Here is a 140,785-nt window from a genome sequence, read left to right on the forward strand (position 1 = left end):
CCTCCTCATTAATTAACCCAATTAATTCCTCTCTCATTCTCCCCTCCATTTCTGACCGCTGCATTTCATTGTCTGTCTGTCCCAGCACCTTGGAGTTTCAGCCCTTTGTCACAGATCCCACAGGAATGGGTTGAGCTTCAAGGTCCCTTCCAACCCAGGCCATTCCATGACCCTTTAGGGGAAGGAACAAAGGGATTCAGGATGAAGCAGATGATACATGGAAAGAGGAAGGAGCTGGGAAGGAGAATGTCACAGAGAGAGAACTACAGAGTGGTTCATGAGAAGTGAAAGACCTGGTGGGAAATCAAAGCACAAAATAACCACAACAGACAAGGGCTACCCTGGGAAATACAGGAAAAAACATGGTAAAAATAGGAAAAATACCAGGAGCCATTAATGCGAGGAGGAGTTAGGAGGGCATGGCCCAGCCCCTCTGTGCCTCACTCTGTGTCTGACCACAGCTAATGGCAAAAGCACACTTGGAGCGAGCTCAGAGCCAGGAGCCTCCCCTGACAGGCACGTGGAGGATGCTGCGATGTCCTGCTGGTAAAGCAGCAGCTCCTGAGCCGTGGGAGCCACAGCTGGGGAACATCCTTATCCCATTCTGGCTTCCCCGCAGAGCTATTGACAGGCTGCAGGCACTGGCTGAGCAACTTTGATGTATGTTCAAGAATTAAACAGAATTACTCTCAAGCTGATAGGAAACAAAATGCAGCTCCTTACAAGGCAACCAAGATCTTAAAAGATTTGGGCTTGGGAAGAGCCTCAGACACTGGGCATGTCACTGCCCTTTTGGAGAGAGCAGATTGCAGAGGGAGGAGCAGTATGAAACTATAAAACTCTGCTTTGCATGAGCTGTCTGAGGCACAGCTACGCAGCTGGCATTTCATAGGGAAAGGCAACACAACCCTTACTTTTGGAAGTACTTCTAAGCAGGCTTAAGGGCTTTAAGAGCTGTTATGTGTGGAGTCCATACAGCCTTCATTCCGTAAGTGCAAACTCTGACCTTTCCCCGTGTGACTCCACACCGAGCTGCTTCCTGTGGCCCACGTTCTGCACACTCCCTTCTGTCAGATGTGACAGGATCTGCTTATCTCCAGGTGCCCCCATTGTCCATGCTGACCCCAGGCAGATTTATGTCAGCATCTGGCAGCCATAGGAGTTCCCCTCAGATGTTCTTTCTGACCTTTGGAATGCTCACAAAGCTCAAAGTGGCTCCTGCTTCCATGAATTGCCTGATCTCCTCAATGAGAGTCATAATTATGTTTTAATGATTTAATAATATTCTCCACTTCTATATTTTAAAGTCTATATTTAGTGTTTGTTAAGGTCAAGGCTCATTATCTCTGCAGTATTATTACACTGTGGTGTGGGAATGTGCAGCCATCTATAGATTTTTGAAATCTGTAGTATGGCAATTGGCACCACTCTCCCTGCAGCTCCCCAGAATTCCTGGGGCTCTGGGCTCCCACCAGACCTGCACTTACTTGAAAAAAAAAATTACAAGTTTTCTAAAGCTTAACTTACTGCATGCATTTGTATAAACCAGCAAAGATGAGTTGTATTTAACTCTGACCATCGTCACACAACACGCTGGAAGTTGTTCTGTATTGGATGCAGGTTAACGTGGTAAAACAGCCAGAACACTCAGCTTATCAGCTTTTACATTACATTTATTTTTACAGAGTGGGAGTGTCCTAGGGAGCACTTCTGTCTGAAGGAGAGCGAGGGGAGGTGGTTTGCTGGGTGGTTGAGCCCCAGAGGGCTGTGTGAGAAAGCTTTGTGCAGCTCCGGGGGAGCCTCGGGCACAGAGCATCCCCCGGCCCCTGCCCCGCGGGGCGCTCCCCCGCCCGAGGAGCACCTGCAGAAGGGCGCGTCTGGAACATTCTTTCCCCAGTTTTATAGAGAGAGGCAGAAAACAACTGATATTTTTTATCTGCTCCATTCAATAGAAAACCCTTTAAAGGGAACGGATCTCAGGGACAGAATGCGGTGCGGACCCGGCCGAGCGGAGCGCGGCCGGAGCTGCGGGGACACGCCGGGAGTGTCCCCAGAAGGGCTGGCACTGAGCGCTGCTGCAGCCAGCACCGAGGAGAAGCAGCCCTCGGGAGAGGGGGACGGCTGTGGCCCGGGCAGAGCCCCCTGCACGCTGCCCCTGCCCCATTCCCGCAGCGAGAGCTGCAGCTGGACGTGCCCGCCGCCCCCAGCGCCGCGCTGAGCCCCGGGCTGCATGGGTTCACAGAACCACAGCACGGCTCGGGCTGGAAAGGACCTGAAAGTCACCTCGTTCCACTCCCTGCCACGGCAGGGACACCTTCCACTGGCCCAGGTGCTCCCAGCCCTGTCCAGCCTGGCCTTGGGCACTGCCAGGGATCCAGGGGCAGCCCCAGCTGCTCGGGCACCCTGTGCCAGGGCTTCCCCACCCTTCCAGGGTACAGTAAAATTCTGTAAAATAAATAAAATCGGGTTCTTTTGGATCACAGGTGACATTAAGATAAAGAATTATTCATTAGAGAAGGAGTGTTCTCCCCATTACTGCACAAACCCAGCTGTAATTAAGCATCTGAACGGGTGTTTATAAACAGATGTTCTCATCTAAATGTCTTAGGAATAAACAGCTTTGTTATTCCAGTTTCCCCAGACTACAGAAGGAGCTGCAGCTCTTCTCCAGGCTGATGTTCTCCCACATGTACCCTAATATTTGAGTTCCCCAAACTGCAGGGGTAAGAGGCATCCCAAATGCAGGACAGTTTCTGTAGCAGAACATTCTCGGAGCAATAGTGTAAATTTCCCAGGTGCAGTCCCAGCAGCACTTCAGGATTTCATGCTTAGAGACAGATCATTGCCTTTATTGAGCAGCCAGGACCTCTTCAACAGCCCTGCACTGGTGACAGAGGTTTCACAGTCTCTGTGAACACTCTGACTTCTGCTATTCCAGTTCCCTTGCATGGGAAGCAGCGTTTCCTGAGAGCTGTAAATCCGTTGCATCATTCAAAATGCACCACAAGACAATTTTGAGGGCTGCTTTAAACACATCTTTCAAAAATGGGGAAGAGCTACAATTTTTAGAACCATTTTTCATAACTTGTGGGGTAAAAAATAATGTAACATTGTGTGCATATGTTTTGCATTTTAAAAGTAAAACAACATCTTCCAAAAGTCAATGTGGCCTGAAAAAAACTTATGATTTAAAAAACACGAGGGCATATAATTGTGCTGTAAAATCTCAGTCTTGTCCAAGCCTCTGCCAAGGCAGGGTCACGTGGAGGTGACACAGGAACGTGTCCAGGTGGGTTTGGGATGTCTTTAGAGAGGGAAACTCCAGCCCCTCCCTGAGCAGCTGTTCCAGTGCCTGCCACCCTCCACGGAAGGAAGTTCTTCTTCGTGTTGAGGTGGAACTCGTTGTGTTTGAGTTTACTGCTCCTTGTCCTGTCACTGCCACCACTGAGCAGGGTCTGGCCCATCCTCTGCCAGCCCTTGGAGATGTCTATATGGACTGATGGGATCCCTCCCAGTGCTCTCCAGACCAGCTCAGCCCAGCTCCCACAGTCCCTCCTCCATCAGAAAGATGCTCCAGACCCCTCAACATCTTCGTGGCCTCCTCTGGACCCTCTCCAGTGGCTCTTTTTCTCGCCTGTAGAGCAGAGCCCAGAGCTGGACACGGGCTCCAGCTGTGCCATACCAGGGCCAAGCAGGAGCATCTCCCTCTGCCCTGCCCTGCCCCACTCTGCCCAGCCCTGTGCACTCTGCCCCGCATGCTCTGCCCTGCCCAGCCTTGTCCACTCTGCCATGCCCACTCTGCCCAGCCCCGTCCACTCTACCCAGTCCCGTCCACTCTGCCCACTCTGCCCAACTCTGCCCGTCCTGCCCTGTCCACTGTCATGCTCTGCCCTGTCCACTCTGCCCACTCTGCCCCGCTCTGTCCAGCCCTGCCCACTCTGCCCGCTCTGCCCGTCCTGCCCTGTCCACTGTCATGCTCTGCCCTGCCCACTCTGCCATGCTCTGCCCATCCTGCCCTGTCCACTCTGCCCGCTCTGCCCATCCTGCCCTGTCCACTCTGCCCAGCTCTGTCCACTCTGCCCTGTCCATTGCCATACTCTGCCCTGTCCACTCTGCCCACTCTGCCATGCTCTGCCCATCCTGCCCTGTCCACTCTGCCCGGCTCTGCCGGTCCTGCCCTGTCCACTCTGCCTGCCCTCCTCGCTCTGCCCCGCTCTGCCCGCTCTGCCGTGCCCGCTCGGGGCCGGGCCCGGCTGCACTTTCCCGTCTCGGCCAACAGGTCGCACCGTTCGCCCTCGGCTGGGGCTGCCCCGGAGCCGGGCGGCGGCGGCGGGGCCGGAGCCGGGCTGGGCACGGCGCAGCGGAGCCGAGCCGAGGCGAGCCGGGGCGCGGAGCAGCTCCGGCCGCGGCCGCCCCTCGCCGAGCCGGCTGTCTCCACTCCCTCTCCACGTCGGGGAGGCGGAGGGAGGGAGGGAGAGAGGGAGGGGAAGGGGAGGAGGCGGCCGCCGCCGTCCTCCATTTTGTGGCGGGGGCAGAACCGCCGAGCGCGGCGCTGCCCGGCGGAGGGACGGGGCGGGGAGCGCGGGGGGGGGGGGGGCGAGGTCCGCGGGGGCAATTAGCGCTAATTAACGGAGGGGGCGCCGCGGCGGCGGGTGGGGATCGGTCAGGGTCTGGGGCCCGCGGGAGGAGCAGCGGCAGCGGCCGGAGTAGCAGCAGTCAGCGGCGGCGGGGGAGCGGTGCTGCCGCCGCCGCGGCCCCGAGGGGCGGCTGTTGACCCCCCCAGCCGGCTGCCGCCCCCGCCGCGGGGCGCCATGGCCGTGGGCGGCTGAAGGAGCCCCAGCGCCCTCCCCCGGACGAGGTAAGGGCGGCGGGGGTCCCGCGGGGGCTGCGCTTCCCCCCGGGAACTTGCCGGGGGGGGTTGGGGGGGGTTTGTGTGGCGGTCCCCGCAGGAATGCCCGGGGCGGGGGGAACCGAGCCGAGCCGAGCCGCCCCCGGAGGAGCCCGGGAGCGGCGGCGGGGCCGCCCCGGCGGGGCGCGGGGACCCCCGGGCCGGGCCCCCGGTGTCCGTGTCCCGGGGGAGCGGGGGGCGCGGGCGGGGAGCGCGGCCGAGCCCCGCGCGGGGCCGGTTCTGCTGAAGTGGGTGTGCCAGGAGACGGCTCAACAGGTCCCGACACATTTCTCTGAAAACTGTACTTTGCAAAGGCGATTTTATTGCAATCCGGCGGTTTTAAGTGTTTGCAGCGTTTTCCGCCCTTGGGCAGACTCTCGCAGCTGATTTTTGACACGTTTCCTACGCTGGATGATTCGCTGCCTTGTTTTTTTTTGGGCGTTGGGGGAATTGTCAAATGAAATAACTACCTTTTCCCTCCCCTTCGTGTTGGAAAGGAAGGCAGCGCTGGAGGTACTCTTGTGTTTTCTGTATTTTTTCCGGGCGCTGTCGGGTGTCCCCGTTAAGCCGGGCAGCAGCTGGGGGTGCCCGGCTCCCCGCGGCTCCGCTGCCCCGGGCGGCGCGGACGGGCCCCGGAGCCCCGCTCCGAGAGCTCCCGCCGGGCCGAGCTCGCCCGGGCCACCTTAAGGTTTTACACGTGGGGCCTTTTTGTCGCTCGCAGCCTTAACTTTGCGCTCAGGAGCGGCGGCGGGGCCGGGGCTGCGGGAGCCGCGCTGCCAGCCGGCTCCGGCGGTGTCCCCGTGCCCGCGGGTGGGACAGGCTGGCAGTGCCCCCCGACTGCGGCAGCGCGGGCTGGGCGCTGCCGGGGGAAGGCCGGACACCGTGTCGGAAGTTTGCCGAAGAATTTACAGTGTTTCTCCAAATATTTATGCTCTCCGCTGGGAAAGAAAAAAAAAAAAAAAAGACATGTAGAAAATACAAACATGTGAAACTTACGAGGTTTGTTTTCGGTGTCGGGTGTGTTTGGAGAGTAGCCGTGAACGGGCAGAGTGCTGGAAGCTATTAACAATCCTGCTTTATTTTTGGCTAGATTTTATTTCTAAATTTGGGATTTATTTAAAGAATTATGCGGGGTTTACTGCGAGATGGGTGGGTTGCGTTTTCAGACTGAACCCTGCAAAGGTGGCGAACGCTGTGTTTTGTGGTGGGGAGGTCGAGTCCTGGGGAATGCCAGACCACGGCGGTGCTGCCTCTGGGAGCTCCGGACCTGCTCTGCAAGGAGAGAGCTGACTTGGAAAGGTGGCAAACACTCTTTTTCCCTGCTCAAGGTGTAGTTAAATACCAGGGAAATCTTCCCGGCAGAATTTGTAAACTGGGTCCTTTAACAATTCTTACATTTCCGTAGTGCAGGGATGGGTGACAGAGCTGGAGAGTGCGTGCACTGATGTCACGTGCTGTGGCTTGATTCCGAGCTGTGTGCAGGCAGACTTACCCCTTCATCCAGGTTTAGCAAAGCTTTAAAATACATAGTTCCTCCTCACCAGACAGAAACCAAAACCTAAAACCCCCTGAAAACAAGTGCAGTGTGTGTGAGAGACGTGGCACGTGTCAGCCCAGAGCGTGCTGTGCCGTGCCTTCGCTCTCAGAGCAGCTGAGACAGGTTCTAAATCCAGGCGAAGGATTTAGACTTTTCATTTTAAAGCTGTTATTAACGTGTCCTTGCTGTGCTGACTCTGACTGCTTCTCATCTTTTTATAGTTAATGGTAAAGTAATGGATTCCAAAGAATTGCTTAACCCCTTGGATCAAGACGAAACCAGGAAAAATGCACTCATCAGTACCAAAGGAGGGATCGTGATGGACTTCCATCCACCCTTCAGGGGTGGAGCTACTGCCCAAGCCCCTGTGTCTACATCTCCTCTCCCTGCATCTTCTCAGTCAGATTCCAGTCAGCAACCTGCTTTGGCTGACTTTCCAAAAGGATTAGGAAACAATGTGCCTCAGCCGGACCTTTCCAAGGCAGTGTCGCTCTCGATGGGACTGTACATGGGTGAAACAGACGCAAAAGTGATGGGAAACGACCTTGGATTTTCGCACCAGGGCCAAATCGGCATCTCTTCTGGAGACACGGACTTCAGGCTCCTGGAGGAAAGTATCGCGAGCTTGAACAAGTCCTCGAGCCTGGCCGAGGACGCCAAGGGAACCGCGTCCTCTGAGGTGCCGCTCGAGCCGGATTTCCCAGGCATGGCCGCGCGCAGCGTCCCCGCGGAGTCGGGAGCTGCGGTCCCAGGCCAGGTGGGCTCGAATGGTGGCAACCTGAAGTTGTTCTCTGAAGACCAAAGCACCCTGGATATCCTCCAGGATTTGGAATTGCCGCCGGTGTCGCCGGGCAAGGAGCCCAACGGGAGCCCGTGGCGGCTGGACCCGTTGCTCGATGACGGTGGCTTGCTCTCCCCCATATCCGCGGACGACGCCTTTCTCCTGGAAGGAAGTCTCGGCGAAGACTGCAAGCCTCCTCTTTTATCTGACACTAAACCTAAAATTAATGACCGTGGTGACCTTTTACCCAGTTCCAAAATGCCAATGCCTCAAGTGAAAACAGAAAAGGAAGACTTCATTGAACTGTGTACTCCCGGCATCAAGCAGGAAAACATGGGCCCGCTTTACTGCCAGGCCAACTTCTCCGGGTCGAACCTGCTGGGTACGAAAGTCTCTGCCATCTCCATCCACGGTGTCAGCACCTCTGGGGGACAGATGTACCACTATGATTTAAATACTGCGTCGCTCTCTCAGCAGCAGGATCAGAAACCAATTTTTAATATCATTCCATCTCTTCCTGCCGGGTCAGAAAATTGGAATAGGTGCCAGGGATCGGGGGACGAGGCATTGGCTCCGCTGGGAACGCTCAACCTCTCTGGCAGACCTGCTTTCTCTAATGGCTATTCAAGGTAATTAGTTTGTGTTGCTCTTTATTAAAACGCTGCAAGTGTGTTTAGCACAGCTCCATGCATGCTGGTTTGTTGCTTGGGCTTTTTTTCCTTTTTTTTTTTTCCTTTTCCATTTGGTATGTGTGGCTGATCAGACATCGCTGGGGAGTGTTTATCCCACACTGCAACATCAGCTTTAAGCAACTACTCAATTATTGGTATTAAGGGCAAGAAAACTGGAGGGGAGCTGGCATACTCTGAAAAGTAAATAAATAAAAATAAAGCTTCCAAGATACAGCCTAGAAGGAAAATCAAGTATGTGGTAGCAGGATCCATACTCAGGCAGTATGGAAGGAAGTATTTAAGTGTATACAAAAGCTCCTTCGTTCCCAGGGGTTAGAAGATCAATCACTGTGGGCTTTTTTTCCTTCCTAGCATTACTTAAATGTTATGCACAAAAATAACTTGGTTGCTGGGTAAATTTCTAGAATTACATTAAAGCTGAACTGGAGTTTTCGCTGTGCTCGGTATCACATTTACCTTACATGGACAAGATTCCGAGTGGGAAATACTCAGCAGCTTGTTCAATAACTGCCTTGAAAGAGATAAGAGTATTTGCAGTCAGACTTAAACGTACCTGGAATTTAACTCCAAGTGGAACGGCGGGAGCGAGTGTGGGGAGCTGGGTCCCATCTGTGGCCAGCGCCTTGGTGGTTTTGTTTCCTGAGTAATGCAGAGGTGCAGCTGTTGCAGGGGAGCGCTGCTGGAGGAGCAGCTCTGGGACAGTTTTGGGACAGCTCTGGGGTAGGTGTGCTCGGCTGTGCTACCAGAGCAGTTCTGGTTCCGGGGGAACACCCAGCCGTGTGTGTCCCTGAGCTGCTCTGTGTTCAACAGCTCCTTGCACGAGCAGCGTGTCGCCGCCACAGACGAGGGGGATTTGTGGAGTCTGTTAGAAAATGGCCCTGCAAGTGCCTATACAGAAACCTGGCATTTGTAGGCTTTTAATGAAGGATCTGGTTTAACATTCTGGGTTTTACTGCTCTGCTGACAGTTGGATCCCCGGGGTGTTCCCGCCAATCCCGGGGCTCTCCCTGCGCGATATTTGCTCCATTTTCCCGTGGCTGGAATGAAGTGTGTGAGGATTCCTTCTTTGTTTCAGGAAGACAACTTTTAGCTCGCTTTCATTCTCAGTTTCTTTCACAGATTTTGATTTCTGTTGTAAATGTTTTGTTTTTATTTTCTTTTAAGTGTTTAAAGCAATTTGTAGTGGAAGAGATCCAGAAAAGAAAATCTGTGGCTAGACTCCACCTTGATACGTGAATATTGAGCGTGCCTTACCATTTATTTCGACAGACTAGAGAGGCTTTGTGATAGCCTTTTGCATAATTAGTCCAATTCCGTGTTGTGCTCGGTTTGTTTCGTGGGGTTTTTTTTTGAGTTTATTTCCTCTGTTCTCACTGTATCTTTAATGATAATCATAAACTTTGTGTCAAAGCAAGAAATGTTTCTGCATTGGGGAGGCGGCTTTCAGGGACAGTTTAAAGAAGCAGATTCCCCCGCGGTGGTGGAAATGTCACTCTGGAGGGTAATTCCGAGGAGGTGCTGTGCAGAGCTGTGTGGGCAGAGCCCCACGCGCTCGGGGTGGGGAGCAGGAGGTGTGTGCCCGGCCCTGGGGACCGCAGACCAGACGTGTCCTGTGTGTCATCCTGCAGGGACGGGCAGCTCCTCTGGGCTGTGCCCGTGGCAGAGCTGTCCTGGAGGGAGCAGGGCGAGATGTGTTGGGCTGTCTGGAGCAGTTTGGGGCAGGGCTGGCAGTCCCAGAGCATCCCAGCACCAGCTGCCTCCTCCAGTGCCCGGGGTTATCCACGCTGGGGCTTCAGCGTTGACGTTCTTGCTTCCTGCAAGGTCATCTTACATTTTATTGCTTCCTTTTTGCCGTGAGATAATGCTTTTTTTTTTTTTCTTTAATGGAATGTGTAAAGAATTTCGAGGTGGCTCCTAGTTGAGTTTTGCATAAAAGTGCATTATTCACAAGTTTGTGGAAGCTGTTCTTACTTCCCAGGGATTTTTATGCACTTCAATTACGAAGTCCAGTTCTAAAAACAGCATTGTTTGGGTTTGCTTTATTATTTTTGTTCTATAACGTTCAGACAAGTCCATCTTCCTTTTACAGTGTTTGAGGTATTAATGAGCCCTGGGCTTGAAGCAGGAATTTTTTTTCTTCTTGAACCTTGCCAGAAATATTTGGTCTAAACTGGGTTAGTTTAAGGTGATGTATTGTGGATTTGTTTGTTTTTCTTGCAGAAGACTTAACAAAATTGGCATTTGTTTTAGAAACAAAGGAAGGACTCTCTTGCCAGGTTCCCGTGGTCTGGTTTTTTTTTTTAGGTACTAAATGTGAGAGGTGGAGGCTGGGATTTTGAGAAGCTTCAGTTTGCAGGAGGAGATACTTTTTGGTGTTTGTAGAATTATTTGTCTACTAATAACATATTAGTTGTAGACTGAACATAGGGGAAGAGAAGCTGCAGTTCAGCCCTGGGGTTCAGGTTGTATTTAATCTGCCTGCTTAGTGGCAAACCTGGAATGTCCCTTTCTGTCCACTCAGGCTGGATTGATGTCGTGCCATTTGTGTGTGGTTTTGCTCCTCCAGGTAGCCCAGCATGCTGGCTTTAATGAGACAAGAGATGATCAGGCCCAAGGAAACCAATCAATTGCAGTGAACTGCAGGAGGGATCCGGAGTTAACGAGCAGAACGCAAACTGCAGGAATTTGATTAATGGGAATGAATTGGCAATAATCAATGAGCTGCTGTGGGTGGAAGAGCCAGCTGGGGCTTGTGCTGAGCTGCTGAAGCTCTGAGCTGCAGCTCCTCAGCCTCCAGATCTGAGCAGTGGGAGGCTCCGGCCGGCAGGACGGCTTTGTCTGGCATCGCTCGGGGTCTCCCCTCTGAGCAGTCCGTGAAGAAGGTGGGCAGAATAAAAGCGCGGAAAAAGAAAAGTAGGCTAACAGACATTTTACCTTAGATTGTCCTCGATGGCAGTGAGACAGCAGCTGGAAGAGGAGCTAATCGTGCTGCAGTGCTTCACTGGAGAGCTGGAGGGTTTGCTGGCGTCCCTCTGCCATGGGATGTTGCTGTGATTTATGACACAAACCCAGGGAAAACCGTTCCATTTCAAGGAAATGGTTTTAGCAACACACACTCGTGGGGCTCTTGCATGGTATATACATTAAATCCTTCGCTCAGCTCCTATTGCTCTGACTTCCTGGAGATGTGGCTTGTTGTGGGGGGAGTGAAGGATGCTGAGAACCAGCCCAGCAATGCAGGGTTTGCTCCCACAGCCAGAATTCACAGAAACTGGGCCCCACTGGCAGTGTTACGGCTTCTCTTATTACAGTTGAAATCATTCCTAGTACTTAAGCTTGTGGGGGATAAGGATCATTAAGGAAGTTTAAGAAAGGGCAAGAGCTGAGAGAAGCCATTAAAGAGGAGGAGAGTCTGGAGGGAGGAAAAGCTTCGCTGGTCGGTCCCAGTCCAAAGCCTTGCCTCCAGAAGTTACCCTTCTGCCCTTCTCCCCTTGACTCTTTAACTGGGATTCTTCTCGGGCTCAGGTGCTGTGGGAAGGAAGGGGAAGGAAGGGGTTGTTTGCCAGCAGTGGTAAAGGTCAGTTGTCCGTTTGTCTTGCCGCTTTGTTTCCCTCGGCTGCTGGCCAAGGCCGGTGGCTTGGCAGGGCTGGCTGCAGAGCTCTCAGTGCTGCCTGACTCAGCAGAGTATAATGTATGGGACATCCGCAATCGGGGCTTTTTTAATCATTCTGTTTTGATATAAAACCCAGGCGTGGTGTTTGGAGTGCTCGGGGTTCCAGTAGGCTGTGTTGTGATTTGTCAGCTTAATGTAACACTGTGCTCGGGGCTTTGACTCTGGAAGTACATGGCAAAGCAGCCACTTGTTTTGGCAGAAAGGGGTGAGCGAGGAATGTCCTGCAGAATGTGCTCGAAGGTGCTGTGGAAAGGTAACTAGATAAATGAGAGGTGATGTAAGATGCAATCCGCTTTTCCCAGCTCTGGCTGATGCTTCCATCGAGTTCATAGCCAAGGAAGGCTGCTGCTAGTCCGGTCCAAATGGTTAACTTCTGCAAATTTATTTCTCCTGACAACGATCTCTATTTAAAACTTCATTCTGGCTTATAAAACGAGCTTATTTTTGTTGTCTGTACAATTTAAAAAAAAAATTATCTCCCTGGTTAAACCCCTTGTACTCTCCTGCTGCCAGTGAAGGCAAAGCTGTGGTTGAATGAGTCCTACTCACGAATCTGCCCAGAAATGTGAAATACAGGTATTATCCAACTCCTACGTTGTATATTTACCATGCTAAGGATTACTTTTACAGTGAGAGCAATTTATCTTGGGGGAAGAAAATTTCCCTTCTTCCCTTATTGCTGCTCATTTTGGAAATGAACAAGTGGTGCATATTCTGTGTGTATATGTAACTGCAAGCTGGAATTATTTCTGCACGTAAAAGGTTCCCAAGTCCTCTTGGGACTGGCACTCATTTTTGGGGTGGATGAAGCCAGCCCGAGCTGCTGTCCCACCCCAAGGTGCTGCTGTAGTGCCATGTATGCATTCTGCAGACAGTCCCCATGGCATCAGTCTGGGGAAAGACAACATCCCAATAAAATCCTGTTTTCACCCCGAGTTACGGGCGATGGGAAAAGCTTTGTAGAGCCGTAGTTACAATTACGTTGGGTTTGTGCTGTTAAAATAACTGAGCATCACCTCTGGTGTAGAGAAATGAGCTTGGAAATGCCTTTGTGATCAGCTTGGAGCTCGGGAGCACAGAACAAGTGTGTGTGCAGCACGGCGGTTTCTGGGCAGAGCTCTTGGATGTGCTGAGTGCTGTGCACCAGACCCGGGGAGTTTGGGTTAAGCTCTCTTTGGTTTCCCAGCCTTTGTCTCCCAGAGTCTCAAGTATACACAGATTTTAATCTTATTGACTGAAGAATTAATGTGTGGCACTGTTGCATGTACAGATGATTGTTCTCATCCCAGGGATTTTCCGGCTGATTCACTGCATTCGAGATCCATTGATAACCATTTGTAGCAGCCACTGTGGTGTGGGAGCCACTGATGCCCTTCTGTAACACAGCCTTTGCTTGAGGAGCCCAGGCCCTCGCAGGGCAGGAGTTAATCCCATTCCCAGTGCTGGGTTCTGGAAATACTGGTCAGATGCTGTCAGCGGATGGCCTCGTCCCCCTGGGACAGGAGTGAACCAGTACAGCTGGAATAGATGACACACGCAAAAAAGGAATAATTTCATCTCATTGTCTTGGCTCTGACTCCAGAGCAGCTCTTTTGGGCTATCTGTGGGAAAAAAACAAAACACACAATTGACAGTTTTTTGCCTCTTTGTGAGGGTGTGACCAGTTGTGGCCGTGGCGTGGCTGTCACCTGCAGAGGGATGTCAGCAGCGGGTCACCTGCCCAGAGGGAGCCCCATCCATGGGCTGGAGCACTTGGTGCCACAGACCTGGGGGGCAGCTGGAAGGCTCTGGCCGTGCAGCTCTTGCTGCCCGTGGCCAGGAGAAGCTGCAGGTGTGGGTTGTCCCCATGTGTAACCAGTCCAGCACCCAGGTCCTCACTGGGGTGTGAGTAACTGCGTCCCCAGAACTGCAGGGTTGGGCCGGGAGGACAATTCAGCACAATTACTGTGTCTCTCCTGGGGGTTTTCCTCCTTACCTCACCTTCACTCCAAAGAAGGTGTTGTGCCTGTGCCTCCCACATCCTGGCCTGACTCAGCTCCCACAAACCTCTGCCGTGATGTTTCCTGCTGGGATTCCATCCCTGGATGAGGCAGTGTCTCCCTGTGCTCAAGCCGTGCCTGTATTGCTGGAAATGGAGCTACAACACACCCTGACAAAGGATTTTCCTCCCTCTCCCATGGCCTGGCCCTCTGGCTGTGTCACCTCTGTGTCCCAGAGGTGCCTGGCAGGAGCAGGAGGAGCAGCTGCAGCTCCTGTGGCTCAGGCAGCCCCAAGCCTGGAGCTGGGCTTTGGCATGCAGGGGATGGAGATGAGGTCAGGGTTTCTCCCTGCTCATGAGGCGAGTTTAGACTCCAGGACGTGGTGTTATTTACCCAGGATATCATGTAGAGTTCTGTAATCCTGGTGCCTTAAATCAATAATCACCACGATTGTCTGGATTTCTGGAGGAAATTGAGCTCTTCAGAAGTCATCTTGACATCGTGTGTGGAGAATGTTTCTGTACCAGCCCGCTGCCTTTTCAATCCAGCCAGTGCCAGTGGGTCACCATTAAACCTCCAGGTTCCTGCTCTACCTGTGGAGCTCCCAGTCCATGCTAAATCTTCCTAGAAAATTACAATCCTGATGTGTTTTGGAAATTAATATCCCACAGACTGCTGGTACTTTTGCTGCAGGGATGCAATATCATACACAATTTCCCCTTTTTGATCAAATATCTTGGTATTGTGACGTTGCAAATGCAAAAGTACTGTTGGGGAAGGAATTCTAAAATAATGATCATGTCTTTCTTGAATTCAGTTCACTGCTACTGTAATTTAGTAAAGAAAACGAGTTTCATATTGGATTTTACAGTAATACATTCTTCATACTATTTGTAATATGTTTGTACAGTTACTGTGTGTCAGAAAGCAGCTGGAGATCATCAAATTTCTGCACCACGGTCACACAAGATTTAATATGAAACTTGTGAGCAGCAGGGCGCCATTTACTCTTGTCTTGCTTTATTCAGACACTTCTTATTTCTCATTACTTTTATTTGTGCAGCTGAATTTAAAAGTTAGCAAGTATTGCTCAGGATGGGACTTTTTATAAGGAAATGAGGGCACAAATGAGTAGTTTGCCTCAAAGTAGTACTTGAGAAACTCAGAAATGTGCTGTAGAGTCAAGGAGGAGCAAATCATGAAGTGTCGTTGAAGTCTGTCATCTATTCTAGAAGCAAATAATGGAAGTGATTTCGTAGCTCCCTGGCTTGGTTTTGTTTTTTCCAGGAAACCTGGAAAAGGTCCTGTCATTGTCCTTACCCAGAAGATGCCTTGTGGTGCACTTCTGGGTGCAGCAGGGACTTCAGTCTTTTCCTACTAGAAGCTTTGCAGGCAGGGGTGATCTGGGGGGTTTTGGTGCGTGTTCCTGCCCCCGAACGTTTGAATCCCTGCTCCTGCTGGCAGTTCTCATGGAGAAGAGGGGCTGGAAGGTGGGGGACCTGTTTGCCCAGGAGCGGGCAGCAGCTTGGCTGTGTCTCACCGGTGAGAGGGGTGTGAAAACAGGGTGTCTGGGGTTAGACATTCTGTGGGATTATTACAAAATCAGGTTCTGGTCTGAGAATCCTCCAGGCATTGCACAGCTCCTTTCCAGCCGTGTGAGTTGGTTATGGTGGGGAGGGTTTCCATGGATCTCTTCCTTCCCAGCTGGCATTGGGAAGGACAGGGCTGCTTGTGGCGTGTGTGCTCCTGGCCCTGCTTTGGGCTTCAGCCTGCGTGCTGTCCCCTTGCCTTCCCCTGCCCTCACAGCCTGCTCTGAGGGCACCACTGTGGGGTTTGGGGGTTCTCGGGACTTTCATTGCCGAGCTCCAGCAGGTCCCCTCTGCCCCAGCCAGGACTCTGGAATCTGTGACAGAATCCAGCAGCTGATGTGGTTTATTTTTGCTGTCGGGGGAACCTGCTCCGAGGTGTGGGGGTGCGTAGAGTTATAATGACAGGGTCTGGGGGGCTCGGCGTGGCTGGGGAGCTGTGCCAGGGCCAGGCTGCCGGAGCTGTGCCAGGAGCGCGTCCGACACCGCGGAGCCGCCGGGCTGGGCTGGGGCACGGCCGGGAGAGCGGGGGGCTGGGGGGGCTGGGGTGGGCAGGGGGACCTGGGGAGCCTCTGGGGGGCTGGGCTGGGCTCGGGGGGGCTGGGATGGGCAGGGGGATCTGTTCTGGGTGGGCTCAGGGGGCTGGGCTGGATGGGCAGGGGGATCTGTGCTGGGGGGGCTCGGGGGGCTGGCCTGGGCAGGGGGATCTGTGCTGGGCTGGGGGGCTGGATGGGCTGGGCAGGGGGATCTGTGCTGGGTAGGCTCAGGGGCCTGTGCTAGATGGGCAGGGGGATCTGTGCTGGGTGGGCTCAGGGGGCCTGTGCTGGATGGGCAGGGGGATCTGTGCTGGGTGGGTTGGGGGACTGGATGGGCAGGGGGATCTGGCTGGGCTGGAGGGCTGGATGGGCAGGGGGATCTGTGCTGGGCTGGGGGGCTGTGCTGGGCTGGGCAGGGGGATCTGTGCTGGGGGGGCTCGGGGGGCTGTGCCAAGCTGCTGCTGCTGTGCTGAGCTCCTCACTCGTGCCCACAGCTCGGAGCAGAGCTCAGCTGCAGGCTGGCTGTGCAGGAGGGGCCGTGTTCCGATGGATGCGCTGCCAGGAAGGGGCTGGGGGATCTCCCCCATCACTCAGAAATGAGGGGGGTTGGGAGCACAGCTGTAATGTATTAAACTCGCCATTTTATTTGGGATTTCGGCAGCTTTTCAGTTGGTCAGCTGCTGTAAGTTCAGAATGATGTATTTTAAACCAGCGCTCCTATCCACGGGCATGCTGTCCATTGCTGTGTACCCATATATTTTTTTCTCTTGCTTATTTTTTTCCCTCCCCTAGGAGTTTCTGTTACCTTTCTGAGGCAATAACTTCCTAAAGCCATCAGCAAGGTTTTGAATAAATCCATGCTGAAAACGTGCACGTTCTGCATGCACATGAGTGGATTTGTTGTGCAAGAATGCAGTTCAGGCTTGTTAACTTCAAAAACAAAAACCAAAACTAAATAAAGAAAAGAACTGGCAGACTTGGTAGTTTCATGTGGATTTCAGTTTGCATGTCGATTTCAGTTTCCTACTACCCGGCTGTTGTTTTCTCTCTTGTATTTCTTTTCTGTGGGTTACTTTTGCTGCCAGGGCCTTTGATGGTTTATTTTGCCTGTTGAATTTCTGTTAATCTTGTGTTCTGTATGAATTGCTCCCAGATCAATTGTGCTGTCCCCATATGAGGGTGATGTAGGTATAATCAGACTTTTTTTTACACAGGACTCTGCATCTTGGGTCTCTTCAAACACGGAGAGATTAGAACATAAGCCAATATGAGAAAAAACAGTCGTATCTGAAACCAGACTTTTAAAACAGCTTTATAAATTAGAAATCTGAGACTTCGTATGCAGAATAGTTTTTGGATGCTGAAGATGTATGAAATTTAATTTCACTCCACACCTTAATTTTAGTAAGATAATACATATTTATCAATGTTTATTGAAACAATGGCATACTGGGGGATGTACTGCCTGTTGGTAAGGATTGGCAGTGACCCCAGGGATGGCACTGGAATCACCTTTGGGGTTTCCCAGACCTGGCTTTTATTAAAAAGTCATTTCCAAACAGAATCATTTTGGTTGGAAAAGCCCTCCCAGACCATTGAATCCAAGCTGTGCCCAGTCCCCCCTTGTCACCAGCCCAGAGCACTGAGTGCCACATCCAGGTTGTTCTCTGTACCTTACTGGGATTTCCAGACATGAATTAAAATTAGTTTGTAGGGAATGATCTTACATCTTCGCCTTTTGATTAAAAAATTATGTAATCCCATTTGGGGGAAAAGGAAGGCTTGTAAAGCTTTTGGGGTTATTTGCTTTGACCAAACAATCCTGATAAGCTTCAGGTTTAAAAGAAAAGGAAGGTTAAATGTATGGTGTTGTTGGAAGCAGCACGAAGTGATCCTGACCACAGACAGGCTCTCCCAGCTGGAACAGCGCTGCTGCTTTAATCCATATTGCAGCAAAGCCTTCTGCTCTGACCTACTTTGTCCCAGCCCAGCCCAGGCTTTTGAGAGGTCCCTTGGCCACGCTGACTGTGGGGGCAGTTCCCTGGTGCAGGTCTGAGTCCTGCTCTGGTGTGAGTTCCCTTGGTTTCATTTTCGTGTCGCTGTACCAATTCTGCCCTTCCTGGCCACGTGTTTCTGCTAAGCCCCACACATCTGCCATTTTCTGAGCTGGAAAGGAAGCTTCTCTGACACCTTCTTTTTTAACAAAACCCATCTGACGAGTTCTGTGCTGACTTGGTTTCCGTGGCTGGAGAAGACAAGTCTGTTCTCATGTGGTGCCAGGTGATTTGCAAGTTCTGTGCATGATTTGATAAAAAATCTAGTGAACTGAAACTCCCTCATCCAAAATGTAAGTGTTGTAAGAACCTGAGTGCTTGGAATTCGGTATGATGAGTAGCAGAGCATTCCCTTTTCAGCTCTTACTGAAGGGAGCAGTTAATATTAGGATGCCTGCACGACAACATCCTGAGTCATCGAGATACTTGACAGCTACTTTCCAACCAGAGCAACTGGTTTGACAAATGAGCTTGGACTGATTTTCTCACTTTAGAGATAAATCTTTAAAGACTCTTTTAACACGTTAAAGGTTGGGCCATCTGATATTTCATTAAATAACAATCTGGAGGTTTCTAAGTCCAGTCATTTTGGTGCCTGAGCTCGTTCCGTGTTGCAGATCAAAGCCCGCTGCGTGGCACGGCATAGCAGTGGGGAGGAGGAAGTGACTGGGTTTCTATTCCTGGCTGACCCCAGCCTCGGAACCGAGGAAGAGCTTTAAAGGAAATGCAGCATTCAGCTCTCTGAATCTTTCCAAGTATTCATAAGTGCTACCAGCCCTGGCTTCCTGCATGCAGCGTTTCGAGGCGTGGACATCTTAAAACTGTCCTCATTTCAGAATGAAACAGGGGTAACAAGGGAAGCCCTAAAATTCATGGAAATAGCAACACTTGCCATTGCAGGTTTTATCAAAAGCATCCAGACCATCCCGTTTTTACCTGGCAGCAGCTCTGCCAGCCCAGGCAGGGCGGGTGGGAAGGGATGGCCAGAGCCCAGTGGGGCTGCTGGCACAGGGTCTGGCTCCCAGCGATGCCCTGGGCCGGGGTGGCTTTGCCCAGCAGCCCTGGAGGAGCTGCCAGCCCTCAGAGATGTTGTCTGCAGTGAGGCAGCCCCGTGATGGGGCTCCTGGAGCACCTGAGGCTGCCCTGCACCTCGAGCAGCGTGGGTTGGGAGCCCAGCTCTGGCCCTCGGCCCAGGGGGAGGCTGTAAACCTGTAAGGTCACTGAGCACGCGGAGGCTCTTGCGAAAGAGCTGTCCTTGCTCCTGGAAGGAACGCATCTCCTCATCCAGAGCCCTGGGCTGCTCTGAGGGTGCCAGTGAGCTGGAGATCCAGTCCCCCTGAATCGCCTGGAATTGCTTTTTCTCCTTCCTTTAAGACTTTGACATGATTGCTTGCCAGAGGCCATTTCAAAAGAAAGAAGCAACCCAACAACCCCCCAGGCTGTCGTGGGACTGGAAGAGCAGATCTTTGTGCTCTGGAGAGCTGGGCAGGCTGGGCAGGACTCGGGGTGCCTGCTGAGGCTGAGGAGAGGCTGCTGGGGAGGCAGCGTGCACAGAGGTGGCTCGCTGATCCTGAGCTATCTGGGTGCTGAGTGCCAGGCTGGAAAGCTCTGTGAGCTGCAGCTGGAAACGCCAGGCTGTGAGCCTCGGGAATGTTATCTGTGCATTGCTTGCACAGGATGGAGCTCAGAGCTGGCAGCTGGGACTCGGGAAGGGGTTTGGGTTGGCACTGATCCTCTTGGGACACCCTTAGCTTGGTGTGCAGGTGGGTGAGGGTGTTGGTCACCAGGGGGGATGGAGGAGCAGCTGTGGCTGTGCTCCCATCCCAGCGCTGCCCCTTCCCTACTGCCTGCTCCTCAAGGGGCTCCAGGAGCTCCTGACTGGCTCCCAGAGCACTTCTCTGGCTGGGTTTGGCTCCAGTGCTTAAGAAATGGTCCCCAGGTGCCACCAGATAAGCAGCCAGAATGGAGGGGGGACAGTGGCAAACCCGGGGTGGTTCTGGTGATGTCTTCCTGCACAACACTTCTTCCTTTCCTCGTTTCTGATCCTGGGACATTCACATGTTTGTGTATTCCCCCCAGCCCATGTGTTAAATTCTGTACTTCATTTTGTCTTTAAAATTTCAAATAAATCAAGGTGATTATAGGAAACAGGCTCTGCCAGATGCTGCCTGGGAAAATTCCTAAGGGCTTGAAAGCCATCCTTCACTTCTTCCATGCTGTAGTCATCGTTCCAGAGACATCTAGGAAATTAAAATCTTCTGTTATAAAGATAGGTTACTCTGTCACACATATTACCGTCAGTAGTTTCCCTGGCTGTCCCTGTTGTCCCCACACACTTTGGATTGCTGTACCAGCACTGAGGGATGTTCTTTTCACTCCTGTGCTGCTGCCACGGGTGTGCCACCAAAAGCAGCCATGCTCCAGTTTGGCAAAAATCAATTTTTTCACTAGTTTAACTGCAGGGAGATTGTAGTGAATAGAATGAATATCAATTTAATAGAATTAATACAAATTTGTAACTGAAATGTAAACTTCCGAAGTATTTTCTACAAACACAGCAAGAAAGATCTTTAATTGTTCAAGAAAAACAAGAACGTCTCCATTCTAGCCGTTCCAGTAGTTTATTTTTCTTTCTTTTCTAACTGCCAAGGATAGAGCTCGGTGCTCTCCTCTCTCCAATCATTCTTTCCCAGGGCAGGTGATTGTTTGTTGTTGCTGTGGTAATTCAGACTCCTCTGTGAGGGTGCCTTAGATCCGGGGGGTTTCCAAGGTGAGGAGGGGGCTGCTGGAGGAGCTGCCTCTGGTTTGGCCGTGCTTGGAGCAGCCTGGCTGGGCTCTGCAGGGGCAGGGCTGGGGATGCCGGGGCGCAGATCCCTCTCAGCCTCCCCGTGTGCGCAGTACATTGTGTTTCTGCTGTACATTTCCCAGGGTGACGATGAATCTCACAGTTTTCCCAGAATTGTAGTTTTAGTGAATAAAGCTGTTCTCCATGCCGGCGCGGGGAATGGTGTTGGGAATCCTTTGCGTACTTCTGCCCTGAGGGGGTTTCTAATTCTTTCCAGTAGAAAGTCATCGTGCAGATACTGCAGAGCATTAATTGCTTGGACCTAGCCTCGCACAAGATGTGAAAATTAACAGTAATACAAACAAGCTGGCGATGAGACGCTGCCCTGGGAGACGCTGTGGTAGAACGACAATCACTGGCTTCTCCAGCCTGTGTTTTGAAGACCTTCTTGTGCCCGTGAGTGAGACCAGCCTGGGAGCAGCTAATGGCTCCGTCCTCCATGGCTGCTGCTGTGCTCCAGGGCACGTTGCTTTGCTCTCATGTTGGCAAGCTCAGTCAGGCTTTCAGATCACTTCCAAAGCAGTGTTTTTTGGTTTCAGTCAATCTTTGGGCAGTGGCGTCCTTGCTGTGGGATGCCACAGTTTGTGCACAGAAGTGGAAGAGCAGAGCTGTGTCACTGAACTGGAGCAGTTTCTCAAGGAAGAGTGTTCCACTGTTCTCACTGCCCTGGGCTACCTGAGGCTCCTTCTCACAGCCTGAGCACTTGAATTTCCTTGGACTCTTTGGACCTGTTCCAACCAAACCTGTTGGTTTGTTGCTGTTATTTTCCGTTCACGGACGATCTGCAGAACGTTTTTACTTTCCTCTTTCTGCAGGTGTCTGAGCTGTCACCTGCCTTTATTAATGCCTTTGCAGCATCAGGCTCATCGAGCTGCCGCTGTCTGGGCAGGGCTGTGTCTGTTACCATCCTTCATCTCAGAAAGTGGAGTCAAATATTGGATGATGATTTTGTATCACTCCAGTACTGACACATTCACCTTTATTTTGGATCCCTGTGTTGGTGAAGTCTCTACTTTCTTTTTTATTGTTGCCAGCACAGTGAAGACAGGATCACAGAATGGCTTGGGTTGGAAAGGACCTTAAAGCCCATCCAGTGCCACCCCTGCCATGGCAGAGACACCTTCCACTGTCCCAGGCTGCTCCCAGCCCTGTCCAGCCTTGCCTGGGACACTGCCAGGGGCAGCCACGGCTGCTCTGGGCACCCTGTGCCAGGGCCTCACCCAAAATCCCATCTAACCCTTCCCTCTGTCAGTTTAAAGCCTTTCCCCAGGCCTGTGTAAAAAAGGAAAGTGCCTTTGGTCTCCTTTTAAGTAACCTTTTGCCAGTCCAAATTTCAGTTTTCAGGCCAGCCAGTCTGGATTTTGCAATTGCCTTTGATAAATAAGCAATGTCTGGGTTTGCGTTTGACAGGACAGGCACGTTGGAATTCACTTGGTGAAGCCTTTTGGCCAGTGAAAACTGCTTCTTCACCCTAGTGATGCCTTTTTCTGTTAAATCACCAGCTGTGATTATATCTCTTACCGTATGCAAGTACATTTATTGTTATGAAACTTGTATTTACTTAGATATCTACTTGGGTATCTGCTTAGATTAGAAGGCACATGTAGAAGGTCTGTATTTGATGTTTGATATTTTTAGAGAAGTAGTGTGCTGGTTTTGTCTCGGGGTAGACATGCAAATGTAAGACAAACACTTTGAGTCACAGCTCTGAAGGCTGTTGGTCAGTCGCAGCCTGTGGGACAAGATTAGAGTGTCTGGCTGTGAGAGATGGTCGAGCACCGAGTCCTTTTCTTAACAAACCACGGGTTTTGTAACTGTCCACGTAAAGGCAGGGGAGATCTCAGCCACGATCCCCTGCCAGCTCCTTATCAGCTCCGCTGCAGCCTGTGCTGCTGGAATCTCGGAGCAGGATTAGCTGGGGCTGGCGTGCAGCTGCAGATCCAGCCCAGCAGCACCTGGGCTCAGGCACCTTCTCCCTGTTTGGGATCAGGCAGCTTCTCCCTGTTTGGGATCAGGCAGCTTCTCTCCATTTGGGATCACACACCTCTCCCTGTTTGGGATCAGGCAGCTTCTCCCTGTTTGGGATCACACACCTCTCCCTGTTTGGGATCAGGCAGCTTCTCCCTGTTTGGGATCACACACCTCTCCCTGTTTGGGATCAGGCAGCTTCTCCCTGTTTGGGATCACACACCTCTCCCTGTTTGGGATCAGGCAGCTTCTCCCTGTCAGGGCTCAGACACCTTCTCCCTCTCTGGGCTCAGACACCTCTTTCTGTCAGGGATCAGACACCTCCTCCCTGCTTGGGATCAGAAACCTCTCCCCATTTGGGCTCAGACACCTCTCCCTGTCCCCACACCTGCCTGGAGCCCTTCAGGCTGGCCAGCAGCAGGGCCTGTGTGCTGACCGTGGCTCCTGGCACCTGGGCTGGGGCTGGGCAGTGAGCTGATGCTCAGCCTGCCAGGGTGGGCAGGGTGGGCAGGGTGGCACAGCCCTGCTGTCCATGCAGCTCCTGGGATGGGCAGTGAGCTGTGCTCAGCCTGCCAGGGTGGGCAGGGTGGCACAGCCCTGCTGTCCATGCAGCTCCTGGGATGGGCAGTGAGCTGTGCTCAGCCTGCCAGGGTGGGCAGGGTGGCACAGCCCTGCTGTCCGTGCAGCTCCTGGGCTGGGGCTAGGCAGTGAGCTGTGCTCAGCCTGCCAGGGTGGGTGCTGGTGGCACAGCCCTGCTGTCCATGCAGCTCCTGGGCTGGGCAGTGAGCTGTGCTCAGCCTGCCAGGGTGGGTGCTGGTGGCACAGCCCTGCTGTCCGTGCAGCTCCCAGGCTGCTGCTCAGGGTGGCATTGGCAGCAGGGTGGCATTGGCAGCAGCCGCTCCCGCAGTGCTCGGGGACAGCAAGGGGCTCAGCCCAAAGCTTCGTGCTTTGTATGGCTGCAGGGGAGGAGAAAGTGCTTGGAAAAGCCGCTGCTCCGTGCTCATGAGGGTCAGAGGCACTTGCCAAAGCCATGCCAAGGCTGCAGCTGCCCTGGCACGTGGCTGGTGAGGCTGGGACCTGGCCACCAGGACTGTGACTCCCGAATGACACGGGCAGTGACGGTGCCATGGCAGTGCTCTGTGTACACCGTGGGACTCGGCTTGTGGAATGTTTGCCAGCACCCATCAGCAGGGCTTTTCACTTGAATCACAAGGTTAAGCTTAGTTTTAAATAACTGAGAGCTCTTGGAAGGCAGCAAACATCTGTGTTGTGTGTGTGCTTCAGGTTTGCCTGCGCTCTGTGCTTGTGCTTGCTCGAGGAGCAGGGAATCCTGAGAGCTGGAGTTTTTCATGGGGGGCGTGTACACAGCAGCATTATTTCTCTGTAACAGCATAAATCCTGCTTGTATCTAAATGCTCTTGCTGGTTTGATACATAAGAGTTTTAATTTGACACTGGATTCTTTAATCCCTGTATATATTCAGAAGAGAGTGTAGTCGCCATCAGCACTGAGTATTTTCATCGTTGTCTGCTTTGTTCTTCCTTCCTCTCTGACCAGCAAACTTGGTTCTCGTTTGGATTTGTGGATGCACTCTGGAGTTATCAGTGGTTTGACAACAAGTAAACACGTACTGTACATGGGCTGCTGGCCAGCTGGCCCTGGCAGCCGGCAGCTCGGGACTTGCTTTCAGCCCCAGAAGAATGCCTGTTTGCTTGGTCATTTCCTTTCCTTTCAAATACAAAAAATAAAACTTTTTTTCCTCCAATTAAATTGCTTTCCTGGCCTAAATATCGAAATTAGGGAGAGAGCTCCTCAGATATTGGGGCTCGGGCAGTTTGGGAGGAAACTTTGGAGTTTGCACTGGAGCCCTCGAGAAACAGTCCCTGGGATGGGAAGTGCCCGAGCTTGAAATACATCTCTTTTTTCCCCCTTTCTTTGTGGGGGAGTTCAACACTGAATTTCTCTCCCTGGCTGAGGCCTGCTTTGTCTGTGGCAGCTGTGCTTGCCCCCGGAGAGGTGTTGGGGCACACAGAGGCCTCGAGGGACAGTGCCCTGACCATGGGCTGTGTCCCTGAGGCTGAGATTTTCCTCTGCTTGGAAAATCCCCTTCCACAAGGGTGTTTTCTGCATGTTTTGAACTCCAGGGTGGGGAAGGCAACTCGGAACATGACCTGGAACACCCTGGGACATACCTGGCCACAGTACCCTGGTGTTTTGCACCACTGTGACTAGTTTTCATCCAATACTTGAGTGATCACATTTCTGTCATGTGGAGTTAAAAATGTCTTTGCTGTAAGCTGGAGAATAATTGGACTGAATGCATGCCTGTAATTGATCTTTTTGCTGGTTATTATACTAAAGACCTGCCAGGAAATTTGCTTCCTTTCACGCATCCCTTTCCTTCTCCCCTAAAATGTGCTCAGAAACTCCAAAACAAAATCCCTCTGCTGGGAAAGCCTCAGCACGTGAATCGAGGCTCGTGCTCGTGGCTCCTTCTTTGACCTGAGGAGGATTTTTTCGAGGGCACCAACACAATGTGTGTATTATTCCCTCCAGCTCAGGGGTTCTTCAGCCTGGGATAATGTATGGGCAGGTTTGGAAGGGGCTGCCCAGGGAGGTTTGGAGTTCCCATCCCTGGAGGTGCCCCAGGAAGAGCTGGAGGTGGCACTCGGGGGTTTTGATGGCATCCTTTCAGCAGGGTTACACGTACCAAGGAGTTATTGTTGGATATTGGAGTAAATCTGCTTTTGCAGGGAGCTTCACAGTAATTGTTTCTTCCACAGCACTCTTCCATCATCTCTCTTCTTGGCTCTAGTTCGAGGTGAAAAAGAAATCAGAGGGTGCCTTGGCAATGGGATTGAAACAGCAGCACAGGTGATCTTGGGGTTAATTTACTTATTCCACAGAACCCTTCCCAGCTTAATTTTATCTCTTCCTCTGATCTGCTGTCTCTGTCCCTGTAATGCTGTTTTGCAATAGCAGTTGCATTTCTGGCAGTTCCTGGGCTGGTTTTGCCTCCTTGGGGTGATGGCGCTGCCTCCACACAGCTGCAGCGGCCCCTGCTCGTGGTGCAGTGCTGAGGGGGAGTCTGGCTTGGAGCACAGGGATGTGTCTTCTGAGCTTCTTGAGAGGCTGGAGAAAGTCTAAGGAGAGATCCAGCATTCTCTGTCTTGGGAAATCAAAATAGCAGAGGATTTCAGGAGAGTGAAGGCTGATGATAGGAGCCACCTTGTTTTCCAGCTGCCTCCAATAAATGTCAAGTAAAATGCTTGTTTTACACGCCAAGGGTGTGAGGGAGTTTGCCTTTAAAAAGTGTGTAAAAACTTTCTTTTCATATTGTAATTCAGGACTGAATTTAAAGGGTAGTTTTGAAATCAGTAATACTTAGTGGAAACTGGTTTTGAGTATTTTGAATAGTTTTCTTCATTATTAATTTCCATTTGAGCACTTTGAAGCCTATCAAGTCCATTTCCCGTCTCCATGATCACATTGAGATTACTTGGTGGTTTCTCTGATCTTCTCAAGGCCTTGCTTGCTGTAAATGACAGTCCCTGTGGTGTTTATAAAACTGTTTTTTACTTGGTGGTGTTATTAAAAAATGCCGAGCAGAAAAAGCGAATCTGGGAAGAATGAATTTGGTTATTTCTGACTTTGCAGCACTCTGGGGTGGCTCTCGCTGGGGGAAGGAGGAGGCTGGTTCTGAGCAGGGGAGCAGGAGCCGTGGGTTTGTTCTGAGTCTTGGGAGCACATTCCTGGCTGCAGTAAGGGCTGTGAGGAGTCCTCTGCCAGGCTGCCATGTGCAGTCCCTGCAGGGCTTCAGCCATCTGAACACGGTACATTCCCATAATACACTGAATTTCTGGAAAATGCCTGCCTGTACACGTACATGTGCAGGTGAGCACAGCCACAGGTGCTCCCCTCGGAGCTGGTCCTCAACCTCCTGCGCCCTGGGAGCAGTGGGCTGCTTGTGGAGCTGGGAATTGTCACCTGCTGTTAGTGTTGAGCTGTGCAATTTGGTCCTTGCTTCATCAAAGCCCATAAAATATCTCAAGTTTTTCTTACAAAGCTTAAAAGCAGTACCAGGTCATGGTTTGAGGCTCAGTCTAATAGTGAGATTTAGTTGGTAATTTCCTTTCAAATACAAAAAGTAAAACTTTTTTCCTGTAATTAAATTGCTTTCCCGACCTAAATATTGAAATCAGGGAAAGAGCTCTTCAGATACTGGGGCTTGGGCAATTTGGAAGGAAGCTGCTGAGGTCTTTGAGAAAAGGTTGTGCAGATCACAGAATCCCAGAGTCATTGAGGTGAGAAAAGACCCCCAACACCAGCGAGTCCAGGCTGTGCCCGACCCCCACCTTGTCCCCAGCCCAAAACCCCCAGTGCCACCTCCAGCACCTGGGGCACCTCCAGGGATGCACATCTGGGCAACCCCTTCCAAACCTGCCCATACCCTATCCCAGGCTGAAGAACCCAGGAGCTGGGAGCAATAATGTTTTCCTTTTCTTCGTGCAGCAGCTTAAGCCCATTTTCTCTCCCTGGTTGAAATCAGAAGTGCTGCTTTGTTCTTTAGCTCTTCTGCACATACATTTCTCAGCCCAGGACAGATTTTCTGAGAAAAGACAGATTCCCTTAATTGTCAGCCCTTAAGTGAAGCTGAAGGAGAAGTGCCAGATGCTGCAGGATTTGTGGTGAAAGTTGCAAGAATGATCAGTCCAGGGAAACACTCATCATTGTCTCCTTGGAAAGGCTGACCTGCTTATCTCCAGCTGAGGTGAGGAGCTGCAGCCATCTGCCTGGATCTGGTATTTCCTCAAGGATTGTTGCAGGGGAAAATGGGGCTAACTCGTGACTTTTCCAAGCTTTTTGAAGCACCACAGCTTCCAAAATACTGAGAAGTAGCAGCAGTGATGGGAGGTGGTGGGTCTGCTCTTGTCGTGTCATCATTTACTGTATTTCTCTCGTGTGCTTGCTGGGTTTTTCTTCCAGGACCAGCTGTAGGTTGCACATACAGAACAGGGTAAGAGGAAGATCTGTGTTACAGGTAGGAAAAGCTGGAGATAATGATGGCGTGTTCAGCATCACGAATAAGAAAATACAAAACTTAAAGCATTCCTTCCTGTCACTTTGATGATAATTTATATTCAGGCGTTGGTTAATCTCATGTAAATTCAGACGTGCTGAGGACTCAAATTTAAGAGCATAATTATCCATAGTTCAGTCTTCTCCATGAGGCAGTGGGGAGGAGAAACAGGCTTGGATTGTTCTTGGCTGTTCAGTGTTTCTCTGTACTGCCAGGTATGTGTTCATTATAGCTATACTTCCAAAATTAGTACCTCTTCTGGTTCCTGAAGTGAGATGAAATTAATTTGGGGGAAAAATTTACCCTAGATTTTTTAAAAATATTTTGTTCTTAGGATGTGTTGTAGTTCTTATCTTTTTCATTTTCTGTGGTGGTGGTTTATTTGTTGATAATCTTAATTATACTTTACAGATTGAACATTGAGTCACTGAAATGTTATGACTGTATGCATCCTGCATGATCCAGATGTTGCCTTAACTTTTAACCTGGTTTGTCTCTCAGCCAGATCCTTTATTACCTTGCCACGAGTAGATTGGATAGTGAAAGCTCCCCTAGGCAGGGTGGAAAGGAAAAGCCCCATGTGTGGTGGGATGGCTCCATAAAAACCAGGAGCTCCTGCTCTCCTGGGAATCAGTGGGATGGCTCTATAAAAGCAGAGGGCTCCTACTCTCCTGGGAATCAGTGGGATGGCTCCATAAAAACCAGGAGCTCCTACTCTCCTGGGAATCAGTGGGATGGCTCCATAAAAACCAGGAGCTCCTACTTTCCTGAGGATCAGTGGGATGGCTCCATACACCAAGAGCTCCTTCTCCCCAGGAAGGGCCAGCACAGCAGATCCATCTGACACCCCGCGGGTCCCGCTGGCAGCCCTGCACCTGCAGCCACAAACCTGTGCCAGGTGAATCCCTGTCCAAACCAGGCTTTACCTGCCGGTCCAAGCAGAGCCCTCTCCTCACAAAGAGTTAAGTGTGCAGTCAGAGCTGGGTTTGTTCCTGCTGCAGGCGTGTTTGTCAGCATGACCTTTGTTTAATGTTTCTCAGACAGAACATGCAAGTGACATGGGAGCAGTTAGACGTTGTCGGAGGGATTTTAGCCTGGAAATGCAGCGAGGCTGTGGGCATACATGTATTTATCGCACCTTGGAAATCCTCCTGGGGTAGCTGCACCTTCCGGGGGCTGCTGAGAGCCTGGCTGGGAGCGCTGTGCTGGGGAGCCAGGCTGGCCCCAGCCTCTGCTCTCGGAGCCCTGGCTGTGCTGACGTGTCCGGAGTCTCACGTGCTGCTTTGCCCTGAGCCACTGCTAAAAACAAGGAAAGATTAACCACTTTGGTGTTTCCCAAAGGTGGTTTGTTTCGGGGTTAATTCCTCTGAAACCCCATGAATCTCAGGGAAGCTTTCCAAAGGTAGAGAAGCTGTTTTCCTGAGAGAGCCTCGTGCCAGGGTTGGAGTTGGCTGAGCCATTGGATCGGTGTCTCTCAAAGATGCAGTAGCAGTTGAAGTTACTGCGCTGTATAGCAATACAGAAATGCTTGTTGAAACCAGGATGTTGTGTTTTAGATAAAAGCACCTCCTTGTGCTTTTCATTTGAAAACTTAAGGCTTTGTGAAAGTCAGCATCCCCTGTTATTTGGAGTTAAAAGCTTGTTTGGTGTGTGTGATTGCACCTGAGGGGTCTGCACCCTGGGAGTTTCAATGCTGCTTTGGTTTGTTTTTCTGGTGCTTGCTGCTGGAAAAGCTGATTATAAAGCTGAGGCTGAGGTAAATGAAGTTGTACCCCAGTGAGGTCTTCTCAGGAATGTCTGATTGAAATGGGTCTTTTTTTTCTCCTTTGCTTTATGTTGATATTTTTTAAAGGTGGGATTGTTGGATTGACTGATCATCTGGTGGGTTGAAGGAATTGGCTGATGAATGACTTTCAATTTTTCCTATCCTATCCTGAGTCTAGTCTTTGTCAGATTTTTGTCTCTGGTACGCTCTTTTCAGGTGCCCATAGCTTTGAAACCTTTCCTAGCTGAAGCTCAAAAGCATTTTTTGGTATTTTTATATCGTTTGACTTCATCAATAATATGGGAAACTGATTGCCATACCTGCTCTCTCACCTGCTGTGTAATTATGCTTATGTAAGGATATAAGGACTTAGGGACTAATACACAGTCTTAAAACTGAATTAAGCACCTGTTTTCTTCAGGTGCTGAGTAGAGTGAGCTCACCTCCCAAACGCAGCATGCGGGGAATTCTGCCTTTCCCACATTTCAGAATAAACACCCAGTAATTCTGTGAGGGATGCTGTGGCTCTCTTACTGGAACACTCTTCAGATGACTTCAAAACCTGCTGCAGCTGTGAATGCAATAGATACTCCATTGAGTAAATCTTGGGTAATGACCGTAGTTAAAATGTTTGATCTGAGCTGTTGTGACGTGTTCTAATTCAGGAAAAGAAAAGAGTTTCCCAGCAGGAAAGGGTTTAATACTTTTCAGAAGGAGTGTTGGGATTGCTGCTGTTGCACACCTGCAGTAAGTTCAGCCCCGAGGACGCAGGAGCTGCTCTCGGAGGAGAGGGATGGTGGGGAGGACTCGGGGTCTGTCTGTCTGTCTGTCCCTGTCGTGGTGGCTGTGTGAGAGAGGTAAACAGCCCATTAATGAAGTTTACAGATGGAGTTTAATTGGGAGGGGTTCGCAGTGCTGCTCAGGAAGAGAAAATACACAAAGAGGCAGAGAGGAACAATGTGGCCAGGAAACAGCGCGGGGTTCAGCGAGGAAGGAATAGAGCTTCCTTCAGCTGGCAGGGAGGGGAGAGGACAGAGGAAAGTGGATAGAAAATACCAGAAGCCCTGGAGAGGGAGAGAAGGCAAGAGCTAAATGTTTCATGGGGGGAAAAGAGCGCACCACAAAGGAGCCCAAAGCCCCAAGGTGAGAATTGCCTGCAAAGGCGGGGTGTGGGCAACAGGAGGGATGTGGTGAAACATCTTTATAGTCTTGAGTGTGTGACATGGTTGCCAAGTGGAAATAAAAGCAGGTAATAACCTACTGTGTGTGCATGTTATAGCAGAAATTGTATCTGTAATTGCTTAACAGTGTTGACAAAAGTAATTACAGCACTCTACTGGATAATTCAATAAAGTTGACTTAAAATGCCTTGGAAATTACATACAGTATACACGTCATACAGGTCTGGGGTGCTACTCCTTGCTTGGCCTTCTGAGAGTATTACACAAGTTTCTGTGGCTGATTTCGTGTCAATAAACAAACTTAGGACGTGCTTTTCTTCCTGTTCATCAGGGGAAGAGTGGTTTCGCATTTGTTCTTTGTATCCACTGCGTCAGGGACCAGTTAAAGTGAAGTGAAATTGTCTTCTGAAGGGTGGTAAAAGTGATTGTAGGAGTTTGGGAAATGCTTTTTAAACAGATTCCCTCAATTTTAAGCTCTGTTATGTAGACACACAGAGCTGGATATAAAAGATAAAATGCACCAAGAATTAAATGTGAAAGAGGAAAGAAAAGCTTTTTGTAGGGTCTGGGGGGAGACCTCGGCCTCTCCCTCAGGGCCCTGAGCCGTCACCGTGCTCATCCCTCAGCAACTCTGATTTTCAAGTCACCAGGAACTTTGAATTTGCTCCTTGTCTTTCCTGCAAGAATCCCTGTTCCCTCTGTAAGGTGGTAAAAAAGAATCTCCTCCCTTTGGAGTGGCGTTAGTGCTGGTGACTGCACGGGGAGCACAGTCCACGCGAGCGGGCGCTGCGCCTCGGCCCGGGCCCGCGGCGCTGACGGCAGCTCGCAGCCGTCATCCTTGTGGCCAAGATCTCAAAATCACCGCAAGTATTTTTGTCTTCCAGCAAAGTACCCAGGATATGATGTTTTTATTGGGTTTTGTTTGTTTTTCGTGCTCTTGGAAGCCGTCAGGAGAGCTGATTCCGTCCTGGCGGGTTTGTTGCAGCACAGTCTCCCTTCCCACTGCTCTTCTCAATAAAGCCAGCTCAAACTCCTCCTCAGCTATTTCTTTAGCTGGTGATGGAAACAAGTGGATAAAACAATGAATTTTCCTCTCAGGGGATCAAAACGTACTGGATACATACCTGAAATTAGAGTGGAAACACAGTGAGTTTAGTAAACAGTTTGAAAACAGCAGGAATGAGCCTTCAGTACAAACTCCTGTTGGTAAATGCAGATTATCTGTGTAATGAGTTCATTTCATGTCACATCCATGTGGAAACAAACCGCTACAGTTTATGGGCATGTCTTCTGCCAGACAGAAGGGTGTGTTCTGTGCTGAAACAGTAACTTCTGGGGCTTAGGTGTTTTCATTTTCAGTTCTAGGTTGAGCACTGGCTGAAGCAGATGACCAGTGTGCCCATTGCCCATCCGAAATTTCAGGAATATGCTGCTGTTAAAAATACAGTTCTCATTTGCCAGTTGATTTATTTTGGGGGAGAAAGCTTGCTTTCCTTCCTACAGATATTGGGAATATAACAGACACGTTTTAAACCACTAGGTGGATTTTGATTTTTTTAGTAGTTTCTGCTAAAAGCAAATGTCATTTAAAGAGAGTATTTTTCTTGCTTACATGCTTTGTTTAAACTCTGTTTTGGCTGCTTTCTATTTGGTCCACTGGTGTTTTTTTGAGCTTCTGGACTCCTGTTCAAAGTTTAAAGAACAATAACCAGTCAAATGTAAAATAATGTCAATTGAACCAACCGATGACTCAACAGTCAACCAAGTCATCCTGGCCCTGCACCAAATGGACCGAGGCCAAAACTTAAAGTTGGCACCGGTCCCCATCCCTCTTCTCCATGGATTTGCACTGAAGCAGAGCCCGGAGTGCAACACGCTGGTTAATATTCCATGATGAAGGGCTGCACGTGGGAGTGTGTGCCTCCCGTTGAGAGAGCCCGTGCAGGGCAGCACCTGGAGTCTGCAGGGCTCCCTCCAGAGGGACAGGGAAACGGGGAAATGGGGAAATGGGGTTTGTGCTCCGAGGAATTCAGCAGCCTCGCTTGCTTCAGTGTCACTTCTCCTCTAAACAGAGCTTCCTGGAAGGGCTGGAGAAGGAATGAAGGAAAAAGCATTCCTTCCTGCTTCTCTTGCCCTCTCTTCATCTTTCCCTTCTCCTCTCTTCCTGCTCAGAGTTGAGGTGTTATTTCTGCTCTGTTATTTGTGTTTGAGTTGCATTACTTTTAGTTTCTTTCTCTGTATTTCTCCTGATACTTGTTGTAAAGCAGGAATTAGCTCTGCAGTGCAGCTAAAAGCATGAGCTGGTGAATAAGTCTGTGTGTCCACATTGATACAACTCCAGATCCAGACCACTGGCAGCAGGAGAGTCTTGATTTTATTGTGTTCTTTCAGAATAGAAGAAATGACCTTGCTAATTACAGCTCTAAATTTATTTATGTCTTGGTGGTTATTTGACTGTGGAAGGACTATACTGCAGCTTTGAGGCTTTTAAGCCTGGAGAAGAGAAGGCTCCAAGGGACCTTGAAACCCCTCCCAGTGCCAAAAGTGGCTCCAAGAGAGCTGGAGAGGGACTTTGGGCAAGGAGGAATGGCTTCCCACTGCCAGGGAGCAGGGCTGGATGGGCTATTGAGGGTGGGCAAGCCCTGCACAGGGTGCCCAGAGCAGCTGGGGCTGCCCCTGGATCCTGGGAAGTGTCCGAGGCCAGGCTGGACAGGGCTGGGAGCAGCCTGGGACAGTGGGAGTGTCCCTGCCATGGCAGGAGATCCTGAAGATCCTTTCCAATCCAGACCATTCTGGGATTCTGTGATTCTACTGCAGTTTGCTTTAATCTTTTACTGCCTTTCTTTCTGTATCATTTAATATTTTTCCATGTATGTTGGAATCAGCTTTCCAGATGTCTCTCTCCTTTGCTAGCAGCATCATTTTGGCAGCCTGCACGCCGTCCTGTGATTGACACGAGCACTGGACACGGCTCACGCTGAGGTCATTAATGGAACAAGCCCTGTTTAATATTTTAAGTTCAGTTCCTCTGGTACTACATTAATGTGTGCTGGAATAAGGGGTCAGATCCGATCTATGCTGACTGTGGAGGAAGAGCCAAAATGCTGGGGCTGCTCTGAGCTCATGAATCTCTTGTGATCACCACAGAATGTCTCAGTGCAGTTCTGCTGCTGTCTAATTCCAAGTGCTGGCCCGTGGAACTGGTGTGTTAAAGGGTCAGTGTTAAGACAATACATTTTTGGGCAGTTAGTTTGGCTCCTGGTTAGTTTGCAAGGTTCAGAAAACTAAAAACCTGCTTTCAGGATAGGTAAAGCAGCTCTGAGGCTGCTGAGATCTGAAACAGAACCCCAGAACCCACAGAAGTTTGGAAAGACTTTTAATGTTATCAAGTCCAAGCTGTGCCTGATGCCCACCCTGTCCCCAGCCCAGAGCCCCGAGTGCCACCTCCAGCCCTTCCTGGGACCCTCCAGGGATGGGCACTCCAAACCTCCCTGGGCAGTTCCAGGGCCTGAGCCCCCTTTCCATGGGGAAATTCCTGCTGTGCCCACCCTGAGCCTGCCCTGGCCCAGCCTGAGGCCGCTCCCTCTCCTCCTGTCCCTGTTCCTGGGAGCAGAGCCCAAGCCCCCGGCTGTCCCCTCCTGGCAGGAGCTGTGCAGAGCCACAAGGTCCCTTGTGAGCCTTGTTTTATCCAGGCTGGGACATTTCTTGGGATGCACTGAAAATTCAAAAAAACACCTAATTCTACTCAGACTTTTGCACTCTGTTGTAAAGTGCACTGTTTTGCAGCTGTCCTGGTCCTGGCTCACCTCAGTCTGTGAACTGATCCACAGGCTGTAAATACAGGTAGATCAAATGGCTATTTTGTCATCCAGCAGAGCTTAAACAATTGGTATGGCCCAGGATAATTTGATTCCATATTTTTATGTAAAGTTTGTATCTAAGTGTAGGGATACTGGCTTCTGTCTGGGTCTCCTTTTTTGCTGCCTCTTTATTTAGGGAAGGAAGGGTGAACAGCGAAATTTAAAAAGCAGCACAAGGCTTCGGAAAAGTATGCCTAAATTGATTCATATAGAAATGAATTCTACCCTTGAAGGTAAGACTTTTTGGCTGCTTTACTGGAGCACTGTAATAAATATAAAAGTTTAGAACATATAATTTAATTATCATATTCTGGCCATAAATGCTTTAGGTCTGTAGTACATTTGAAATCCCAAGAGCTCTGGCTGAGGTTGCAGCTGCAACATCAATTACCATTTATCCATTCCAAGAAAGCTTTGCCTGTGCCCTTGAAACCTTTACGTCCTGGAGAGGCTCCAGCGGGAGCGCGGCTGCTCCGCCGGCGCTCCCGGTGATGCCAAGATGGGAGCGGGCGCCATTTCGCAGCGGGGCCAGGGCTGGCCTTGGGGCCGGTGCTTTTGGAACTGCCAGCCCCTGCTCGGAGCTTCCAGAGAGCTCGGAGTGCCCTGGGCAGGGTGCTTCTCGGGGTTTGGGAACGGCCGTGGCACGGGCTCGGAGAGCGCCGGCCGTGGCGAGCCGTGGCTGCCGGAGTGGCTCTGCTCTGCATAGCGTGTTGGCAATCTGCAGATCCCTGCGTTTGCCAGCAGTGTTTGTCTGACCGTACAAACCCACAAATCTTGCAGCCAGCTCTAGTGGTGTGGAGGGATGGTAAAAGGTGTGTCCTGCAGGTGGGGGATGATCCTGGGACTTTGCTGCTGGAGGGATCTCTCACAAATTGGATTTTTCTGTTAGAACCGTGGCAGTCCCCTGGCCACATTTGCTGTGGCAGGGTCTGGAGGAGGGGAGGTTGCTGCCCCTCTGACTGCACACCAGGAGTTGCTCTGCCATGAGTTTCTGTCCCCGGCAGTGAAGGAAATTCGGCCGTGGCCTTCTGGAGTGACACATCCCTCACAGTGTGACACATTCCTCACCGTGTGACACATCCCTCACGGTGCCATTATCTTGGCCGTGTCATAGACATGTTGCACGAAACGAGACCGTTAGTTCAGAATCTGATTTCCTGGCTTATCAGGGTTTTTTTAATACAGTGTTTATCTGGGTGTGCGATAAAGGAAACCGTGTTAATCGTCCTGGTTCTCAGAGCAGCTGGAAACCAGAAATGCTGGGGGCTTTTGTTTGCAGGCTTTGGTTAAACACTCCAGAGTAGATTTTTCATTTGTTATGGCATCATTGAGGACGTGCTTGTCGTCAAGACCAGCGCTCCTACCAAAACCATCCAGGCCTCCATTTTAAACAGAAAATAGGAAAGAGAGCTGAAGAACGGGTGGGTCCGTAAGGAAGTTATGTGGAGGGAGGATTTTGTGGCTTTATGAGCAGTTAGCACCCCAGGACACCTTGGCTTGGGGTCTGTCACCATGGCAGTTTGTGCCTCTGCAGTGGCTCTGTGCCCCCTCTGTGGCACCCAGCCAGCCAGGGCTGGCTCTGTGTCTGCAGAGTTCAGGCAGCCTGGGAGGGAAACCTGGGCTCTTACCAATTTCCAGTCTCTTCAGAATGAAGTGAAAACATTTCAAGAGACAGAAGAAGCCAATGGTTCAGGTTCTCAGCAAAATGCCTTTCTGGAGTTATTTCCAATTGGCAAACACTCTTCTGTTTTAATAGTCATGACAAGTCTAGTGTCAACAGCCTTGGACTGAAATTTCTTCCTGCTTGAACTCAAAACTACTTCCCTGCCTAAGAGGATATAAAAATAATTAATAGTTTCTCTAGTTAATGAAGAAATAAATAAACAATTCAAAAAATGTAATCAGGCAGTGTCCACAGCCTAGTGTTTACATTGTTCTCATTGCTGGAAGATAAGGAGGAGGCCCAGATGGCAATGACATTGAAAATGGTTTCTTTGCTCTTAGTTTGGTGATTCCACTTACACCAACAAGTAACTTGCTTTTAGGAATCTGTTCCCCGTGGTTGGTTCAGTTGAGCTGCAGAGCCAGGATGTGTGATGGGCCACGTTTTGGTGTCCGGGGGTGTCAGGAGTGATCTCCTGTTTGGACAGAACGTGATCCAGGCTGACCATCCCTTTCACGCACTGGTGAAAAGGGGTGCAGGCTGTGGGCTGGAAATGGTCAGGAATTTTGGTTCCTGAAAGAGTTCCCCTTGCCATTGTCTCACTAGAGTTGTTTTTCGTAGGATCAGAGAATCATGCAATGGTTTGGCTTGGGAGGGACCTTGAGGATCATCCTGCCCCACCCCTGCCATGGCAGGGACACCTTCCACTGGCCCAGGCTGCTCCTAGCCCTGTCCAGCCTTGGGCACTGCCAGGGATCCAGGGGCAGCCCCAGCTGCTCTGGGCACCCTGTGCCAGGGCCTGCCCACCCTCACAGGGAGAATCTTCCCAATGTCTAATCTAAACCTTCTCTTGAAAGTTCAGTACTTTTGTGATTTTCATTTAATGATGCAAAGTAACAGAAGGGCAGTGTGTTTTTTAAATTACATGGCAGTGTCAGTAGGTCCAGCACGTGGGGCTGTGCCCGTGCTGTGCCCGTGCTGTGCCATGCTGTGCCATGCTGTGCCCATGCTGTGCCCGTGCTGTGCCATGCTGTGCTGGGGGTTTCTGTTCACAGTAAAGAGAAAAGGAAGAGAGCCCAGGCAGTGCTCTCCTCAGCAGTGCCCCCTGCCCTGGGAGGAGGTTATGTCTGCACAGAGTGAATCCCTCCTCCCCTGCCTCTGCTCCATCTCCATGGCTGGTGGCAGGGCCAGAGCCTGCTGCCCCCTGTCCGTGTGTCTGTGTGTCCCTGTCTGTGTGTCCCTGTCCATGTGCCCCGTCCCTGTCCATGTCTGTGTGTCCCTCTCCATTCTGTCCATGTCCCCCCGTCCATTTGTCCCTGTCCATGTGTCCACATCCATGTATCCTTGTCCATGTCCCCCGTCCATGTGTCCGCGTCCATGTCCCCCGTCCGTGTGTCTGCACCCATGTCTGTGTGTCCCTGTCCGTGTATCCCTATCCATGTCCCCCTGTCCGTGTGTCCCTGTCCATGTGTCCCTGTCCGTGTGTCCCTGTCCATCCTGTCCGTGTGTCCCTGTCCCTGTCCGTGTGTCCCTGTCCATCCTGTCTGTGTGTCCCTGTCCCTGTCCGTGTGTCCCTCTCCATCCTGTCTGTGTGTCCCTGTTTATCCTGTGTGTGTGTCCCTGTTCATCCTGTCCATGTGTCCCTGTCCGTGTGTCCCTGTCCATCCTGTCCATGTGTCCCTGTCCCTGTCCGTGTGTCCCTGTCCGTGTGTCCCTGTCCATCCTGTCCGTGTGTCCCTGTCCATCCTGTCCATGTGTCCCTGTCCGTGTGTCCCTGTCCATCCTGTCTGTGTGTCCCTGTCCATGTGTCCCTGTCCCTGTCCATGTGTCCCTGTCCGTGTGTCCCTGTCCATCCTGTCCGTGTGTCCCTGTCCATGTGTCCCTGTCCCTGTCCGTGTGTCCCTGTCCGTGTGTCCTGCTGTCCAGGCTGTGTGTCCATCCCCGGCAGGACGCGGGGACAGGAGCGCTGCCGGAGCCGTTGCCCCACCCGTGCTGCAGGTGACCCTTGAGCCGGGGCTGAAGTCCTGGTGAATGATTAACCGTGGCATGGCTGTAGCTGAGCAGCCATGATCCTGCACAGCTCCTTCCCGGCTGCAGCTTCCTTCAGCCTTCCCATTCGCCCGCTGCGGTGAAGTTTCCCATGTCACCCCCTTCATGAAGGGTTCCCGTTTTGCCCCCGCATTTCCATTGAGTGGAAATGATAAACACATCCATACAAATAAATAAAATCAGATTGTGTATTAATAATTTCTGAAAAATACATGGGAATGTAGTAAGTTTAGTACCCCATACCAATACTTTGCCTCCCAAAATGAAGTTTATTCAAAGTTTTTACAGATTTGGAACCCTGAAAATTGGGAGATTTTTTCCTCTCTCGTCTATGCTGCTTGATTTTTTCTTTTATCTAGATAAGACTCATGGTTTATTAGGGTTTTGTTGAGAAGCAATTTCTGTAAATACTGAAAGCTATTCCAATATTAAATTATCTCAGAGTGTAATTTCCCTGCCTTACCTCTTCCTTAGGAAGTGGTCATTTGCCTTTTTCTGTGTGTACCTGTATAGGTGAGAGATGTGCATTGAATGCCAGCCTGGTGAGCTGTGGCTCCTGCAGGAGCCCTGCTGCCCTGCAATCCCTCCTGCTGGTGTTCTGCAAGCGGGGCAGCCTGGCAGCTCTCCACACCGTTAGTAAATATTGCCCTTATCTGATACAGCCAGGCTGGGCAGATATGCCTGCAGCCCGGATTAGATTGCTGCCCACTGCTGTATTAATCAATGTAATCATTTATTTTTAGTTTTAGAAGTCATATCATCTGTTTTCTTTCTCATATTACATTTTCTGTGGTGCTGGTACAGAAAATGAGCCCTGTTTAAAAATTAAAGGTGACTGAAAAGTTTCAGTGGAATATGTTTGGCACTGTCATGGTTTCCCTGACAGCTGATGAATGTTTCCTTAAAAATGCTTTTGTCAGAAATTTGAGAGGTATAAAGAGTTTTATTTTTGTATCTAAATTAGCTGTCTTCAAAACTATACATAGAAAGATGTTTCCAGCTTTTTAATCATTTTAATGAAGTTCTCAAGTTATATTATATTATTCCTTATTTAAACTCATAGCTCCTAGCCTGTACTTCAGTGTTTAATCTGAGATATTTAGCCTTAGAAAAGGAGCTGTTGGGCCTAAACTTTTAGAGAAAATAAGGCATCTTACAGTAGCCAGACAGTGACTGCTGCTTGTAGAAGGGGTATTGCTTGGTTTTGAGGTAAGTGTTGGGGTTTTTATTTGGGTTTCTTTGTATATGACATTCTAAAAGTAGAGAAACTAATTTCTTTTTCCAAACGTATCAGTAAGCTGGGGAGAGAAGAAAAAAACTGAAAGCAAGTAATACATGCATCACATGAAAGGAAGCAAAGCTTTGAGGTCAAAATTACTTGTCTGATGATCAGACAGGAAGGCTGTGAGAGAGCAAAGAACCAAGGGCAGCTCTCAAGCCTGAGGCTCTCCTCTGGTCTCTGGGCTCCTTCTGACATCTCCATGGAGCAGCAGACCTGGCCAGAGCCAGCAGAGCAGGAATAGATGTGGATTCTCATCTTCCTCCCCATGAGCTGTCAGCTCCTGCAGCCCCCCAGGCCTGGCCAGAGCCAGCAGAGCAGGAATAGATGTGAATGGATCCTCATCTTCCTCCCCATGAGCTGTCAGCTCCTGGTGCCCTCCAGAGCTGGCCAGAGCCAGCAGAGCAGGAATAGATGTGGATTCTCATCTTCCTCCCCATGAGCTGTCAGCTCCTGCAGCCCCCCAGGCCTGGCCAGAGCCAGCAGAGCAGGAATAGATGTGAATGGATCCTCATCTTCCTCCCCATGAGCTGTCAGCTCCTGGTGCCCTCCAGAGCTGGCCAGAGCCAGCAGAGCAGGAATAGATGTGGATCCTCATCTTCCTCCCCATGAGCTGTCAGCTCCTGGTGCCCCCAGCCACGAGCTGCAGCTGGTTCTCAGTTCTGTGCCCAGAGGGGACAGGGCAGGGCCCCTCCATCCCTCCAGAGCTGTTCCTGGAGGTCTGTGCCCTTGAGGAGGGTAGGCCTGCTGGGCAGAAACGGGGTGAGCCTGTAATGAAAGATGGGTGTTCCTAGGGACATGGCTTGGATTGCATTCTGCCGTGCCTTGTGCAACCAGAGGGGTTTATCAGAGCTCGCTGCTCCTTACAAGAAGAGTAATTAATTGGGAAAGCCAGGAAGGCCGTGCCGTGGCTGGTGAGCAGGGATGCAGTCCATCAGTGAGCACTGCTCCGGCTGACAGACACGTTGTGGGGGCTGGCAGCCTCGTGGCAGAGCCACGGAGGAGACGTGTTGAGCATTCCACAGATGCTTCTGAACGCAGAGGAGCGATGTGACAGATTTGAGTTCTTTTCCAAGTTCTGGAAAGGAGCATTCTTCCCTTTGGGAAAAGAGGGGCCTTCTTCTTCCCTTTTTCCTCAAGTTTGACTCATTCTCCTCCATTGCTGCTGCCAGCCTTTCCTGCTGAGGGCTCTGCACCACCCTGGTTCTTACTCTGCTCTCCTCTTCCCACTGCTCCTGCAGCACGTTGAAGCTGTTGCTGTGTTCCTGTCTGGTGTTTTCTCTTCTGCTCAGCCCTCTCTGCTCTGAGACACAGCTCAGCTTCTCCCCAGCTCAGACACTGGTTTAGGGGGTCTGCACATCCCTTAGGTCTTGGCCTGCCTGTGCTGTCTCATTTTTTCCCCCCTAATGCAAGTAATTTTCACTTCTCTGCCTTCTGGTTCCGTTTTTGTCAAAGTGGGAACTTCATTGACACGTTTGTTGTGGTTTGACTTTGATCCATCTGTGTTTGGGTGGGAGGATCCTGCTCCTTGTCTTTTGATTGCCTCAGTCCCTGTAGGGAAGGACAAACACGATGGCAAAGTCCTTTGGGTCTCTGGATGGGCCCTTTCTCAGGTGCTCTCTGGGGATGGGATGTATGGGCCTGTGCAAAAGCAGAGCTCCCAGCTGTTGGAATGTCTTCATTTGGGATGGAATTTTAAGGTTTGCGTGAGCGTGTTGGAGCTGTGGCTTTTTTTAAATGTGTGACCAAATCTGGTCAGACTTCCTTGAGGAGGGGAAAAGGAATTTTCCATGCAAAAGCCATCCCACATACAAATGCTAAGCCCACATCAGGGAACGTGGATGGTCTGGAGAGTTTCCAAGGCGAGGCACCAAAACCTTAAATAAAAGTGTCATTTTTCTAGCTTCATCTGGAGGGTGGCTGGAACCCTGGTGAACGGGATTTTCTGTGAAAATCAGTTTCAAGTGAAGCAGGCAGTACAGAAAGCATGTCTTAGGCGTTTCAAACTTAGTTGGAAATCACAGAATAGCTGGGGTTGGAAGGGACCTCTGGAGATCATCCAGCCCAGCCTCCTGCCGAGGCAGGGTCACCTGGAGCAGGGGGCACAGGAGCGTGTCCAGGTGGGTTTGGGATGTGTCCAGAGAGGGACAGGGACACTCCGTGACCTCTTGGGCAGCTGTTGCAGTGCCTGCCACCCTCTGGAAGGAAGTTCTTCCTCGTGTGGAGGTGGATGAACTCAACAGCTGGGCCTTTGCAGGGCTGTGGGGCAGTGCCTGGTTGGTCTGTAAGATCAGGGTTGGTCTTTGAGAGTGCCATGCAGCTCTCTTCAGACCAGAGAAGATAAGCCACCGTAGGAGCAGCCCCTGAGCTCTGGCCCAGCACTGCTGGGTCAGCCCTGAGGATTAGGAGCAGCTCCAAGGTGATTAGGATGGATTGTTTGTTGTTCTACGAGGGATTTGGTTTTTTCCTTAACAAACCAATCCTTCATTTGTAGCTGGGCTGGGTGTTTACATCGAGATCCAGAAATGAGGGATATTTCTCACTCTTCTCCTGAGCTGCTGGGGTGAAAGGATCACTTGTTGCTGTGAATATTTGTTGCTATATGGCCCAATTTGCACAGCTTCTTGCATAAGAGTGTCCCAGCGGAGCAGCCGGTGGTGGTGCTGGGAAGGGAGCCCTTGTGCAGACTGCAGGGAATGTGGCAGTAATGGAAACAATATGGAGTAAGAGCGTGTTTAAAGAGTCAATTTTAAAGGCTGGGATAATTGTGCAAGAAACTTGGCTTCAGAAACGTGTAAGGGAAGGAATCTTGATGCAGCCAAATAGGCCGTGAAAAATCCATACAGCTTTTCTGGGCTTGTACAGAAGTCCTTGTTTAACTGTTTCTGCTGCTCTCTGTGTGCAGAGCTGCCCCACCGAGGGTGGGGACAAGCTGCTCCTGGCAGGCGCGAGCCCTGTGCTCGCCTCTACCCCAGTTAAAGGTGTTCTTCTGCTTTGTTTCAGCCCTGGAATGAGGTCAGATGTAAGCTCTTCTCCATCCACAACCTCAGCAACTGCGGGACCACCTCCCAAGCTCTGCCTGGTGTGCTCCGACGAGGCCTCCGGGTGCCACTACGGTGTCCTGACGTGTGGCAGCTGCAAAGTGTTCTTCAAAAGGGCAGTGGAAGGTAGGCCCTGCTTGGATGAGTTAGCTGCTTGTAAATAGCAGCTCCCCACGCACATCATCCATTTTCAAACCCAGCATCCATGGTTTTGCCAGAACCCTACTGAACGCCCCATCCGTTAGATCACTGATCTTGTCGTGGTAAATCACATTGATAATGGTGCATTATCCAAAGCATGGATTCCATTCACATTGATAAAATGCTCCCATTCACTCTGTGTAAAAGAATTTATTGTTGTTTTGGCTTTTGTCTCTTTCATATTCTTTCACTGTTGTTTTTGTTTATTTGTCCCATTTTTGTACGGATATCTGTCTGTGTGCAATAGATTTGTAAAGTTTGTGATTTTTCAATTAATGGTTAGTTGGTTTGTGTAGAAAACTTACATGGAACTTGGTAAATCTGTTGTGTGTGAGGTTATTGTAGTTTTCCTGTAAACAATGTTGCTTGAATTGCATCCATGTCCCTGGGTGTTATTTGCAGGGACACTGGGTACCAGGGACGTGTGTGGGATTGGATCACTGAGATTTCTGTCCAGTTGAGATTAGAGAAAACCATTCTGGAGAACAGAGATGATGGAAAACTAGCGTGAATAAGGGCTGCGTGGTTTTTGGGTGCATCAGTAGCCATTTGTGAGGGACTAGGTTGTACCTCAAGATCTGACTGTGCTTCAGTATCACATGCAGAAAAACTGGAGCACATTCCCAGTGTTTCTGGGAAGATGGTGATTCCTCAGGTCTGAAGAACATCCTTCTTAGTTGTGGCCCTCAGGGTTTCCTGTTTTGTGCCTTCCTCGTGCAGCCCTCTCTGAAGCAGGCTCTCTCTGCTGACATTTGTGCAAGCTGGGGTCACTGGAGGAGGGGGAAGGCTGTTTGACAGAGACAAGCCACCATTCAGTCCTCAGCTGCAGCACTTTCCCCCAGTTCCTGGCTCACCAGGTGCCGTGGGGAGCTCCATGGAAGGGCAGAGCCCCTCGGAGGGATCAGGAAAGTCAGCTTTATGTGGTGGTTTCTGCTGGTCACAAAGGAGCGTTGGCTCTGTGGCAGCTGACAAGCCAAGTATAACAAGGCAGTATGAGCTCAAGTGCAAAGCAAATAATCATCTGTACCTTTGATTAAAACATGGTCACCAGAGATCCCTCAGAAGACAGTTTATAAGGCAGCTGGACAGGTGCCATAGCCATGGGTTTGCCTGTTCTCAAGCTTAAATAAATCACAAAAGTATTGACACAGGAAGGAATCACCCCAGCGATTCCTTTTGGGTTTGACACACCATAATTCAGCTGTCTTGATGTTAAAAATGTGAGCAGGCTTGTGGCAGTCAGTTCCTCGAGGCTCACCTCTGCTTCCATTTCGACTGTGCCACAAATGATCCCACTTCTCGCAGAATCCCAGAACCATTAAGGTTGGAAAAGACCTCCAGGTTCATCAAGTTGAGCCTTTGATCGATCACCACCGTGTCAGCTGGGCCCCAGCACCAAGGACTGAGCACCCTAAGCCCTTCCATGCCATGCCATGGATGTTTGCAGGACTGCTTCCAGGATCCGTTAGTCCTAGTCCTCACTTTAAGGAACAGATAATTTGGTTTTGTCTTTTATAGGCATTTTTCTTATTAGGAACACATGTAAAAAGAATTTGTTTCTGCAATATCCTTTTTATTAGTGGCTGCCAGGCACCTGTTAGTGCTCAGATCAAGCTGACTCTGCACACTCATTATCCGGCCTTTAGCCAAAGCCCTTTTTTCCACCTTTGCCTCCAGGCCTGTGTACTGTGACAGAAATAGTCACAGAAACTGGAAGTGTCAGTGTCTAGGAAGTCAATATAAAGTGCATTTTTTCAGCAGAGAGTAGAACCAGAGAAGAGGAAGGGTGAAGGTGGGACAGCAGCAGGCAGACAGCCTTTCTTCAGGAGCCCAGGCTGGCCAGAGATAGCATTTTCTAGTTCTGGTTTCGAGGTGTTTCAGAGCCCAGAGCCCTCCTGACTGAGTTTCTCCAGCCCCAGCCCTGCTCAGCTCCCAGCCCTTCACCCAGGATGCCAGCCTGGATCCTCCCAGCTCCTCACAGTCACCTCCCTGCAGACTCCCCAGCACCTCTCCCTCCTGCTCTGCTTCTTCGTCAGCAGTTTCCATTCCATCTTCCAAAGTCCTTTGTCTGCAATTCCCAACCTTTTTTAGGCTGCTGTGCTCAAATGGGCACGGAGCTGTTGGTGCCACAGAGCATCAGAGCCCTGGTGCCAGCGGGGCTGGGGCAGCATGGGGATGGGGATGGGATTGGAGATGGGATTGGCCAGCCTCTGAAAAATGCCCCTGTGTGCCCCAGATTCCCCTGGAAACTCCTGCATTGGCTCACTTCTGGTTTTCAGCAGAGAATTTGTGGAGTGTCTGGGTTTGAGCAGCAGAGAGAACTGGAGCACATTCCTTTGGCTGCTGGCAAAGCCCTGGGCAGCAGGAGGACGTGGAGCACCAACTTCCCTTCATTTCCCCCCAGAAATGGTCGTGTGACAAGAGGCTTTGATGTAGCATAATACAAAGCAATAGTGTAGCTCGGTCCTAGAGAAGACAGGAATAGGTGAGCAGTAGATACAAGAAACCAAGCATTTGTGGAGAGGAAGCTCTGTTAGGAATAGAATGGAGCAGCTCAGGAGCATCCTCACCTGAAGTGCCTGTGTTGATGTGTGGAGCTGTGGTCTCGTCAGACAGCGTGGAGGGATGTGGAGCTGTTGTCTCTGCTCCACTGCAGTGCTGGCAAATCAGTTCACGTTCTGTTTGTGTTTCTGTGTGTTAGGATGCTAATGGCAACCAGAGTGGTGAGTGGAGGATCTGTTGTCTGAATTAACTAAACACAAAGCTGGCACAAGGGTCAGGAAGGCTCCTCTTCCCTGAGTGGAAGAGGTGGGGCGGTCATTCAGAAAAACATTCCTTGGAATATCAGCTTGAGACACTTCACAGGAGAAGTTTGGCCAAAGCCATAGGAATGAGCTCTGCATGCCCATAATTTTCACAGCTGACTTGTAAGAAATTCCTTCTCCAAGCTGTTTTCCTGTGAGAAAACTCTTGGACTCTGTTGTTAATAATTCAGTGTTTGTAAAATCTGTTTGTTTCTCACAATATTGTGCTGTCAGTACTTTGCAATACAGAGTAAAAGCCCCGGCTGCAGCTTTCTGCCCTCTGGAAAAACACGCTCCTTGACCCTGTCTGGGAGAAGGATCTATTCCTTGGTAATACCTTTCCCTAAATAAGTTACATTCAGACCTTCATTCACATAACTCATGTAATTAAGAATAAATACTTCTGTTGCCCTGCTCTAAGCAGCTGAGAAATAATTTAGGTACTTCAACTTGTCGTGTTTTCAGGGCCGGTTTTGCTCTGAATCTGTGAATCCATAGAAATGTCAGAGAATTTGGTTTGTCCAGGTCAGGCTGTAAGTTACAGCAAGGTTTCATGACTGTCCAGCTGATGAAGCTGTGTCTGTGCTCTGTAGAAACGTTTACAAGTGTTTTCTCAGAATGTGTTTGTGCACGTTATTTATGCCTCTTGTCAAACTGTTTAGAGAAATGGGAAACCTGCTGTAGAAGGTGGCTTTGGTAAATGCAGGGGGAAATAGTTTTAAAAATAGAAGTTGCCTGGTGTTAACAAATAGAAAGTAATGTTTTTACCTAAATGTGTTGGCTTTGAGATCTAAACATGAGTCAGACGGGCACCGATGTTTTTGCAAGGCACACGGTGCAGCAAGGGGAGGTTTTCCGTGGCCCCTACTGTCCCTGAGGCAGGGCTGAGCGGGTCTGTGCCCTGGGAAGCTGATGTCTGTCTGTCTGTCTTTGTGCCAGGGCAGCACAACTACCTGTGTGCCGGCAGGAACGACTGCATCATCGACAAGATCCGCAGGAAGAACTGCCCCGCCTGCCGCTACCGCAAGTGTCTGCAGGCGGGCATGAACCTGGAAGGTAACCCTGCTGGGGCAGCTGCTGGGGGAGCTGCTGGGGCAGCTGCTGGGGCAACTGATGGGGGAACTGCTGCTGGGGCAGCTGCTGGGGCAACTGATGGGGGCAGCTTCAGTCCGTGCTGCACTCTCTGGGCATTGTAACGAGACCCAGCAGGGCTTGTGCTGAACCTTCTCCTGTCCGTGCTCACATGCTGGCTCTGTGTGCTCAGCACAAGTGAGGCACGCACAAACAGGGCTGGTTCTTCATTCCTCTCAGCACCCACATCTCATGGCTTTTTCATGGGATGTGGGACAGCAGAACTCTTGGAGAACACCTGGAGGGAGGTGTAACACCTGTGGGAGGCTGTGCTGAGTGACCTGACACAGACCATGCAGGACAGGGGTGGAACTGGGGATTACATCTTCCAGCTGAGGAAAATTGAAGTACTTCTGTTCGTGCTGTGAATACTTCTTAAATATCTGACAAAATTTCTCTAGACAATGTTGGTCAAATTTAACATACCACCACATCATTGTTCTCTGCTGAATCCTGAATGACTCCTAAGAATCTGAAGGCCACATTAACCAGAGATTTAGCAGCACTTGTAAAATGGCATAAAACATTTTTATTAGTGTCAGCTTCATTTTATGTTTGCTATTTTTCCCTGAGCAGCAGAGATTAACGCAGCACTTACTAGTGCAGTTATCCTGGTGGCGCGTGTATAATCAAAATTGTCAGATAAAATAAAAATGTCAAAGATGTATTTGTCAGCTCCAAGGATGAACAGAATTTCACTTCAGTCAGAGCTAACATCCTTGGTGAGGTGTAGGTGATAAGTTAAAGAGATCAATGAAGCACAGACTGGTGTCTGTGTTAGCACATCCTTCCCCTTGTGCTCCCAGCCTCCCTCGGGAGGACACAGCACCGCTTCTCCTGGGCTTCTCCTGGGCTTCTCCTGGGCTGGACCTGCCCTTCCAGGCACAGCCCCTCCTCAGGGTGGGTGGGATGCTGCTGCTCCCTTTGCTGAGCTGTTGTCATGAGCTGTGTGCAGGAGGGGAGGCTACAGCCAAAACCTACGAGAGTGGGTTCTGAAATAAATCTCTAAAGGCCGTGGATGGTCAGTGAGCGTCTCCCAGGAGCTGGATTGGGGTTTTGGACCTCATCCTTCAGAGGTTAGAGCAGGACAGGCCTCTTGCCTTCTCCTGGTGTCAGTGGAACAGGTCACTGCCCTGCCAGTGGCTGGGAGCAAGGACACCTAACAGCAGAGCCTAAAGGCAGCTTAAATCATGCCAAACCCCACAGGTCTGGTTTTGAGGTGGAAAAGAATGCCTTTTGGTTAAGGTTGATACCTGTTTTTTTCCTCTTCATAGTTGTTTTCAAAAGACATCTGTGACATTCATGTATTTACCTGTGTGGATAAGTGTTCTCATAGTAAGGACAGCTCTAACAGGTTTGGAGCTCCCGCTGTGAGCTTTTCCCTCCCGCATCACTTTCAGTGGACAGCAGTGCTGCTGCCTGTGCCTCTGGCCCGTGGGACCAGGGGACTGTGGAGAGCTCTGGGCTCTGCAGGGAAGCTCCTCAGGGCTCGTGCAGCCCTGGCCAGGTGGCCCCAGGGCTGGGCAGCCCCTTGTGCAGCACAGGGAGCGCGGGGCGGTGGCGCCGGGCTCGTGTCACTTCTCCACATGCAGGCTGGAGCCCTTCCAGCCTGGTTGGTCTGAGTTCTGGCACAGAGAATCCTAGAGAATAGTGAGGTTTTGGAGGGTGGATTTTGTTATGTAAGTTGTTGGAGAAGGTGGGGAGAGGGAAGATTTTGTGGCTGAGAGGGAAAAGGAATCTAGAAGCTCAGGAGCACAAAATGGAAGAACCCAGAGCAGTGTGAAAGGATGATAAACACCCTGAAAACAAGGATTTTTGGGACAGATCTGAACAGATGGAGAAGTGGTCATGCAGAAAAGCAAACTGGGAGGCAGCATAAAGTGCAGAAGAGACTAAAATCCAGTTTATCTTGTCTGTTTTAGGGTCACAGTTTAGGAATGACTGTTGTTCAAAAGAGAATTAAATTTGCATGTTTTTTAGACAGTAATTTCTTTTTGAAAAGTCCCCATCTGCATCCTCAGCGCACAAACGATGGTTATAGCAAACCAGTGAATGGTCAGAGGAGATCCCAGTGTCCAGCCCATCAGTCCTTGGGCCCCTTGCACTCTCCTGACTTCCTGCTGGACTTTTTCCAGGAGCCTGCCCTGTTCTGGGTTTCTCTCAGTTTCTGGTACCTACAGTGGATTTCACTGTTAGGTATTGGGTAGAAAACAAATTTATTTTTTAAATTAATGAATTCATTCATTCATTCTATTGTGCACTATTTTAATTGACCCATTCTTGTCCTGAGTTAAAAGTGGCTCTTCCTAGTCACTTGATAATTTTCTATTAGCCTTTTTAACCATAAAATCATTAAGGTTGGAAAAGACCTCAGGTCCATCAGTCATCCTTTTGGCCCTGCATATCATCCTTTTCTAGAACTTTCTCTTTTCTATTGCATGTTTTTGGGGGCGTAGAGGACTGGAAAAACATCAAACTATCAAGCTGCAGGTACCAGAGATTTACACAGCACAAAGATGATATTTTGTACTCCAGCCTTTATTTCCTTGAGTTCTCATTTCCGCTCCCACCGTTAATTGGTGTTCCTTGGCACCCTCTCTCTTTGTGATGTGCTGGAAGAAAAGATTTATTGTTAGGTTTTATGCCTGTTAAAAAAACGGTCTCATAATTTTTTTGGCTTTTCATGCTGCATTTTACAGTTAAACTTGGCAATTAATTAGTTTTTACTGCAGCCTTCACTTGGAATTTATTTCAATTTTTTGAGGAATCTTTCGTTTTTTTCCAATTCTTTGCCCTGCTCTGCCTGCAGTGGGCTGGTTCTGGCTGCCAGGTGAGGAGGGCAGTGCCTGGTGGCCGTGGGGGTGGTGGCAGATCCCTCGCCCACCTGGCTCAGGTGCTGGGGCCATCTGCCCCCAGGCAGGGAGGAGGAAGCCTCGGCAGCCTGGTGGATGCCAGACTGCAGGAGGAGGCTGGGGCTTGGGGGGTTTTGTTTGTTTTGAGCAGAAAATCTTGGATGCTTTTCTCTCCATGCTGAGTTTATCTGTGGGAGTTATCTCCTGTAAGGTGCCCTAAGGAGCTGGCTTTAAATCAGTGGTCTTTTTATTATTGAAATTTAATTGCAAAGAAATACATTATCTCAATCTTCTTTTTTTTTGTGAGGTACAACTATATATCTAAGTCAGGACTGGTAACAGCCTCATAAAAATTCTTGCATAATAATTTGTCTTATCAGATCTGTTTATTTTGATTATAATTTTATCAGGCTTTCTGGGCTGGAAATACTCCATCCAGGTGTCTGCAGGAAGCTGAAGGCATGTGCTTCTAAATTTAAGTCAAAGCAGTTCATTTGCTCTTCAGAACACGGATAATGGGGCAAAAAAGGCCAGAATATTGAAAGGATTTTGACGCAGCCATTTCAAAATTGAGACGAGAATAACAAGAAGCTCTTTGCTCCAAGGAAACAACTCTTGCTATTCCCTCATGGCAGGCTTGGCACATGTGGCCAGTCTACAAAACTTTGGGAAAATGCAGTTTGTACAAGGTCTGTGGAGGATTCCTTGTCTTTGGCAGTTGGTTTCCAAAGGCTCTGCAGCAGCCAGAGGGAGGAGCGGGTCCAGGAGGGGGTTCTGTGTGCTGCCGCTGCAGCCTTGGTGCAGTTTGGGTGCTCAGGGATTCTGAGCAGGTCAGGAGGGACTTGGAGTGCACAACCACATTATGTGATCCTTTTATGGGCCACAGATCTATCTGGGAAGTTGCAGAGCAGAAATCAATTAATTAGCTGAGGCACCCAGGGAAGGAGCTGGGCTGGCTTGGTCTCCGTTAGACAGCGAATTCCGTGTGGCCGCCTGCATCCAGGAGAGCCAGAGCCAAGCAGGAGACTCCATTAGGGACAAGATGCTAATAAAATTGTTGCTCCAACTTTTTGTAGTTTACAGTTAACATCTCTGTGTGATGTTTTATTTATTTGGCGAATGAGTTTTATGGTTTAATTACGCAGCAGTGATTTATATGCAAGAGAGCTGGCAAGAGAAAAAGCTCCTCCTGCCCAGCATTTTAGAAAAAAAAAGTTTTCCCTGGCTCAAGAGAGCCAGTAACTTCTTACCCATTAAATATTTTTTTTCCTTTTCTTTTGCCTAGTTTCTGTGTTTGCTATTTAAAGGAACTTTTAACGTGTGCAGTCCTGCAGATATTTCCAGTGGTGGGATTGAGCCTTGTGTTTTAGGGACAGCCTCGTAAGGTACCTGCAGACATTACTGGACATTTGGAAGCACTGGCATGAATGTGCTTTCATTAAAATGTAAGGGATTGTTTTCACTGGGGGTTTGCTTGGAGTGAGTGTGAAATCCCTGACTTTGCAGAGCGACACCGCGCGGGTTTCGCTGCCCCGCTGCCAGCTGCGGGGGGAGGAGAGCAGCGTTTCCTCCGCTGTGTTTATCTCCTCGTGGCCATTTCCAGCCCTCACCTGTGCCTTCCCCACCCTTTGCAGCCCGCAAGACGAAGAAGAAGATCAAGGGGCTGCAGCAGGGCGGCGCGGCGGGCGCGCGCGAGGCTCCGGAGGCGGCCGGCAGCAAGAGCATCGTGCCCGCCTCGCTGCCGCAGCTGACGCCCACCCTGGTGTCCCTGCTCGAGGTCATCGAGCCCGAGGTGCTCTACTCGGGCTACGACAGCTCCCTGCCCGACTCCAGCTGGAGGATCCTGTCCACCCTCAACATGCTGGGCGGCCGCCAGGTGGTCGCTGCGGTCAAGTGGGCGAAGGCGATCCCAGGTGAGCACAGCCACGGGGAGTGCTGCCTGCAGGCTTCCTGCTGACCCCAAATCTGCCTTCACAGCTGTGCCACGGAGTGTTGGGAGCATCGGGGCTTCTTCATGGCTCGGGTACTTCAGAGCAGAAAAGCAGAAGAAGTTGCAGATGCAAACGTTTATTTGCCGCAAATTAGGTCATTTTATTTGTACACTTTGAATATTGAAATTATGATTTAAATGGGTATTTGTTGTAAAAGTATTGCAGGGAACTGTTTGTGTTAGCTCTGTCTCCACCTCAGATTCACAGAATGCCAGAATGGTTTGGGTTGGAAGGACCTAAAAGCCCACCCAGTCCCACCCATGCCATGGCAGGGACACTTTCCCCTGTCCCAGGCTGCTCCAAGCCCTGTCCAGCCTGGCCTGGGACACTTCCAGGGATCCAGGGGCAGCCACAGCTGCTTTGGGCACTAAACAGTTATTTCTTGAATACTTTTAGCAATGAGGTTCTCTTGACGTCTGCAGCCCAGCATCACTGTGCTGGCTCATTGGGTCTGCGTTCATGGGTGGATCTTTCCCGACTCCCCCTCACTGTCCAGCTCCAGGCTGGAAGTCCAGGTGTTATTTTCTCTCCAGATCTGCTCAAGCTGACTCTTACCTGGGCAAAGAGGGAGGTTTGCTGCTGCTCTGGCTCCCACCTAAAGACAGTGAGGCACAGAAGAAGTGATGTCAGATCTCAGCCTTGGACGTGACACGTGGCATCTGTCTTGCAGAGGCCAGGGCCAAGGGGAGCTGAAGATGTTTGTTCCTACAGAACAAAGCCCAGTGTTCATCTCCCTCTCACCCCTGTCAGTGCTGTTCACTACCTGTTCTCAAAATCCCTGGCAAAAACACCTCCATGACGCATAGGTTGCCCAAAAATAACATCACAGAACAGGTCTGCCAAAAAAAAGAAAAAAGCCTGATAATGAGAATTATGAGTCATAACTGGGTCTCTTTGAGCAGGGGAAATAAATTAACAGTGGGAAAGAAAGGCTGGAAAACTCAGATACATCTATGTCCAGCAGAGATGTGACTGGAGAGGTTTGTGGGGTCTGGTGGACAAGGTGGGACAGGTTGGACCAGTTGGACTCGGTGATCCTGGGGGACTTTTCCAGCCTCAGTGATTCTGGCATTCTGTGTCAGGGCTGTTTGCACTGGGCACTTGTGCTGAATTAGCTCAGTCTGCTGGAGGAGAGGCTCACATGCACACACTTCCTTCTGGGACAGGTTTTTGGGAGACCATCTGGTATTCCCAGATCCAGATTTAGATTCCATTTTATAAAACACTTCTCTGTTCATCGTCTCTGCTGAGCAGAGATGTTTGGAATTCGCCAAACTCTTCAGGTTAGAGCTTATGCTCTCAATGAAAATGCCAATCTTCTCTTTAATAGCTACATTAATAGCAACTATTCTTATCATTTTTATCTCCTTTCTTTTGTTTGCTGAGGTGGTTCCTCATGAGTGTTTAATTTGTATATCCTGCTCCTGTTGTAGCCCATCAGCCATGCTGACAGCACGCCAGCATTTCTTGCCAAACCCTTTAGCTGGGATTTCAAAATAACCTTTTCCTGGTTGGGGGTTGAGCACAGATTTCAAGGTTTGACCCAGAAAGACTGGAATCACTTTGAAACCCTTTCTTTGTAATTTGAGGCAGAAGCTGGTCATTCCTGGTGGCCCCAAAGCCAGGGGCTGTGTTTAGACCCACCACGTTTGTTAGACGTTCATCCACTGGCTCTGTCTGTTGGCACAGCTTCAGGAAGCAGCTCTTCAGATGTTATGAGCTCTTTAGATGTCAGATGCTTAATAAAAATAGATAAAATCAACTTGTATTCAGGCTCTAATAATGGCTCCGTATGGCACGATGGTTTCTTGGTAAGTGTAGGCTGGATCTGATATGAGCTGGTGCTGCAAATCCAAAGCTGGTGGCATTTTCAGACTCTTTGAGGGACCAGTTGCCAGGTTTTACTCATTTCCTCCCTGTGCAGTTGGCTCTGTTCATGCTGCATGGGACATGAGAAGCAGTTCATGCTGATAACTAGTGCAGCACTTATTTTGTAGGTTCAGTGTGCAATTGTTGAATAAGAACAACATTTGATATTAAATCATTTATTGTCTAGCAGGCTGCTCTCGTGAAAAGGAGCTAACCCTGTTATTTTTGGAAGGCAGCCCAGTGAATTACAGTGTATGTGAACTATAATTGTTGCCTTTTGTGATGTATCTGACTGACCATCAGTTCCAGATAACCACACACATATCTACTGTGATTTTTTTAATATTACATCTCTTTTACTCCCTGTAGTGCCTGTGCACTGATAACACAGCAGTTGTGCTACTCAAAACCCTGCTCCTATTCCAGGCCATGCAACTTTTTTGTCCTCTGTTCCTTTTTTGCGACTGACACCACCTCCCCTCCATTCCTCCAGGTTTCCGAAATTTGCACCTGGATGACCAAATGACCCTTCTGCAGTACTCCTGGATGTTCCTGATGGCTTTTGCTTTAGGCTGGAGATCCTACAAGCAGTCCAATGGCAACCTGCTGTGCTTTGCCCCAGACCTGATCATTAACGAGTGAGTAGGAGCTGCGGGTGCTGGGCTGTGCCTCGGGGTGGGCAATCACCAATCCTGCTCAGTCCTCCCCGACATCCCACAGCACCCCTCCTTGCCCACCTGCTTTTCTCCAGCAGCTTGCTTAGCATTTCCCACTAAGTCAAACGGAAGGTAATTGAGATATTAAGTGTATTTATATCCAGAAGTTTTTGTGGGAGGTGTTTGTGCTTTAACATTCCATATTGTGACTGTTCCTGCGCCATTCACTAGAATCATTCATTTTATCAGAGCCAACACAGTCACGGCTAAAAATACGCCTGGGATGGAGAGCAAAGTTTGGCAAATTGCATAATGTTCTGTCTGTTTAGTGTATCAAAGTGGCAATATGGCCCTGCGAGTGAAACATGCCAGAGGGAAACATTTCTGTCTGATCTGATGAAATTAGGGCTGAAAAGACAAGGTTAAAGATGGAGCAACCTGCCTGATTCATACTTTCGTGTTGAACTTTGTTGTCGACTTATCAAGCAAAGTTGAATTTGGTGGAGTGTTTGAACATATATTTTCTTGCACCACACATGGTTTTCCTTGTATTTTTCCAGGTTTTTGTTGTGCAGTAATGCTGGGCTGTAGAAGAGTGGAAGAGGGAATTTGAGATTGTTGAGGTGGCTGGATCTTATTCATGTGTTTCTTTTCTGGGTTTGATATGGAGGCAATACTCCTAGCCTGCTTTGGCACAGTTTAATATTTTGGGTCCTATTTCACTTCAAAATCAGATCTCCCAAATATTTTCTGTGTTTTAAAAAATATAATAATTGTTGCATTTTCTGTGGGATCAGCGATTTATAGTTCATGTTTATTTATTCCCTTGCTTTTTTTTTTTTTCTCATTGTAAATATTTATCCAGGCTTTTATAAACTGTAATCATTGCCTGATAATAATATTTTTTTTTAAAAAAGGCTGAGGGAGGAGATGGCAGGTGAGGGCCCATCTGTATCCTTGTGTTTATTAAAGTGCTAAGGATGTGTCCCTGGAGTAGAATAGTCTCTGTGTGGTGAAATTGAAATAATTGATGTTGTCACTAAGTGCAATAACATCTAATTTGCTGTAAGTCAGAGGTCTCCTGCTGTTTTATCAGTGGGTCAAAACCACAGAGCTTCACTGCTAGGTGTTGGAGCTCTTGAAGACCCCCAGAAATGAAAGGGTGATGCTGTTACAGCAAACAGTAATTCCCACATTCCTTCCAGCTACAGTTTGGTGAATCGTAGATCAGAGTGACATTTGTTTTCAATAAAACACTGAGCTGACTGAGAGCACTGCAGCTCCTTCCAGGGAGCTACAGGTTCTCCATAAAACTCTCTGGTCGTAACTTTTTATGTCCCATCCCTCAATAAAACAGAGCCACCTCGGGGTAAAGCCTGACAAACACCGAGGGACACATGAGAGCCCTGCAGGAGGGACCTTGTGGGCAGGCAGACAAAAATAAATCCCTTGGCTTTGGGTGATCAGCTGTGTGCACGCGGGGAGGTGAGCTGAGGGCTGGGAGTGGTGCTGAGCTGGGGCTGCAGCTGCTGCCCCATGGCTGCACAGAGGGGCAGCTGCTCCTGGTTAATTCCCTTGGGCTTTTACAGGGGGTTCAGAAACCTTTTATTCTGTTCCTGAGCTCTCAGGACTTACCCTCATGTTCGCTGCAGTTCAGTGTCTTCAGCTTCACAAAGGGAAACTCCATCTCTCCAAGACATGGTGGTTCAGTTGGACATAACTGCAGCCATTGACTGATTTCTTTATGGGATTAATCAGACTTTCTTTAGCCTCATGTGTCTGCTCAAGCATCTGAGCAGCATCAGTCCTTCGTGCGTTCATCCTTGTGCCAGCCCTGTGCAGTGTGTTCCTGTGTATTCACTGCTCCTTACCCGGGGTAGCAACATCCAGTAGCTCAGAGTCTGTGGTAGGAAAGAGGATTAAAGTCTCTTCTTATGTTTTAAACTGGCATCTTAGCCATTTGCTCAGTCCTCTCCTAAAAATTTAATATTTGTTGAGTATTCTGCTTTTATGTCAGTACTCCTATAATTTATTTATTTTTATGGAGGTATGTCTATACTAGCTGGCAATTTTATATATGTTATACATGTTTTTATACACATACACATGAAACCTGATTCAAGCTGTTGAAAAGTTTGGCAGCTGAATAAATCTTCGGCTTTAGGCCATTATTTAGTACTTGGAAAGGGTTTAAACCTGTGATTTTGCAGTATTGTATAACTGTTTCCCCAGTTTGTGATTGAAAACATGCCCTGCTGGAACTGGCACTGGTTCTGTCTCAGCTTTCGTCCTCTGGGTATGTCACAGGGTGCCCAAAATTACAGTGAGCACAGTGACAGTGCACAGTGGTGTTCTTCGAGCAGCAGATGCCATTTAATTGCTGTCCAGCTGGAGACACTAGTTCCTGGAAGTCCTGGGCCCCAGGATTTTGTCTCTGGTTCCGTGCTCGTCACTGTAGCTCTGTGCTGGGAGGAGTGAGGTCACGCGTTTTTCCTGCTGATCTCATGTGCCATGCAGGGTGGCTGTGCTGCTGGCTGGGAACAGCCAAACAACCAGTGAGGTCAGTTTTGTAAGCAGTGCTTTGTCAGTTCCCTTTTTCCCCGAAGTTTTTCCCCAGCATTCTTTTGTAACTCCTTCTGTGGAGTCGGAGCCATCTGGTTTTCAGAACAGCAGCATCTTGTTGGCTGGGGTTTGGTGCTGTGCAGCTCTGCTGAGCTGGGAAGCTCAGAGCAGTGCAAAAACCCTGCTGTGCTGCCCTCGCCCACGTGCCCATTGCTGTGCCCATCCCTGTGTCCATCCCTGTGCCCATTGCTGTGCCCATTTCCATGTGCATCCCTGTGCCCATTGCTGTGCCCATTGCTGTGCCCATTGCTGTGCCCATTGCTGTGCCTATCCCCGTGTGCATCCCCCTGTACATCCCTGTGCCCATCCCCGTGTCCATCCCTGTGTCCCTCCCTCTGTGCCCATTCCCATATCCCTCCCCATGCCCATCTCCATGCCCATCCCTGTGTCCATCCCCATGTCCATCCGCATGACCATCCCCCTGTGCCCATGCCCATGCCTATCCCTGTGTCCATCCCCCTGTGTCCATCCCCCTGTCCATCCCCCGTGTCCGTCCCCCTGTGTCCATCCCCCGTGTCCATCCCCCTGTCCATCTCCCTGTCCATCCCCCTGTCCATCCCCATGTCCATCCCCCTGTGTCCATCCCCCTGTGTCCATCCCCCTGTCCATCCCCCTGTGTCCATCCCCCTGTGTCCATCCCCCTGTGTCCATCCCCCTGTCCATCCCCCGTCCATCCCCTTGTGTCCATCCCCCTGTGTCCATCACCCTGTCCATCCCCCTGTCCATCCCCCGTCCATCCCTGTGTCCATCCCCCTGTGTCCATCCCCCTGTCCATCCCCCTGTGTCCATCTCCCCCTGTCCATCCCTGTGTCCATCTCCCCGTGTCCATCCCCCCTGTCCATCCCCCCTGTCCATCCCCCTGTGTCCATCCCCGTGTCCATCCCCCTGTCCATCCCCCTGTGTCCATCCCCCTGTGTCCATCTCCCCCTGTCCATCCCCCTGTCCATCCCCCTGTCCATCCCTGTGTCCATCCCTGTGTCCATCCCCCTGTGTCCATCCCCCTGTCCATCCCCTGTCCATCCCCTGTCCATCCCCCGTCCATCCCGGTGTCCATCCCTGTTCCCCGTGCCCTGCCAGGCCAGGCTGGGGCACAGGGGGGCTGTTGGGGGCTCCAGGAGGGGCTCAGCTGGAGCAGGCTGCTCAGTGGTGCTGCTCTGGGGAGGCAGGTGAGCGCTGTCCTCCCGAGCACCGTGTCTGTCCCATGAGTGAGGGTAGCACCCCGGGAAGGGTTCTGTGCTTTCCGTGGGGCTGAGTGGGGCCGTGGGGCTGGTGAATGCCCTGTGCAGGGAGGGCAGCTGGGACCCAGAGCAGAGCCCTGAGCCCTGCCCTTGTCCTGTCTGTGTCCCCAGGACAGCTCCCTGTGCCAGCTGAGATCATCTGATGTGCCCTGGCCAGGCTGGGCCTGGCTGGGAGCTGTTCCCAGAGCTGTGCCAGCCCTGGCACCTGGGACAGGCTGGTGAATCAGCCTCCCTGTGCCCTGTCACTGGGCACGGGGCAGAGCCTGGCTGCTGCTGTGCTCTGGGAACTGCAGCCTGTGTAGCCTTGGCCCTGCCCAAAGCTGCGAGCCTTCCTCTGCATCCTCAGCCTCCTGGATGGGCTTGCATTCCCAGCAGGCAGAAACAAACAACAAGCTGACTCCTTTCAAAATGTTTATTTTAACCTTCCGCCCAGATGTGGGCACAGTTTTACACGAGGAAAACTGCTGAGCCCTGGCAGAGAATGGGTTTGAATTACTCAATGTGAAACATGTGAGATGCCCTTTGGTACAGCCCAGAGGGGCCAGGACAGCGTTGGCCACCTGGCCTAGTGGTGGCTTTGTGCCCAGTGCCCTGAGAAACGTCCCACAGCCCTGCCCTGACTCCTGTGTCACGCAGCATCGCCTCGCGTGCTCTTGGTGCTCCTCGGAGGTGCAGGGGAGGCCGGGGTGCCTGGGCTGCTCTCAGTGCCCGCAGCTGCAGCTGGGGCAGTGCCACACCCGGCCCGGTTCCACTGTCCAACAGCTGCATTTGGAAATGGGGTTTTTCACTAGTGCTTGGGGTGCTTTAATACAGTTTCAGCAGTTGGTGTTCCTGTCTTTCAGATGCCGTCAGGATTCCCCCTGGTTTTTGCACCTTGGGAATGGGCAAGCCCTGTTTCCACGCAGGGCTCCCCAGGGTGATTGTGAGGGAGCATTGTTTAATCCTCCCTAGGGGCTGAGGCAGGGAAAAGTGATCAGCTTTGGAGGGATTGTTGTTTCTTGACCAAATCTTACTCATAACTCCCACAGGGATCCCATTTTGTCTCTGTGTAGATCATAATGCTGTATGGGTGATACCAAGGAAAGGTGGCACGTTACAACAAAAAATGAGGTGCTGGCACCACTGCAGAGAGATTGTGCACTCGTTGCATGGAGTTATTTTGCTTTTCTTTTTCTCTACGAAAGAAAACCCATGGAAAATCATAAATCTGTCTTACACGCTTCGGAATTAGTCTGTTCTTCATTTCCCACTCAAAACAAATTCTGCAATATTCACAATAACCAGTGATAAGAGCACAGATAAGCAAGATGGCTGTGTCAGATGAGGTATTAGATAAAAGCAGTTCCTGTCTTGATGCAAGGCTTCATTGAAATAGGAAAAAAAATGTACAAAAACATAATGTTTGTTATTCTGATTCCAAGATTTGCCTTTGCTTGTCAACACGACTTTCCATTTATGGTTAGAAACAAGTTTATTACAGTACAGAGATAATGAAGTTTAATTGCAGTGCTGGTCATTGCTTCAGAAACACAGATGGTCACAATTATAAAGTGACGTTGAAAAGTGAGGAGTTACAGGAAGATACTCCTAAATATATAAATAGGCATTAAATTAGGTGCACTTCTCAAAGGCATTGCAAGAATTAGAGAAATCCCAGCTCCAGTGTGGCACTCCATCGTGTTTCCCTGGGAAGATGAGAGGGGAGCTCGGGCTGAACTCGATTTCTGTGCCACGTTGGTGCTGGGGCTGCTGAGAGCAGAGCTTGCTGCTGGGTCCTTGGGGAAGACAGGCCCCCTTTGTAAAGGCACTGGGTCTCAGGGTGTCACAGGGCTCCTCCTGCCCTCAGGGCCAGCGTTGCTCTGTGCCACCAGGGCAGTCACCTCAGGGACACGCTGGGACACGGAGCCTCCTCTGCTGTGCCGTGGCTCACGGACAGCTCCTCATCTGCAGCGTGGAAAAGCAGAGCAGAGCGTGCTGATGGCCAGACATTGCACTGATCCCTGTGCTTTTGTTCCTCAGGCAGAGGATGAATCTCCCGTGTATGTATGAACAATGCAAACACATGCTCATGGTGGCCCGAGAGCTGTCCCGGCTCCAAGTCTCCTACGAGGAGTATCTCTGCATGAAGACCTTGCTTCTCCTCTCTACAAGTAGGTGAACAGCTCAATTCCAAGCTTTTTGTTCTACAGAAGTGTGTGGTGGATTTGCAGTAGGTATTGTGAGATAGATTCATACAGTGTGCTGCATGCTGCTTTTATCTTTAGGTGGGATGTGCTGGAGCTAAACAAGTCACAGCTTAGTAAATTCTGTCTGTATGGAAGTTCAAAGTGCAGTGTCAGAAATAGTCCTTTTAGAATATGCAGAAATAAACTAACCTAGTATAAATGATTGTGTGTGAATGCCTTTTGCAGGGTTGTTTCTCCCCTCCGTTGGTAGCACTGGTAGCAGTGACTTTGTTCTCCCCTGCCCTGTGGGGCTGGAGCTCCCCGAGGGTCTGAGCTCAGCCCGGGCTCAGCTGCACCCCTGGGACTCACAGAGCAGAGAGAGAGAAGGAGTGAGTGTGAGTGTGAGTGTGAGTGTGTGAGTGAGTGTGAGTGTGAGTGTGAGAGTGTGTGTGAGTGTGCTGGGGTGTGTGTGGGTGTGTGTGGGTGTGTGTGGGTGTGTGTGAGTGTGCTGGGGTGTGTGTGGGTGTGTGTGAGTGTGTGTGGGTGTGCTGGGGTGTGTGTGGGTGTGTGTGAGTGTGCTGGGGTGTGTGTGAGTGTGCTGGGGTGTGTGTGGGTGTGTGTGGGTGTGTGTGAGTGTGTGTGAGTGTGTGTGAGTGTGCTGGGGTGTGTGTGAGTGTGTGTGAGTGTGCTGGGGTGTGTGTGAGTGTGTGTGAGTGTGTGTGGGTGTGCTGGGGTGTGTGTGGGTGTGTGTGAGTGTGTGTGAGTGTGTGTGAGTGTGTGTGAGTGTGTGTGGGTGTGCTGGGGTGTGTGTGAGTGTGTGTGGGTGTGTGTGAGTGTGCTGGGGTGTGTGTGAGTGTGTGTGGGTGTGTGTGAGTGTGCTGGGGTGTGTGTGAGTGTGTGTGGGTGTGCTGGGGTGTGTGTGAGTGTGTGTGAGTGTGCTGGGGTGTGTGTGAGTGTGTGTGAGTGTGCTGGGGTGTGCTGGGGTGTGTGTGGGTGTGTGTGGGTGTGCTGGGGTGTGTGTGGGTGTGCTGGGGTGTGTGTGAGTGTGTGTGAGTGTGCTGGGGTGTGTGTGAGTGTGTGTGGGTGTGCTGGGGTGTGTGTGGGTGTGTGTGGGTGTGCTGGGGTGTGTGTGAGTGTGTGTGAGTGTGCTGGGGTGTGTGTGAGTGTGTGTGGGTGTGCTGGGGTGTGTGTGGGTGTGCTGGGGTGTGCTGGGGTGTGTGTGGGTGTGCTGGGGTGTGTGTGGGTGTGTGTGGGTGTGCTGGGGTGTGTGTGGGTGTGTGTGAGTGTGCTGGGGTGTGTGTGGGTGTGTGTGGGTGTGCTGGGGTGTGTCTGAGTGTGCTGGGGTGTGTGTGGGTGTGCTGGGGTGTGTGTGGGTGTGTGTGGGTGTGCTGGGGTGTGTGTGAGTGTGCTGGGTGTGTGTGAGTGTGTGTGGGTGTGCCTGGGGTGTGTGTGGGTGTGCTGGGGTGTGTCTGAGTGTGCTGGGGTGTGTGTGGGTGTGTGTGGGTGTGCTGGGGTGTGTGTGGGTGTGTGTGGGTGTGCTGGGGTGTGTGGGGGTGTGCTGGGGTGTGCTGGGGTGTGCTGGGGTGTGTGTGGGTGTGCTGGGGTGGGTGTGAGCCGGGCACCTCGCTCCAGCACAGCCTCTGTGTCCTGGGAAATCCCCCCCCGTGCCATGCCACGCTCGCAGGATCCCCCGGGAGCTGCTCAGGCAGGGGCTGACGCCTTCCTGCTCCTGCCTGGCACGGGGGGTTTGGTTCAGAGCAGTGACAGAGGTGCCAACGTGTGTGAAAGGTAGCAGCAGAGCAACTGAGGATTTGTCAACAGACTTTGGTGCTTGTGCATCATCCTCACCAGGTGCCTTGGCTTGGAAGGGACCTGAAATGTGGTGAAAAGTAAATATTGTCAAGTTTATTACACTGAAGGTGTGAACATTCCTTATCTTTAGTGTTTCCAGGGAATAATAGTGTTGATTCTTACACAGAAATGAGAATCTGCTCACCTTGGCTCTTTTCTGGATGGGAGCAGGAGGACTGGGAGCCCCAGCACTGCTGCCGTGTCAGGGCAGGGGTGGTGGCTGTGGGCAGTGTGAGGTGCCATGGCCAGTTCCCCCAGTGCCCCACCAGCCTGGCAGTGCCCAGCACTGCCTCGCTGCCAAGCCCAGAACTGGGACAAGGGCTCTTTTCAGAGGAAACTTTCAGCCTCTCACGGTCGTGGGCTTTGTAGGAACTTAAAACTTCCCTGAAACTGCAGATTTCAAACAGTTCCTGTTTGATTCTGAAATCTCTCCCAAAAATTCCTCAAGTGTTTCGGGTGTGCTGTAGGCCAGCTTTCCTCACAGGAGCTGGAAATTTCCACGGAGAAGTTTCCATGGCAGAAGTGGTGAGGAGGCAGCAGTGGCAGGAGCCAGCCCCTCCAGCAGCGGGGCTGGGCAGGGGCTGCAGTGCCCAGAGAGGCCTCTCCACTCCATTTCCAGCGGGAGACAATTCATCTTCATTTTGCTAAGAACATACATTGTGTGAGTGGTACATCAGGGAACTTCTGCAATTGAATAGCTGGAATTTCTATAGCTCTTTAATCCACGGCTTGACAATTTGAATTTGTTTATTGTGTTTCTGTTTTCCAAGAGAAGAGGAGGAGGAGGAGTGAAACAGGAGTCCCACACAGGTCTAGACTCGTAGCTCACACACAGACGTAGCTCAGAGACCTTTTCCATGTGAAGTATTGAAACAGTTGACAGGTTTCATCTCCTGTGTAGGCAAGACAGACAAGAGACTTCATTCCAGAATCTCTCAGATGCTGACAGTGCAGGCAAGGTTGGGTTTCCTAAGGAGGGGAATGTGCTCTGTGGCCTCTGTCCTGCCGTTGTGCTTTTGGTCACATTTGTCTCAGCTCTTTCTGTTCTCTGTCTTCAACTCTTTCACATCCCCGAGGTGATCAGAGGCCTCAAGGGAAGCTCCTTAAGGACTTCTGGAGTCCCCGTGCTCCCTTAGTGCAGGTTGGTGCTTGGCCTGTGGAAGGACTGTCCCCACAGGAGGAGCAGGCACAGGGACTGCCCCTGGGTTGGACTCCCCAGGCGCTGGGTTTCTGTCCCCAGCTCCTCACCTGCCCAGCCCTGTCCCTGCCCAGTTTCCCAGGGCTGCTGCAGGCTGTTTGCTGTCCAGTCTGTCACTCCTTGCCTGCACCCGTTACTTGATCCATGTCAGGAGGCTCAGAACCAGATGATCTTTCAAGATCCTCTCCAAGCCAAGCCATCCTGTGATCCTGCCCTTGCTCTTCCCTGGGCACACAGAATTTTTAAGGAACCTTCCTAATGTCACATTTCCCCAGGGCTAGGTGTTGTTGCCTCCATGGTCCAGTTCCCTTCCTGCTGTTTTTTGGTGGAATGCCTTTGGAGGTTTGTTTTTATTTTGCAGCAGGCCTGTGCTTGGTGTTCAGCTGATCACTGTCCCGTCCTGCTCTCTCCTTGTCTCTCTGCTGTCATTTCAGTCAGTCCGAGTCCTTTTCCTTTTGCTCATTTTTGTAGAATCACAGAATGGTTTGGCTTGGAAGGGACCTTAAAGCTCATCTTAGTCCATCCTGACCTTAAACACTGCCAGGGATGCAGGGGCAGCCCCAGCTGCTCTGGGCACCCTGTGCCAGGGCCTGCCCACCCTCACAGGGAACAATTCCATATTTTACCCTAAATTTCCCCCTTTGCTCCTTGTGCTGTCACTGCAGCTCCGGAAGAAGGTTCCCTCTCCTGTAACTAATGTAAGAGAGCTTAAATCACGTGGCAGCTCAGTGTGGTAAAGGTGGGTGTCCGTGTTGCAGTTCCCAAGGAGGGCCTGAAGAGCCAGTCCCTGTTCGAGGAGATCCGCATGACGTACATCAAGGAGCTGGGCAAGGCCATCGTCAAGAGGGAAGGGAACTCCAGCCAGAACTGGCAGCGATTTTATCAACTGACTAAACTGCTGGACTCTATGCATGATGTAAGTCCTGACAGGAATGCTGCAGGCATTCCAGAGAAATACGTTTGGGGCGGGGACAGCGAGCTCCTCCAGCTCTTTTTATTTAAAGGGGTGAATACCAGGGAGGAGGAGGAGGAGGAGGAGGAGGTCATGCTCCTCTGCTGTCTCACGAAAGGCAAATTGAGAGCCTTGAACTTGGTCCTCTCAGGCTGCCTCTGCAGTGCAATCCACAGCAATTAATTGTATAATTAATCTCATTTTCAGTCTCTGCAGTTTTTTTAAATTACGTTGCTTTAAAAAGGAGGAGCTCAGGAACTGTAACTGACTTTGCAGCAGAAGCAGAAATGTGGTGTTTAAAAGCAGTCTTATCTCAGAGCCCAAGAAGTAAAGAGTTTATGGAATAGTTTGAAATTCTGTTAAGACAATGCCTCAGCAGTATGCGTGGTGTTTGCAATGATCTAATTTTGAAGGAATTTCCAATTCAGACCGTCTCCTTTGGCAGTTTAATTCTAATTACACATGTAGCACAAAGCAGTGTTTAAGACAAGGGTAACTTTGAGACCTCAGAATTACTGGTTTTTTCTTGTAACTGTACCGAGCACCTGGAAAGATCTCATTTAGCTTATCCACGTGTGTGTTATTTATCTGCTGGAATGGGAATCGGTACCAGTTCTCCTCAGCGCTTGTGACGCCTTGCACAGCCTGTGTGGTTGGTTTGTATCAGAGTGCCATGGACAATAATTAATGAACCAAACGAGGATTCCTGCGCACGTCTTGCCTGAGCCCCATCCTGTGGGCAGGAGCTGGGGAGGAGGGAGGTGGATGTTCTCTGAGCGTCTTCATCTGCAAGTAATTCTTTGTCTTGTCACTCGTAGGTGGTTGAAAATCTTCTGAGCTTTTGCTTCCAGACATTTTTGGATAAATCCATGAGTATTGAGTTCCCAGAAATGTTGGCAGAAATCATCAGCAATCAGATACCAAAATATTCCAATGGAAATATCAAGAAGCTCTTGTTTCATCAGAAGTGACTGCCTTAACACAAAGGGTTGCCTTAAGAAACCGTCACGCGATAGCTTTGTTTTGTAAAGAGAAAACCTTCAGAACTTGTTCCTTTTGTCCTCGCAGGTGTTTCTTTTGTAATTATGCACTACATGTGGTTTACAGAGGGCCAAGAGTTAGGCTGGAGAAGCAGCGGATTTCTCGCGTTGGGGAAAGGATTGGGGAGAAAGGAAAGGAAAAGAAAGCTTGGTTTTGGCAGAAATTTTCTCTCTCCCCTCGTGCACCATCCCTGGATGCATCAAACCACCAGTGACAAGCTCTGAGGCTGTTACGAACATTCTGCTAATTAATTAATTAATTGCTGCAGTTGGCTGGAGACAATTTTTTAGGCTTTTTTTTTTATTTTAGTAAAGTGTTTTGGATTTTTTTTTTTTTAAAGTTAAGGTAGTATTTTGGTTTATGCATGTAACCTGAAGAAAGTTTACAAGTGTATATCAGAAAAGGGAAGTTGTGCCTTTTATAGCTATTACTGTCTGGTTTTAGCAATTTCCTTTAACTTTATATACCGTGAACTCGGCTTGTTCATTTTTTCTTACATAATTTTTTTGTAATACTTCAAGATGCCTATTGTACAGCTGGTTTTTTAAGGTGGGGCAGCTCGTAGCTTTCCTAAATGACCTCTAGACAGTAAATACTCAAGTAGATTCATGTGAAACTGGGTTGGGCTTTTCTAACCTAATGCTTTCAACCGACAAAGTGGCCATAAAAATTGGGTTTTTTCTAAGGGCCCGGGTGGGTGGGAGAACACTCTCAAATCTCATTTCAGTAGATCCAGATGAAACAAATCCTTTTGGTACATTGCAAAAGTGTCGGATATGCAGATTCATAGAAAATTAACCCAGTCCTAACTGGATGTAAATGAGCAGGTTATTTTATATATTGAAAAAAAAAAAAAGAAGCCTGATTTTTGCATATGATGCAACAGCCATAACGCAAAGAGTCACGGGCTGCATTGATGCCAAGAAGATCAGTCCTGACTGCCCATCAGGAAATTTTCAGGAAAATATGCATAGCTTCAGAAAAGTTTACTTCTGTGTGGAGGAACTCCGTTTTCTATACACTTCAAGCTGCCATCACACAAGTACTTCTGGAGACCCTGGGGACAGGGGAGCACGTGCGAGTGCACCCAGCAGCTGGGGCTGTTCTCCTGTAGGATTCCAGGATCCTCCTCTCCGGGGACTTGTCCACGCAGCTGGAACTGGATCTCCCAGCTCCGAACTCGCCTGGTTAGAGACCCAATTCCACATCTCCACCCTTCACCGACTGCTCCATCCTCTTTCCTGGAGAGCAGGAGAGCTCCGCTACTGAGTTCGTGGTCTTAGAGTTGTCCGTCAAACTTTCTGTCTTTGTAAGGCTGCAGCCCTTCACATTGAATTCCTGGCGTGCCATAAATTCCCATAGGCCTTGTGGATTTCTCCTTGTTGCCATTGATGAGGATATTTTCGACATTTAGAAGCTGTAGTAGCCTTTTCTACGTGCACCTTAACAATTTTCTGTATCTCAAAACTGAAATATTTACTACGCCACTCTAAAATTTGATTTTTACTCGAAGTGGCCAGATCGTTTGTGTAATAGAAATGAGAAAGATCGTCTGAGAAAATACAAAACCTAATATATTTTTATATTTAGTTATAGTTTCAAATATGTATAATCGGTATATTCGCTGATCCAAGAAAAAAAGGGAAGGGCTACTGCAGCTTTAAAAGCAATTTATTAAATGATTGTAAAATAGCTTGTATAGTGTATAATAAGGATGATTTTTAGATGACAGATTGCTTTATCATGATACATGTAATTATATTTTTTGTAGGGGTCACAGATACGCTGGGTGGAAGCCGTTGCGCGTGGTTTGGCCGGAGGCAGCACCGGGGCTGTCGGTGTTGGTATCCAAAGAAGTGCTCTGTCCAGAGGGGAAACCTGTGCTCCTGGGTGTTCGTGGGGTTGGGTTGCGTTCATGGAATCACTGCGTGCAGTTCCCGTTGGTGTGGGGGATACTCCTATCTGTATGGTCGGGAGCCGCTCCCGAGGCACGGCTGAGCCAGACCCCGCTGCAGAAACTGTCACAGCTCTGACAGCAAAAACAGCTTCAAAATTGGGCAATAATCCACATCCAGGTGCCAGCAATATGTAAATACAGAGCGTGGGGTGTTCACAGCACATTTCTACATTGAGCAGACCTTGGTTTCCAACTGAAATAGGAAACTCAATTCTCATCCTTTCTTAAAGCTCTTTTTGAATGTTATACCTATTGAAAAAGATCCTATATTCAGTACTTTGGAGTAAAATAGCATCTTTAATAAAAGAAAATAATCGCTCTCTTCTTTGATCCGTAAGGAATATGTACATTTTGTAATAGGTAAAGGTCAGGATTTTAATTACAACTTCCAGCCCAAGTCGTTGGGAATCCTCCCGCGCCCGGTTGCGATACAGATAGGAGTTTGTACCGGTGGGGCTGGGGGGTCGTGGGGAGGGGAAACCTGCTCTTTCTTTGGAGAATGTTTTATAAACTTGCATCCCCAGAGCCCTCGGTCAGAGCCTGGGGACAGCGTGTGCGGGTCGGGGCGCAGGGACCCCAGATTGTCATTTTTGCCAGCAAAAGCAACTGCAGTGAACTCCAACAGGTGGTGGAGTTGGGGGTTGGAACTGGATGAGCTTTAAGATCCCTTCCAACCCAAATTCTGGGGTCCTGGGATCCCCCCGTGAGAGAACCGGTTACGTAGGAGGAGAGGCTCTCTGCCCCTTGTGTCTGTTTGCCTGTATATTCATTTTTAGTCTCTGGATTTAAGGAAAAACAGAGGAAACTGTGATGTTCGAGGAAGAATCGTCCTGTACATGCTGTTCAGTTCAAGCTTCACCAGTGAGCTCCGTAGTGCTGTAGCCAGCAGTGAGAAGTCCGTGTCCTGTTATCCGTAGTCCGTGTAGCAGTGGGGAGTCCCTGCACTCTGGATAAAGCAGGGAGAACTCGGCCTCGGCCCTTCAGTGCCTTATCACAAAGTGCACGGATCCGCCCGCACGGCGGGGGCAGCTCAGGACTCGCAATGGCCTTAGGGGGACACCGGCGCGGGGACGGGGGGCACGGGGGGGCGGGGGGCTGGGGACCGGTGCCAATCGATGCTGGAAAATGACCTCGCCATTTCCACAGGAAAAGGTAGGAAAGGAGGAAGTGCCTGGATGAACGCGGGCTGTGGGAAACGTCCCGCGGCCAAACTCCAGAGAGGGAGGACTTCAGGGACATGACTTAGAGTGAGATTTTATAAAGATTGTATTATTATATCCCTGCAAGTGTTCGAGGCCTGCTTGGACGGGGCTTGCAGCAGCCTGGTCTGGTGGACGTGTCCCTGCCCGTGGCAGGGGGTCACAGAGGAGCTTTAGGGTCCCTTGCGACCCGGTCCAGGCTGGGGTTCCGTGGTCGCAGACCAGGCACGCTCTGCCCCGTCCCGGTCTGCAGCCAGGGCTTGCTGAGCCATCGATGTCTCATAGGAACCAAATTTTCCATGAAGGTCGAGGGCCTCTCCAGCCAGAGGCCCCGTGTCCGAGGGAAGGCTGGGAGTGTGTGGGAACGCCCCACCTCCAACCCCCTGCCCGCAGCAGAGGCAGCGATGGGTCATTACTCTATTTTGTATATTAAACAAAAAAGATATATACTGGGGACAAATCCTATATCATACCAGTGTATGGCATTATTAAAAAATCATTATTTTTATCACAGCAATTTTAAACAGCATTAAAAAAAAAGAATTAAACCAGTGACTCCTGTTTAAAAATAAAAGTTGTAGTTTTTTATTCATGCTGAATAATTCTGTAGTAACAAGTCTGTAGTTTTCACCTACTCAGTGAAATGTTGGACTGTAAAAGCTTGTGTGGAATTGTTGAACATTTATTTTTTCATTTAAATTTGCTGTTCTGGTAATACAAAGCCACACATCTGTACAGAAGTTGCAGTAAATGTGAGCCATTTACAGCAATGCCGAATAATGGACAGAAACCATATAATAAAATTCTGCTTTTTTCATTAAATGGCTCCAAAATGCTTTTGTGGAGTTTTTGTTGGGGTCTCGGAGAGGGTTGGGTCTGACATGGCAGGGGAGGGACTCCGTGAGTTTATGGTCCCTGCCAACCTCAATCCCTCTTTAATTCTGTGATGTTAAATGTATTTTGTCGCTGCAGTGGTTCCCAGCTGGCTGATGCTCTTCAGAATTGATAAAAGCTCTGTCCCAAGGGAGGTGCCAGCTGCCAAACATCAATAGAGGGAAATAAAATGCCCTGAGGAGCCTCGGGGGTCCCCAGGTGTGGGCTGGGACAGAGCCCCTGGGCAGGGGACGGGTGGTGGGGGCTGAGCTGCCAGAATTGACCAGAATTGAACCCAGAAAAAGGGAAGAGGGTTTGGTAAATCAGCAGGGCAGAAAGGAGCCTCCCTGGCCGTGAAGATGCTGTGCTCAGGTTCAGAGGGTCTCAGCCCTGGAGCAGATGCCTCTGCCATGGAACTCCTGCCCTGCCATGTTGGAGTTTTCGACGTTTCCAGCCCCTCAAACCGCCGCGGTTTTCCCCAGCACAGCTCAGCCTTCCCCCGAGTCACAGAGCGAGGCCTGCTGCAATAAAATCTCATTTAACTGCAGCAGAAAAGGCCGAGTTCCCAGCAGGGAACCATTTCTTTGAATTGTTTGCAATTAAAACAAAGCTTACATAAATTTCCCTTCGGTAATTCCCAAGCTGGATGGCTGCGGATGGGGGTCAGAGGCAAGGCAAGGATGGGATCCACAATAACCACGTTTATTAGGGCTACACTTACGGAAAGATGCTTTAAGAAGAGTCATCAGACACTCAGATAAAGAACTGCTCAGTGCTTCGGGGGCTCCAGCCTCATGGTAAGCGCAGCAAGTCCTCAGTGTGGTCACTTCCCACCCAAAATCCCCTTTGTCCCATTCCATTTACAAAAGCATTGATAGCAGCAGCATCTGCGGCCAGGATCTGATTCCCTGTGGGATTTCTGCCCCTTCCCCCTGCACCCTCCCGTGCTCCATGGCCCTGGGGGTGGGCTGGGACACCGGCTGCTGCCCTCCCTCACCTGCCACCTTGTCCTGCTGTTGTTTGCTTTCTTGGGCCCTATCCTCAGCTTCCGAGAAATTCGGGTGAAGCCCAGCATGTGATTGCAATTCATGATTTCTGCTCTGTTCACATTATCCCAGTAAAATGATGGCATTTCCGACTGGTTAGGAAAAGATGCCATTAAATGCCATTTTTACAGCTCTGACATTCGAGCTTTGAGTTCGTGTTTGCCCCCGGGATGGTCCCTGGGGGGCTGGTTTGTCCCTGGCCGTGTCCCCTCTGCAGCGTGAGCTCTGGGCGCACGGAGCTGTTCGTGTCAGGCACAAATTCTGGGGTTTTACAGAATAAAAGGCTCCTTGGCTGTATGGTGCTGCTTATCCCAAAGGGGCTCCCAGATGCTCTCAGTGCTCCTGCCAAGCTCCTGCCAGGGTCCAGCAAGTTTGGTGCATTTCCTTTCCAGGGTAACTGATAACTTTGATTATTGGTGAACCTGAAAATACACGATATATTATATATATTACATGGACATTTCAACATAAAGAAGAGTAAATATTGAACTTGACAGCATCTGGCTGGAGGAGCAGCGCAGAGAGGAACCATCAGAAGGGAGTGCACTGGTGGCCAGAGCCTGAGCCCCTGGGTCAGCTGATAAAATCCAACCTGGACGAGGGGGGTGGCAGAAACAGCCTTACCCAATCCATCACAGGCCTGGCACAGCTCCAGAGCACAGTGAAGGATATTCTCTGAGGCCACAACAGGGAACCTTAGGTTAAAAAAGTGTACACAGCTAAGTGTAATACTTCTAATTACAGGGTCTGTTGATTTGAGATCAAACCACATTGAAAGGTTGGGGCAAAACTGCTGAGGCAGCATTAGACGGCACTAATTGTGCTGCTGATGCAGGAGATGGGGTGACACTTCCTGCTGAGCAAGGTGACCTGGTGTGCCCAGGGGGGATGTGTCCCCAAGGAGCAGAGCATGGAGGGGAAATCATCTCCAGGGACTGGACACGGAGCTGAGAGGGGAAACAGGGGGGACAGGCAGTGACACGGGTCAGGGGGCTGTTCCTGCCATCCTGTCACCCTGGGCTCCTGCCCTGGCCCCAGCACACGCCTATCTGGGCTCCTGCAACAACAAATCCAGAATTAAAACCCAGCATTTTTAATTCCTCATTTCTCTCCTACCCTTTTCCTTTTTACCCTTTTTGGCTCGCAGGCAGAGTTCCTCCAGCTGGCTGCAGCCAAGCTGCACGTGTTCCTACCCCAAACAAACACAGCGCTGGCCTGCCAGGCTCAAACACAGCAATTACTAAAAATAATTTTTAAAAATCCACCCAGCCCAACCCAACCCTTGGCGAGTCCAAGGGAACCCGAGGGATGTGGCTCTCACACCCTGCCCTCCTGCAGCCCCTGCCCGGGACAAGGACAGGTCGGGGGTCCCTGCTGGGGTCCCGGGGGGCTCCTGCTGCCCCTCGGCCGCTGCTCCCTGCTGGCTTTGCTGAGCATAACGGGGCTGAAACAGCTCAAAGCTGTCGGGCTAAATATATCCCCGTTGCTGGGGAAATAAATAATAAACAGCAGCGTGATGGGGATGTCATTGGTTCTGCTCGGGCTGGGGCCGCAGCGCTCCAGGTACCACACAGGGCAACAAAACAAAAACTGGGCAAAACCAACAACAACAGTGGCTCAAAAAATAGCCCAGCCAAACCCAAACTTGGCAAAAAATAGCCAGCAGTAAAACAGAGGGAAAAGCAGCACGTGCATCTCCCGGACTCAGAAATATTAATGATAACTGCTGCAGCAAAATTAATGAGCTTTAAAAAGCAACAAAGCAGCTCCAGGATCTCTGGGAGTGGGAAAGGGAGGGCAGCTGGGCACGGGGCAGATGGGGCTGCCCCAGCCCTGTCCTTATCCATGGGGCCAGGGGAGGTGGCACTGTCCCAGCCCGGCGTCACCGAGGTGTCTCCGAGGTGTCACTGCAGTGCCACCGGCCGGGCTGCGGCGGGCTGAGGTGCCCTGGGCAGAACGAGAGTGTTTGCTCAGGGGCTGGGGCAGCTCCTTGCTGGCTGCCAGGACAGTGGGGACACGGTGCCATCGGCTGGAAATGGGCACTTACCTCTGTGTGACCGTGGAGAGGGGCTGGGATGAGGGCCTGCAGGGACAGGACACAGGGAATGGCTCCCACTGCCAGAGGCAGGGCTGGGTGGGAGACTGGGCAGGAGTTGTTCATGGTGGGCAGGCCCTGGCACAGGGTGCCCAGAGCAGCTGGGGCTGCCCCTGCATCCCTGGCAGTGCCCAGGCCAGGCTGGACAGGACTGGGAGCACCTGGGACAGTGGGAGGTGTCCCTGCCATGGCAGGGTGGCACTGGGTGGGCTTTGAGCCCTTTCCAGCCCCCTGTGCCAGAGAGATGCTCACCCCAGTGGTACCTTCACTGGCAGCCACGTTCCAGCCCTTCTGGGGCTCATCCCAGAGATCTCCCCCATCCCCTGCCCCTCCTGCTCTGCTCTTCACCCACAGCTGGCTGTGAGCAAAAGCTCTGAGCAATCTGCAGATATTTAATTATCTGATTGCTGAGCTAAGCTGGCTCCCGGGGCAGGGCAGGCCTGGGGGAGCAGCTGATGGGGAGCGATGGGGGCTGTGGGGGGCTCCCCGAGGGATGGCAGGGACACAGCAGGGACACAGAAATCTCCCTGGGGAGATGGGACTTCTCCAGCTGCTCCCACTCCCAGCTGCAGACCCTGCTCTGCCGTCCCCACCTAATCCAAGCCAGGCTGGTCTCCGGGGCCCCCGGCTGCTGCAGACTTTTTCCCTTCCTGCGTGCGTCAGTGAGTTTAGAGCCCAGGTGTGATTCTCCAGGCCCTTTTGTCTGAGGTTTAGAAGCAGAATAAGCTTCATTAGCAGAAGGGAGGATTTACAATAAGTAATAGGTAGGTGCTACCTTGTGAGCTGTCAGCCTCGTGCTAAATTACCTGCAAACAATCAGCTCCTCACCCAGAGAACAGAGCTCTAAACGGCTATTTCTCTAAAAACCTCTGCTTTAAATCATTATTTCCCAAAAGCTAAAAATCTGAATTAGCCCAAATGTACAAACTATAATTGCTTTGAGGTTTCTGGTTTGTTAGGAGTATTTAACACCACACACTCACTAACATGTCCCTCCACCCTCGGGCTCTGGCTCTGTGCAGGTGACTTTCCCTTCAGCTGCCCCAGGTCCACCCCTGCTCCGCTGGTGCCCATGAAGCAGGGCTGAGTTCTTCTCCAGGCAGCCAGGGACGGGACAAGGGGAGACGGCCTCAAGCATCCCAGCCCAACTGCAAACCAAAGCCAACCCACTCCAACCACAACCCAACACTGAGCCAACCCAATGAATCCAGCAACCCAACCCACCCCCAGCCCAAACCCAAACCCAGCCCAAACCCAAACCCAGCCCAACCAACCCAACAACCCAACCCACCCCCAGCCCAAACCCAAACCCAGCCCAAACCCAAACCCAGCCCAACCAACCCAACAACCCAACCCAAACCCAGCCCAAACCCAGCCCAACCAACCCAACAACCCAACCCAAACCCAGCCCAAACCCAAACCCAACCAATCCAAAAACCCAGCCCAAACCCAGCCCAACCAACCCAACAACCCAACCCAAACCCAGCCCAAACCCAAACCCAGCCCAACCAACCCAACAACCCAGCCCAAACCCAGCTCAAACCCAAACCCAACCCAACCAATCCAACAACCCAGCCCAAACCCAGCCCAAACCCAAACCCAGCCCAACCAATCCAACAACCCAGCCCAAACCCAGCCCAAACCCAACCCAACCAATCCAACAACCCAGCCCAAACCCAGCTCAAACCCAAACCCAACCAATCCAACAACCCAACCCAAACCCAGCCCAAACCCAAACCCAACCCAACCAATCCAACAACCCAGCCCAAACCCAGCTCAAACCCAAACCCAACCAATCCAACAACCCAGCCCAAACCCAGCCCAAACCCAAACCCAACCAATCCAACAACCCAACCCAAACCCAGCCCAAACCCAGCCCAACCAATCCAACAACCCAACCCACCCCCAGCCCAAAACCAAACCCAACCCAACCAATCCAACAACCCAGCCCAAACCCAGCTCAAACCCAAACCCAACCAATCCAACAACCCAGCCCAAACCCAGCCCAACACCAAACCAACTCAACCAATCCAAAAACCCAACCCACTCCTAGCCCAACACCAAACCCAGCCACAGCCCAACACCAAACCCGGCCCACCAAATCCAGCCACAACGCAACACCAAAGCCAGCCCAACACCAAAGCCAGCCCAACACCAAAGCCAGTACAACCCAACACCAAAGCCAGCCCACCCCAATGAACCCAACTGCCACCAAACCCAACCCACACTCACAGCACACTTGTGGAACATCAGCCATCGATGTGAAACATGGCAGGGCTGCACCAAGAGACCCTTCTGATGTCAGCTCCAACAGCCATCATTGCACCATATCTTTTTTTTTGTGATTGACCAGAGGCCACGGGAGAGGCTCTGCCCATCAGCAGTGTCACCACCCAGCTTTTGTTTCATTTTGACTGATGACTTTAGTATTAACCATCGAATGCTGTGTCAGGCTGGCTTAAAAATGTATTTCCTACCTTTAATTTCTCTTGGAATAAACCAATGTTTACTACAGTATTAAAGCTGGCCCAAAATGGGAACATTTAGTAAGCGTTCCAGACAAGTTTTTCTGTTTGGAAAATTTTAATTAAAAAAAAATATTCCACTGGCTCTCCTGTAAGAGCAATAACTTCTGCCTTGGTTTGATTTCCTTTCCTCCAGGAGACATCTCGTAAATACATGTGTGTGGGACTTTTGTTCCCAGAAACTCTCTAGGTAGCACATCCAAGAGCTCCCAAGTGCCTCTGAAAAGGAATTTACTCTGGTCTCAGAGTCACTGGAGTATCCAAGGAGCCGAAGGGGGACCCTGCATGGAAAGGTTTTGTGGGGACACGGCGGGAGCAGCACGGCGCTGGTGCTCACACAGCATTGCTAAGCAGGTCCCTCAACACCCTGTCCCCAGATAATGCCTCTTGGAGGGCTCTTGGCAGGTCTGCCATCCCCATTCATCCCCAGCACTCGCTCTGCTGCAGCAGCATCCCGGGAAGGCAGGAGGGAGCTCGGCACAGGACAGTCACAAACACAAACAGCGCTGGCAGATGAAGTATGGAGGGTTTTTTAAACCCTTTCCATCAGCCCTCCCCATCCCTCTCCCAGCCCCAGGGAGGGGCTCTCACACTGCGGCCCCGAGGTCCCAGCCCCAGCCACAGGCACGGAGCGAGGCCGGGGCTGGGTAAAGCCTGGCCTCATCCTGAGCCAAGGCTGGATCCAGCCCAGCCCCTTCTGATGCCAGGGCTGGATAAAGCCTGGCCTCATCCTTGGCCTCAGCAAAGCCAAGAAATAGCACAAAAGTTGGCTATAAAATCCAAGGATGGAGATGAACCAGCAACATGCTAGGGAAACACCGGATTTTATCCCTACAAACCCCTGGCCCTCTCCATCCAACACCTCAGAGCAGAGAGCACGAGGCAGTTCAGGGACTTCACCCCTGCCCAAACCATACCAGCCACCTGAGGGGCCCAGAGTGCTCCCCAAGGGTCAGAGTGCTATGGAGAGGGGGTGATCCCATGGGAAAGAGCTGTGCCACCCACCCTGGAAAGCAGGAAAAAATTATTGCCTTTTTCCTCTTTTTTTCCCCAAGACAAAAGCTCAGGAGGTTTAATTACTGCGGACAAAAACATGAAGAAGGCTGAAATTTCAGCTGCCTTCTCTCTAAGTGACACCACGGAGTGAAGGAAGCAGCAGCCCCAGGCTGGGGGTCGGGGGCTTTGGAGCCTCTTGGTGGCCAGCCTCACATGTCCTTCGCTTCTCTCCCTACAGCTCCTCTAAAAATATCAAATATAGATCTTTTCCTCATAATATTTTAAGATACTCTATTTATACATTAATCTTTTCAAAAATAAAAAGTGACACATAAGAGCAATTCAGTCACTCAGAGTCTTTAAAACTGTTACAAAAAGCCACGACATCCATCCCCAGCGCCACGGCCTGGGGCTTGAGACTTTCTTTTTATAAAACACGATTCCAGCTCTCAAAATCCCGGCTCTGCAGCCAAACAGGGCTGCTTCTCCCACCCTCCCACTTCAGAAGGACCTGGAACGACGAGGGGTTTGCACTCCTGCCCTGCCCAGCCCTCGTGGCGTGTCCGTGGAGGCAGAGCTGGGCTGGGCAGCCGAAGGGCTCCTCCTGGCTCTCCACAGCCCCATCTCGGCCACACCAACAGCAAATGCCCGCAAGGATGGAAATAATTCACCTGGCACAACCAGCACGGCACAGACTTGGCACGGACGAGGCTGCAAGCAAGGGGAGGCCTGGAAAACAACGCTGCAGAGAGGCAGAGGCAGCTCCAGCAGGGCCTGGGCGCTGGTGGGAGCACGGAGGTGTCTGTACAGCGGGATTTGGGAAGGGGAGGGACCACACAGCCAAACAGGAGTGGGGTTTGTCTGGGGCTGCAGCAGGAGGGCAGCACGGGCTGCTCACCTCGCACAGACCGAGGGCTACCCCACAGAATCAAAATCCTGGCAATTAAAAAGAAGTTTGAGAGGTTCGGTCCAAAGCATCCTCTCTGCACCGAGCAGGTGCCTGCTGAGCCCTGCCAGCCCCGGGCCCTGCAGAGCCCACCCAGGGCTCACTCTCGCCCGCAAGAGCCGGCGCTGTGGTGGCACAAGGAGGGGACACCTGCCAGGGCTGCCCGGCCACCATGGGGGATCAGCCCCCAGCCCTTCCCCTGCCCCAGAAGAGAGCTGTGCTTGGGGCACCAGGGAAGCACAGGGAGCACAGGACTCCTCCCGGGTGGGACCCTGCTGGCTGGGGGCCCTGGGCTCCCTGCGCAGCTGGGGAATGTCCCCCTGCAGGGAACCCCCCTCGGGGGAGCTCCGGCCACTCCCAGTCCTCAGCTCGGCCCCTCGGAGCACTCTGCCCTCCCTGGGCTGTTTTCCATCGCTGGGATGTGGGCTTGAAGCACCCCCACACCTCGGGGCTGGGGGAGTCTCTCCATCTCCCCGGGAGCAGTGCCCTGCAGCCCAGCAGGAGGAGAGGCGACGTCCGATCCACACAAACATCCAGCAGCGGGCACAGGGGTGTCCTCACCCCGGCGACACAGTGGCAAAGGGCACAGGGGCCTGCAGGACTCGCCATGGATACCATGGAATGCTCAGCAGTGGCTCTGTGCACCCCACGGTTATAGGAACTCCACGTAGTTCTCGGGGATCAGTCCTGTCTTGCCGTTGAGGGTCCCTTCCAGCCAGCCGGGCTCCTGGGACGGGTGAACTGCAGAGACAGGGGAAGGGCAGGTCACACCTTTAATTTGTGCTCATTCTAAAGAAAGGCAGCTAACAGAGTTAAAGATGATCTTCAAGGTCCTTTCTGACCCAAACCCTTCCATGACTCTGAACACACCAAGGGCCTGAGGCAGCTGAAGTGCTCTGGCCCTGCCTGCTCCCCGTGGGACTCCTTGGCCTTTCCTTCCCCAAGTGAGCTGCAGGCTCCAAATACTCCCTGGGGCTGCTGGGCTGAGGGAAGTGAAGTATTTGGGATAAAAACAGGAGCTCTAAACTTCCTCTGGATTTGAGCTAAGATCTCGTGGAAGTTGGAGGGAACGTGGTTAGCTCCATCACAGGGAAACTCTGCACATCCCGCCTTGGCCTGGGCCCAGGCTGGGAGGGAAATTGCATTAGGGAACAATCCCAGTGGGAAAGCAAACCCTGCAACCTGATTGTGTGCAACCAGAAACCTGATCAGTCCTCAAAAGCCTTTCTTTATTCAATCAACCCCCAGAAATTTGCTGATTTTGCAGGAGGCAGGCCAGGGTTACGCCTGCAGGCAGAGGAACATCCCCCCTCCCACAGCCATGGTGGGAATCCCATGTTCCAGAGCTCCTGGGGCTCCCGGGGCTCCTGTGACTCTGCAGGTCTGGCCTCACTCCCTCGTCGTGTCTGGGTCAGTGGCACTGGAGCTCTCCAAGTGCCACTGTGCCCAGTGGGTGCTGCTCCCTGTGGGCAGCACAGCCCCACACCCCAGCTGGACCAAGCTGCTGCTCAGCCACGTGCAGCCTCACAGAAGCTCCGAGTCAAACTGGAACCTGGCTCCCAGTATTGCCAAGACCCCTTTGCCTTCGCTGGGGCTTGAAAAGGCCCTTGATCACAGCAAGAGTCCCACCAAGGCAGGCTGGTTCTACCTCACGTCCCCCAGCCAACGTGGGCCCCGGCTGTGCTGCTGAGTGACTGGAACACGCTGTGTACTTTTTCCCTTGAATAATCCATTGATTTTTATCAGCAAACATAATGTATTTAATTCAAACTTGTTCCCCTCCTAGCTGCTCTGATTCCCACGGGCCCTCAGAGGGGAGACCATGTTTGTTTATAAGATGACTATGGAGCTGCTTCGGAGCAGGATTGTCTTTAATTCACATGTTTTCATTCTCCTCCCCTTTCTGCTGTGTTCGCCTCTATATCCCAGGGCAATAACAGTGCATGTGGTAGCAGCTTCCCAAATGACAATGCTTAACATTTAAAAGCCAAGAATGACTTGGAAAGTAGTAAAAAGTCTTTTTGTTTCACTGGGATCATAACTAAGCCAGAGCTGCTCAGCTCCATGGGGCATAAGCCCTTGGTGCAGGAAACACCAAATCTGTGCTCATCAGCGTGGTCTGAGTGAGCAAAGCCCACCTGCTCCAGCGCTCCTGTCCTGAGGGAAAAAGCACACGTGGCTTTCCCATCTCCTGCACAAAACATTACAGCAGCTACCCCCGAGTATTTCTGGTGCTGATATCTGGAATCTAATCTCCCCTGCACAGAACAACTCTGGCTATGGCAAACACCGGGGCAGGCACAGCTCACCAGGGTCTCCCTTGAGCTTGGAGGAGGGGTTGGGAGCCACGGGAGGGTTTGGAGCCCAGGGGGTGTGGAGTGCCCGTGGCACAGGCTGGGAGCAGGGCTGGCCATGGCCTGGAGGAGCCCAGGGGCTGTGCAGTGCCCGTGGCACAGGAGGGAGCAGGGCTGGCCATGGCCTGGAGGAGCCCAGGGGCTGTGCAGTGCCCGTGGCACAGGAGGGAGCAGGAGACCAGGGGCTGTGCAGTGCCTGTGGCACAGGCTGGGAGCACGCTAGCCTAGCCATGGCCTGGAGGAGCCCAGGGGCTGTGCAGTGCCTGTGGCACAGGCTGGGAGCAGGGCTGGCCATGGCCTGGAGGAGCCCAGGGGCTGTGCAGTGCCTGTGGCACAGGAGGGAGCAGGAGCCCAGGGGGTGTGCAGTGCCCGTGGCACAGGAGGGAGCAGGGCTGGCCATGGCCTGGAGGAGCCCAGGGGCTGTGCAGTGCCCGTGGCACAGGCTGGGAGCACGCTGGCCTGGCCATGGCCTGGAGGAGCCCAGCCCAGCACTCACCGTTGTCGAACACGGTGCCGGCCGTGAAGGAGAGCTCGGAGTCGTGCTCGGCTTTGCAGGCGTAGAGCGCGCGGGCCTTGCGCAGGGGGGAGCTGCAAGAGAGGCACCGGTGGGCACAGGGCCACCACAGCCCACACCCCTCACAGCGCTGTGCACCTCTGCCGGGGCTGCTGCTCGGCTGGGCTACCCTGCCCCGGAGGGAGGGAGGGACAGAGACACCAGCAGAGGCCGAAGGCTCTCGGGAATGAGCCACGTTTCACCACAATGCAAATCCCAGCTGGACTGGAGCCCACCCTGGTGCCCAAACAGCACCAGCCCAAGCCAGGGGTCCCCTCATGTCCTCCAGGCTGGAGCTGGAATGTTCTGTATCTGAGGGGCCATCACTGACCAGAGGTTGGCACAGAGCAAAGGTGGCAGCAGGTGCTGGCAGTGACCCACTGCCCCTGGCCCCGCTCTGCCAAACCCATCCAAGGGCAGCTGCAACCACAAGGAGAATTTCACATGGAAGAATTAGCACTTGGGGAAGGTTATTTCAAAAGAGAAAGACAAGCAGGTCCGTGAAGAATTTGCTGCACTTCTTTAGAGCCTGTACCTGAAGGTAAAACAGATTTAACAGCCATTAGATTTTGCCGAAGTGTCAGCGTGCCCACGCTGCAGGGGAGGGAATCAGAGCAGAGAGAGCCAGGAATGGAGCAACTGCTGGTAGAGAGCGAAAAATGAGAGACCTCAGGGCTCCTCAGGCATAGCACAGGCACACAGAGCTGTCCCTGCCCCTGGAATCCCCCATCCATTCTTCCCAGCTTTGGGCTGGAGCAGGGCTGGTGGAAAGCTGGGACACTGCCCGGCTGTGGTGACAATGACAGTGCCAGCCCAGCCAGGCCCTGGCCATTCGAGCAGCCAGACACATCCAGCACTGCTGCTCAGCTGTGACATGGCCAAGGGAAGTGATGAAGTGTCCCCAGGAGCTGCTGGGGTGGGGAACAAGGTGTCACCATTCTCAGGTCAGTGGTTTTACCAGTTTTTATCTTTCTGAGGACTTGAAGTTGCCCTGAGTTCCTCGGGTGAGCCCAGGGAAGCAGCAAGGCCTCACGGCAAGAGCAGCTCCCCTTCACACCAAACTCCAAACCCGGAGCTGGGAATGGCTTTGGCTCTGCTGCAAAGAGAGCCCTGAAATGGAGATCTCTTCTCCAAATTCCAGCTGCCTGACACGAGCAGCTCCCAAACACTTCAAAACCAAGATGGGCAAACAATCCTCCCACTCCAGAGGGTCCTTCACTGCGAGGAGGCACTGCTCACGTGGAGTGCTTGAGACCATCAGGTGGGAAACAAAAGGAATTTCAGGCTCACGGTGCACTCGGGGCACGATGGCATCGCTAGTGCCAAGGGCACAGGACCCTGGGCAGTGCCTGCTCTGGTGCCACCCCAGGGCACAGGGGGACCCCACGGGGCTGGCACACAGCTCAGCCTGACCGTCTGCTCTGGGACTTGCTGGGAATCCTGCTCTGGTTCATCTGCAGCTTCCAGGAAGGGTTTGCTCCAGCAATGCCCAAGGACCTTTAGCCTGTGCTAAAGCCTGTGCTACCCCGTGCCCATCACTCTCCTGGGATCCCAGACGAAGAAAACCAGGGGTGGCAGAGCTTTCCATAGGCCCTTTACTCCTTGCAGGACACTTCCTACCTGTTGCAGAGCAGAGCAAAGCCAGCACAGCACTGAGGTGAGCCCAGCAGTGACACCGAGCCCAGCTCCTGCTCCCCTCACCTGGGGGCTGCAGGCTCCAGCCTGGCTCGGGGTGTTCCAGGGGCTCTCCTGGGGCAGGAGGGTTTGAAAGCTCCCCTCTTGCTGAGTGCAGACAGCTGTGTTGGGAGGGTTCGAGCAGGATGCCAAGGGAAAGGGAAGTGAAGTGGGGGAAACCAGGGAAATTCAACAGAAACAGCAAAAGCAACAAAAAGCCAAGCGAATTGTGCAACAGACCTGATGGGGGATGAGTCGCTGGACGTAGAGGAGGTGGGCATAGGACTTGATGGCGCAGAGAACATGGGCCAGGACGGTGACAGGGGTGACGTTGGGCTTGGATTCTGAGGGCTGCAAGACATAACCAGAGACCTTATCAACGTGCAACCACAGCAACAAACAGCAACCGAGAGACACACAGACGGCAGCCGACGATAGCGAGTGCCTTGGGAATATTCCCAGCGTGAGACACAGCTACAGAATGAAGTGCCAAGACCTTGGGAAGTGTTTCAAGGCTGGGGTTGCATTTGTCTGGACAACAAGAGCTGGATCTTCCAATTAACCCCCACTCCATTGCCCCGTCCACGGCACCTGGCACCCCGTGTGGCAAGGGTCTGTGCTGCAGCACGGCCACTTACCTGAGCTCCCAGAAAGAGCTGCTGGTATTCTGGACGTTAATGATGCCTCTGAGCAGCCTGCACCCCCTCTGTCTGTCACTCGTGGTGCTCATACATTCAGTGTATGAAAATGTCATTGATTTTGTTTTCCATGTTTTACATCCCTTTTTCCCCTCGTGCTGATTCCTGAAGCCACGGCTGTCAACTGGAGCTGAATCGAGTTATGAACTGGTAATTGCACACAGAAGTTTTTGGGTCCTTCCAAACTGTTCAAGTCAGGTCTTTCTCAAGTTCACCAAAAAGCAATTATTGTACTAAAATACCAGTTTGATTAATTTACTGCTTCTCTGCTTAGCTCTCATTGGTATTCCTTATCCAATTCAGATTAGAAACTCCATCCCTGATAAAACACCAGGAATCTCTCTCCACACTGCAAGTGCCTCTGCAAAAACAAGAAGTTTTCTAAAAGCATCATGACTTATGCTTTCTCCTTGAGAGAGGGACAGTACCTCTGATCACACAGGCCTGCGATGAGGTGGGGACAGGGGACAACCCCCAGGATGTCCTTATCCCTCAGCTGGGGCCTCCTGGGGTAGAGGGAAGGGATTCAGGGAATGGTGGCTCCAGAACACATGGAGAACCTCAGCCCTGCAGGAGCTCAGACCAACGTTTAACCTTCCCCAGTGTCCTCTGGCTGCCACCACGGGGGGACGTTTATGACATGGATGCTTTCCCCTTGGAAACTGGACCGTGTCTGCTTGAGGCCAAACTCTTGGCTGGACTCCTTGCAGAAGCTGTGTCACTGGACTCAACAGACACTGATTAACTCCCTCTGAAATTACAGGCAACACCTTTATTATGTCAGAAGATTACACACATAGAGAAATGGATACAGCAGTGAGTGCAGCATGACTTCACCAGAGGCTGGAAAACAGGGAATGCTGTCAGACAGGCTATCAACGAGATCCCCCAAATGTTCTGCTAATAACCATCACTATTTGAAAACAACCCTTTAGCATTTCCATCATCAAAACTGCCCACCTCTGGAAAAATGAGTTTTCCTTGGTCTTTACCAAACCTGACAGCCATTGGTACTTACCAGATACTCCATCTATCCCCACCCTCAAACGGGAGCTCACCGAGTCATCCCAGACTGCCAAAATCAACCCTTTAAGCACCAATTCTTTCAAAGTGATGGCCTAGCAATTCCCTTCTCCAAGAGGAGCCTGGCCAAGGTGAGGGGCAAGGAGCTGGTGACCAAAATGTGGCTGAGCCTGTCCTGCTGAGAGTGGCCACCAACACCCACCAGCCCTCCCTGCACTGTGGCTGTGGGCAGCAGACTCGAGGTGCAAGAGGCCATGGCACTGAGTGTGCCAGCATGGGATGGCCACTGTGACATGGCACTGAGTGTGCCAGCATGGGATGGCCACTGTGACATGGCACTGAGTGTGCCAGCATGGGATGGCCACTGTGACATGGCACTGAGTGTGCCAGTGATGGGATGGCCACTGTGACATGGCACTGGGTGTGCCAGTGATGGGATGGCCACTGTGACATGGCACTGGGTGTGCCAGCATGGGATGGCCACTGTGACATGGCACTGGGTGTGCCAGCATGGGACGGCCACTGTGACATGGCACTGGGTGTGCCAGCATGGGATGGCCACTGTGACATGGCACTGGGTGTGCCAGCATGGGATGGTGCCCGTGTCTGCCACCAACCCCGGTCCTCTCCACTGCACAAAGGAAGGAAAATCCAGTGGCACAGGGCTCCAGGACCAGAAATTCCTACTGCACTTTTTGAGATGAAATCATGGCAAAAGAATGCAGCTCTCATTTCTCCTCAAGGCGCTGTCATCGCTCCACAACTGCGCGCCCGCTCCGCTCATGACAGCGTGGAATGCAACCAGCAGGATCTCAGAGTTATCAGGGAAAAAAGCCTGAAAGAACCAACACTTGGGCCAGCCTCTGCCTAAGAAGTTATCAGTAGTTTGAAGCAGGAGTTTGGTGCTTTTGGATCCTTGGTGTCACAGAAAACACTCTGTGCCCAGCAAACCCACGGAGAGAGCGGTTCACTAATTCCAGCGTGTGCACTGGGGTGTGCAGAGCCCCCCGTGCCCATCAGGGGCTCACAGAGGAGATGAACATGGTCCTACGGTGACTGAGCTGCTCTGCAAGTCCTTCCAGAACATTTCCTCAAGAAGAACCCGTGGATGGCTCAGGACTCACCTGAGCTGCTGCCCAGCACCCACAGACCATGGGGTATGATGGGTAAGAAGGGTTCACCTCCCTCCCATGAAATACAGGTATTTATTTTCAAGCTGCTGCTTGAGTTTCACCTTCCTGAGCTTATGTGACTGCCAGACCCCAGTCCTGCCCCGCTGGAGATGTCAGTGCACAGGAGGGAACAGGCTATCCCGAGGTCTCTGGCATTTTGGAAAACAGTTTTCTTGTAGGATCCAATTTCCTTTGATTCTCACAAAAAGAGCAGAGATGGTGAGAGGCTGGGGGGAAGTTCTGGCTGCTGCCTGCAGGCAGCAAATGTCAGCTGGATGGCTTTTTTCCTTCTTCTTACTCAGGAGGGCTTTGCGAGGGGCTCTTCCTGTTGGGTGCACAGTGGAAACAAAACAGAGAAAATTGCTAAGAACCAAAACCATCAGAAGCAGGAAACAAAGAAATGGCTCAAATTAGAGTCTTCCAAGGTGAAAATGGACCTTTCCCTAGCAGAAGCAGCTGGGGGAACTCCACAAGTCTGTAGCCCAAGGCATCCTGAGGCTCTTGCCTTTCCTGCTGGTCCGACTGCGCCTGGGAAGCAGTGGCTGTGATCCCACAGGGAGGGAGCTCTGCTGGGCACGGGCAGGGCAAGCAGGGCACTGTGCCACAGCACCTGCAGGGGCACCTGCACCTTCCATTCCTCGTGTCCCTCTGGCAATCCCACTCTTCCAGCAAACACAGTACTTGGAAAATGAATTTAGGAGCTAAATCCTCCTCCCTGCTTCCCGTGCCGGCCGTGCACGCTGCCTTTCCCATGCAGATGTTTAGTTTGCTGCCCAAACGTGAAAAAAAGCAGTAACTCTTGTTTCAAGACTCTGCTGGAGTTGCTGGAGCTAAAAAATTTTCTTTTGTGACCCGTTCTCCTAACCTGCCTCTTTGATTCCTCTTCCTCCGCCCAGGCTGCTCCTGGGCCGGCTCAGGCCCCCAGGCATGTGCAGCTCTCAGAGCCCCTCTCAGCAGGTCTCCAGACAACTTCTGCTGCTTTGATCTCCTGGCCCAGAGGACATCGGTTCCACTTCAAACATGTTTACAAGTTGTTTATTTTTGTGGAACTAGGGGCTATTTCTGCCACAGAACATCTCACAGCTATGGACGGGCAGAGCCCACTGATGCATTCCAGCCCTTTCATGAAATCACCTCCAGAATAAACAACAATATTCCCATTCTGACATGATCAGTACCTGACTGCAGAAAAATACATCAAGGACCACCCAGCCCTTTGCTCCCTGATCTATTCCTATAGAACAAAGCTGCAGAACATAAGGTTCTTCTCAAAGGTAACAGGAAAAAAGAAAATTACAGCTTTATGTAATGCCGGAGCACTTCAGCTCTGCAAAAACAAGGACAAGACTGCAGCTCACCAGCAGCCATGGCTCTGTTGCCTAAATGAAATGGGAGGCAGCCTGGATTTGGGAAGCTCATGGAGCTCAAGCAGTGCAGCAGGTCCTAGCAAAGCTTGGAGCGATGGAGGGGCTCTAGGAAGCAGCTCCCGGGCACTCCTGGCAGAACCACCCCAGACCTGACCACCAGCTCACAGGGCTCCAGTCTGGCAGGGCTCTTCCTGTGCTTGGTACTTTAATGCAAGAAAAATGATGCTGAACTCTCTGCAGTGTTACTCTCTCAGGAGTAATGTTGCTGCATGCTCGTTTGGGTGGGAAAAATTAAAATAAATTTTAAGAAATAAGCAGCTGGAATGGCCTGTGGTCAGCATCACTTGACCAAACTGGTCCAAAAAACCTCAAATTCTTCAGTACAGACCTTCCCCACATCTCCATTTACCAGTTCCCCATCTCCATCAGCACAGATTTCAGGATCTTCTTTCCGACAACACGGACGTGTCCCTCTGTAATCCTGATGACACTCAGCACATGGGTTTGTCTTGTCACTTTGCTGCTTGGCTGATTTCCCATGTGTGGGAATATTTCCCCACTTTAGTCATTTCACAAACCATCCAAAAGCTTTTCCACTTGAACAAGAGAGCCCAGGATGAGCTCTGGCTCTGGGGAGGAGAGCGGAGCTGCTGTCCCACGTGCCCATTTCCAGGCGCAGACGGATGGTGCTCGATGGTGCAGAGGGAGGAGGTGACAGGTACAGAATTCTGGCACGGAGCTCAGAGCCTGCTGCTAGCGCTGGAGAAGTGAGGGAGCAAGCAGAGAGTCGGCAGTGGAAGAGTTCTCAGCATGAGCAAGCACTGCAGGCACTGCAGGAAGGGAGCTGCAGGACCAGCCTGCTGCCAGCACAGGTGTCCTCGCGCCAGGTGAGCTCCGGGTGATGGGACATGGTGACATCTTGACAGGGAACAGCATTTCAGTAACAGCTGCACTTGTTTGGAACAGAGAATTACCAGTATCACCAGCAAGCTGCAGACCAGCAGTGACTGCTCTCACACGGCCCCAGCGCTGGGACAGGCAGGGGCAGATGGGGCAGGGCAGGGAGTGGAGGCAGCCACGGCCCCACACCAACCTGCCCGGACAGGACACAGAGTCACAGAACGGCCTGGGGCTGGAAGGGACCCTAAAGCCCATCCACTGGCACCCCAACCTTCCACTGCCCCAGACTGCTCCAAGCCCTGTCCAGCCTGGCCTTGGACACTCCCAGGGACAGCCACAGCTCCTCTGGGCACCCTGTGCCAGGGCCTGCCCACCCTCACAGGGAAGGATTTCTTCCCAGTATCCCACTCCACCTTTTGCTCAGCAGCTGCATTTTCTGCTCCGTCAATACCCCCCTCCCTTTCCTCTCTGCCCAAAAGGCTCTCAGCAGACTCAAAATCAGGCTGGAGGGTTTTAGGTTGAACCGAGTGCTTTCAAACTGTGTTAAAGCTCTTAATTATTAATAGAAAAGTTGTAATGTGGCAGCAGGGAGCCAAAGCGGCAGTTTAGGAGGGAAGTGTTGGTAAATCAGGAGCCAGCGTCTTAGTCATGGCTTCTCCATCGTGCCACAGCCTCTAACATGAGATAATGCTGCAAGGCTGGGCGCATTAGTCACCAACAAATTCTGTTTGCAATTAAGCAGAACTCAACAGCCCTCCAGAAATCTCACTCCTCTCTGGCATTCAATGCACTGCAATCTTACATCCCCTGACAAGAAAACTCTCCCATCTGCCACCCCAACAACCATATGGGATCCTTGGAAAATGAAGGAAATTAAAGTCCCTGTGGGATCACAGCTCCCAGCTCAGCTGTGGGGGGTTTGGGAGGATCAAATATTTGAGCTAAACACATCCTGTGGCCCGGGTGGCCCCACGGCGCTGCCGAGCTGGCTCTGCCAGCCACCAGCAGCTCAACCTGAGCTGTGTGGCTGAGGGTGACCTCCTTTTGGGAACTCAGAGCTGCAGGGAAGCTGAGGGAAACAGAAGGACGCTGTCCTTGCTGCCAGCCTCCACCCCCTGCCCCGGGGGAGGGCAGCCCTGACCCCTGCCCAAGGCTCCAGCCCTGCAGCACCCACCCCGTGCTGCCCCAGCGCCCCAGCGAGGGCATTTGGTCCTGATTTCCCCAAGCTGAGCCCTCCTCTGGCTGGCAGAGCTGTTCTGCTGCAGGAGCCAGGAGGGCTGCTCGGATGGCCCAAGGCAGGCGATGGGGGATCCCCTGCTCTGCCCCACATGCTCCCAGGGGGGAAACAGTGCCCTGCCACCACCCAAGGAGGGCACAGACTGCAGGAGGGCAGCAGCAACTCCCCCCAGGAGCTGGCACTGTCAGCTCTCCAAAGGGAGAGAGCTTCCTTTCACTTTTTAAGCAGTTTCTGGAAACAAGCAGAACAGTTATTCCCCACTGTAAAAAATTCATTCCTGGCTAAGGAATATTCCCAACATAACTTGATAGGAGGCCACTTGCAGGCTCAGATCCTAACAGAAAACAAAGACAGTTCCTTTGAGCCTCATTAGCACCACGGGCTCAAACTCTCATTTTTTAGTGTGTAAATCTCCTCCCTGCACGAGGAGCCAACACTGCCCACGGAGAGCACACGCAGTGGGAAGAACAATGGGGATTGCTCGGGCCAGAGAAGGTGATTTAGGAATAAAGCATGAGTAAAGCCTCTGCATAATAATTTTCTGCATTTTCTCGGTTTCCCTGATTTTGTTTTGTCCATTTGGCCTCGTGCTGCTTTGCTCTGCAGCATTGTGCAAACCCCAGTTACAAAAGCTGATCAGAGCATTTCACTGCAAACCCCACAGACCACAACACTGAAACAATCCAACTCGGTCATATTTATCAAAAAAGCACCATGTTAGTTCTGTTCTTTCTTTTTCCATCTTTATTTCACTTAAACCCACCAAACTTTGTAAGAACATTTTCACCTCAGCAGCTCTAACCAGCAAAACTCTCCTCCTCCAGTCACACAGCTGGGAGGTGTGAGCACCACAACCCTCCCAGTTTACTGGCCCAGCCTCAATTTCTCTCTCTGCCATCAAGCTGGACATGTAGCCTTGGAGAACCCTTCCCAGTGATCAAATACAGCAAAGATTAATACACTCAATTGATTTTCTTCTGGTTAGCTATTTTTCCATTCCTTTTTCTGTGTGCTTTCCCAAATCTCCCTGTGCTGCACCCACTGCTGTGCTGTCCACCCAGCACTTCCAACCCAACCTCCTGCTCAAGCAGGAGCTGGAAGGGACCTTAAAGATCATCCACACCCCTGACATGGCAGGGACCCCTTCCACTGTCCCAGGCTGCTCCCAGCCCTGTCCATCCTGGCCTTGGGCACTGCCAGGGATCCAGGGCCAGCCCCAGCTGCTCCGGGCACCCTGTGCCAGGACCTGCCCACCCTCATAGGGAAGGATTTCTTCCCAATATCCCATCTAACCCTGCCCTCTGGCAGTGGGAAGCCATTCCCACTGTCACTCCAGACCTTTGTCCAAAGTCCTTTCCCATTCTCCTTCAGGCCCTGCAAGGGGCTCTGAGCTCTCCCTGGAGCCCTCTCTTCTCCAGGTGAGCACCCCCAGCCCTCCAGCCTGGCTCAGGGCAGAGGGGCTCCAGCCCCCAGAGCACCTTTGTGGCTAAAGAAGGGGATAAACCCCCCTGCTCCTCGGGTTCCCCCAGGGCCAGCCCTGGGCGCTGTCTGGAGCAGGGAGCCATTCCCAGGCCTGGCCTCTCTTCCCTGTCCCTGCTCCCTCCTCAGCTCAGCACAGCCTGGAGCCAGAGGCATTTCCTCAGCTCTGCAGGTGACACAGCTGCTGGCACCAAGTGCTGGTGCAGCCAGCACCAAAGGATGGATCAGTGCTCCTTTGTCCCAGCAGTTCCCCTCCCAGTGCCCAGGCACCTTCCCTGAGGATCCCTCCCTCCCAGCCCGGGGCACGGTGCCAGCACCTGGGGACAGGCAGGGGACTGGTGACAGCTCTGGGGCCGCTGACAATGTCCCAGCTTAGCACTGCCCTGTCACCAGTGTCTGCACAGCGGCCGCTGTGGGATTGGGTTACCCCCAGGTGAGGGAAAGCAGAGGCCTTACAGCTCCAGCTAATTTAGGAGATTAATTAGGCACAGGGATCTCCTTTCAGAGGAGACACGATGTCTCTGTGAGCAGCAGCCCCGCTCTGCTCGCTCCCTTCGGGGGACTCGTCAGCCCTCTGCTGGGAAATGGGGTGGTGTGGGAGGGGTGGCCCACGGGGTGGTCCCCATCTGAACCCTGCTCACGTCTCCTGTGCCACCCCAGCTCCTTCCAGCGCTGGCAGCTGGAGCTGTCGGGCCCCAGGGGAGCCCCGGGATGCTTTCAGCACTCCCAGTGCTGCGTGGTGGGGCTGGAGCCCGGCACGGCCTCAAAAGCACTCCCAGAGCTGTCAAAACTTACAAGGGAGAGTCTGGGCTACATCCCCAGTTCTGAATTTGATCTCCCTGCACAAAGAGGAACCAAAGAATGCACTTGGCCGTTTCTCTACTATATTTCACCTGAGGTGACATTTATAGGTGGCAGGAAGACCTAATGTACCATCATTCTGCTTTCAGCAGGCTCAGAGAAAGGTTTGGCTGGGCTCACACTTGAGATCCTGCCCAAAGGAAACTCGGACACCAGCTGAGCACAGGGGCTGGGAGAGGAGCTGGCCGGGGGGGTGAGCAGGCTGGGACCCCAAAATCAAAGAGGGAAGGCAGGCAGGGGAAGAGAAAGAGAAAAAAGAGAGGCCTGGCCAGCAGGATGATGATGCTGAGCTCCACACAGCAGCTCAGCACAGAGTGCCTGTGACTGCCCCCGGGAAGGCTTTGGTGGAGCAGCTTGGATTCCAGCATCCATCCCCACAGCGACTGGGATGGATTTCAAATCCTGCTCCATTTGAAAGTAAAATTTCCATTAGCCAATATTTGTCTGAGGCAGTTTCTTTGAAGAAGATGCTGCTATGCAGCGATCTCCACACTAATTACAGGAATTAGGAAAGCAAGTGCAAGATCTGTTTTTTTCCCAAGGCTTTCCAGAACGCTGCTTCTTAAGCATCACATGCTGCTGAAGTTTAAGGAGCATTTTTAGAACTCTTGCAAGGAAATCCAAATTAATTCAGCTTGCGAGAAGCACCCTTAGATGTTCCCGGAGCATCCCCCAAATAGAACAGTGCTCTTCAAAGGCAGAAACATCTGAGGAGTCTCCCGAGGGGCAGCACTGGGAAAAGCTGTGGGTGGTGGGAGTCAGGCCACAGGAGCTGCGGGGTGGCCTGGAGTGCAGAGCCTCTGAAGAGGCCGTTCGTCTGTCCATCTGTCTGTCCACCTGTCTGTCCATCTGCAGCCACTCACACACCTCTGTGCCACCAGAGCCCAGAGGAGCCCATGGCCAGGGCAAGGCAGAGGATTCAGAGCCACCCTGGCTCCTTCCTGCTCCCGTTAGCAGAGGGCTCTCAGCCTGACAAATCACCTTTGTTGGAGCAGATGAGATGGAGGAAATGTTTTGATATATGACCACCGGGTCACGTGGGGCTGGCCACAGGGCTGGAGACTCATTTGATGAGTATTTGGCTTCACTTTCAAGTTCAATTTGTGGAAAGTTTCTAGACCAAGAGCTGACCAGAAAGTGAAGGAGCTAAAGCTTTGCACAGTTTTTGTGCCAAACTCCAGGGCCCGTGGAGAGCCCACACAGCAGAAAAACACATCCCACCTTCCCCCCTGCCAGCCCAGAGCAGCACACGGAGATGCTGGGGCAGGCAGATCCCACTGCTGGGGGCTTCTCTCACCCAAACAGCCCGAGACATCCCACCTCAAAGGGAACCCACCACCTCCCTCTGCCCTCCCCAGAGCAACCCCTGCTCCTGCTCCCACAAGCATCGCTCCTTTCCACATCTTAAAATACCTCCTGGAAGGATACAGATGCTCAGAAAATAAACCCTGGATTATTTAGGCACAACAAGGAAAGGAATTCATGGAATCTTGAAGGTTGGAAAATACCTCCGAGATCATAAAGTTCAACCTTCTATACGGAATCTGTACATATACATGTGTGTATAGAGATATAGATATAAATTCAAAGATTATATGGCCATCAGCAACTAAGCCTCAAGTATATTTATCTGTGGAGTCTACTGAGTTTGCTGCTTGTGTTTTCCATGAGCCAGGTTTAAGGACATTTGCCAGAGCCCTGAATCACTCTGGTTTATGGAGCTTTCTCACCACAGGCATGATCTAGGACTCCCAAGCTAAAACTGCTCTAAAAGAAACAAACACACAGACACCCTCACAACAGTCTGCACCAAAAAAAATAAATAAGTCACAAGATAGTTTGAATGTTATGTCATCTGGAATCAGCCAAGCAGCAGACTGGGAATTTTAGGAGCTTGTCTCAAGTAAGAGGACTGGGAGATAGGCGGGTTCTGTTCTAGCCTGGCAGCATTCTCTGCTCCTCCTGAGCACAAACCAAGTCCGTCTGAGGCACAGGAGATGCAAACCCTGAGCAGCCACACAGGGAGGTACTGAGGGGAGGGGAGGTGAAATAATCGAGTACCCTGACCCTGCCTGGAAGGCAACACCTCAAGCAGCAAAAGCCTGGGTTGAGGAGCAGGCTTGGGGGCCACCCAGGGCACCTCTTGCACCAGCTCCAGCCATCCCAGGCTGCTGGAACCACAGATACTGGGTGTAAAACCCCCCGTCCCAGCCTGGGACCACAGCTGGGAACTGGTCTGCTCCTCTTAAAGAGCCACTTAGATAAGGCTGCTCTGGAGCTGCTCTGATTACAAGATTTTACCTAATCCCCCAAAAATGCCATTTATTGTTTGGCAGCCCGAAGATCCGCCCCTCGGGGCTGGCCTTGGCGATCCAAACCCAGATTAGGCAGAAGACCAGGGCTTTGGGGTCTGGGCTGAGCTTTGGGTGGCTGCAGGGAGCAGATGGAGGGACACACTTCCCCCAGCCCCAGTTTCCAGCTGGGGCTCCCTGCAGCCACCCACGGGGTGCTCGGGGGTCAGTCCCCCAGGAAGGGCAGCAGGGGACACAGCAGCAGAGGAGGGTCCCCAGGGAGGCCCAGCCCTGCTCTGCTGGCCCAACACGCCTCTCCCAGCTCTTGGCTTGCTCCAGGGCCGCGGTGGCTCCCGGCCAGGCGGCCACAATGCACTGGAAGGAAGAAGAAACAGCTTTGTTTTGCCCAAAGCCTCGCAATTAATCAAGTTCCTATTTCCTCGCAGTTCCACGTCCCCCACCCCAGGCAGCTCCCAGCCATGGCAGAGCCCCTGGGCTGAGCACAGGGTTTCTCTGCAATTTCATGTGAGCAGAGACCCAGAAAATGAAATTAACGTGCAATGGAAACGTCTTTGCTGCAGCGAGAGCCACTCAGGGCCCTGAGGGTCCAGTGCTAGGCGGGAGCCTCTGGAGCAGGCTGGCAGCACCACCCCTGCCAGCACCATCCCCTGGGACCCCCCTGGGCACAGCTCTCCCACCCAGGGGGAACACACAGAATCCCAGAGTTATTTAGGCTGGAAATGACCTCCAAGAGCATCAAGTCCCAGCTGTGCCCCATCCCCACCTTGTCCCCAGCCCAGAGCCCCGAGTGCCACCTCCAGCCCTTCCTTGGACACTCCAGGGATGGGGATCCAAACCTCCCTGGGCAGTTCCAAGGCCTGAGCCCCCTTTCCATGGAGAAATTCCTCCTGAGTTGGACCCCTCTGAGCACAAGTCACTGTTTTTATACTGCCACACAGCAAAACAGAACACCAGTGCATTTTCCTGGCCTTTTTCCAAATTAAAGTGGGGCTGCATATCAGGGTGGGAGGAGAGCGGGTGAGAATCCAGGCTCCTCGGGGACAGGAGCAGCTGATTTATGAGTAAATTTCTTAAACACAAGTCCCAGAGATGCCATTTCAGAGGGACATTCCCAAAGTGGCTGCCGGGAAGGCAGGATGAGGGTGGGACCCGCTCCTGCGCCTCTGCACCTCTAATTGCCATTATTCTTCAGGAATATAAACAACAGGAGGCACCGAGCAGAGAGCCATGAAAGATCAGCAGAACAAGGGCCTGGGAGCACAGGGACAGGAACTGCAGGTCAGGCAGGTGAAGGACTCATTTCTGGCTCAGCACAGCCCCTCTGCTGAGGACAGATGGGCAGGCACAGCACAGCAGGCACAGCCTGGTCTGTCCTGCAGCTCTGCCCAGCTCCCCAGGAGAGGGACCAGCAGCAGGTAAGGGTCTGTTTGCTTCAGCTCACATGCTCTTGCTTTCATGTGTCCCAGCTGATAACTCAAACTCACCTGCATTTTAAGAGTCCTTTTTTCCAAAGAAACCCTAACCTCTCCTGACTGATCCATTGCCCCATCCCTGGAAGTGTCCAAGGCCAGGCTGGACAGGGCTCGGAGCAACCTGGGATGGTGGAAGGTGTCCCTGCCCATGAGATGGAGGAGCTTGAAGGTCATTCCAAGCCAAAGCAGTCTGTGGTTCCATGATTCTGGGATGGTGAGAGCCTTCAGAGCAGCGCACAGGAACGGAGCCACGGGAGGAAGGTGCAGCATCACCCCAGTCCCATGGCTCTGGTGTACTGTCCCCTGTCCCCCTGTCCCACAGCTGCCTCCCAGCCACTTGGAGAAGGCCCTGATAGAGACAGTAATAGTTGAAATTTCTCTCATTTTCAGGCATGGAAAGAGAAATGTTCAATTTTAACTGGGATGCCTAATGAAGATTTATTTATGTGGGAATAACCACTCTTCCTTGGAGTAACTGGGTTATTTTTTCATGACCACTAGACCTTAGATCTGCTCCTCATTTCTTTCCATACCCACAGAGGGCAAGAAATAGCCATACTTGGTCAGTGAGAAAATGAAATTAAATGCAAATAGACATGTACTGACTAAATCCGAGTTTCCCAAGGTTATTATTTCTCTAAATGCCAAGTCCCTGGGGTGAAGGAGGGGCGGCATCAGCCTGGCCAGGGCTGGCAGTGTGGGGGCTCAGCCTGGCCCACGGCCCCATCTCCACCAGTGCCCTGGGCCTCAGGCTGAGGATGGGCACCACTGGCAGGCCTGGAAGCACAGATGAATATGGGAAGGTTGTTAAACTGGTTCTATGTCCTGGGCTGGAACCACCCAGTGCCCCCCTGACACAGGCAGGGACAGCTTCCACTGCCCCAGGTCACTCCAAGCCCTGTCCATCCCTGACACTCTCAGGGATGAGGCAGCCCCAGCTGCTCTGGGCACCCTGTGCCAGGGCTGCCCACCCTCCCAGGGAACAATTCCTGCCCAGCATCCCATGTAACCCTCTCCTGTCACTATGAAGCCATTCCCTTGACCTTCCCCTACCCCAGCTGAAGGACACATCTCTGCTAGAGGCACGGTGCTTTCTGCTTCATGCTTGGCTCTTTTCTAAGGAAGATGCTTTCTGCAGGGGCAGGATAGAGACACCCAAGAGGAGACACAGCCAACGGGACACAGAAAGCTGCTGGGACACAGAGACCCAGCACTGCTGTGGGCACATCCCTGCCCAGGGCTTGGTGGCCCTGGTGCCCAGGCAGCCACAGCCACAGTGACAGCTCCTGGCACAGGACAGCAGTCCTGCTGACTCACCCAGTACAACTCCTGCCCAGAGCAGTTTTTCCATAAAAATAAACCCAGCCCCAATAAATAACTGCATTCCCATCGTAAAAGCCCGATTGGTGGCTGGGAAGGAAGAGCCTGAGCCCAGCAGCAAAACAATTTCCCTCTGGATTGGAGACTGTGGACTGATGTGCTCCAGGGAAAGCACATCAGAAGGAGCCCATTGCCCTGGGGAGGGGGACAGGGGTCCGGCACCGAGGTGGAGGGACCCCAGCCCCAGCACAGCCACTGCTGCAGCAGCTGGGAAGGAGCGACACTCACTCACCAGGGGGATTTAGGAACTGGCCCAGCTCCTGGCAGAGCAGACCTGGGGGATACACGAGCATTTAGCAGGGAGCCAAGGGCTTTTGTAAACAGAAGCTCAAACAAACATCTCTCGTTTCACAGATGGTGCTCACAATTTACAGCTGGCACATTTAAAGGCCACCTTGGACACGTCGGTGCTCACGGCCGCAAATGGGACACAGGAGATGCCCCAGGCCTGCAGGCCTCAGTGTCTGCACTCCAAGGAGCCTCCCTCTGAAATCCACAGGGGTTATTTCCACAGGAATATCAGCAGGACTCCTTAGCAGGAAGGAAGATCATCAGAATGACACAACTCCTTTCCCTGCAGCTCCCCAGTTTGGGTGAGCACAGGCTCATGGGGGCTGCCAGCCCCTCCTGAACAGCTCCCTAGCACAGCAGCCCTGGTCCACAGCTAAAAATTACAGAAAATTGTGAAGAACACAAGAAAAAACCCCAAAGTCCTGAAGCAGAGCTCAGGGATAGGTGTCATAGGACCAGCAGAGGATTTGGCAGCGTTTGAAGCAGCACAAACCCTGAGGCACCTCCAGACCCTCCCATGGCCACAGACCCTAGATGTGGGCAGGTAATTGCAGGGGAGCCCCGGCAGGCCAGCACAGCAGCAGCAGCTGCCCCAGCCCGGGGCAGAGTGCTGGCTGCCCGGGGCTGCCTGCAAAGCCACATTTCTCAGCTGCCTGCACAAACAGAGGTGCCTTTATGGACAGGATTTGGGCAGCCCCGCGGAGCAGCGGGCCGGAGCCGCCGGACACTGGCACCATTCAGACACCCTGCCTGGCCCAGCCTGCAAACACAGGGCAGGGCTGGGCACAGACCCGCTGCTGGCAGCCCTCCTCACCCTCCTCATCCTCACCACCGCAAACGCAGCCCCACCGGGGGCAGAACCCCACCGAGCCCTCAGAAACATGGGCACAGCCCCTGCCCCTGGGCAAGGGGGGGAGCGACAGCCACACACGCTTAGGATAAAATCAAGTTACCTGCTTCATTGAAAGATTGGATTAAAGACATTTGATTTAAATATTTGGGGTCACAGAGAATATTTGCCCTGTGGTAGCCTCCTTAGGATCCATATTTCAAACTTCAGCTCAACACAGACCAAAACTCTGTATGTTCCTGCATGTGCAGAAATTATCTCATAATTACTGGGCTTGTGGAAAAGCACCAAATGGCACCAGCACTGTCAGAGGCACGAGCTGCCAGCACTGTGCTGCTCAGCCCTGTTTCACCTCACACAACTAAAGGCTCTGTAACTGGCACAAGCACCTGGTTCAGTGCCAGCCCGCTCACCTAATCCCTGGGGAACAGCACGGTGCCTCCGCTCCCCAGAGCCTCACACAGCTCTGAGTTATCCTGCTGAATGCCTCTGCAGCTTCCGTCAAGAAAGAAATCATTAGGAAGAGGCAACTCTTGGAATTCACAGAAAAACTGTGAATTTGGCAACCAATCCTTGTAAGGTCTCAGCAAGACCCAGGCTCACAAACCTCATTCTGTGATAAGACACACCATTTTTTTCCCCCTTGAAGGATAAACTGAAGCCATCCTGTTGGGGAACGGGATGTGACTGACTCCAGAGCTTCAACCAGGCATGAGAGAGAGAAGCATCTTTATTCTGTACGTACCATATGTACAGCACAGCTTTGATTGGGAGGTGTCCTACCTTTGGGTGGTCTGTCCTGCCCCCAGGGCTCTCCTGCTGTGGGATGATCCCCATGGAGCAGGCACAGCTCAGAGCTGGGCATCCCAACCCTGCCCACCGAGGAGAGGCTGCTGTGGGGCTGCTGCAGCTCAGGGATTAGTGGCAGGAGGAGGATGATGGAAGCAGAGCAGATGGTGAAGCTCGATGAAGCCTGTGTCTGTTCCACACTTACCTTCCTGCCTGGAGAGCCCGGCAGGGCTGGAGCCATCCCGAATGCCAGAGAGAGCTGCACCTCAAACCCCAAACCCAACCCAGCCGAGGCAACAGCTCACCATGCCCACAGCTCCTGTCCCAGCACCGGCCATGCCCAGCCCCCACTGGCACCCAGCTACCCCAGCATGGCCCAGTGGGGACTGGGAGTGTCAGGGGCCATGGGAGGGGTGACAAGGACAGTGTCCCTGCAATGACAGGGGTGGCAAGGACAGTGTCCTGCTCTGGGAAGGGTGGCAAGGACAGTGTCCTGCTCTGGGAGGGGTGGCAAGGACGGTGTCCCTGCTCTGGGAGGGGTGGCAAGGACGGTGTCCTGCTCTGGGAGGGTGACAAGGACAGTGTCCCTGCTCTGGGAGAGGTGACAAGGACAGTGTCCCTGCTCTGGGAGGGGTGGCAAGGACGGTGTCCCTGCTCTGGGAGAGGCGACAAGGACGGTGTCCCTGCTCTGGGAGAGGTGGCAAGGACTGTGTCCTGCTCTGGGAGGGTAGCAAGGACAGTGTCCTGCTCTGGGAGGGTAGCAAGGACAGTGTCCCTGCTCTGGGAGGGGTACAAGGACAGTGTCCTGCTCTGTGCTCCCGCCGCCCATCCCGGGGATGCGCAGGGCGTGCCCAGAGCTCCAGGGAAGGGGCTGCATCTCCTGGAGATCTGAGCAGATCCTCACGTGGTGGGGAGGGGAGCTTCTGTGGGAAAATGCAGCGGGGCTGGCCGGGCGGCAGGAAGGAAATTCCCCCAGCGGAGCCGCCATCGCGAGGGCTCCGCCGCGGCAAGTTCAGGGACTCCGTAAATAACCCGGCCGTCCCCAGGGAGCCATTGCTAAGGTCACCAGTTTTTCCCTTGAACTTTCCAGATGAAGGAAGCAATAGCAGAAGCAAGAGCATAGATTTGGCCGGAGATCAACTGTACTGACAACAGTCACAGGATTGAGCTCAGAAGAAAAGTCCTTTGTGCGAGTTGGAGTTATCACCAGATGGGCTGGGCAGCGCTGGGGAGTTCTGCTCAAAAACATTCCACATGGGCAAAACCATCAGAGCTGGAACCCATGGCAGATGTAACCCACAGTAACTGATTCCATGCTTAGACCGAGTTAAAAACCGAGGCAAATGTTTGGTGCCCATTAAAAATTAAAATGTTAAATTGTATTCTTCAGCAGACTGCTGAGGTTGAGAATAAGAAACAATTCTGATTAAGGATTAAGGATGGAGAGTCTATAAAACACTAATTACCATTGTACTTACAGGGAATTTGGCCTGTTGGGCTTAATTACTTCTAGTTCAAGATCACTCGAGTTCAGGCTGGGCTGGGGAGCGCTGTTGGAGTTGAGGAAGCTGTTTACATTTGAAGAGACGACAGATTCCAGGCTGGAGTTGATGATGCTGTTCCTATTCTCCTCTAAAAAACACCAAAACCCAAGAATCATCAGCTGCCACTGCAGCCAAAGTGAAGAGCAAATGGCTGTGAAGGCATCGAGCATTCCCGGGAAACCCTGGGCCAGCGCAAACAGGGACATCTCCCCAGAGCTCAGTTAGCTACAGACACATCACACGTTAAACCACAAGAAATAGCAGGTACTCTTTGGCTCTTTTGGGTTTCACATGCCATGAGCACTGACAACACTGTGCATCTCAAAGAGCCACGGCAGCACAGGCCCCCTCCTCAGCCCTGCCAGGCCACCCAAAGCCCCATTAACTCATTTCCAGGAGATGCCTTTGCCATTGGAGCAGTAATTGCTGCAGTGAGAAGCAATTAGCAATGCTGATGGCACGAGAGCAGCCCTGGGCAGAGAGAGGCTGCTTCTGGGATGCTGCTTTCCTGAAAGACAGGCACCAGCTGGAAAACAAGGAGTCCTACTGCAAGGATACCTCTTTGCAAAATTATTTTTCCGGTGCACAATAACTTGGTCAAACTACAACCCAAAAGCATGTAGTGATAGGGAATCCTTGCTCTCAATCTCCTTAAATTCCACCTCTTTTTGAGTGAGGAGACTGTGCAATATTAATTTGTATCCTGTGCACATATAAAGGGGAGTAAAAGAGTGCAAGAGGAACTCCTGGGTTGTGTGAAGGGTTAATCCTGGGCACACAGCAGAAAGGAACTGCCTGTAAAACAGCCTGGCTGGAGGGTTGTCTTGGGGTGTTGGTGCAGCTCTGCCACCACTCCAAAGGGAAATGCCACATCAGCTCTGGAGCTGCTGCATCTCCCAGGCACCTGGACAGAATCAGCACCTGCAGGGCTGGGACAGGGCCTGGTTTAGCTCAGGTTGAGCTTATCCTCCAGAGTGAGCCCAGGATGCGTGATGTTGATACATGTCAACGTGCTCCTGAAACTGGGTTCCATTAATCTTCATCTGCAATGAGCCACCATGGGAACAAGCAGCACAGACATTTCTCTGTCCCCAGCTCTGCAAAAAGTTCAACCCTCAGGGCACCAGCATCTTGGGATGAAAAAGATGATCCATGCAGAAGACAAAGAGGGAAAAGTGAAGAAAAGCAGAGTACTGACCTCCACAAATACTGCCAGGCAGATGAAAAAATAAAGAAATTAAGCTGAGGACCTAAAAACCCCAAATCCCTCAGTTTTTGCATCTGCCAGAGCAAGTTTTGGGCAGCCCATGAGAGGCCACCTGTACACAGCTGGCCAAGGCCAGGGTCTGCCTGTGCTGAGCCCAGCCAGCCCCGAGGCCCTGAGGAGCTGACCTGAGCTTCCAGAGCGTGGACTGACACCAGCTTATTATTTGCAAACATCTTCTGCCCAAGGCTGAAGGCTGGGAATAAGCTCCATAAGCTTGGCAGCTCAGCGTGGATTGTCCCTCTAATCTCCACAGCAGCCACAAGCCAAGAGTGCAGTCCCTGTGAGCCACAGAACTGCAAGTGCCTCAGCTCAGGGGGAACGGAGATGAATGGCAGAATCTGAAACTCCTGCTTCATTTTATTTCCTCCTTTTTAAAAGGCTGAAACTGCACTTTGCTTCATGTTTTGAAAGCTCACGTGAAGGACTCTTTGCTGGAAGATTTGATTTGGTCTTACAGCTGCAGGAGCAGAGCTGCCCATCAGGTCAAGAGCATTTCCAGCCTGCAGAGAAAAGAGCCTTTCACCCCCTACCCAAACTTCCTTTCTCTAGTGGGAAGTCAGGCAGACAGAGCCACTGGAGCCTCACCAGAGGTTCCTGTGTCTCCAGGAACCCTGAGAAGTGATCCAGGGCACTTTGGTGACAGTGACCCCAGGGACCAGAGAGGGGATGGCAAAAGAACTGATAAGGAATAAAATGGTGTTTGCTGTGTTGGTGACACTTGTGTCACAAGAGCTGCTCCCTAGGTCAGATGTGGATAAAAATGTAAATGTTTAACAACTAAATAATCACTATAATCACAGATTAATCATGATTATTGAACCTGCTCCCTGTGTGTTGAACATGATAATTTTTGACTTAGACACAGCTTGATATGATGAATGTTAGTGGAAATAGAGAGATATTGGACTTCAATGAACAGGCTTCAAGTGATGGAAAATCCACTGTCCCACTCCACTTCTTTTTGTGTCACACTGCTCCAGTCTTAAAAAATGTGCACCCTGCTCTCATTTAGAATGTTTCTAGCTTCAATTTCAACTTTTAATTTATGTGGTGCTCAGCTGGGCTTGAGCTGCTGCCTAAGCCCTTGTGCTTCACCCAGACTTCAGAGCCTTGGTCTGTCTCCAGATCAGTAAGAAAGGAAAGGAAGAAGAAAAGAAGAAGAGAGGAAAGCTCACATATTTCTCGTGATGTGCAGCAGGGAAGGCAAATAAAACAGTAGTGGCTTCCCAAAGACACAGGAGGTTATAGACTGTCAGGAGGAACACCAAGAAAATGTTGCTTCACATGGGAATAAATAAATGCAGAAATAAAGAAATGAGCTCAGTTCCTCTCCCAGGCACGGGGAGAATGGCACACGGAGCTGAGAGAGCCTGGAGGCTGACAAGCCACTGCTTAGTTAGCAGCAGATAAATTACTGGGGCTGAAAGTTTTCAAAAGCAGCGTTTGATATTTGAGGCTTCACCGAGAGTCGTCCCACACCATTTCCAGAGCACGCTCGGGGGCCACCACTGCTTCCTCAAACCCACGCGGATCTTTCCGACTCCTCCGAAAGGAGAGTGCCTGGTAGTTAACAGTAACTTAATCAGACAAACCCACGTGTTTTGAGAGTCAGCAAAGCCCACAGCAACCACTCTGCCACCCCGGGGAGCTGGCTATCCCCAGCCCTCCCCTGCTCCTTGCTCCACTTGTGCTTGTCCTGCTCACCAGGAGACTCTCCTGCTTTTTTACCAAACTGGGAGAGCTCCCTGTGTGCAGCTGGCTGGCTCCAGGAGCACAGGGGCAGGAAGAACCAGAGAGCTGGGAATGGGGTTTACTCTGTAACATGAAACAACAGCCTGAGCAGACACATTTCTGCCACCCCATGAGCAGGGCTGGGGCCTTGGCTCTTTCACCCAAATATCTGGAGCATCAATTAGTGACAGAAATGGAAAGATGAGCTCCAACATTTTTAAACTGCCATGGTACATAATCCTCAGGAAAATGCCGAACCTCCTGGCCGAGTTTTCCTGTCTGTAAAAGGCAAAGTGCCCGAGGGCATCCCGAAAGGGCCGCCCTGTGGTGGCTGCCCTTGCCACAGGTGTGGCACCCGCGTCCTGGCAGCTGATGGCAGCGATGACGGGCCCAGGAACATGAGAAGGGGACACGCAGGGGCCCGTCAGGTGGGGAGGGGACAGCAACACTTTATCCCGTGCTAAGGCAGCCTCATGTCGAGCCCCACTTAAGGGCTTGGATGCCAGGAGCGATTCCACTCCCCACCAACACGACAGCAGAGGAAACCAAAGCCTGACCCTGTTATGGAATCACCCCTTCCACTGACAGCAGGAAAAGTGCACGGGAATGGCACGGGAATGGCAGTCTGTTAGACATGGTTAGGGCAAAGCTGGGGGAATGGCAGTCTGTTAGACATGGTTAGGGCAAAGCTGGGGGAATGGCAGTCTGTTAGGCATGGTTAGGGCAAAGCTGGGGGAATGGCAGTCTGTTAGACATGGTTAGGGCAAAGCTGGGGGAATGGCAGTCTGTTAGGCATGGTTAGGGCAAAGCTGGGGGAATGGCAGTCTGTTAGACATGGTTAGGGCAAAGCTGGGGGAATGGCAGTCTGTTAGACATGGTTGGGGCAAAGCTGGAGGGCTGGGAGGGCACTCACGCTTCTCGCTGGGCTGGGCCGTGTGGAAGAGCGTCAGCGGGCGCTCGCTGCACGAGGGAGGCTTCGACTCCGTGCTCTTCTTGCGGGATAACAGCAGCTGCGAGTTCGACGCCGGAGCCTCTGGCACCGTGTTAAATATCTGTTAAAAATAATAAACAAGTTGTTCTCTGGCATCACCCCGTGGAACAGGACAGCTGCCCACCTGCCTGGGCTGCGCCGCTCCCCAGCGCAGCCTCTGAGGAAGACACGCGCTCAACAGGGCAACGCTTTGGGGACAGATTCCTAAATTCCACCTTTCCACTCTGCCTGCACTCCTCTTTTTTTCACCCAAGAGGGACACTGCAAGCTGGGAAGAACCCTGACACTCTGGCACTCTGCTGATCTTTGGGGGTGCAGGTGATGATGAGCAACCCAGACAGAGCAGCAGTGTCCCCCCTGTGCCCCCCACTGCGTGACCCCGGCGCCCACGCTCCCACGGCTGCAGACCAGCTTGGGAAAGGCTTTGCAACTTCCAGCTACAGCTGTCAGAAAACTGAGTAATCACATTTTTCTCAAGGGGATGAAATTTTAAAACTGCATGAACCCAAAGGGCAGCAGCCTTGCTGGTTGCTGATATTTGGTTATGTACTGCTCCTTTTCTAGACCCCACAGGCTCAGAGAAGGGCAGCGACCCCTCCAGACCAGCTCTCTCAAAGTCTCTCTCCACTGCTCAGAGTCCATTAAACCCATTCCTCAGTGTCCTTCCTGCTCTCCTGCCCCTGCCAGACAGACAGCTGGCACAGCCAGGCTTTCCCAACAGGAAAAGCACACGTTGGCACAGCTCTCTGCTCAAGACAGAACTGGATGTGGACTTGGAGCCATGAAGCCACCCCAGCCAGGGCAAGCTGCTTTCTACTTCTGCCTTTGCTGCCCAAATGCACAAATCTGTTACTCCTTTCCAATCAAAACCAGACTAACAGAAGATCATAATCAGGGAACTGGCTGCATTTAGAAGAAAATGGTATTTTTAAAAAAGCACATGCAGCCAGGGAGGGATGGCCAGGACCTCGGCCCCATCGAGCCACCACTGCTCCACTGGCAGACCCCAACAGCCATGGCCAACAAACACAAATGCAGCAGGGTTCAGATCAACACTGTGGATAAGCCAGTCCTTGGATAAAGCTGGATTCAGTCAGCAAAGCAGGAGCCAGCCGAGGTGCACATCTCACTGGTTTGCTTCAGCACTCATCTCTCTTGACACCAAGGACAAATTCCCATCAAACAGTGGGATGGGAGGAGAAAGGGAATTTCTGTGATGGAGACACGGCCATGCTGACACAGCGGGGTGACCATAAACAAGGCTGGCGAGCAGCAGCACTGGGTACACAACCACAGCCCAAGAACGAGGTGCCAGCTGCCCCCTCCACGGAGCCACTGGCCATGGGGAGAGAGGGCTGCCATGGGCAAAGAGAGACCAATTCCTTTCCATAAGCCCCTGACATGAAAGAAGCAAGGGAAGCCATTACCTTCTCATGGTTCTCTATTAAAATTTCAATCACAATGTTCTGGAATTTGATGTCCATAATGGCAGCCACTGTTTCCTCTTGAGGTCGAAGCAGCGTCGGCCCAAACACCACACCCAGATTAGCAACAGTCATCAGGTTCTGCTTGTGATTATCTGCAACTCTGGGAAAAAAAGAGAAAGAAAATGAAGTAGGTGATGGAACTAATCCACAGGGAACCCCCTCCCTGCCTTCCCTGCCTCGTGGCTGGCACAAGGCTCACAACGCTGTTTACGTTTTTCACGCTCCTGGTGAGCTCCTTGAAGGCTCAGCCATGTGGAAAAGTACAAATTTAACTGTTGTGTTCCTGGGGACCTTTCAGCCTCCATGAATTGACTAATCCCACAAAACATCAACCCCGCGCCAGCCACTGAGCCTCATGCTGCAAACCACTCCCAGGAAAACATCTTGAATCGTTAATGCTAAAAACCCTTCTGAAAACAAATTGTTGGACCTCTGACACACGCTGCTCTCCAACTCAGTGAGTGACCTCATATGTTCCAAAGGCCAATTCCTTCCCAGCCATTCCAGCACCAGAGGTCAGTCCCATCTGGCCCAGCCAGGCTGGCTGGGAGGCCAAGATGGGGCTTTGCCCCCGGATCCCCAGGTGTTCCCTTCTCCATGGCACAAGATGGGGACCCAGGGACACCCAAGCCTTCCTCCTCACCACCTCCATCTCTTTCAGCTCACGAGAGGGCACAGACCAGCTCAGCAGAGTGAAGCAGCTCACGCTGAGGATGTGGCACCCTGCTTATGGTGTTTGAGGGGTTACCCTGGAGCAGCTCCAGGTGGCACCTGGTCTTAGAGGAGACACGTCCCATGCTCTGCCTCACCCTGAGGGGACACAGCAACAGGGACACAGGCAGGGGTCCCACAGCCATGCTGGGCTGCAGGTGCTCAGCTCTCCAGGAAGGACAGAGCTCACTGTGCCCCCTGGCACACCTGTGTGCCCCTGCACACTGCTGAGTCACACGGGGACACCTGTGTGCCTCCTGGACACTGCTGGGGCACACGGGGACACCTGTGTGCTCCCTGGACACTGCTGGGGCACACGGGGACACCTGTGTGCCTCCTGGACACTGCTGGGGCACACGGGGACACCTGTGTGCCTCTGGGCACTGCTGGGACACACAGGGACACATGTGTGCCCGTGACCTGCAGTGCAGCCCTGCAGCCCCAGGAGTTCTTCTTGTGGTTTGCTCCTGACCTCTTGAAGCAGGAAATGTGGCGGCTTCAGGCTGCGTGCTCACACAGTTGTAGCCTGAGGCAGTTTTAGTGTCTTTTCCTTCACTTTCTCTGCTGTTTCCCTGGACAAATGCAGCAGGCCAGCACACGGTGAGGCTCAGATTCACTTGCTGGACTGACCCTAAAATTTATGGCCATGAGTTTCTAACATTGATCTTGGGGTCAAGACATTTGTGTGCAAGCTCAGCATATTTCAGCACACTGCAAGCCCAGGCTGGCTTAAAAAGAAAAGATGCTTTCCATCCTTTTCCACCCAAATCTCACCCAAACCAGCAAAGAACTCATCCCTACACACAGCTCCTCAGGCAGCAGACAAGAGGCACATCCCAAGGGGGGCTCAGGGACTCAGGGCTGCTGGCTCAGCTCCCCCCAGCAGCGACATCAGCCCTACTCACTGCACATTTCACCCCTGGGGAACAGGCAGAGCTGTCCCCTCCACTGAGTGTGCACTTGGCATCCAAGCTCAGAGTGGGGAGGTCCTGGCCAAAGCCCTCGGGAGCTGGTGGGACCTCCCTCTCACCCGTAATGCCCCACTGCCAGGAAGCTCTGAATATTTGATCTGAATATTTGATCACAGCCTGCGGGAATCCCTGGTGTCAGAAAATGGCTGGAAGAGGTGGGCTGGCCTGGAGATGGGCTCTGCCACAGAGGGGACAGCCCCACCAGAGATGATGTGCTGCTCACACTGCCACCCAGCCAGGCTGGCCATTGCCACCCCTGGGCAGGCACAGAGCCTCTCCCCATGCCCATCCTCATCCTCACCACAGCCAAGAGCTCGCCCAGCTGCTCATGGCCATGCCAGCACTGCCCATTTGGGAGGGGAAACAAACTGTCCTGAGGGAGTCACAACCTCATGGAGCAGCAAGAAAGGCAGAACAAGTCTGATAAGAAATAATATATACTAAATAATACTTATATGGGGATTCAAACCCACCCCCCACTCCCACCCACATCACTCACAAATCCCAATGACATTTTTGCATTGCAAAATTGCATTTCAGACACACATTCACATGCTCCTAATTGGATATGGAAAAACGCAGCTGCAGTCCAAATGGCTTTCAGGAGCATTAATAAAATAATAATTTTAATGATCTTCTGTGGTTAGTAAAACAATGTTCATTTATAAAAAAACAACTGAATTGATCTAAGTCGTGCAAAATTAGGTGCCTCCATTTCTCATTACCGTTACCATGTCCTACATCACTCTAATAAATTGCACTGTCATCAGCTCATTACAGGGAGGCAGCTGAGCGTGGTCCTGGCAATTATTTCAGACTGGGCTATTAATGGCTTCCCAGGCAGGACACGGTCCCACAGCACCAGCCACGGGCCTGCCAGGGACTGCCCACTCCCCCACAGGGTGCTGGCCCTCACCTCCAGCACCACACCCTGCTCGGTGCACCCTGCCTTGCCTCTGGAAGTGTGGGAGCTGCTCTGAGCTGTGCAATGCAGCTCCTTTCTGCAATAAACCCCAGGGACACATGAACTGCTGCTCTGCACCCCGGGTACTTTTCCAGCAATAGCCATCCCTGTACCAGGTCACCATAGCCGTGCTCCAAAACATGATTCACCTTTCACATCCTTCAAATTCCCCATCCATTACCCACAGGATAATTCACTCTAAATTATACCTCTTCATCATCCTTTGTACTAGGAAATAACGCCGCAGTTCTAAAGATGGGTGTTCTCAGCCCAAAGTGGGGCTAATGCTGGGGCTGTTCGGCAGGGACTGTCAGTGCCATTCCTCAGCTGCTCTTTAGAAGTTTTCCAAGCAGTCACTGTATTTTCCTTTTAACCTGCTGTTTCCTCCTGGCCCTTGATGCACTCTGAGAGAACAGCACTCCCATCGATTTCCATGGGTCCTTTTCCTGCTCCCCACTTCACAGCAGCCACCTCCAGCACAGGAGAAAGCACCAACCAATGGAGGAATGAGCAGAGCCTCTTCACTTCCCTCCTGCTCACAGTGGGCCAGGCTGTCAGTGGCTTTGGGACTCTGGGCTGCTCCTTCTCCTGGCTCCCACAGGGATCAGGGGAGACCAGCCTGGGGGTGTGGGACAGGCAGAGCCCCTTGGCCAGGGGAAGCTCTGAGCCCAGCACTGCCTCCCCAGAGAGCAGCTCCACCAAGACCTGGCCCACTTGGTGCTGACCCAGCAGCGTGTCGGGCACTGGCAGCACCCAGCTGGTGTCACTGGGACCGAGCCCTGCCGTGCCCTGGGGACAGCCCAGCCCAGGGAGCACCGTCCCCCAGGCCATTCCCAGGGCGTCCCTGGACACCACTCACTTCTCACTCCCTTCCAGCACAACAAAGGAGAACAGCAGCGGAGCAAATCCATGTTGGGTGTTAAATTAGATTATGCCCGGGTTGCCTGGATACTGTATAATCACTGCCATGACCAAACACAATTTAATACGGGGTAATTGGTAGCCAAGGTTCAGTGCAGGGGAAGCAGGGAACAGTAAATATTCCAGTGTGGTCGGAGCTCCAGTGGGTGCCACAGGGGCTCCTGGCTCTGCTCCCACAGAACTCCTGCCTCCCATGTCTGGAATGACCTCCTGCATGTATTTTACATATGTATTTATATGTATGTATAAACTACTGTGCTTATTTTATACACAAACACATAGTTTATATATAGAATGCGTGCATCTGAACCTCAGCCAAAAGTGCCATTATTAGTTCAAATATCTTCCCTGATTCAGAATTAAATTCCTGAGCAAACAACCATCTGAAGGGAACAAAAGGAAAGTCTGGAGTGTATCTATTTCCATGCCTGGGACAAACACTTGCAATCAAAGTGCTTGTTGTGGCTGGCCTAGCAAGTCCTTGTAGGATAGAAAATAATGCAGCTCATTCCTCTTGCTACAGGTAAAAATCCATCCCCTGTCTGCCACCAGCACTAGAGCTTCTGTTGGACATGAAAAGCCAGTCACATAGAGGCCAGCAATCCCCAAAGTTATTTAGGCTGCTCTGGGTAGTTTGATAGAAATGGAACACCTTTGACTCTGGACATAGAGGGAAGGTAAAAAGCAGGGGGAGTAGAGGCAGCACCATGGGTGGAGAGGTACCTGTGGCACCAGAGCCACCAGCCTTGTTCCCACAAAAGTATCTGCAAAGAATCATGGAATCATTTAGGTGGGAAAAGCCCTCCAAGATGTCCAACTGTGCCTGAGCACACACAACTGGGGGCATTTGTCGGATACAATCGAATGAGTTCTGGGAAATGTTCCTGGGTGCATTTGACTCATCCCTGCACATTCTTTTGTTTAACTGGGCTGTGGCTGCTGAGCACTGGAGAGGGAAGAGGGGCTGGGCTGGCCACCACCCAGCTCGCCCCCTCCCCAAGGGGATGCTGGAGCCTGTCCCCAGAGATGGCAGCCCTGCAGCTCCCCGTGATGACTCACTCCTCACCCAAAGCCAGGGTGGGTTTCCCAGCCTCGGGAATGTGTCTGAGGGCTGGGAGTGCAGCAGGTGTTTATTGCAGGAATGTTGTGACTGGCACCCAGCACAGAGCTGGTGAAACCAGTGATGCAATTCCAGCTGCAGCAGCACCCACTGGTGTCCCAGGCAGCTAAATCAGTCAATCACACATTCCTAAACCATTTCTAAAAGGCACATGTGCACGGGAGGAGGTGACAGAGACACTGGTCTGCAGTGGCTGCTGGCAGCCAGCCATGGAGAAGCAGGGAGCACAACCAGCTCTGCTTCATCTTGTGTCCAAAAGCCACACGGATGTGGCCCCTGGGGACACGGGCTAGTGGTGGCCTTGACAGTGCTGGAGAATGGCTGGAGATGAAGATCTTAGTGGGTTTTTCCAAATGTAAAGATTGCATGATTCCCAAGCCAGAGCACACAGGCACAGAAACACCACACTGCACCACCATCCCTTCATCCTGCCTGCCTCTCCAGGCTCTGGGCTCTGCCTTCCACAGGCTGCTCTGCACGCAGGGAGCTCTGCAAGGGCCAGAGGAGCCCAGAGCAGCAGGAGCAAACTGGGCTCACTCGGGCACGCAGTGGGAACTGGGACCATGGGGAATGTGGACAAACCCCGCTGTCTGCAGCCAGGTTTGAGCCGGGGGCTCTCAGCTCTGCAGCCTCCCCAGCCCCACCGCCCCAGCGAGGAGAGCTGAGCCTCAGGAATGCACACGGAGGCCAGCGGATCCAGGAGGAGGACAGATCACCAGGGAATGACAAAACCTCCCAGTGAAGACAAGGGGAAACATGCTGAGCGCAAAACCCTTGCTGCTCTCGGGTTCCCTGCTCAGCTGGGACCAAACCTGTGCCTGCGCTGATTCTCTGACTTGCTCCAACAAGACTCGCTTTTCTCCTGGGTGGATCTGGCCACAGCTGGATGCTTGGGTTCACTCCCAGGGAAAAAAAAAAAGGGGCTCACGTTGCACTGAGAAGACACAGAGGCCAAATGTGAGGCTCAGTATCAGTGAGCCAGATCAGCGTGAATACCAAACGTGCTGCGACTTGCAGGGAAACACGCAGGGAGCTCAACGCTGCTGCGGCTCAGGCTGAGCCAGAGGGGTTTCCAAAGCCATCCTCTCTGGCTTTGGGCAAGCCGAGCTTGAGGGGGGATCTCAGAGCGACCCCAGCCCTGCCCACCAACCCTCAGCCCAGGGCTGAGTGGCCAAGGCCGGCAATTCCCTGTGCCCGGCACGGCAGCACTGCAGGTTTCCACCGACACCCTGGTGAAAACCACAGGCACGGCCAGAGCTGATGTGAAATGTCACCATGGTTTCCACCTGCACAAACACAGCCAGCAAAGGGGCCTCAAGCCCAAACACCCCTGGGGATGGGGCTGGAACAGGGCCTGGCGTAGCTGCAAACCGTGCCACTGGCACCCCAGTGCCAGCCCCAGCGCCTCGGCAAAGCCCTGCTGCACGGGCAGCTTCTCCTCCAGAACCAGACTCACTGGTGCTGTCACACTGCGACAAGCAGCCCTCCTGGCCAGCAGGACAAGGAGAGCCCGCCACAGCAGGTCTGGGTTAACAAGGAACCCTTTGAAAGATCTGCCGCCACGGCGAGCGCCACGCCGGAGTCTCCAACCTGCTGCATGGAAAAGAGCCAAAGTAAACGGGCTCCCAGAGAGCCTCCCGGCAGCAGCGGCACTGGGGTGAGCAAGTGCAGCTCCCACATCCCCACACGGAGCCATTCCAAGCCAGAGCCAGGTCACAGGGCCACGTGCAGGAGGTGCCGGTGCACACCTGCATCTTGGCACGAGTGCAGCGGCCAAAGGAAGAGCAACAGAGGGGGGTTGACCTTTTTTTTTCCCTTAGAGGTATTTTAGAGCTCATGTACATCACAAATGCAAGGTTGGAGCTCATCCTCCAAAAATACTGAATTCCTAGAAGACAGTGTTGGAAGAAAGGGAATATAGGAATAAGGAAATTTCAGAATTAAGGATGTGACCAGCAGGAAAAATGCCTCTCTCGCCTTTGCTAGTGAGACAAGGTTTTGTCCAATGATTGGAAATACCCCTCACTCCCCAGTTCTGAGCTCCCTGCCACACACACGGGCTGGAATGAGATGGCCTTTCAATGTCCCTCTCAGCCCCAGCCTTTCTGTGATTCTGCAGGGATCACTCAAGCATCCTGGCATAAACTGCAGCTCCAAGCTATCTTGGCAATGGTGATTTCCAGTCTCCTTTCTTCTGCTGAAAGATTGTCTGACTAAAATCTCTCTGTCTGAGCTTGGTTCAGTGCTGGGTCTGTTCCTACACAGCAATCAAGGGATGTGCTCATGAAGCATCTCCATCCCACTCTGTCTGCGGGGATGGCGCAGACACCACCAGGGAGACTCCAATCAGTTATTGGAAATCTTTTGCTCACTCTCAATTCAATCTCTTTCCATATCCAGTTTCAGTTTCACTGAGATAAGCAATTAAAAAACTATGTGCTATCAACGACCTCTACCCAACAACACCAAGTTCAGACACAAGCCCACAAGAATTCCCACTTGAGAAATGCAAAATGCCTGGTGCTGCTCCTGGAGATCCAGGAGGAGCTCGGCAGAGATGTTCAACCACAGAAACTCCCCAGCAAACCCAGCAGGTGCTTTGTTACAAGCTGCTGAATCATCATGCCAGGTTGGTGATGCCAGCTTTAGTCCAAGACCCCAATATCCTATCTCCAGACTCGAGTCTTGTGCAGGATGTGGGTGCAAAAGAACCTAACAAGGGACTGCAGGCTCTGGAGCACATTCCCCTCCAGCTAAAAACTGGAGAGCCTGCATGAAATACAAGGAGCTTTTAGAGAAGCATGGAAGGAAAAGCTACCAGCACCCACACAGCTGCTCCAGGGACAATCCAGACAGAGGGGGTTAAAAGTTCATTTGCAGAAGCAGAACAAAACTTTTAGCTAATTTACACATTACAGGAAGCCAAGCCCAAAAAACCTAACGTACACCTACAGGGCTTTTTGTGGTGGTTTGTAATTCTGCAGAACCTTATATTAAAAACAAAAGCAGAGGAGTGAGAGGGAGGCAGAGTTGGCAAGGGCAGGCACAGAGTCCTGCAGGGCTGTCTCGTCTCTGCGGAAGCATCACCGGCTCCTCCACCAAAACACCTGAGGGAGAGGAGAGCAAAGGGGAAACCAAAGGTGCTGCTGTTCCCCACAAGGCTCTGGTACCTCCAGCTCCAGAACACAAACCACAGAATCATGGAACAACACAATGGGTTGGGTTGGAAGGGACCTTAAAGCCCAACTCCTTCCAACCAGGGAAAAAGGAAAAGGCGTAAAAGAGCACAGCATGAACCTGACCCAGGACAGCCAAGCCCCAGGCAGGATTCTCCCTGTCCCACAAAGCAGCATGTGCCTACAGGGTCTCCTTCCAGGTCACCTCCCTTTACTGCCCACAGGAACACCTAGATCCTTTGGATCACAGGAACTCCATGGCTTTGCCTGGATCCAGCAGTGCCATGACCCAAAAGGAACAGAAACAGGCAGTGGGCATTAAAATGGCATTCCCAAAGGCAGCAAGGAGGGTCATTGCCTGGCCCAGCCACCCCAGCTCAGACAGCTCCCCGTTTGCTTCTGGCAGCCAAACCAGGCGAGCAGCACACGAGAGAGGGGCATCTCGGAGGCCTCAGTGGCTAGTGGAAATTTCCAGAACGTTCTGGACAAGAATGACTTACTGGAAGCAATACATAAATCAAGCCAATGAATAGTTACCAGACAGCAGCATAAACAGCTGCCACGGGGATGAAATCAGACCTGCTGTGCCAAGAGGCGTCAGCCTCCTTGCCGGCTGCACCTTCAGGGGAAAGCAGCTAAACAACCCAAGGAAAAGCACATTCCTGGGGGAGCTGCCCCCCCGGCCCTGCACAGGTGCCCTGCCGGGTCCTGGAGCTGCTGGGCACAGAGGCAGCGCGGGGAGCTCTGGAGCAGCTCCTGCAGGGCTCCGTGGGGCAGCGCGGCCCCGGCACAGCGCGGAGCTGCCCCACGCCGAGCGGAACGAGCCCTGGTGTATTTTTAGGCAGAGGACCTGGAGGAATTTTTTCTTCTCCTCATTTGCCAGCAATCCCTGGTTGAGCAGCGAGCCCTCCGGAACGCGCCGGGCTCCGTGTCCAGCCTCTGCCCCGGCGAGGGTTCTGCTGGATCCCCACGAGCAGCTGCCCTGCAGAGCCCATGGAAACCATGCCCTGATAAACAGCAAACAATTTGTGCAGGAGATAACAATCGCTGTCATCTCGGTTAAAACACGTAGACTAGAAAACACCGCCGCAGCAAAAGCAAAGGGAACCAGCCAGTGCTGGCCAGGCCACAGCTGGGAGTGATCAGAGATAATTAATTCTGCTAAACACGCGTACACTCAGCTCGGCTGCAGCCTCCTCCACCGGCCTGACCTGGGTGCGTGGACCGGGGCTTGTGTGGGGCAGTGGCAGCGATGCCAACCCACAGGAGGGTCTGGGAGCCCCACAGAAGGGGTATGAGCCTGGCACCATCTGTGCTGGAGAACCCAGACTTGCTGCCACAAGAACAAAGCAAAGCTCGGGTGTCAAATGATGGCCATGCATGAAAAATAATTCCCTAAATGCTTGAAATATAATCAGAGTGAAATCCCCCTGCTCTGCACCTCCACAGCATTTACTCCTGGGTGAGAAAGTAAATTACAAAAGAAGGAGACAGGGATGATATTGCAGCTCCACTAACAAAAATGGCAATTCTCTGCAACCAGCTCCACTCCAGCAGCACCCCTGGCACAGTAACCACCAGCCCGGCAGCACCACAGGCACCTTGTTTCACTTTGACTTATTTGGCATTAAAACAAATTGGTTTAATCACAGAATCCCAGACTGGCTCAGGCTGGAAAGCTAAAAGGAGCAGGGATGGGGACAGCTCCTGCTCTCTGGGCCATGGTGAACAACTGCCTGGACATGTGGACATGAGGCAGAAGGCAGCACAAATGGGCTTGGGGATGCAGTAAGAGGCAGAAATTGAAATAATTGTCTATCAAAATGCTCCTCACGCTCTACCCTGTCTGTGCCTGTTCTGAGATTTGTCCTCTCCCTCCTCTGTGGCCCCTCTGGCTGCACCCCAGTTCTCTGGCCCCCAGCTGCCATGGGACCCACCACATGGGGAAGGGCACTGCTGAACCACCCCCAAGGCACTTATCCTGTCTGATACTGGGGTTAATAATTACTAGTTTTGAACATTTCAGCTTTCTTGCCAGTGTTATTACTGCTAATAAAAACTGCAGCTTCATCACGAGGAGCCCCACATCCCTCATCAGAGGGGTGCAGCAGAACACGTACACCCCAAAAACAGAGAAGTCAGAAATCACCCAAGACAGGCTCTTTTCTCTACTTGACCGACTCAGCCCAAGTTCTGGTTTTAGTGTCAGAAATCTCCACAGCAAGACTGTGAGAAATATTTTTTTAGCTCATCTGATAAACATGCAAATCTTGATTATTCATACGTTACTTAAAATAAAAAACCCAGACAGAAACAGATGACACAAACCCCTCCAAGCAGTGCAGCCCAGCTTGGCAGGGGCAGCCAGAGGCCCTTGGCTTTGCCCCTGCTGGCTGTGGGTGCCCTGCTCTCAGCAGCAGCAGAGCCAGCCGGTCCCACCCCTCCGGAGCATCCCCCGGGGCAGCCAGGCCTGTCCCTGCAGCACGGCCCCTCCCTCCAAACATCTGCTGCAGATGTGAAGGGTTCTCTCCATTCTTGTCTTTAATCTGGCTCGGCGGCACCGCAGCCTCAAGCAGCTCTTCTAGAGAGTATTGGACACAAACCCTGCCCTGGCCTGGCTGCCCCATGGGCACTCCTGGAGCAGGGCACTCCTGGAGCAGGGCACTCCCCGTGGATCAGAATGCTGCTCCTGGATCAGGGCAATCCCCCTGGATCAGGGCACTGCTCCTGGATCAGAATGCTGCTCCTGGATCAGGGCAGGGGCTGCAGGACCAGCCCCACAGGGATGCTGTGAGCCCACACCTGGGGCTGGCTGTGCCTCTGCCTCCACAGCCCAGGATCCCCCAGGAATGGCACCAGGGCTGGAGAGCTCAGCAGGCTCTCGCTCCTCAGCTTCCTGCCTTTCTCTGAGATAATTTTTTTCCTATTAAATAACACTATGAGCTGTTTCTCTTCCTAAAATAGCGCACACCACCACACACACTGTTTGTTTTGTTTGAATTCCTTCCCCACTAAAGCAGCACAAACCCCACTGTAAACCTGACTCCACATCTCCACTCCATCACCAGGTTTTTCCTCTAGATGGAAAACACTGAAGCAATTACAGACTCCCTGCACATACAAAATCACAGAATCCCAGCATACCTTGGGTGGGAAGGGACCTTAAAGCTCACCCAATTCCACTCTTTGCCACGGACAGGGACACCTTCCACTGGCCCAGGCTGCTCCAAGCCCTGTCCAGCCTGGCCTCGGACACTTCCCGGGATCCAGGGGCAGCCAGAGCTGCTCTGGGCAATCCCATCTGGCTGATGGGTGCACCTGGAACCACAGGGCCTTGGCTTCAGGCTGTAAATGCAGAAGGTTTGAAACCAACAGCTAAACCAGCAATTTGGTTTCTAACAGCCTTGCCAGGGACCCCATGGAGCAGACACAAAACCTGGCGACAAGAAAGCATCTGGAGTTGTGTTTAAGCCTATTTCAAGTATCATCTGTTATTTTTTCTTTTAGACAGATAACTTGGATTCTTCCAGATCTCCTCCTGAGCAGTTATCCTGATTAAGTCATTCCCCAGCTTTCCCAGTCCTGCCTCAGCCCTGCTGCTCCTGCAGCACTGGTGCAAATAGCAAGGGCAGGTCCAACCCTGCAGCCTTGAGGCTGCAACAAACACCTGATGATGCTTTCACTTCTAAAACACCAATCAAAGGTTTCCATGGGAACCTGCGGGAGCAGGAAGAAGATGGGAAATTACAGGTCAGCTCTACCAGCGAAAGAAAAAAAATTATCCCATTCCTTCGCCCTCGGAAAGTTTCAAGGTAACACAAAAATATTGATTCATCAGGGTGCATAAAGGCAGAAAATACACCCCAGAGCAGTCATTTGTTGCGCAAAGAAATCACTTTTAGTCCTTCAGTGGCAGGTTTGCTTTGAAACCACATGAGGAGCTTCACCTCCACTCTGCCTCCTGGACAGCCTGGGGAGCCAAACCCATTCCAGGCCATCAAAAGCAACACAAGGTTCCCAGGAGTGAATGGGTTCCTGGTGCTGCCACAGGGCTGGGGCTGGCTGGGCAGCTCCCGGCCCTCATCCCTCCCTCCCTCATCCCCCCTCCCACCCCACTCGGTCTCTCAGCCCTCGGTTCGCTCACATGCGGGTTTCCAGTTGCCAACCAGAAATGACTCAACACCACACACACACAAGGAAACTTTTCCACCACTATTAACTTTCAGAGGAAATGGAAAAAGGAGAGAAAAACACATCAGTCATAAACGTACTTTGCCAAATGGTTCATGAGCAAGTGCAGCATCTGCCTGTTTTTCTCTGGGAGCCGATGAACGAGGCTGTGGATCTCCGACACCCTGGACTCCTGATTCTCTAGTTCTGCATGGGGAATAGAAGATGATTTATCTCCACATTAGGGCGTTGTTATGGGAAGAGGCCTGACACTGTCCCTGACAGACATCCCAGGCAGCTGCTCCATCCCACACAGGCACTGCAGATACGGCAGTGAGCTGAGAGCAGACGCTGCGTGAGCAGCATGGTGAGCACGGCAGGGCCGGCTGCAACCAGAGCCATTCCAGGGATGGGAATATGGGCACATTCCCACGTTCCGTGTGCCCAGTGCAGGCCAGGCTGGAGCATCTGGTGCTCCACCGGCTGCTCGGGTCCATGGTGCTAAGTGGGAGCTGCTGGAGGAGGCCAGCACTGCCACAGCCATTGGCCATGGGGCCCTCCTGACATCCCGCTCCCATATCCACAGCTGCACGACTGCCAACAAAAAATTCCCTGCTCCCAGCAAAGCCCCTTCCCCTGGGCGGCGAAGGAGACGCGGCCCAGACGCGCGAAGCAGCAGGGAGCCCCTCAAAGCCCCTCAAACACTGTGGTGCAGCTCAACTGCAGCCAACAGTTCCAGCCACGGAGCCGCCAGCGCCGCGCTCCCGGCACCGCCGCGCTCCCTCCTCCTCTGGTCACCCCCACAGCAGCCTGCCCCAGCTCCAGCCCTGCTCTGCTGCCAGAACACAGCCCAGGAGCGGGCTGGGGAGGCAGCGGGGCAGGGGGGATGGCAGCCACTGGCAGTGAGGCTCCTCTGGGGGAGCGGGGCCATAAACACCAGCAGACTCACTCGCTGCTTTGATGAAGCTCCTTTGAAACTGGTACATCATGAGAGGCCCTGGGAGCATTCTGGAAGATAAAAAGGAAACAGGCACAAAACACATCTGAGGAACACAATCCACACTGAGAAAGCTTTGCCCCTACAATAAACTCAGCTCCATTTTGAAAAGGGCAGAATTAAGCAACACCAACTCTAATTAATTCCCCCCATCAGAAGGAGTAGGATATATGCAAGGACCTTTGATTTATTCACCACTAAATTAATCTTTAATGTTAGCATTCCTTCAGTAACACAGCTCCAGTGCATTACTGAGCCCATCATTCCCAAGTAAGTTTGAAAATAAATTGAAAAGATAAACAAGCCTAGTTGTAAAACTTTCCCAATCCCCATTCCCACTGTCCCCTCCCACTGCTGCATCCCTTCAGAGGGACACACTGGTGCTGCCCACATTCCTCTTTGCTTAGCCAACAGTTCAGACTCTGGAGCAAAGGTTGCCAATCATGCAAAATTCTGTGATTTTCTAGGCTGAGATCCACCAGGCTAATTACACTTATCACCCTAATTGGATTTAGGCTCTCTCTTGTGCTCCCTCGAACACAGCCCAGCACACAACAGTCGCTGAGAGCAAGGAGCTGCGGTCACAACAGGTAGGAGCACGTTGTGGATAATGAGATGCTGCTGGCTGCCAACACCCAATCCTGTTGGGAAGATCCCCAGGATGATACTGGCTCGCCTGACACGCAGAAATCAGAGCTACAGTAAAGCTCAGCACCAGGTCTGGTAAAGCTCTTCAGCCCCTGCCCTTACACAGCAGTGCCCTCCCCTTCTGCCACGTGCTCAGAAGGTGGAAGTCCACTGGGAAAAACTCAGGGAAAAGCTTAAATCAAGGCAGGGACGCAAGAATGCGCTTTTAAAATCATGTCTGTATAATATGTGCATCTGTCAGAGCTCAGTCTGTTCCCCAGATCCTCCTCAAACATACTGGAGAGCCAGGGAAAAGCCAGAATAAATTCCCTAAGAGCAATTTCTGCTCTGTTTCTATAAAAGTGCTGTTGTTAAGGGTCTGCAATAACAGGCAGTAAAATCCCAGGCCAGCACCAAACCCCTCCTGAAGCCAGGTGAGGCTTTTCTCCTTACCTCAGGTATGTTTTCAGAGCACTAGTAATGGTCTTGATCTCCCACTCTGCACAGATCTCCGTGTCTGTCTCTGTGGCTGTCTTGGGATCTATGGAGAGAGACAAAAAGCCAGTAACTGAAGGAAACTGAAGACAACTCCAGCTCGTGCCAGCTCAGCTGTGGGGAGACCATCACACCCCATTCTATTTGCTATTCCCAGCTCGTCTGCAGGGGTGTGGAGCTCATCACCCAGGACAGGCCAAACCCAGTGGCATGGGACAAGAGAAGGAAAAGGGAATCCTCCATCCTGAGCAAGGATGGGGGCAGCGTGGCCTGGGCCCAGCAGCCCGAGGTGCTCAGTGACAGCAGTGACAGCCAGGCACAGACACAGGACCAGGGACCCTCCTCCCCAATGGCCAGCATTGTCATCCTGCAGCCACCTCCCCACCCAGCCCTTGGCTGGCAACTACAGCCACGGTCACCTACATAGCCACCTGCAGAGCCACCTGCAGAGCCACCACCAGGCCAGTGGAAATGGCCCAGGCACAACACTGAGACCCAGATGGTGACAGCTCCGAGCTGGGGCCAGGAGCACCAAACCAAGGCCAGGAGCACCAAAAGCCAAGGCCAGGAGCACCAAAAGCCAAGGCCAGGAGCACCAAGATGAGGCCAGCAATACCAAACACGAGGCCAGGAGCACCAAACCAAGGCCAGGGACACCAAAAGCCAAGGCCAGGAACACCCAGCCAAGGCCATGGAAAGGCCGGCATGGAAGTGCCCCGTGTGCTGATCTCTCCTGCCTGGATGCTGCTCCACCAATGGTCTTTGCTAACTCCATCCAGGAAACTCAGGCAGGATCCTGCTCCCAGCAGAACCCCAGGGAAGCCCTGAGGGGGTCCCTGGTGTGGGTGCCACCAGTGCCAAGTGTCCCTGGGGAGCCTGGGTGCCAGGGCTCCCACTGTCCCCAAGGCCCAGGGTGACACAGCCACAGCTGCTAACACCATCTGCTCCCACGGGCTCAGCTCAGGGGATTTTTGCCTCTTCACAGACACAAATAATGCACTTTTTGAGTTTTAAAGCCCCATGTAAGCATTGGGCAATTTTTAACCTACTTAAAAGAATGCTGTGAATAGAGTTCAGCTTTCCCTCAGGGCAAAGGGTTTATTTTAATTTTAAAAAAAACATCAAGAGGCGCTTGGAAAGGTAAATACATAAGAAATGCATATTCACACAAAGATCATGTGTGTCTCAGCAATCACACAAATGACCTACATCCTCCTGACTCAATGCCCAGGAAACTTCCTACAGCACTGCCCTTACAAGGAGGGAATTTTAAGATAAGGAGTCAAGATAAGTTTGGCATAGTTAAAAAAAAAAAGGCAAAAAACAAACAAAACCCCCCAGAAGTTCCATCTTTTTTTTACAAGAATCTTTGTAACCAAAGCAGAACAAACAGCTCCAGAGTGTGTGTCTTTGCAAAGGCTCACCCAGCAGTTTCCAGGCAGGATCATGGAACAGGAGGTGAAATTCCAGAGTCGGTCCCATGAAAAGGCTCAGAGCAGTTAATCAGCTCCCCTCGACCTTCACATTCACGAGGCTGCAAGAAGCTGCCGTGGGCTGCAGCTGCAGCATCTGTCCCCAGGCAGCCCTGCCGTGCCAGCCTGCCTCCCACAAGGACACACTTCCACAGGAGCTGGGGCCACGTGGAACCAGGGGCTGGCAAAGCACCCACAGCCCCACTCAGCAGCAACCCGCAGCTGCTTTAACCCTGCTGCCAGTCCCTGATCTGATGGCTCCCACAAATTTCTCCAGGGTGAGGGGAACAGCCCGGGGAAGCACCTCATCACCCCAGTGTGATTATCAGGGACAGACTTCCAAAACAGCCTCAGGGATGACACATCCCAGCAGCGAGGGGCTGGAAGGAGCCCCACTCCCAGCCCTCATGGCCCACGTGGCAAAGGAGCAAGAGCAGATCAGATGCTGTAAACTCACCCTCTGCAGAGCTCAGACCTGCTGGGGCCCCACAGTGCCACAATAAACCCTCTCATGGGACCTCCCCCTGATGAGAGTTTGGTGATTTGTTGGCTTTTGTCCTCGTTTTGATGGCACACGGTACCAGTGAATGCTGGGGAGATGCTCTGCCCCCCACCAGCCCTGGGAGCACCCCCCACTGCATCACCCCAGTCCAAACCCCGACAAGATCAACCCTGAAACCCAACCCAGGGGCTGGGGCTGCCCCTGACCCCCTGCTGCCCACAGGGAGCCAGTGCCCTCCTGCAGGACACCCTGCCAAAGCCCTTCCCAGCAGGGCCACTGCCAGCAGCTCAGGAAACTCGATCTTTTTGCCATTTCAACTGTATGTGAAGCAGTAACGCTGCCCACATTCATTTCTAAATATAAGGGAAACCTGACAGTGGGAGCACAGCTTGGCTCCTCCATTCACCAGGAGCCCGAGGGCAGCGAGAACAGATGGGGTTTGACAAGGGACACGTTTCCATGTGACACTGACTCCACACACAGCCCAAACACCGGGGTGATGGAGATTTAATACCCCACAATTTGGAGAAATTACAGAGTCACGGGTTTGCAAAGCACCCCGAGGACGGACACCATGGGGGATTCCCAAAAGGGGTCCCACTGCAGCCCTGACTCGCCTCCAGCACCACCAGCCAAGGAGGACACAGCAGGACAAAGGAAAAGCACCAGCGATTTATCACCTCCTTATGAGACACGAGGGTGACAGCTGAGTGGCTTCAGTGGCTGAGGAGATAATGGATGCTGGATGCTGTCCAAAACTGAATCCCTCCCAGCTCTGCAGAGCTCTTCACCCAGAGCAGTTCTGCCATCTGTCACAGCCTGGGGACTGACACCAGCACTGACACCTCTGTGACAGGAGAACGGGGTCCGTGGCCCTGCCACCTGTGGGATGTGGTGATGAGCATCACCCAGGGCCTGGCTGTGGACCTGCCAGGACCTGCCCCGGGGCACCAAGCCAGCCTGTTTCTATCAGCAGTGCTCCTGGACTGGAGCTGTCCCCGTGGCCACCGTGTGTGCCACAGGACAGCGCTGGCTCCCCGCAGCCCTGGGACTGCAGGGCACCTTCAGAGGCCCAGCCTGTGCCAAACTCCTCTAATAGCAGCACCAGTCACCAGTCTCGTGACTGCAGTGAACTTTCCAAATGCCACAGCAGCAAAGAGGTCCCCAGCACCCAGATTTGGAGCCCTTCCACTCCAGTCACCTGGATTATCTATTCTCCACAGGTTACCACTGACAGCTGTGACAGCCACCATGGGCTTTGCTCACTGAACACCTTGATGGTGGGAAAGGAAGGAGGAATTGGAATAGGAGAAGGAAAAGATGTTGAAACACAACAGATGAAAACCTTCTACAAGAAGAAATATTCAGAGAAAGGAATACTGGAGTTTCGTGAGGACAAGGAAAAGGAAATCATGAAGAAAAGGAAAGACAGTAAGTGAAGGGAAAGAAGACAACCAGAAATGCCACACATTCTCCCCAAGGAGTAACAAACACATTCAATAGGGCACTAACAAATTAGTAAGCATTTGTTTCCCTATTCCTACAGCTATTTCAGCCGTGGTTTTGCCAAGTCTGAGCAGCATCACACAGGACTGGCCAAGGGCAGCTGCCCTGCCCCAGCCCAGCTCTGTTCTCTCTTCCACTGTTGTGTCTCAGGCATGTCTGGACAGATGGACAGACTGGTCCAGGGCTGCAGCTGTGGGATGGAAATGCTGCCTGGGAGGTCAGGGCTGAAATGGTTCTGTCCCCACAGCCAGAGCAAACCTCTGCTGGGCCAAGACCCAGCAGCTTGGAGCATCCAGAACTGCAGGATCCAATGCCTCAGTCACGAGGGAGACACATGCTGGAAAACTCTGGGCAAGACTGAGATAAACAGGCACAAGAAAGCCCGTGGGGAAAGCAAGAACAGCCACAGGCAGCATGCAACATCCAGGAGAAAACCATTTCAAAGGGTGCTGGGAACAAGGGGGCAGATAGGAGATGAAAAGCCAAAGCTTTCAGCTATTTCTTTGAAGATTTTGGTTTGCATTTGGGAAGGCTGCCAGAACTCAGAGCATGTGTGAGCAGGACACCAGTGACTGCAGCAGGACCTGGTGAAGCCAGTCCTAACGAGTCCTACCTTCAGACCTGCCCACGGTGCCCAGGACCTCCCGACCTCGACCAGCACGTGGTCCTAAGGGCACAGTCACCACCATTAGGGACCCTGACAGGAGCCTCTGCTCCTGCTTGGCAAGGCTTCAAAGCAGCACAGTCTGCTTGCCTGTACTGAAATTCCAGCTACTCACCCATCAAGATACTCAGCAACTTCTGAACCCTGGAGTTCACCCCGACGATGCGGTAGAGGCCCTGCTCGTTGATCCCTGGGAAAACAAGGAACTTGTCAGCACAAGGTCACAAGAGCTGCTAAGATTTCTTTCACTTTGGCTTCTCAAATAGCAAAGCCAATGAAATCTTCTCACCTATCAAATACAAAGCCATGGGAGATGGTAAAATTTGGGGTTGATATCAAGGTTTTCACGTATCCTCTCCTATTTCATTAGAAGTGTTACCCCCAGTTAGCTCAGGAACAAGGATCTAGGGACACTTTTCCTCCTTCCCACAGCCATGGCAGCCCCATGCAGGATCTGCACTTAACCAGGACAATCTGGTAAGATTTTACTGCGCCAAGTTCTTCAGGTTGAGGTCTGAGCCTTTTGCATCTGACCATCCCCTGGGGGCTGGGACAACCCCATCTGCATACAAGGAGATTCACAAGAGGTTCTGGGGACAGAATCCCACAGGAGAGGACATCCTTGGCAGCATTCCTGCAGGAGGGATGCTGCAGTGAACACCCCCTTCAGTCCTGTGCCCCCTCTGCACGCCCAGGGTGTTATTGGCTAACTCTGCCCCATGTCTGTGAGTCCCTGCTGGCCCAGCCGCGGGGCAAACGCTTCTCTCATCGGCCCCAGCACGCCAGGGGTTCATCTGATGTGGGTCCCAGGGCTCATGAATCATTCTGTGCATGAAAAGGGCAGGAAAGCAACTGCTCCACTGCCAGCAGCTGCCCCAGAGCAAGCCCAGCCCAAGGCTGCCCTACCTCTCGTTTCCACAGCGTGGATGCACTTCTTGATGATGCTGAAGCCGATGCTGTCCAGCTGGGCAGCTGCAGGGGAAGGGCAGAGAGCGGGGTGAACAGCTGGCAGGGTGAACAGCTGGCAGGGCAGGCCCTCACAGGGAGCACCAGGCTCCTGCTGAATCCCCACCACCCCAGCAATGCACCACTGCCCAGACCAGGAGGAGATAAACGAGGGCAGAAAAACACAAGTACAGCAGTGTGTGCCAGCTGTAACCAGGCAAACACTGCTCAGCATTCCAGCCTCCACATCCCTCTGAACCAGGCCCTGCCCTGGGCTGTGCCAGGCATCCACCACTGCAGATGGACAAAATTAATTTAGGATCAAGGTGAGATAACCCAAATTTGTCTGGCAAGTTGACAACGGATTGCTTGGAAAGAAATGAAATTGTACATTTGGACACAACAAATCCTTGAAAATGGCCCATGAGGTGTCTTGCCTCGGCCCAAGAGTGAGAGCTAAAACACAAGAGTTAATGGGATGTACAATGCAGGTTTTCACTTCTAAGTTCAATGAATTACTAATACAGGGACCCCAACACCTGCTGGAAGAATCCAACCCACAGAGAGCTTTCCACCACTGCCTGGAAAACACTGCCCACAGCCAGCTATTTGCTATGGAAAATCAGTTCCTCCCTAGAGAAAGGTTTGGAAAACCTTCCACAGGGCAGGAGCCCCTCAGGGAAGAGTGGGCGAAGTCCCCCCGGGCTCCAGACCCCAGGGAATGCTGTGATGTGAGAGACACAGCTCGCTCAGTGCAGAGCAGGGCAGGCAGGGAGCAGAGCCCAGGCTGGCAGTGCCCTCTGCAAGGCACGTGCAGCTCCCCTGCTTGGCATTCCCCTGCTCTGGTGCCCCATCCACGGCCGCTCCGTGGGCAGCTGCCAGCTCCCAGCCCCTTCCTAATCCCTCGCTTTGAGTCCTCTGCTAGGGGTGGGCTTTGTCTGAGGAGTGGCACAAGGACCCACAGCAGTGCAAAGGAAAACAGCTCCATTATGTTTTTCTGGGCAAGCAGGCCGAAGTGCCGAGCCAACACAAGCACACGAGCTGCAGGACGCCTGTGCCACAGGACGTGAGGACAATCCAGAAGCTGCAGGGCCCTTTGCTGGGCACCCTCGGGGCTCCCAGCATGGATGCAGCATAACCCCAACGTGCCATCCATCAGCAGGGCACAGCTGCCATTCCCAGGCCACTGATAAACCCAAGGGTACCTGAGAAGCTCAAAGCCACGGTGTGGAAACTGTCGCTCCAGCAAGCCCAGTTCAGCAGGTCTGATCAGCCTTGGCTTGGTGTGACCCTCGCCTGTGGGCATCCCTGTGTGGTGCTGACAGTGTGGATCACTGCTTCGGGCTCTCTGCCACCCCTGGAGGTGCCAACCCATGCCCCAGACCAGCAGTTTTCCCTTAGCCCCGTGCATGTTTGGGCCTCCAAGGCCAGGCTGACAGGGCTTGGAGCAAGCTGGGATAGTGGAAGAGGTCCCTGCCCACAGCAGGGGGTGGAACTGGATCAGCTTTAAGGTCCCTTCAGCCCAACCTGTTCCATGATTCCATGACCTTGCAGGGCCCACCACCCCAGCCAGGCAGGGCTAGGATCCCACCTCCCTGCAGAGCAGGAGGAGACCCAGCAGTGCCTCTGGATGAGGTGACCTGGCATAATCCCCCTGAGCAGAGGAACAAGCTCTTCCACTCACTGTCAAGCTCTGGATCAGGAAAGGTCGGGGACTTATTTGCAGTAGTTATATCCAGAAATAATATCTGATTAAATTTCCAAAGTGCCTTTATTCATCCTTAAACTTAACTTCTAATGAGCATTGTAAAAGCTTGATTTCCCCTCTCTCAGAGCATCTGCTCTTTATCTCAGCCATTTACCAACTGATTCGGTTCAGCAATGGTCCAGACAGAGGCAGACCTGGATCTGCTGCTGTCCAGATCACAGGCCCATGGAATCAACTGGGTTTGAAAAGCCCCCCAAGGTCATCAAGTCCAACCATTTCCCCAGCACTGCTGAGGCCACCACTAACCTCTATCCCCAAGAGCCACATCCACATGGCTGTGAAACCCCTCCAGGAATGGGGACTCCCTGCCCTGGGCAGATGTGCCAAGGCTGGACAGCCCTTCCAGAGAAGAAATCCTCCCTACCTTCCAAGCTGAACCGTCCCTGCCTGCTTGCCTGGCTGAGGCCAAGTGGAAGAGCCTCCCTGGAGGCTCTCCCTGCTCAGGCAGGGTGTGAGGCTCAGCTCCAGGCCAGCACACGTGTCTCAGGCTCTTCCTCCAGCAGCAGCACCCAGTGCCCAAGGAGCTGCACTGCCCAGGCTGGGATCCAGCCAGGAACACTTCCCATCAGCACAGGTGACACATCACCTGGACAGCAGCTGCTGCCCACGCACCCCCACGCTCATCTGCCCTTCAGCAGCATCACGTTCCAAGTGCTACCGAATTGCTCTCACCCCATTCTGCTTCTGCCTGGCAGATTATTTCTATTTAATCCATTAATTCCCTCCCTTTACACTGATGTGACATATCAGTGCAAAGGGAAGGGGGCAGGGGCTGAATCAGCTCTGCCAGCCTGCCTGGCTCCAGCTGTGTGTCAGGGCACTGCAAGGTCAAAGCAGCTCCTCTGCCTCCCCACCACACCTTCCTGTGCCATCAACCATCTCTGGCTCGAACTCTTTCAAAGACATTTTGGAAATAAGAGCCACACAGGAGGGGGGAAATCATGGAGCAGAGACCAGAGGAATGAGCTTTCAGGTCTTACCAGAAAGGAGTTTTCAGGGCTCTAACTACCAGTCAGCTACCAAGATTGGGAAAGGTAGATTGAGGGTCAGATTAGAGAAATGGAAGAAGTTTTTTACAATGAGGGTGATGAGGCCCTGGCACAGGGTGCCCAGAGCAGCTGGGGCTGCCCCTGGATCCCTGGCAGTGCCCAAGGCCAGGCTGGATGGGGCTTGGAGCAAACTGGGACAGTGGACGGTGTCCCTGCCATGGCAGGGAGGGGAAGAGAGGAGCTTTAAAGCCCTTCCAATCCCAAATATTCTGTGATTCCATGACTGGGATTGCTGGGAAGGGCCAGAGCACCCAGACAAGGGCACAGTAGACAGGGCAGCCAAAGGGACTCAAGAGAGGATGTGGAAGATGGAGAGTGAAGTGGTGGGAAGGAAGAGAAAAGAGGAATTTTGTGCTGTTCCATGCAACAAGCACAAATGGCCTGGAGGATTTGTTTCCATGGAGCAGGGCAAGTCCTTCTGGTTAGCAAACTAGAGCATCTGAATTCCCCTGGCTCTCATGGTTCAGTGACACCACTCAGCCCCTCTGCTCGGCCTCCTCCCCCTCCACAGCACTCCAGGATAAATCACCCACAGGCCCACGGCCATCTGGCCACACAGCAGGACGGAAAACCCAGAAGCTCTGCAAAATTACAACGTCCTGAAAGTGCCACCACAGCACTGGGAGGCACCTCCAGCCTCCCAGAAGGGCAGGCAGGAAGCAGAGGTGAGGAGGGGGCCAGGGGCAGGAGCTGCATCCGCTCCATCACCACGCTCGCTGCAGGTCCTTACAGGAGGATCCTGGATCAAGGGCTGCTGGCACACAGCCGGCTGCTGGATCAATTTGAGAGAGGCTGGGGCGGCAGGCAGAGCTCTGACACAGGGATTTAGTGAGGCTGGAGCAGCCAGCCCTCTGCCCACAGCACAGGGTTCAGAAGCACCTTCAGCCAGGGGTCCCAGCCTGCCCCCAGAACCAGGAGGGGCAGACAAGGACAGACAGGGAGGACCATGCTCATTTTTAAGAGAGACCATCCAAATGGTCTCCTGAGCCAAGCCAGCAGGTGCAGAGCTGGCAGAGCTGTGTGCAGGGACACGGAGCAGGGACAGCTCATGGCCGGGCAGCATGGAGCTGAGCCACCCCTGGGCTCTGCACCCCACAAACTCCTTTTGCCCTCTGGGAAAAAGAGAGCAGAGGAGCTGTTCTAGCAGGGCTCCCACCCCAGGGGCACCGGCCACGCTGCCCTTCCCAGCTCAGCATGGCACTGAGCTCTGCCGGCATCACCTGGGAGGCACAGAGCCAGGTGAGCCGTGCAGGAAAAGATGGATGTGCCGCTGATGCCCGAGAGGATCAAAGGAAGGAGAAACCACAGAGGGGGAAGAGACTGCTTTGTGCAAGGGCTGAAATGGGTGTGAGGAACATTAGCTGCAAATGATACCAATTACTGAGAGAAAAATGCTCGGGCTCCAGATGAAAATGTCGTGTCTGAGGCAGCACCAAAATGAACCAAGCACTGAACACCAACCCGGGCCTGGCCCTGCCCGACTGCTGGCTCTGAGGGAAGGAGGGAAGGGACTGGGGCTGGATATTGCAATTATGGCAAATCCAACCTACTGGGAAATGGCTCAATTAAGGGTTTTAAAACACAGGACATAAGAGGCAGGACCAGGTGCAACTGCACCTCTAGGAAGAAAAACAAGTGCTTTCTTGACCCAGGGACTTGACTGCCTGAACTACAATAAAAAGATTTTTATTTTTAAGGGCTCTTGTTGACAATCTTGACAAGGCAGGACCTCCTTACTCCTATATTCCTGCTCCAATTCCCCTTTGGAAAGACACATTCACCCTGCACATTCTGGCTCAGAGAGAAGAGCTGCTTGGTCCCAGGTGTCACCTGATCCCTCTGCTGAACTTCAGGAGCAGGTCCCGAGGCCACCAGAACCCTGCAGTGCCACTGGGGTGGGGACACACCCTGAGGGATGCAGGGACTGCCTGGCACTGCTCTCCACGCCCCATGTCCCCCCAGCAGGTTTCTGCCCCTGGTCCCTGCTGGGTGCCACACTCAGCTCTCCCTGGGGCCACCCGGGGTCCCCACACTCAGCCCTGTCACCCCCCAGCCCTGGGGAGCCCAGCACAGCCCAGTGTCACCAGCATCTCCTGCTGACCCCTCCCACAGCTCAGCCACCTCTCAGGGGTCAGGCTCGAGAATACTCACTGCCTTCGCTCTGGCTGTCCTTGTTGGAGTTGTACACCTGGAAAACACAAGCAGAAAGCCTTATGAAGACCCTGGCTCCAGCTGGGACTGCTGGCACAGCTGGTGTCACCACAGTGTGTCTGCTGCCAGGACCTCCCCCAGCAGCCAGGTCCCCAAACACCACCATGACCTCCTGCACACAAATGCTGGGCTGGCCCAGCCCTGGAGTTATGTTAAAATACTGACTGGGACAGCTCTTAAAATGAAAGAATGCAAATGGGATGGACCAGGTAAAAACAGGAATTAGAGGTTTCTAAACAAAGTGGAGGTGGGGTTGGACTAGATGACCTTTAAAGGTCCCTTCCAACCCAAACTGTTCCATGGTTCTATGACTCCTCTCCTGAAGGACACTTAGAGAGGATATAAACTTAGAGCAAAGCAATTCCCTTACGGGCATTACAGGAACCTCTGGTAGGTGCAACTGGGGCAGGGAGCAGGTACCACCCTCCTCAGGTACAGCCTGAGCAAACGAGCCAGGCAAAGAGCAGGAGAGGAAAAGAAATGCCATCAATTTAGAGAGCACAAGAAGCGCAGCAGGATGAGGCACTGAATGCATGCAGCACTGCCTGCAGCAGAGCCACCACCAGGACTCCATCCCAAGCCTCTCCAGCCTTCCAATACCCACACTCCTCCTCCCACCCCGACCACCACAGCTTGGCTGCTGCAGAGTAAAGTGACATTTCAGTGCATACAATGAAAAGGGAAAACACTGGCAGAAGGTTTTAATCACGATGTGAGGGCACTTTAAAAGCCCAGGATAATACCAACAGCAGCTGTAAGAAGATCAGCCCTCAGACAGGTTGTATTTCTCCAGCTGAACAGAGTAAAATGGTTTAGAATAATCCCTCAGTGCTCAGAGTGCCACCAGGAACACACACACACACATCCCAGCCCTCCAGCAGCATCCTGCCGAGGGGGCACTGCCCACTGGACAGGACACAGGGCTGGTGAAGCCGTGGGGAGCAGGGCTGGGAGCCCCTGCAAGGGGAGCTGCCTGCATCACATGCTGCCTCCCGAAATAGCCAGCAGGCAAGGCAAGCTTCCAAAGGCCATGTTGACAGCAACACCCAGCAGCAACGGGGGGAGGCTGCGGGCAGGGCCCTGCCCCAGCCATCCCAGCCCCTGGCAGCAGCAGGGGCCCGGGGGGCTCTGTGCCCCCACAGGGGGGATCTCCCCCGGGAGCTCCAGCTGCAGGACGAGGCTGGGAAGCTGCCTGTGATGCTCCCAGAGGATCAGAGCCAGGCTCGGGCGCTGCTGGCACGGCAGAGCTCACCACGCTGCTCACCAGGGTGCCCCAACAGCCACCGCCACCAAAAACACCCAGCAAGGCTGTGTGCCACAGGGCACGCCACCAGCAGGGCACATAAACACATCCCTTCCCTGGAGGTCACCCAAACACAGGCCACTCCTGAGCTGGGCACCAGCAGGAGCACGGCAGCTCCACCACCCAGGATCAGCTCCACCACCCAGGACGTGCTCAGGGAAGCACAAATCGAATGGAGCAGCTCAAAACTGGGCTTTGGGCAGGGACTGACTCCTCCAAGGAGCACCTTCCCTCCCTCTCCTCCTGCCAGGACACCTGGCTAGGTGACACGAGAGCGAGCAGAGATGATTGTTTGCAGAGAAAATCCATCAGCCACATCTGGCAAGCGGGGGATGATTCAGCAGCAAAACCAGCTGCAGTCAGCAAGTGAGTTCTCCTCTAGGAACAGTGTTTATATCAAGAAAATTAAATAAGTGGAAAGAGGGAAGGAAAACAGCTGCAGGCTCCCCTGAGAGCAGTGCCCCACCACAGTCAGCCTTCCCCAAGGAAGTTCTCCAGCTTCAGTGTGTCTGTTGAGGCTCCCAGCAGGGACTGGGAGCTCAGCCCTGTCAAGGGCTTGGAGACACACGGCCCTTCCTTGGGATCACACACAGGTTTCGTGCCCTGGCCCACCCCCACGCACAGGCAACACTGAACACAGCCAGGGATCAGGCTTGGAGCACCCTGGGATAGAGGGAGGTGTCCCTGCCCATGGCAGGGGTGGAATGAGAGGAGCTTTAGGGTCCTTCCAACCTAAGCCATTCCAACTCCTAGCACAGCAGCTCCAGGGACATCCTCTGCCTGCACATTTGCTCTTCCAGCCTGGATCCATGAAACAACAGAGGTTGTTACCACCAGAGACTGCTCTTAAAAGAAGGGAAAAGGGCAGACAAGGAAACACAATATGCTTTTGCCATTAACTGCAAAGTGTGCACACAGCAAGAGGGAAGTTTCACACAAAGGTCAACAGCAGCCATAAAACACAGAGACACTGCCACCCTACACCCATCTTATTGGGGACAAACCTTTTATCCATTGTCTCTGCTAATCCACTAACACAACTCTACACCAGCAGGGTTTTCGCCAAGCCCCAAGTCTGCAATACCCCTTCCTTTTCCAAGAAATACTTCTATTCTGCCTCAAATCCTTTAGAGGGAGATTTTTCTGGATAAGAGAAAGTTTCCAAGTTTGAGGAAAGGGCTGTTGTATAAGAGGTCCAGGAGTGAGGCTCCTCCAGTGGCCCTGCTCTTCTGGACCCCTTGGGCTCGTGCCTTGGCCGAGGTCACTCCTGCCCAGCCTGGCCCTAGGGATGGTGATCTTCCTTCCAGAACAGCTCTGATAACAGGCAGGGCTTCAAGCACAAGATGCAGTTGAAGATTAAGCCTCACACACACGAGTCAGTTCATGGACCAACGTCCCCCCAGGGAAGGGTGCAGAATCCTACAGAGGTTCTTGCTGCTCCCACGGCACACACACAGCACCGAGCCCAGGGCTGCAGCCTCTGTCCTGGGAGAGATGGGCTGGGAGCACCTGGGGAAAGCTCTTCTGAACCTCTTCCACACCAGTGCCAAGTGCTGGGTTGCTCTCCCCCCCTCTCCCTCTCTCTCAGATGTATTTGCACCACTGCCATGCCCGGGCTGGCTGGGGCTGCCTCACACACAGCCCTGGCCAGGGGAGCACGAAGGGACAGCACGGTGCCACCCCCAGCGTGGCAGCATCCAACACACAGCTCGTGGGAGCTGTGCCCAGGACAGGGCAGCAGGAGCTCTGCAGACACACACGGCCCAGCACAGACAGTAAAACACCATTAAATGAGTGTATTCTCATGCCCACACGCTGTTTTTCCTGTTGGTAACACGCTCTGGAGAAAGCAGCCCTAAACCCAGAGAACTTCTCGTGAAATAAAAAGCTTCTTTCACTTTCCAGTATTAGTCACGGGCAAAGGGTGGGAAATCAGAGGGAAGAAGCATGGCTGGGAGGTGAAGGGCCTGTGGCTGGGGTTATAAAACTCCCAGAATTGGGACTGCTGACTAACGTGGAGACAAATCCCTGCCCTGCAGCACTGCCATGCTTTAACATCTCGCTCTCATTAATTATTCCCATTTGATTGTATTTCCAGAGCCAAATTATCCTCCCAGGCAGTTTCAGAAGTGATGTGTATAGAAAAAATATATATTGAGATAGTACAAAACTTACAGACCTTGACGTATTTAGTTTTCTAAACTCCTACTGTAGATGCTCAAATATCCTGAACAAAACCAGACTGTATAATTTTTTTTAGCAGAAGCTACTGCTGCTTCATTCCTGCAGGATAATTGCTGTCTGGGAGCTTAAAGAAGGCCTTTACAAGCCATTATTGAAAAATTCCAAGATGCATCTGTAAGTAATCCAGAAAGATAAATTTTATGAGAGCAGTTACAACTCACGACTGCTTTGACACTTGCACTACACTCAATTATGAACTTGATATTTAAGATAATTCATCAAAGAACCAGTTATTTCCTTTGATGAGACATTTCACCAAATACATGCTATGTTTTGCAGAGGAAATGGTTTTATAGGGATGATTAAGAGCTCTGAGATGTTCGAGGGTGTGGTAGAGGAACACACGGCCCAGGAGGCAGCTCCTGCTCCCCTAGAGCCCAGGGATGAGCTGGGGGTCACTCCCTCCCACCCAGTGCGGGCTCCTGGATCCGTGTCCCAAATTTCTCACAGACCAAAGCCTGGGCAGAAGCAGCAATGCAGGTGCTGCACCTGCTCCTGCCCCCTCTGAATTCAGTGCTGCCACTACCTGCACCCAACACTGGAGCTGTGGATCATGCAGACATCAGCTGTGGATTTTCCTCAGCAGAAATCCTTTGAAAGACACCATCTGGAGCCTCAAATACTCCTACAGCCACTGACAGCCACCATCTGGAGCCTAAACCACCTCCACAACCACTGATGGCCATCACTGAGAGCCTAAAATAGTCCTACAGCCCCAATAGCCAACATCCAGAGCCTGAAACACCCCTCAGACACCATCCAGAGCCTGAAACACCCCTCAGACACCATCCAGAGTCTGAAACACCCCTCAGACACCATCCAGAGCCTGAAACTTCCCTCAGACACCACCCAGAGTCTGAAACACCCCTCAGACACCATCCAGAGCCTGAAACACCCCTCAGACACCATCCAGAGCCTGAAACAGTCCTACAGCCACCACCCAGAGCCTGAAACACCCCTCAGACACCACCCAGAGCCTGAAACACCCCTCAGCCACCATCCAGAGCCTGAAACACCCCTCAGACACCATCCAGAGCCTGAAACAGTCCTACAACCACCACCCAGAGCCTGAAACATTCCTACAGCCACCACCCAGAGCCTGAAACAGTCCTACAGCCACTCTTCATCACCTGATGCACTTCCTGCTCATGCACAGATAAATCAAGAAGAATTCAACCCATCAGTTTTCCAACTGATCCTAAACAAACTGCACACATGATGTGCAAAGAGCAAATGGATATGTGAGTGGTTTGGGATGACACCGGCCTGTGGGAAAAGGAAAAGGAAGTAGCTGGGGGTTGGAAGGGGAACACAAAAAGATGATGTTGAGTAATTTCATTTTTATTTCCTCATTTCAGGGGTCACGCTGTTGCCCATGGTGCTCATTAACCTCCACAAGACATGGGCTATGATTTCCCATGGCACTTGCTTCATTTCATTTTCATTCACTTTCCTCTAAAGTTTAAAATCTAAAAATGGCCCAACCGAAGCAGCATCCCTTGGAGGCTGCACAGTGTTCAGCACAGTTCCCAAAATCTTTCCACCACTGGCATGAAATGGCTAAAATCTAGAGGAAAGGATTGTCCAGCTGCCCAGAGGAAAGAGGGATTTGGGGAAAGCACTGCAGACCAGGAGGCCAGCAGCCCTGCTTTGCAGAGAGGGGGATCTCCATGGAAGGAGGATTTGAACTCCATGCCCTGGCGTGGAAGATTCCACCTCACACTCCCTTCACTGGTGCTGGGACCTTCCCTTCCAGCCAGACTTTCCATTTGGACTCTCAGAACGGGCCAGTCCTGCCAGAGTTCCCTGCTCTCCCTGGGGGAGCGGGGTGTTTGCAAGGTCCAGAGCAATGGGAGGAAATGCTGCAGTGTTATGCAATTTCCTTGTGATTCATATTCAGAAATCCTCCAAACAGCCAGGAATGAGTCTTTCAACTTTCAGCTCTAGAGATGCACAAGCCCAGGGGTATAAATAGATATGACATTCCCTCAGAACTGGTAGCCCAAGTGGCTTCCCAGCCACGCTGGGACAGACTGGGGAGCCATGGGCAGGAGGAGCACAGACATTCCACACGAGTGTTTTGCAACCCTTTTATAAGGGCAAATGGGCTGGAGAGCAGTGCTCCAGCTGGACTCTGGCCACCCTGACTGACTCAGCTGCTGCTGGGTGTCTGCAGCACCCCGAGCACCCCGGAGCTCACAGAGAGCCCTGCCTGAGCAGGGAAGGCTGGGGATCCCACACATCCCTCTGCACGCCTCGGCTGCCCTGCAACAGAAGGAACAAGTCTTTCCTCTTGCTGCCCTCCTCACCAGGACACCAGGGATGTGCCTGATCGTGTCCCCACAGTCCCCAGCGAGTCCTGCAGGGCCCTCCATGGGCACAGGGATGGCCAGAGCAGGACTGGAGCTCTGGCACCCAGAGATGGCACAGGCCTGGGGCAGGGGGAGCAGCCCGTACCCTGTCCCTGAGCAGCAGGGAAGGGGTCACAGGAAGAAGGGAGAGAAGGAAGAAGAGAAGAGGGACCCTCCAGACCTGCCCCTGAGCTCAGCACTGCAGAGCTGCTTCACTGGGACACAGCCCTGGAGCAGCATCCCAGCAAAGCCCATGTTCAAAAAGCCTATTTCCTTGTTAAAAGCAGGACACCTGGCAACCTTGATGAAATCAGCCCTTGTTTCTGGCTCTGCCTTATCAACCCTGTTCTATTTCTGTCTGAGAGCCAGGTTTTCATACTACAAGCAGGATTTTCAGAGCTAGACTACACTGTGTTGTGGTTAGAAATAACCTTCCCTGCTCGGGGAGCCAGAAGGATATAGATAGGAGCATGATCTCTCCCAGCCCACATCCCTGCAAACCTCTCTGCAGCAGGAGGGGAGGGAAAATTATGCCTTACTTCCCCAAGTGGAGAACTTGGCAGGGCAGCAGAAACCCACTGTGAATGCTGGTTTATGTCATGCAGACGAAGCTGTTCATTTGGAAGAGGGTGGCCAGGGACCCTGGCAGCTCCTTCCTTCCTTCCTTCCTTTCCTCCCAACCTACTGTTCATCGCAGTCGGAGTCATCTCCCACCTCGTGTCCCCCTTTCTCTCTCCTGCTCCTTCCTTCCAACATAAATTCCAGCTTCAAACTTCTACCCTGGGCCTGATCAAAAGACAGAAAAGAAAAATCTGTCAAAAACGAAGCATCTGGGGGGCTTGAATCCCCTACATGGGTCTTGCTCTTCTATCTCTGGAGCTGAGCTAAAGGATGGTTCTAATTAAAAACAGGCCCACATTTTATTACAAGTGCAGGCATTCCCAAGGGCCTCTGGAGCCGAGGCCAGCCGGGCTCCCCGCCAGCCAGCTGGGCTGCTTAGCTCAGCGCAGTTATATAACCGTGTTTGTCACCCAAGGAAACAATCACCTGGGTCAGAAGTAGGGAAAAAATTACCTGGGTCAAACTGCCAGCTTCCCATGGCTCGCTCGGAGCAGGGAATGCAGCAGCAGCCACGCTGGGGGCTGTGTGGGAGCGAGGGGAGCGGAGCGTGTCAGACCCGCGGCAGCCTCGGAATAACACAGCTAAAGGTCAACTGCTCCAACAAAATACATTTTTGGAATAACTAAAGCGCCTAAAGTTTCCCAGAGCGGCATTTTTAAGCGGGTCCAGCGAAGCAGACATGTTGGGATCACTCAGATAACTGATTAAAAGTGAAAACTTCTACTGCTCTAAGCTTCCCCCAAGTTTTCTGGGATGCTTGAGCAACAACTTGCACATCCTCCTCCGGCAGCTCTGCCTGGAGCCTGGCCAGCCCCAGCCAGCACACACGCCCTTCCTCCTCCCAACGTCTGCTGACGAACACGGGCTCTCAACACATCAAAACCAGCCTAATTTTAAATGACAGTGTCATCTTTATTTTTAAAATAACTGTAACACAGCCGTGCCTGGCGCTCCTCCTCTGTGAAAGAGGTTTGACACTGCCCGGCTGCTCCGAACAAGGGTGGTGGCTTTGTGCCAGGACTGGCTCAGTCACCGCTGCCTGGAGCTTCAAGGACTGGGACATCCCTGAGGTGAGACCCCTTTCAATCCCCATTTGCACCTGGGGACACGTGTGGGGCAGCAGAGACCCTGAGGCTCTGGGGAAAGCAGCACAAAGGGGACACAGTCCCATCCCTCCTCTCCCAGAGAGACTTCTCTAAGCCCAGGGTGGCTGCAGAGGTTTCTTGGACCAATCCTGGGATGTGGCACAAGATTCTTTGCTGGACCTGGGAGCCAGCCCAGTGAGGCTTTAAAAGCTCCTGGTGTCCCTCTCCAAAACTGCAGCAGCACCTTTATCCCTCTCCAGACAGAACCTGAAATTCCACCACACTCATAACCTCCCTGGGAAACCCCCTGCCCTGCCTGTACCCACCCCAGGGGCTGCCAGCACTCCCCATCACCATTGCCACCATCCAACAAACACTGGTTGAGAGGCAGCACGGCACACATCCACCCTGCCATGGCCTGAGCCTGCAGCCTGCCTGCTCCTGACCCCAGCCCTGCTCCTGACCCCAGTCCTGATCCCACCCTGCTCCTGATCCCAGCCCTGCTCCTGATCCCAGCCCTGCTCCTGATCCCAAGCCCTGCTCCTGACCCCAGTCCTGATCCCAGCCCTGCTCCTGACCCCAGCCCTGCTCCTGACCCCAGCCCTGCTCCTGATCCTGCAGAGCCCAGCTCCACACACAGATCTGCCAGGAATGACAAACCGAGGGTGAACACAGAAATAAAATTATCAAAACAGCAGAGTCCAAAGACCTTCTTCTGGGGCTGCAGCTGGGAGAAGAAAAACCCCTGGGTGAGGGAAGGTGGTGGGGCTGCAGCAGGACAGTAAATCACTGCTTAAAACCAAATGTAAGACCCAATAAAGGAGGAAATAATGGAAGAGGCTGGCTTTGCGAGTCGTTGTAGCATGAACCATTTACTTTAATTTTTAATTTAAAGTAGGAAACAATACTCTAATAGTCTATTTAAATTGGCAGGGAAATTTGTTCTCCCAACATGGAGCTATTCCCTGAATTTCTACATGTTTGTTGAATTGCCTGATCAAATGACTCGAAGCAGGGGTGATAAAGAGAGGAAAGGCAAGTGAGTATGCTCTCTTTGGTCTGTCACTCCAGCTGAGGCTCTGTGCCTCCCTGCTGAGGCTGCCAGCATGGCTGAAGGGTGGACAGCACGTTCCCACCAAACCATGACACCAAATCACTGGATGCAAGCACCCTGCTCCCTGCCCTGAGGCTGGTTCACCTCTCTGGGCCCAGGCTCACAAACAAGTTGCTGCAAGCCACTGCTCCATCCTGTTCCACATCTGTGCTGCAATCCAGGTTCCATTATCCCCGTTGCCCAGGCACCCTGCAGACCCAAGCCACCCCTCAGCACCACGCTCACCCCCAGCCTGAGCCCAGAACCCAAGAGCACACCTGCAGCAGAGCCAGTGGCTGTCCCACGTAGGAGACGTGTGTTGTGCCATGTCCTGTGGACCAGGACCCACAGCCACATCCCCAGCCCTGACCCCTGTGAGCTCCTCTCAGGGGTATCAGCAGTGACAACACAGAAGGAGATAAGGGGCTGTCACTGGGTCCCCACCAGAGGCACCATCTCCCGAAGGGAGAGCAAAACCCAACTGGTGTCCTGGGACCAGCCAGCCCCGTGTCCAGGCAAAGCCAAACTTTGCAAGCCAATTTCTGCAGCACAGGCCCCAGGGAAGAGCAAGGAATGCATTACAGACACAGGGAGGTATTCACACCAGAGACAGGAGCACTGCTCTGCTCCGGGACACCCCGACAACACAGCTGCAACAAGAGGTCACAGACTTGCCAGAACTGGGTGGGACAGCACTTTTAGGTGTGTAAAAGCAATCCAGAGGGCTCTTTTTTTCTTTTTAAAATTATCTATAACACTTCTCTAAGTATTCTTCTCTGAAACAGCTTCTCAGGCAGAGGACAAACCCCGGCAGCCACAGGGACTCCAGCTGGGCGAGCCCTCAGCCACTGAAGCAGCAGTTGCTGGAACCAGGAATAAAAGCCTGAAGTCAAAGCTTAAGACCTCACTGGCTTAAGTGCTTTAGAAGCAAAATAAAAGCTTACAAACGCCATGTAAAGTTACTGCTATTACAGGCTTAAAGGGTTACCAAACAGGAGAGGGAGAGGGAGGGAGCAGCAGCAAGAGCACGTGATCCGAGAACTAACGTGGACTGTGCTTCTCTGGGGATCCTCTGCTACCACCCTGTCCCCAAAAAGGACAAATAACTTTTTGGGGCAATAATCTTGAGCTGTGGGATGCAAAAAAAGCCAAGCAGGGGCTCCCTTGGGCCAGTTTGGGTCCCAGTGGGACTCACCACCACTCATCCCTGCGCTGGGGGGTGGCACCGATGCCCCCAGAGCAGGGAGAGACTGAGCTCCAGTTCAGGGAAAGTTCACTGGGTTGTCTGGGCTGGGCAATGGAGCAGAGGCAAAGAGAAGCAGCAAACAATAGAAACTTAGACATTAGGAGTGGGCAGAGTAGGGAAAAAATGTTCTGTTCACTAAAGGGAGAGACAGGGAGATGGAGAAGCAGCAACAGGAATGACTCAGGTCATAGAGAAGAACAAAAGAAATCTGCTACAAGCAAACAAACCCAGGCAGGATGAAGGCCACGAAAACCTGCAAGACAGAGTACACAAAAAAACACATTTTCCAGAAAGCTGACAAAAACACGTCTGTGGGATTGAGAGCATAATCAAAACTCAGCATGAAAAAGGCTGTGAGGGAAGACGCAGCAGAGGCAGGCACGGAGCAGAGCCTGGGGAGAGCAGAGCAGAGAACACGGCGATCGCTCCGGCACTCGCCCACTCCCGAGCAGAGAGCTCAGGCCACAGCCACCAGCTGTGCTCAAAGATGCTCTGGGTGAGGCTTCTTCCACCATCTCTGGTAACTGAGATGGAATGAATTCACAAGATAAAGCAGATCCGCAGCTCCAGTGAGTCCCAGGGTAGCACAATGGGCTGGGAAGGTGAGCAGTGGGTGCCTGTCCCTGCCCCTGCAGCCACACTGGGACTGGAGTCCTTCAAGTGAATTTATTTTTTGAATGAGCCAAAATAACAGGAATGCCAAGGTTGAAAGCACTGGAGTGAGTTCAAAGGACAGCGTTTCTACTGGGAAATAAATCTCTCACCATTTTGTATAATTAGACAAGGAAAATGAAAAACTATTTCAGAAAGAATTCCCAGAAGCAATATCCAAGGAGGAGGTGAGAGGTGTGCTGGGCAGGAATGTGGGGCTGGGCTCTGCTGTCACTGCCACACAAACACGGGTGGCATCTCCAGCAGCAGGGCTGGAGGAGCTCCAGGACCACTGACAGGTGTGCCACCAGGAGCACTGGGACAGGGGCAGGGCACGGGGAGCTCCAGAGGCACATCCAGAGTGGCCGTGGCACCCAGGCCATGTGGAGGAGCCAGCAGACCCTGAGGGGACACACCGCAGGAGGAGGCAGGGGACAGAGGGGGGACAGAGCGGGGGGACAGAGGGGGTTTGGGGCTGTGAGTTTGGGAACACAGCCGGGAGGCGAGCGCAGTCCCCAGTCCGAGCAGCCCGAGCCCCTGGGCACGGGCCGGGGTCACATCGCTGCCGGGGCAGGGAGGGGGTCCGGGGGTGCGGTGCCACCCCGGGCACAGGTGCCGTGAGTGGCCGGTCTCAGCTGCCATCTAGTGGGGAGCGGCCACGGCTCTGGCTGGCCCCGGGTCTGGCACCGATGGGGGGAAAAGCCCTCCCAGCCCATCATCCCCACCCTGTCCCCAGCCCAGAGCCCCGAGTGCCACCTCCAGCCCTTCCTGGCACACTCCAGGGATGGGCTCTCCAAACCTCCCTGGGCAGTTCCAGGGCCTGAGCCCCCTTTCCATGGGGAAATTCCTGCTGCTGTCCACCCTGAGCCTGCCCTGGCCCAGCCTGAGGCTGTTCCCTCTCCTCCTGTCCCTGTTCCTGGGAGCAGAGCCTGACCCCTGGCTGTCCCCTCCTGGCAGGAGCTGTGCAGAGCCAGAAGGGCCACCTGAGCCTCCTCCTCCTCCTCCACACTCACTCACCACAACCTTACCTAAACGCTTACCTTGTTCTTTGCCACAAGACACAGCCTAATTTGTGCCTCTCCTAAACCCACAGCCCAGCACAGCCACCGTCAGCCAACACAGCTTTTATTCCTGACTCAGGTTCCAAGGAAGTTTCAGAATCGCTCTGGCCTCCGCCACATACATTTGCAAACTGCGTTAGCAGAGGAGAAAATCCATAAGAAACTGATCCTGAATATCTTAACAAAACCAACCACCACTGCTCCGTCATGGAGTTAGCAGTTTCTCCTGTTTCCAGCCTCAGCAGCATGGAAGAAAACCCAAAGTCAACACGGGGGCTTTATCCAAATGAATAACAAGTGGTAAGAGTTAACGGCGTGATGAGGGCTGTCTGGAGGCTGCTCTGACTGTGAGACACAGCGTAAATCTTCTCAAGTTGTGACAAATGTCTTGGCTAATGCAGCCACATTCTATGTTTAAATCTCACTAAGATGTAATTTGACATTTGGGTTTACTTTTTTCATTATAATTAAGAAACAAACTCCAGTCCGCGCTAATCTCTCCACAGCCCGAATTTGCTCATGGAATTACCATCCCCACCGTGCCAATCCTTCCCCACGCTCTACAGTCAAATCAGAGGAAAACCAGACATTCTTTCCAGTAGGGTTCTTTGGTTACAGAAATACAGTCAAAGCACAGGATGGGTATTTCTAGGAGTCCAAAGGTTAAATCCTCATCTCTTGCTCAAGGAAATCCCTGTGGAATAGGTAACACGAAGATAACATGCTGCACCCTGGTGTTGTAAGATAAGAACCCAAAGAGAACA

The 140,785-nt window shown here is 52.3% G+C and overlaps 2 protein-coding genes across 9 annotated transcripts in view; one reads left to right on the top strand and one right to left on the bottom strand.

Annotated features, from left to right (window-relative positions):
• The first annotated feature begins 4,593 nt into the window (after positions 1-4,593).
• Positions 4,594-69,006, top strand: NR3C1 (nuclear receptor subfamily 3 group C member 1). 3 transcript variants are annotated; one of them, XM_038150461.1, is made up of 9 exons: positions 4,594-4,858; positions 6,647-7,835; positions 42,420-42,583; positions 46,402-46,518; positions 51,080-51,358; positions 53,799-53,943; positions 59,841-59,971; positions 63,794-63,951; positions 64,806-65,437. In XM_038150461.1, exons 2-9 carry the CDS (start codon positions 6,661-6,663, stop codon positions 64,956-64,958), a joined length of 2,322 nt encoding a protein of 773 aa, XP_038006389.1. In that variant the 5' UTR covers positions 4,594-4,858; positions 6,647-6,660; the 3' UTR covers positions 64,959-65,437. The 3 variants fall into 3 exon arrangements, with proteins under 3 accessions (XP_038006389.1, XP_038006390.1, XP_038006391.1); XM_038150462.1 differs by lacking the exon at positions 4,594-4,858 and adding an exon at positions 5,050-5,401; XM_038150463.1 differs by lacking the exon at positions 4,594-4,858 and having other exon boundaries at positions 6,661-7,835; positions 64,806-69,006.
• Positions 69,007-76,881: 7,875 nt separating this feature from the next.
• The window catches only part of ARHGAP26 (Rho GTPase activating protein 26), a 99,873-nt gene continuing 35,969 nt past the window's right edge, over positions 76,882-140,785 (bottom strand). For 2 of the 6 annotated variants that reach the window (XM_038150489.1, XM_038150494.1), the window contains exons 12-24: positions 128,307-128,343; positions 123,300-123,365; positions 122,509-122,583; positions 122,343-122,396; positions 118,208-118,295; positions 117,080-117,138; positions 116,232-116,337; positions 104,038-104,197; positions 102,533-102,671; positions 98,556-98,709; positions 81,487-81,597; positions 79,516-79,607; positions 76,882-77,406 (exon numbers count right to left, since the gene is read on the bottom strand). In XM_038150489.1, the coding sequence (XP_038006417.1) occupies positions 77,318-77,406; positions 79,516-79,607; positions 81,487-81,597; positions 98,556-98,709; positions 102,533-102,671; positions 104,038-104,197; positions 116,232-116,337; positions 117,080-117,138; positions 118,208-118,295; positions 122,343-122,396; positions 122,509-122,583; positions 123,300-123,365; positions 128,307-128,343 (1,230 nt within the window). In that variant the 3' untranslated portion in view covers positions 76,882-77,317. Of the gene's footprint in view, positions 77,407-79,515; positions 79,608-81,486; positions 81,598-82,696; positions 84,465-98,555; positions 98,710-102,532; positions 102,672-104,037; positions 104,198-116,231; positions 116,338-117,079; positions 117,139-118,207; positions 118,296-122,342; positions 122,397-122,508; positions 122,584-123,299; positions 123,366-128,306; positions 128,344-140,785 lie in introns of those variants that run through there. The other 4 variants (XM_038150491.1, XM_038150490.1, XM_038150492.1 and 1 more) reach the window with 4 other exon arrangements.

This window comes from Motacilla alba, chromosome 13 (assembly GCF_015832195.1).
Source record: "Motacilla alba alba isolate MOTALB_02 chromosome 13, Motacilla_alba_V1.0_pri, whole genome shotgun sequence".
Lineage (NCBI taxonomy): Eukaryota > Metazoa > Chordata > Aves > Passeriformes > Motacillidae > Motacilla > Motacilla alba.

What these genes read in the sequence shown, in the direction of transcription:
- NR3C1 (XM_038150461.1), top strand. Translation starts at nt 6,661, where the DNA reads ATGGATTCCAAAGAATTGCTTAACCCCTTGGATCAAGACGAAACCAGG. An exon ending in CCAGACCTGATCATTAACGA is followed by an intron (nt 53,944 to 59,840) that starts GTGAGTAGGAGC and finishes TTTGTTCCTCAG; the next exon opens with GCAGAGGATGAATCTCCCGT. An exon ending in CTTGCTTCTCCTCTCTACAA is followed by an intron (nt 59,972 to 63,793) that starts GTAGGTGAACAG and finishes TCCGTGTTGCAG; the next exon opens with TTCCCAAGGAGGGCCTGAAG.